This window comes from Leptosomus discolor, chromosome 9 (genome assembly GCF_034619465.1).
Source record: "Leptosomus discolor isolate bLepDis1 chromosome 9, bLepDis1.hap2, whole genome shotgun sequence".
Lineage (NCBI taxonomy): Eukaryota > Metazoa > Chordata > Aves > Leptosomiformes > Leptosomidae > Leptosomus > Leptosomus discolor.
This window is the reverse complement of record NC_141399.1, coordinates 25,825,336-25,966,059: the sequence shown is the minus strand read 5'-3', so window position 1 is coordinate 25,966,059 and position 140,724 is coordinate 25,825,336. Positions and strand designations below refer to the sequence as shown.

The 140,724-nt window shown below is 49.0% G+C and overlaps 3 protein-coding genes across 4 annotated transcripts; all 3 read left to right on the top strand.

Annotated features, from left to right (window-relative positions):
- The first annotated feature begins 6,074 nt into the window (after positions 1–6,074).
- NALF2 (NALCN channel auxiliary factor 2) lies at positions 6,075–28,731 on the top strand. The gene is made up of 3 exons (XM_086470397.1): positions 6,075–6,848; positions 27,581–27,752; positions 28,325–28,731. The coding sequence occupies exons 1-3, from the start codon at positions 6,075–6,077 to the stop codon at positions 28,729–28,731; spliced, it is 1,353 nt and encodes a 450-aa protein (XP_086326523.1).
- Positions 28,732–49,001: 20,270 nt separating this feature from the next.
- EDA (ectodysplasin A) lies at positions 49,002–127,855 on the top strand. 2 transcript variants are annotated; one of them, XM_086470351.1, is made up of 9 exons: positions 49,002–49,280; positions 54,368–54,370; positions 98,291–98,396; positions 116,867–116,896; positions 120,616–120,795; positions 122,136–122,170; positions 122,563–122,614; positions 125,487–125,617; positions 127,604–127,855. In XM_086470351.1, exons 1-9 carry the CDS (start codon positions 49,002–49,004, stop codon positions 127,853–127,855), a joined length of 1,068 nt encoding a protein of 355 aa, XP_086326477.1. The 2 variants fall into 2 exon arrangements, with proteins under 2 accessions (XP_086326477.1, XP_086326476.1); XM_086470350.1 differs by lacking the exon at positions 54,368–54,370.
- Positions 127,856–134,032: 6,177 nt separating this feature from the next.
- LOC104347411 (transforming growth factor beta activator LRRC32) lies at positions 134,033–136,965 on the top strand. The gene is made up of 2 exons (XM_009952419.2): positions 134,033–134,152; positions 134,986–136,965. Exons 1-2 carry the CDS (start codon positions 134,033–134,035, stop codon positions 136,963–136,965), a joined length of 2,100 nt encoding a protein of 699 aa, XP_009950721.1.
- The last annotated feature ends 3,759 nt before the right edge of the window (positions 136,966–140,724 follow it).

Below are 140,724 nucleotides of genomic sequence, written 5' to 3'. Positions count from 1 at the left end.
GAAAGAAAAATTAAATCCTCTCTCATCAATAACGCAAGAAAAGGACTCAGCGAGAAGGCAGAGAATGAGGGAGGTAACTGGGAGACAGGGAGCTCAGCCATACCCTGCTTCCCAGCCTGATCAGCATTGCTCTGGCACAACACGTGTGTACAAGGTCTCAGGCAGCTGGTGAGTCCTTCTCACCACTGGCATAGGCTCTTGTTAAGGTGCCACCATTACAGCTGCCTCTCTGGGAGCACTGGTGGTGCTGGGAGCCCAATTCTATTGGCGCTCTCATGATTGCCTACCATTTCTGCCACAACTGCACCCTGCAGCCAGCAGCTCCTCTCTTCCTTGGGAGGAGGAGGATGTGAACATAGCCATTTCCAGGAAGGAATGTGAGGCAGCTTCCTCCCCGGCTGTGCATCGTGGGTCCCTGGACACAGGGCTGTGCTGAGAGGTGATGCGGTGGTACTAGCCATGAGACCTGATGGGAAAACCAGCCTGTGCCCTGGAGGCTAGTTGAGAGACCCTGCCACCACCCATTGATTGGGAGCTAAAGCAATAGGAGCCCTTGCCCAAGGAGCCAGGAGCCTGGCAGGTCTGGCCAGCAACTCAGCTATGTGGTTTGAAGACTTTTCCAGGAGGGCCATATAGAAGCAGGGCTGGACGCTGTTGACATCATCCTGGGTATGTCTAGAAACATGGCCAAGTGGCGCCATACGAGGGCCGCTGAGGTCGGGAGGGCAGGGAGCCAGCCCAGGGATGAGGATTTGTGAATGAGAGCAGTACATGCAGTGCCAGCGGGGCGAGACTGTGGGGTCCCCCCTGGAGAGGTGCTCCCTGAAACCCTCTCCCTGCAGGCAGCTGTCCTGTCACAGCCTGGTGCCAGGCAAGTGCAAGTGGGTCCCACGGGCAACATCAGGCAGGGGACTACCGAGGTCTGACACCAAAGTGGCAAACCCTGGGCACGAAGGCATGGCTTTCCTGCCTTTCCCAGCCTCGTTGCAAGAAGGTCCAGGATGTACATCCATTTCTTCCCCACCTTCTGGCTGTTCTATCTGATTGCACTTGATTTACTTGCCAGAGTAAGGGCTGCCATGGCTGGGCAGCTCTCAGGGCCTCTCTCTACATCTGCATTCTGGCTGCAGCAAACAATCCCATACTAGGGGCATTCCTTAGGAGATCCCCCTGAGACCCCAGCCATGGCTGGGAGCTGGTGAGCAGCAGGGCTTGCTAGGTCTGTCCCTGCATTGCAAACCTCACGACTCAAGGCTCATTCCAGCTCAGCACATGTAATGCTCCTACGATGGGTAAAGCATGTCCCACTTCCAGGTTCCAGCGGGAGAATAGGGTCTGTGCTTCAGGGTGGGATTTCAAGGACTCCAAGCCAGACATTTGCCCCTGTAGCCAGGCAAGGAGAAAACGGAGGGGGCTGCAGAGCAGCGCTGGGCAGGGAGGGAAGGAGTGTGGGCAGGAGAGTTCACACACACAGAGGTGAACACAAGCCTGAACACAGGTACTCTATGCTGAGCCCTGGCGGGGGGTGAGGGCAGAGCTCTGCAGTTTGGAGGCTTGGCTGCAGGACGTGCCAGAATGTACATGGCCAGGACTGCTCCTGGGTCAAGCCCTCGGGCAGGACTGGCACCCTCCTGGTTCCTCTGGCTGTGGGTCCTTCCTCTGCCCCACAAGGCAGGGGCTGGCGGTGACCTCCCAAGTCCGGGCTCTCCTCTGGGGCCACATCAAATGGGAGCTGGGATACATGCCCTGGCCTCCTATGCTCAGGCCCCAAAGCAGCCAGCCAGGCTCTGTCTCCTCTCCAGTTAAGTTTACTCCCAGAAAGCTAAGGTTTCCCTGCGCCCTGGGTACCCGGGGCCCATCTGGAGTAGCCCTTCCCAAACGCTGGCTGGGTGCAGAGGTGTTTGCATTGCAGCACTGTGTGTGCTTGCGGCGGGGTGACGTGGGTGCACACACACAACTGGTGCAACTGTCCCTCCTGTCACTCCATCATGTCAGCCCTGGGAGTCTCTTCAAGGTGCTTTGCCTGTGCCTGCGGATGTGGTGTGCCCTGGTGCCTCTGATAGCTGCATGAGGTCCTCCTCCTCATCCCTTTTGCTTGTGCCTGGGCCCTCTCCTGCTGCTGGGAGTCTTTCCCAACAGAGCATCGAGATCCCATCAAAGCGCATCATGAAGAGCCCTTCGCAAAGACCGGGCCAAGCCTTGTCAGCTGCAGCATAGGGTAAGAAAACACCGGTCTTATGCTGGCGGTGACTTCATCACTGGCTTATCCCCACTCAAAGGTCTGCCTGATTAGTCAGCTAGATGATTGGCATCAGGTAATGATGGAAACTCCTCAAATCCCCAAAGGTGCTGGCATTCTCTGGGGAAGCCTGCTGAGCACCAGGGCAGGAGCTGGCCCAGAGCTGCTTGTCCCACCTGAGGAACCCTCCTCCTGAGAGCCGGCCCATCTATCTCCGCTTGGTGTAAGAAAAAACAGCAATAAACCACATTGCCCTCTGAATACCAGCAGCAGCAGTAAATGGAAAGAAACCCAAGGAAGGCTGAGCAAGCGACACCATGAATGGCCATGTGTAAGCTGCTGGTTTTGCAATGCAAGAGCAGGGAATGAGAGGAGTGGTTAATGTTTTCCCAAGTGGAAACTCCCAGGTGGAAATAACCCTGTGCCCTGGAAACAGAGCCTTTTGCCAAACAGAGCAGCACTTGTGCAGCCTCATCTCAGCTGGGTAATGCTGAGCAGGGTACAGGCTCTGCGGTGGAGAACTGGTCCCAGCGGGTATAGGAGCAATGAGGTCCCATCAAGCCCTGCCTGAGCATGCAGGGAAACCAAGGCCAGGGCTGAGCTCAGCCTCCCAGCGTGTGCCTGCACGTGTGGGCTCCCCACGATGCCCTCTCTGCTGCCTGCCCTTCTGATTGCGTTCAGGCCACAGATACCTGCTTGCCCTGGGGTGCACGGAAGGGGCAGGAAGAAAGAAGAGTCCTCTGGCTGGGGAACAAGCTGAAACAGGATGGGAACAGTGGGGCTTTGGGGACATAGGAAATAAGAGAGAAAACGCTTGAAAGAGGCTTTAAAAGCAGCTCTCCACTGAAGGCAGAAGGAAGAGAAGATCCACTCAGCTGACACAAATAGAAACTGAAGTGCTGGACTTTTCTGGGAGCTGGCTAGCTATTAGCAGGGCCACTAAACCCACTGCTGGGAGAGTGGGACATTGTGTCCCTGCGCTGAGCTTCCCAGCACCAGCATGCAGAGCACTAGAAGGGAAGGAGCTGCCTCGAGCAGCTTGGGCCGAAGGAAGGCAGGGCTCAGTGTCAGATAAATAATGGGGTGTGCAAGGGTTTGAGGGCCCTATTGTTATCTCTTGGCTCTTTTTAGGCCTGACTACACGCTGTGCTGCTGGCCTCCTACCTGCAGCACTGTCCCTGAGCTTAGGGATTTGTGCAGATTTGGGATTTGCACAGCATAAACCTTGAACCCCTCTGGGCTGAAACAGCAGCACCTCACCACAGGGAGGTGAAAGCCCCTGGGCAGCGCAGCCTGTCAAGAGTGTGAAAGACTGAACTGGAGTCCGAGGGCTGCTTCCTCTTGGCTAGGCAGCACAGCCAGGGAGCTGAGGTCACCAGAGCCTGTACCAAGTATGCTCAGATTGCTTGAATTTTTCCCTATATACCTAGTACCTAGTGCTCGGTTTGTCATCAGAAAGTGGATGCTCAGCTCTGCCAGGCAGGCTGGGGCTCTGTTCCCAGCAGCAAGGAGTTGCTGCGGTCACAGCCTTGTGCTTCCCATCCACTTCTTGCACCCTGGTGAGCTCTGCCTGCGCAGCGCAGGCACCTGATCTGCGGGACATGCTGCTCCGACACCGCGCACAAGATGGTGAGGCATTTGTGCCTGAGGTATCAGAACTGTTTCCTTGCAAATGATGGAACAGAGTTAGTATTTATTTCCAAAATAACAATGCCAGTGCCCCAACCCTTGGTATGATCCTTTGTGCACAAGGCACAGGAAAGGAACACCACCAGAGAAACCCCAGAACTGCAGGAACAGCTCTCTCAGCTGTTCCAGCATTTCCTCCCAGCCAGGCCACGGGCACACTGGAAGGGCAGGAAGGGACAGGGTGGAAGAGCCAAAGGAAAACTGCCCCCTGAGCTCTGCCCTGTGTTCCAGAAGCCACGTGTGTCTGCCACAGCTCAGAGAAGGTCTGTCTCCAGCCTGGGTTGCAGTTTTCCTTATATCACTTTCAATGATGTTTGACATTTGTTCGTTCTGGCTGTAAAACTTCTCCTGGCTCTACACCAGGTATTTTCCTCACCTCAGTGCCCCAGCCAGAGCAGAGCTAACTGTTGGAGTATGTGCAGTTCAGACACATTGGCCTTTATGATTAACGTGCTCTTTGCTCCAGGCGCACTGCACAGCAGGAGGGGTGGGAGTTCACCTTCAGCTGTACACCCCCTGAGATGCCCAGCAGCCCTATCCTTGCTGCCACAGAGAGAGGTCGGTTGCCCATGCCCTGTCATGCAGGGCCCGTGTTCATTGAAGGGTGGCTTCAAACAGGAGCGGAGGCCTAAGTGGTGGCTGTAGGGAAGCAGAATCCTGATCTGCTGGTCTGGGCCCTGGGCATTTGGGATCAGAAGAGCAGTGGGCAGGAGGATTTCCATATGTCGTGCTGACATTAAAGCAGTGCTATGAGCACCAGTTGAGGTGACAGCCTTCCTGTGCCTATGCAAACTCAGTGAGCTCCCCTTTCCCACAGGACACACTCTCCTCACAGGTCAGGCTAATGAATGGGAAAAGGACAAAGCCTCTGGTGACTTTCCCTGTACCCGCAGGATCCCATCTGGGCCAGCCCGAGGGAGCCCAGACAACCATCTCCAGTGCCTCTGGCTGTCCACACAGCTGAGTGGCAAGAAGGACTCAGTTCACTTTGGGACAGAGCTTGATGAAAACCCCAGAAATAGGAAGACTTGAACCAGTTCCCACCGCCAGGTTGGCACCCGAGGGTGAGGATGGCTTTGTGTATGGAAAGGGCGCCTCAGAGCCAGGCTCTGCCTGCTGCTCTGCCCACAGCAGGACTCCATGTTGCAGAGCTCTTGTTATTTTTCATAAGCTGATGGTCTCTTGTTTAACCAGCCCAAGAAACCACGAATGGCGTGCCAACGGGGTTTGGGACACACCTACGTGACGTTCCCTGGAAGCTGGCTTCCTCCTGGTTTGGGTCCCTGGCCAGAATTCTACTCCGATGATCCAGAAATGGAATTCTTGGGGCCTCTTTTCTAGGGCTGAGGACAAGCCAGCAGCGAGCGCCCAGTGGGACATCCAATGCCTGCCTGCCCCGGGAGAGCTGTGCCACCTTGCTGCTGTCGCCGGAGCACCCCTCTCCGTGCCTTTACGGGCACACAGGCCAACACGGCTCTCCCCGGGGATGGCGGCGAGGGCCCCAGCCGGGCTGCCCCTTTGCCTTCCCCTTGGCACCCTCCAGGCTGGCGGCGCGGGATGAGCCGCCGGGACGAGCCCCAGGAGCGGCGGGGCGGGGCGGGCGGAGCTGTCCTTCAGCACCACGGCATCTGCCGCCGCCGGTGCCCGGGACGGCCGGCGGGACACCGGCCCGGGCGGTGAGCGGGAAGAGCGAGGCGGGAAGGGGAAAAGGCAGGGGGTGTGGGGTGTGCCGGGCGGTCGCGCAGGCGCAGGGCGACGCGGCTCCTCAAGGTGTCGGCGGCGCGGCCGAAGATGGCGACAGACTGAGGGCATGGGGCCTGGCGGCGGCGGCGGGTGCGGCGGGGCCGGCGAACTGGCGCAGCCAACGGGGAAGCGGAAAGCCGAGTGAGCAGGGCCGGGGCATGCCCCCGAGCGGCGGGCGGTACGCCGCGGCCGGGGCCGGCGCCGGGGCGGGGAGAGGTAGCGGGGCCGAGGCAGCGCGCCGGCCGGCGGCGGCCTGTAGGCGGGGGCGCGGGCATGGCCGCGGCGGCGGCGGCGGCGGCGGCCGCGCGGAGCGGCGGCCGCAGGTGACAGCGGCGGTAGCGCGGCGCGCCCCGTCGCCGCCGCCACCGCCGCCGCCGGCACCCCCCCACGCCGCCCCCGCAGCATGATCCGCGGCGCCTGGATGTACCCCCGCGGGGGCGCCGGCGGCGGGGCGGTGTGCTGCGCGCCGCGCCGCAGCGACAAACCGGTGGCCGACCCGGAGCGGGCGCAGAAATGGCGCCTCTCGTTGGCCTCGCTCCTTTTCTTCACCGTCCTCCTCTCTGACCATCTGTGGCTCTGCGCCGGGGCCAAGCTACGGGCGCGGGAGCGGAGCGGCGGTGCCGGGCGAGCGCGGAGCCGCGGGCCGCGGGCCCTCCTGGCGGCCGAGCCGGCGGGCGGGAGCTGCGAGGCCGTGCTCGGTAACCTCAGCCGGGCCCCTGGCCCCGCCGGCCCCTGTGCCGCCGCCCGCGGCGACCTGGACTCGGCCTGCACCCGGTTGCACGCCCTGCAGCGACCGCGGGGCAACCTGGCCGGCGCGCCCCTCCGCTCGCCCCCTGCCGCCGCCTCTTTCTTCGCCTCTCCCTCCTCCAAGAGGACATTCCTGCAGGCTTACTTTAGGAACTTCAACCTCTCCTTTTGTGATACTTACACGATCTGGGACCTGCTGCGGGAGATGGCCGGCCCGGACGGCCTGGACTGCAGCATGGACAACCTGATGGTGGACTTGATGGTGGCGGCAGCCGGGGCGCTGGGCGGGGAGGCCTGTAGCAGCTGCGTCCAGGCGTACCAGCGGCTGGACCAACACGCTCAGGAAAAATACGAGGAGTTCGACCTCCTGCTGGAGAAGTACTTGCAATCGGAAGAGTACTCGGTCAGATCCTGCCTGACAGACTGCAAGGTAGGAGGAGGCGTCCTGGGGTCCCCCCTGTGCCACCGGACGGGCAGCCTGGGGTGAGGTGCATGCTGTCCCACAGGCCCACTGAGCCTCGGGGGTCCTGGCTGCAGGAGGGTGCTGTGGCCCTCCTGCCTGCAGGCCTGCTGGAGCCACACTCCTGCCTGCCCATGGGCTGGGGATCTCCCTCTGCCCCCCAGCCTGGCAGTGCTGGCAGGACAGCTCCAGAGCCATCGGGGCAGCCGGGACGGGGTGGTGGGAGCGAGAGGGCAGAGCAGGGCTTGGCCTGAGCATGCGTGCACTCACATATGCCTTCACACCTATCCATGCACAGGCAGGCTTCTGACACCCTGCTCCCTACCAGCCTCCAGCGCAGCCCTTTACAGGTACACATGTACACCCCTGCATGCGCAGGCCAAGCTGGGGCAGGTGTGGGGGCCCCTCACTGCTGCCTCCGGCCTGCTGCTGCTGCGGAGGAGTGCTGCGCAGGGCTGGGGCAGCCCAGGGCTCTGCCTGGCCAGGGGTAAGCTGAGGTGTGTAGAAGCGGTGACCTGAGATGAACCAGCAGCTGTTTTCCAGCCCGTCCACCCCAGGGAGATGGGCCAGGATGTGCTTCCCTCCTTGGTGTTCCCCCAAGCACCACTGACCAGCTCCAGGGCATGGTCCGTGTTCCGAAAGCGAATGGCTTGCCTCCCGCAGCATCAATCCAATCAAGCCTCAGCACGGTGCAGTCTTGTCTCCAAAACAAGAGCCACGGACACATCTCCGTCTGGAGCCCAGCACGGTTCTGCTGGGCACTCCCCTGCTTTCTCACAAGCCCCAGCACCATGGCTTCTCCAGCCTCCTCCTGCTCTGAGCTGCCTGGCTCACCTGTGTGTGCTCCCTTTGGACATCACGTCTGGGAAGCGTAATGGTTTTGATAATTTAACCTGCGTTGCCTTTCTTGGAGACGTGTCTTGGGGGAAAGGCAGTGGGGTCTGTTACAGCGTTGTCCCCAAGGGATGGTGGCAGAGCATCGCCCAATGACAGAACAGGACTTGACCACTGCTCTTCTGGGAGTTTTGAGGGACACTTGGAGCTGCATGAGTGGCTCTTGGCACAGCACTTGTCCCCTGGGAAAGCATGGGAGTGGCACTGGGGTGCAGTGTTGAGGACACCGAGGCGGTGTCTTTCATCAAGGGCACAACGGCGAGATCCTGGCTGCTGCTCTTCTGTCCATGTTTCTGCATTGCTTTTGTAAGGAGCCGATTTTGGAAGGAGCTAGTGCTGGCGTTCTGGGCTGGTGCCAGGCCAGGTAATTACAATCTGCTTGCCCAAGTTCCCCCTGCGGTTTCAAAGGTATGTAGTATTCAGCCTGCACTGAGTGGTTTGGTCCTGCTGCTCTGCTACTGCGGTGGATGAAGGAATTCAGTGCTGCCTGCTGTTGCGCTGCTCCCGTTCCAGAGGGCCCAGCAGAAGCGGGGTCTTCCTGTGCTGTCCCCTGTAGGGTGTACAGACACTCTTACTTCAGGCTTAGCGTCCATCTCTGCTGAATCTGACCTGCTTGTGCTCACCTAGAAACCTAGAGACAGTAGTAAAGAAAGATGAGATAATCATTACTGTTGGGTCTTGGGCAAGGAGATGTTCCCATGGTCTGTAAAGCATCTAGAAACAGAGCCGTGCTTAGATGAGTCTTCATTAAGTGTCCCTGGTCTTAACATCCTTGATGAGAAAGCAGGAAACAAGCTTAGAAGATGCAGAGCTGAAGGTAGTGGCAGCAAGGCGCGTTTCTCCTAACTTGCTTCATGTCACGTTGGCGGTTGCATCCTGAGCATCTGTGAGTACCAGCTTTGCAATTTCTCAGGCAGTGTTTGGGAAGCAACAGGAGGGTGCGAGCGGCAGAGCCAACCTGTATGCGCTCTCCTGGGCACCTCGCGAGGAGGTTTCCAGTGTGGGTGCCTGAGCCTGCATGCACCAACCTGAGCCCTTGCAGTTCCCACTCACTTCAGTCTTGTGAAAATCAGGCCGCTTATTTAAGGTGCTTCAATATGTATTTATATGCCTTACTTTAGACTTCCACAGCTGCGAGTCTCAACCTTGCCCTCTTGGTGGCTGTTCTCCATCTGTGAAACAAGGCTAATGCCAAACTCATCTGGCATGGTGGTGACGAGCGAGTTTTGGCCTGATTTTGGGTTCCCTGGACTTCAGCAGGGTTTGCAGTTACTCGTTGCATTGCAAAAATCTGGCTGGTGGGATTTTTAAAGCATCCTGAATTTGTAATGCCTATCCAGATGCTGAATAATACCCACTTGTAAGTGACAGCAGAGAGCTACCGCTCGATGGTTGGAACTAGATCTTCTTTAAGGTCCCTTCCAACCTAAATGGTTCTATGATACAAGAGCAAATGACAGCAAAATAGTAGCGGAGTGGAGGAAGACATAATAGACAGCTCAGCCAACGTGAGAGGCTCCTGCAAAATCCTTGTAGCAAGACTGTGGTTGCGGAGAGTTCTGTAGCTGAGTAAACAGAATTTAAATAATATTTCTGAGGCTGGGTGAGTATGTGGGCCAGGGAACCGTGCTCACAGTGGGAGTGTAGTGCCAGGGGGGTGAGTGCTGCCTGCGCACTCCTTCATAGCGGCTAGAAAAACAAGGCATGGAAACAAAGCAGCTCCAGCTCACCTGCACACAGCCTCTCTCTGCAGAGCCACGTATCCCCCAGTGGTTTTGTCCCCAAGGAGCAGTGCGGCTCAATAGAGAGCCCACACGGAGCTCTTTGGCAGCCAAAATCACCTCGGTGATTTTGGCCCTTTATTGCATCTGCTTTAAAACAACAAAAGCCCCACCGGAGCAGCTGAATCCTTCTTCCGGCAGCAGGTTTGACCCCAAGTTAAAACCCTGGAGATGGCTGAGCGTTGCAGGTTTCATGAGCCACATGAGTCCTGTCGTTCCCTGTTAATAAATCATCCTAAGGGCTGCCCCTGGTTTTGGGGTGCTGTGCCTGGCGGGGGGTGCTGCCGGGGGGGTGGGGGTGGTGAGCAGCATCCCAAGTATCCAAACCCTGGATCCGTCTGTGCCCGGAGCTTGGGAAAACACTCAGGGGAGGCTGGGCCAAAGTCTCCCCGGGAGCTGAGTGAGATAGGAATAGCATGAAATGGTGGGGTCTCTGTTCAGCTGCTTAGATTACTCATTGCTGTAATACTCTCCTAGGCCTTTTTATTTTCTGCTCGGAAATAATTCCTGGGCAGATCCCACTTTCTGCATACGTTGTTGTTATTCCCATGTGGCACCTTCAGCTTCCAAATCACACTCTGAAAATGTTTTACTTATTACTCCTACAACTAACACCAAAAATCCCTATGGCTGACAGACAGTGAAACGTGAAAATCCCTTTCTTGGGTTTGTTGTTTGTTTGCATTTTACGTTTATGGTGTTTTGTAGGGGCTGGCTCTCACAGTCCCTCACATGCAGGGTCCCCGGTGCCATGCGAGCAGGGGAGGGAGAGAATGAATTGGGACTGCAAGGTCCATCCATCCTCTGAAATACATTTCACCTCTTGCAGTGAGGAAGACCCAAGTGCCAGCTGCTGGGGTCATGGTGCTAGTTAGTGGTGATGTGCGTAAAAGAGGTGGAAAACGCTTGTGGTTTTCTGTCTATAAGAGGGAAAATTTATTAAATGAGGCAGGAGTAGCCGCCTGCCCCCTCCATCTTCTGCACAACTTGTACCCTTTGTCACTGCAAGACACGATGAACTTTGAGCGGTAGTGGTGACATGTTGGGAGCATCCTTCAGAAGGGCTGGAGGAAGTCACGGCCTGGGAGCCGTGGATGTTGCAGCTAAATGTCCATCAGGAAATGTGGGGCAGCAGCAGCCCTTGCAACATGTGAGGCTTTTCAGGACTTAGTGCAGGAGGAAATCCCCATCCCTCCAAAGTGATGCCCTGCGGGACACTTATGGCTGGTTTGTGCCTTTTTTCTGTCTTTCTGAACATGCAAAAAGCCGTGTTGCTCCAGTTCAGCCAATGCCAGATGAGAGGTTTGCTTCTCTAAAGGCAGAGCGCTGTGTGTGTTGTCTCCCTCACCAACAGCCGCTTCGGAGAGCTCTCCTAAAAGTGCGCTCTCCCACCGGTACTAGGGCAAATCAAGAACTATGGGACAAAGCCTGCTGAATTAAGGACTCATTAGGTTGCAAGAAACAAAGCTGTAGAGAGAGAAGGACTGACAGCCAGGAGCTGTAGGGCTCGGGCTGGTAACAGAGGTGGGAAGGCGAGGCTGGACAGGACCTGTAGCATCTCAAATTATATTAGATTATCAGGGTTTCTCTGCACGCCTGGGCCAGTGGCTGTTGAATCCCGCTGTGACCCTGGCCAGATCTGTTTCTGCGCCTCTGGTTTCCCTGTTACCTACCAGACAGCCCATCTGGGGGAGCCTGGCAGGGCAGGATTTCATTCCTGAGGCTTTTGCAACGTGCCGGTATTTCCTTGCTGTGGGTGCGCGGGCAGCACAGTGAGAGGCAGAGGCCGGTCCCTGCCGTAAGGTGCTGTGGCATCCTGCCTGGCACAGCTCGCACTGAATGGTACAGCCCGCACCGAGCAGCTGGGAAGAGCTGCAGAGCTGGGGTTCAACACCCTCCAAGGGGTCCTGTTTTCTTGCTCTTGTTGAGCCAGAAATAGCATCAACAATCAGCGTCTCTGCAGAGCATCCCTCCCTGTGAAGCATCTGCTGGAAACCGAAGCACACTGGGGCTGGGAGCTTTGGGAGGGCCATGTCCTGGGGGCATCCTGGTGCCATGGATACCTCCCGGAGTTGAGTTTGGCTGGGCTGGGCTTATCCAAAACGCTGCTCAACCTGGTGCATTCTGGCTCCAAGCCTGGATGGCTCCTTGCACGGAGGCCAGTGTGCAGAGGGGAGGTCCCTTGAGACCCACAGCAAAAGTGGTTTCACCAAAATCTTTGTTTTGTTTGTGGGTTGGTTTTTTTTCAAAAACTGTGGGATTACATTAGTATTGTGACTACCAGAGAATCCGCTGATGGGTGACTACAAAGCTGCACCCTGGGCCTGGCCCCCTCTTGCAGCATTAATGTGTTCGTGGGTGCTGCACCAGGAACAGCAGCACCTAGGAGGGGAGAGGCTGCTCCCAAGCACACACGCAGCTCTGGTGGCTGCATCTGGAGCTTTTCCTCAGGAACAAGCCTGGCCAGTGAGGTGGAGCTTTATTATAAATTATTATAAATGTATATATTTATTATAAATTCCAGAGTAACTCCAGCAAATCAGCTCAGTACGTCTGGCAGCTTTAGCAAGACCACATGCACGAGCTTAGCCAAGCACGCAGCTCCACATTACACCCCAGTCCTGTGTAAGCAAAGGTAGTTTTTTTTCAGCCCTGCACAAAGATGTGATTAAATCATATAAAGAATTTGAACAAAAGGAACATGTGGGTTTAGGCATGCAGTTACTGCAGCCACAGCTTCTGGCATGGCCCAATTCCTGCACCTTGCATCGGGTGCCATCTAGATGCTTGAAAACAGAGATCAAAGATCAGAAAACAGATGAACCAAAAACTGAACTGATGAAAGGAGTTTGCTCTGTAATAAAAAAGTGTCAAGGTGTCAGAAGCACTGCCCAGGACATGTGGGAGCGCTGCGAGCTGGGAGGGAGGGGGGATGCTGAGCTGGTGCTTGGACAGTCCCAAGCTTTGCTTGGGGTTGAGACATCTTGAGATGCCTGGGGGTGCATGGTGAGCCAGCAGCTGGACCCATGCAGTGGTTGTGGGGTGAAGCAGCCTGGGTTGGGGGCAATGGCTGTGGGGTGCTCGCCCCCAGCACTTGGCTGGGCTGTTGGGTAGTGATGTGAATGTTGCAGGGGGATTTGCCCCCCATTTCAGTGGTGTTTGGCTGCCTGCTTTGGGCTGGTTGATTGTCTGTTAGTCCTCGCCTGTTAACGTCTTGTCGATGGTGCTTAAGGGGAAAAAAATAGACATTTATAAAGGCAGCAGGTCTCTGTGCAGCAACAGGCAGGTCGGCAAATGGTGCAGGGAAGAGCGCGAGGGAGGGCGAGAGATCTGTCTCCATCAAACTGTCACCAAGTAGCTACAAGTGACGCAGGCGCCAGCGCCTGTTCCTGCACCCGTGTGCTGCCGGCTTTGCCTGCTGCCACCAGCGCTGTATGCACGCAAGCCCGGGTTCCTCTCTGCATGTGCCCATCCCTGGGTGGAACAAGCTCCTCAGAGAAGCAGGCTCAGCTCCAGAGGTGTGATACTTCAGCACCTAACAATGCCTTTTGGAAAGCGTCTGGTGTGCTGTGGTCCTGTTGGGTGCAGGCAGCCTCTGGGAGTCAGTGGGCTCGGCAGCGTGTGTGACAGTGTCAGCAAAATGCGTGACCTGGTGAAATGACACAACCCTCCCCGGTCTCCCCTTGCTGTACACGCCCATTGCCACTGGCTGCCTGGAGTGGCCCAGATCAGGGACAACTTGTGATGCTGCTTTTCATAGCAGGCAACGATATGCACTGTCCCCACAGACAAAGGGATCTGCTAGTGTCATGCCGACTACTAAGTGCACGAGCATCCTTGCACTGCTGCGGGAGAGGAGGCAGCACCTTCCCCACAGCCGGGTACCGAGAGATGGAAGAGGATGCACACGGTGTCTGCTTGAACCCAGGGTGGACCTGCCCACGCAAAGGGCTTCACATGGTCCCAATCTGGGGACAGGCATCTTTTGCCTCAGGGAAGGAGCCTTTTGTGCACAGCAGGGACCACACACAGCCTGGCCTCTCCCAGTGGCAGGGATCCCAGGCACCACCACAGGCCTGGCACCTGGGAGCCCCGAGGACTGCACGCAGCAGCCCCACCCCTCCGCACCCCAGGAGGCAACAGAGTCTCGTCAAAACATCCCATGGGCCCAGACCTGGCCCCACAGATGCCCCACGGGACTTTTCCTCTGCTGCCTAGCTCCAGAGCTACCTGCCAGGCTCTCAGGCAGCAGGCAGGCAGGCAGCAGAGACAGGAGCACAGGATATACCTGGCTGCCAGGGGCTATTGCCACTGTCACCAGGTTGCCATTAGGATGCGACTCATGCCTGGCTCCTCGAAGCTCAGCTCCACTGTTGTTTGAAGGGCAATGACTCAGGGACAGCAAATCTGTGAATGAGACACGGAGGCTGCTTGGGCGAGAAGTAGCCATCTGTCCACGCTGCCTGCGGCCCCAGCTCCCGTGGGCAGAGCTGGCAGCTGTCTTCCTGGGGAGACTTGACCGACCAGTTTGGCCTCGCTTCTCTTCCCTGCTTGGCTTTTGCTCTTGGCTTTTCCCTGGGATCTCTCTCCCAGCCATGCTCCTGGGGTGTCAGAGGGAGGGGCAGTGCTGGGTGCACGCAGCCAGCATGGGCTACCCCAGACTCTGCTGATGGGACCGTTGTGTTAAAAAAGGCAGCGTGAAGTGGTGTCACCTGGCAAGTTTTTGGCTTTCCAGAGCCCTGCTTGCATGAGCATCCTGGTGCTCCTTGTCCCGGCTGGAGAAGGAAACGCTGCCAGTCCTACTCACCCACTCGGGGGTAAAAGATATGTGTATTTGGCATCTCGGCTGATATCTTATCTCTGCATGGCAGCTTCTGCTGTGCTTCTGGCGGATGGAGGCTGTGGAGGGGCAGGAGGGCGAAGGGGTGTTGCGGTGGCGAGGAGAGCTGGAGGCGGGGAGACTGGAGCAGGCAGTGGTGGCAGGGATGGGGGCTCTCCTGACAAGGACTGTGCCAGTGCCTGTGTTTGCCCAGAGCAGGAGCCTGGTGCACCTCATGCCCACAGGCACCATGTTGTACTGTTGCCCAGTGCTCTCTAGTGCTGGTTGTTATGGAGGGAGAGGAGACAAGCGGAGAGTAAGAATGACCCATTAACCAAGAATTAAGCTGTAAAAGGAGGTAAGTCCTCATGCTTGAGGGTGCAAAGCAACTACCACCAGCCTGTGGTTAGATGAGACTCTGCTCTGGATGGTTTATTCCTCACAACAGGCTCTCCAGTACTACCCCCAAAGCCCCTAGTTCTGGTGACTGCTTGGGATGGGTCGGGGCAGGTCCTGGTTTCCCTGGGGGAAAGCCTCCCTCATCGCACCCCAGGCCCCCTCCGGCCTCACTCGTGAGAGATCTCTACCTGGTTTCATTAGAATTTCCATTCTAGACCAGGGAAGCATCTCTGAGCTGTCTTCCCATGAGATGCTTCAGTTTCCAAGAACTGGCATTTTCAAAAAGGGGAAAAAAGCCTTTAGCGAGAACATTCCCCAGCAGCCACCTTATGATCCGCCACTTCAGCAGCTCACCTGCTGCACAGACCTGCCTCTGCCAATGGGGGCAGGAGATGCTTGTGGAGGTAAAGTCCTCACCCACAGTCACCTCCTTCCCTGTGTGTTCCCCATACCTGGGGCAGTCCCAGCTCTTTGGGTCCTGGCTGGGCAGGAGGTGTGGGCAGGGTCTGGCAGCCCTGGCTGAGCCTGGGGCAAACAGGGTCAGGTTTTGGTGATGATGGTTTCACAAGGGGTAGCTGCGCTACCCCTGCCGTGCATGGGGAGATGGGATATCTGGGTGTGTGGGTGCTGGCTCAGTTTCCAGAGCACTCTCAGGGTGTTTGAGCTGTTCCCTCCAGTCCCTGCTCCCACCTCCATCCCAAAGGTCTCTGAGGTGTCTGGGCACCCTGCTCTGCCTGGTCCCACCCAATTGCTCAGGCTGCGTGGCGGAGGCAGGCATGGGTAGGTGATGGGAGAGGCGTTGCTGGGGTGGAGAAGCAGCATGTGTTTTGCCAGCTCCCTGAACCAGCTGCCTAGTGCTGTCAGGGGATTTTGCTCCTGGATGTGGTCTCCAGATCCTTATTTAATCCCTGGGGTTCTTCAGGGCATGGCTGTTAGCAGAAACGCCATCTGTAGAAATGCTGTTTGTCATTTGTGTTTGGCAAAATTTTGTAACCTGTCCAGTGCATCCACCATCCCCCCTCAGCCTGACGCTGCTTCCCATGGGACTGGTGGGGACTGGAAATCTCTGTGTCCAGGGAGTGCATCCGCATGTTGAGGAGGGATGCTTGTGCAGGCAGGGCATGTGCCACACCAAAGTCCTGTGATTTTTGCTGCCTGCTGCTTAGTTTCTAGGTGAATTCTAGCTGCGTGGTTTGGATCTGTAAACCCGTAAGTTATTTGGATCTTTGTAATGGCCCCATGAGGCTGTTTCCCTTCACCAGGCTGCGGAGCTTCCCTGCCCCATGTCCTAAGCCCCGCTGTGCCCACAAAGCAAACCTGCTAGCTGTCATACCTGGGGTTGGAAGCACTTGGAGCATTGAAGCCCAATACTGAGCTGGTTTGTCATGAGGAAAATATACCTGAGGAGGTTCTTGCAAAAATCGAGGTGTTTGACTGGTGTTTATGAACTTTGCCTGGTGTTCCTCTGTTACTTCTGCAGCACAGCTGGCGAAGTAGTGTCCTCAGCAGTCTCTGCATACATATGCAAGAGCAGCATTTATTTGCCTTGATGCGTTACTTGTTTGTCATCAGTCATTGCTCTCCTGTTAAAATGGCATTGTCAGGGAACAGCAGTAGCTGTGTGGGGATGGAGGGCTGGCTTGGAGCACGGTCCTGGGACAGCGATGAGCCCAGGGCATGGAGCAGCTCTCTGGACACTTCTTGCTCGTGGAAATGCAGAGGAAGCACTTCCACTCTGTGGAGGATAATTAACCTCCATACCGTGCTTTAGAAGTTCAGATCTCTGTTAGTGTTACCAAAGATGCCGACCCCTTTGCTCACCCCCTTGTCTTGCAGCACCCTGCCTTTAACTCGCTGCCTTCCCTCCCGCACCTGTTTGCTTTGTGGATGAGTGACAGGGTGCTGGACTCGCAGACGTGAGGTGCCGGCTGTTTTCAAGGGTCTGGCAGGCAGCAGTGGCCGGGGGGAGCCACTCTGGCCTGGGATGGGGGAGGCAGCCTGTGGGCGGGGCTGGCGCAGGGGGACGGAGCAGACGCGCAGCTGCACTCGTGACAGCTTTACAGAGAGAAGAGAGGAGAGCCCCAGCCTGTCCTGGGCTGGCTCCAAGGGAGAGCAGCAGGGACAGGGCTTCCCCGCAGGAGCGCATCCCTTGAGGCTTGCTGCCTGAGGAGGAGCGATGCCAGCTGGGAGCATCTGTCTGTTGCTGACTGTGGAGACTGGGAGTTATCCTGGGTTTTTCCCCACCTCCCCAGGTGTGTTAAGACCCCACCTGGAAGGGAGGGGGAGATTTCTGCAAGCTGGTTCTCCTAGGGATGAAAAAAGAGGTTCCAGCTCTGAGGTCTGACACGAGCCATGTCCAATCCTGTTGTCTCCATCAGTAGAAGCTGGCAGGAGTGTTGATAAGCATCTAGGAAATCATCTTTTCCTGCATTTAAGGGACCTCTGCACAGAAGTTAAGTGTAACAGGCCCTAGCGGTGGCCTGAACAACCCCAGCATCGGTGTGAGAGGCTGTGCACCTCCCTCTGACCACGAAAGGTGCCTGGGAGCAGGGCTGACAAGGCAGGACACTCCTGTCTCCGTGCTGTTTGCTGCGTGAGGGAGCTGGGACAGGCCAGATCCTGCTGCTCACGCGCCGGTGAGGTGCGCCAAGCATGATGCGAGGCAGGCTGGGTTCCTCTTGCTGCAGGGTCTGCCATAGACCCTGTACCATGTTGTGTTCCCGTTTATACAAAATGGGACCTTGCGGGGTGCTGTGCACTATTCCAGCACCTGAGTGAGAACAAGGGGCTCCTGGCAATGTCTGGGATTGGGCCCTTCCATGTGCATCAGTTGTGAGGGCAGCCCTGTCATGACACCTCAGCGTAGCCCTTGCTGGCCTGGGGGCTTGCATCCTCCCGAAAACAGTGCTGCAGCCTAACTGCTTCGTTTTGGAAGGCAGATATACCCAATCTGCTGGAGAAACTTCTTCCTTGCCCCCATCAGCTGGTGGATAATTGATGGCTCGTGGCACTGAAGTGTCTAGCCTTTACTTTTTTATATCCTATCTAATGTAACAGGATGTTCTCATTATCTGTATAAATGTTTAATCTACTTTTGAATCCTACTAAGCTCCGGGCTGCAGCAGTATCTAATGGGAGTGAATTCCTCAAGTGATGCTAATAGATTGCAGGGACCTGACTTTCCCTCTGTCCCAACTAGATCATGTTCATCTTCAGCTTCAGAGCGGTCTTTAATTACTTCTTAACTAATTGGGCTGATAGCAGACTAGGCTGCTAATTAACCCACCAGTTCCCTGCACCAGGGGGCTAGCCAGTGAGTGATGGGCGTGCATCTTTCCAGAGCCGTGCTGGCTACTGCGACTGCTGTGCTGGTGGCAGCCCTCCTGCCTGCCTCGCTGAGCCCTCCCACCTTCCGAGGTGCTCTGAAACTCCCAGGAGTTATTTTTAGGATGATGGTTGATGGTCTTCTGGCTTCCCTCTTCCTGTAGTCAGGCTCACGCTGTCTGTGGGAGAGCAGCACACAAGACGGGGGTGCTTCCCCCAGCCTGTCCACATTGTCCCCTTGTTTTTGTAGCTGAGCCATGGTTCAGTTATAGCTGCTTTAAAAAGTGCCACACTGGAACAAAATGCTGCTCTTCCAGCCTCTGCATGGCTTTTTCTTGCCTTCTGCTGCTCTTCTTTCTACTCTTGCCATCTCTTGGTGTTAGTGTTTAGTTCGGCCCCCTCTGCAAGGCAGCCATGTGGGTAGTCACTGCCAGAGGAAATCACAGGGTGAACAGGGAGGACAGACCCAGGGTGTTGGGGGGAAATGAACACAAATCATGTATGCTGGAGCGAGAGCTGGGGGCTGTGGGCAGCAGTGAGCAAAGCACTTCCACCCCATTGTCATTTTCCCTCAGAGGAAGGACATATCTATCTCAAGGTGGAGTTTGATAGTTAAAAGAAAGTATTATTTCATGGGAATTGTAATGTCATTGTGCAGTGATATGGTATTAAAAGCCTGCTGCGGTGGGCTGGGTGGCTGGACCACGGGTGTCAGCCTCATCCAGGTCCTGATGGCCAGAGGGACACCATGGCAAACCTGCACTGAGCAAAGTGGGAGGTGCCGTGGGAGGGACGGGGCTCCAGGCAGTGCTGGGCAGAGAGCAGGCAGCACTGCCTGCCCTCTGGCCTAGTGTCCTGTGCCTCTGCCCCTGCACCCTGCATCACTGTGGCTGCAGTGCCGGCTTCTGTGCTGAGTGCTGTGACCATGCACCGCAGCGAGAATCTGTACAGGGTGTTCTGCTGGAGGGTGTGTGGGGGTGCAAGGAAATGAGGGGGGACCTGTGACATGCAGACACTTGTGTACCAGCTGTGGAAAGCAGGGGGGCTTGGCAATGGTCACTGCCTTTCCATTTGTCTGGCTGTGACGTTAATTAGCATAATTTTTTTTCTTCTTGCTCGCACAGCAAGCAAGATGCAGCGATAGATAGATGCAGCCACACAGCAGTGCTGGGATGCCAAGTGCCTCATTTCCTAAGTCCCAGCCATGGGCGGTCCAGTGTCCAAAGCAAGGCCATGAGCACCAGCTGCTTCCCATGTCAGCACAAACCACAATTACGGGCTCTTCCTCCTGGGTTTTTTCCAAGGCGAGAGTTGCATCTGCTGGAATGAGACCAGGCTTTTCCCTGGCCTCTGCACGCAGCAGCCTTCGCCTGCAACAAGCAGATTAGCAAAGAAATGAGCCTGTAAATTGTGGTGCTTGTCCCCTGATAGCAAGCTGGGAGCTGGGTGTTGAAGGTGTGTGTGTGCTAGCAGAGGTAGGTCGAGATGCTGCTTCTTCTGTCCCTTGCCTGCTCCAGGTGTTCCCAGGGTGCATCGAGCCACCTGATACTATGAATTTAGGATTGTCACCTGGACTTTGAGTGTATAAAGCTGGTTTCTCTTAGTTTTGAAAGATGAGTGCTTAGGGAGTTGTGTGTGTCAGACTTATTTTGAGCAGCTTGGAGGGGGGTTATTTTGGGGGCTTTTATTTTTTTCCCCTATAAAAGAAGGGGCATTCAGATACTCTCTTTACTCCAAGAACTGTGAATTAAAACTAAAATGCTAAAATCTATGAGCTTCTTCATGAAGGTACTAAGGTGCTGTGGGCAGGTAGCTCTGACTTTGGTTGCTTCCGGGTAATTTGGGAGAGACTTCATCAGTGAGGTCAAGGGATGTGGATCTGCTCCCGGAATGTGGGTGGGAAGCCGTGGCTGGGGAGCACAGGGGGTGTTCCCCTGCCCAGGTTCGCACCAGTGCTGTTCCCAGCACCCTGCAGCCTGCATGCAGCTGGCCCCGTTCCCACTGAGCACCCGTCCCCATCCCACACCGTTCCTGCTGGCAGCCTCTGTCACAGTGCCTGGAGCCGCAGACACTGACTCCCCTTCATGCCCGACGGTGCTGGGGTACGATGGGCAGCAGTGCCCTGGCCCTCACCTCCCCCAGTTGTGAAATGGAGGATCTACAGCTCCAGTGCTGTCATTGCCAGGCACAAGTCAACTTTATATTAAAAAAGAATAAGTAAAAACAATACCAAAAAAAAAACCGCACACAGTTGATGGGTTTTGGGGTTGGGTTGTTTGTTTCCCCCTGCCAAAGCAGAGTATGTGAATGTGGCAAGGCAGGGATAACACAGCTCCAGCACTATTCAAGAAGTTAGCAAAATCCCAGCTGTTACAACTAGGATGTTTGAACAGCCTATAGCAAGGCTAATTTTAAAAAAAAAAAAAAAAGGCTGTTTAAAGAGCTCAACATTGTTAATGTCAGAATTTCAGGCAGCAATAATTGAATACAACAGTAACTGTACATTGCAGCTTGTGTTGGTGACTCCTCCTGACTGTGGACGTTGTCATTCCCTTGATCCTCAGCTATCCAAGGGGACTCTTCTGTCCCCACTGCATATCCTGCTTCCCGCGCTGCATCCTGATGTGCCAGAGCTTGGAGAGATGCCCGAGTGGCTCATTAACGGTACTCATTTCCCTGTGTCCAAGATTAATGAGGTGCAGCCACTCCAGATGCTCATCTTAGGCCATGATGGAAACCTGAGTCCCAGGAACCGCTCCGTAAGGGAAGGGAGCAGCGTTCAGCCTGGGGGGTCTGGCATGGGTTTCTCCTCTCAGCCCACCTGGAAGCTGATGGCTGGGCGCACGCAACATCCTGATGAGCAAGACGTGAGCAAACTCCCTGTGGGTGCAGGTGAATGGGGTGGTTTTGGGAGGAGGGTTTTGGGCAGGTTCCCTGGCGCTGATGGGGTCTGGCCCGAGGGAGCAGCGAGCCTGGGGGGGCTTGCAGGGTGCTCGTGCACCAGCCCAACCCCGTACAGCTGCGGCCAGGTTGAGCACTCATGGCCTCAGTGGCAGCAGAGAGGAGAAGGAGGAGGAGAGTCATGATGGCGGAGCCCAGCAGCCTCCAGCGTGAAGCCCCAGCTGCCAGCCCTGGCATGCTCCCAGATCTCCTTCCAGAGCTGACCCCAGCACTTCCTCAGATTAGTTAGCAGAGCCCAGTATTCTTGCAATTAAGTGCTGCCCCAGGAAGCTTTGCCAAGCTCTGAACTCACGCTTGGTTTCTCAAAACATCCAGTTTGCCTGCACCTCGTGTAACCACTTATTACTGCTGGTCGGGGGCTTGGCTCTCCTTGGACATCCCCTCGGTGGGAGGATCAGCCGGTAGCACCGTGCTGGGGGGGTGCTGAGTGCTCGTGTGGCTGGGGGTCCCCTGGGCTTTCTGCTCCAAGGCCCCCCAATCATTTAGATGGGGGGAAATCTCCACCTTGCTCAGGTGTGAGGTTAGCGGAGGGCAAGCACCAAGTCTTGCCTTTTCTGTGCAGAATTAGATGATTTTGTAGGGGAAAGTTTCCTGCTTCCCTCTCTGCCCTCATTATCCTCCGCCTGTCTGCAAATCCCCCTTCCAAGAAAAGTGAGTGCTGGACCAGGGATGCTGCCCCAACCCCTGCCTCTAATTAAGGAGCAGGGTTCGTTACAGCTGGGATTTCCCCTGGGGAAACTTCCCAAGCCTTGGTTCCTGCTCTAATGGGGAAACAGTAGCTCAGCTTAATTACAGCTGGTGGTCCCAGTGTCCTCCGCAAAGGTGCTGCATCCCAAGGATGCTGCTCCATCCCTGCCCCTTGGCTCTCCCAAAATTTAACTGGGGTGGTTCAACAGGCAATGCCAGTATTTACAGAATACTGGCAGCAACTAGATTGGCATTGAGATGGCCAATTAAATTACTTTAAAAAATGGGTACGTTAATTTGTGCAGAAATACTAGGAACACAGAAAGACTCTGGAAAAGCTGTTTGATGGGGATGCTCTCCTGGTGCTGACAGGTGGCAGCGGGAGAGGTGCAGGCAGTGAGGAGCTCAATTTGGCACAGAAGTGCCTGCGAAAAGGCCATCCCTCTGCCTGCTGCTTTCAGATGTTGGTGGAAGTGTGAGCGGGCAGGTAGCTTAATTAGATACCTGTTGGAAATCAATTCATTTTGTTTCTTTTTTAATGTCTTTTATGATGGGGTATTTTGGCACACCTGCAAAATTCAGATGCAGATAGATAGCTTGTCCTCCTCCTCACATATAAATTGGGTGTCTGAATTTGGCCCCTTTCCTAGGCAGCAAAACTCCTTGTGCTTTCTTGAAGTCATCTAGCCAGTCCTCTGAGCTAAAAATGCAGGAAGAGGGCACCGAAATAGAGCTTTTTGGAGTTCAGGTCACTCACATTTACTTGGCCAGGCTGGAGATCAGCCAAAAGCGAAAACAGAACGGAAGAAATGCTGATTGCAACAAAACTCACTTCCTGAGGAAATTATAAAGGGCAACGATGGGAAATGGTGAGCTTTCCCTGTTGATTTAAGCAGAGAATAAATTTCTTCGTGTCTGAAATTCTCACACGTCCTTTGTAACAGCAAGAGAAAGCAGGTTGCGTAGGGTAAGTTCAGAGATACCAAAAGCTGTTGAAAGACCAAAGCCATAAGGCTGCTGCTTGAGCACCCCAGAGAGTTTGCTCCTTGCTGGTCTTTGCAGATGCGTGACGGGAGAATGCTGGTGGCTGCTAGAGATCTGCTCACATCTCAGCCTGATCCTGGCAGAGTGGGGCAGCTGCCAGCCCTGTCACACCAGCAGGTCTTTGCTGTCTTTATTTCTGAACAGACATGGGCAGTTTCCATCATGCCCAGCTGCAGGAATGCCTGCTGCAGGAATGCCTGCTGCAACCCCCGGAGGACCCACAGCCTGGCAAGGCGAGGGCCAGCTGGGACTGGGGCAGCCGCACAGCTCCGGGGCTTCCCTCCAGGCAGGTGGGTGCCCTGTAAAGGAAAGGGGAAAGGGAAGGCACCCAGGAAATCCTGGTGCCTGGTTGCAGTTTCTGGGTGAGAGCACCTCCTCCGCCCTCCCCTGTGGCTGAGGTATCACCAGCTCTTTGCAGCCTTTCACTTGGGCTTTCATTAAATTCATGGGAATGTTGTTGTCCAGGACCCCAACCCTCTGCCACCTTCCCTGGTAGGAGTCAGCAGAAACATTACGGATCGACGCAGAGCCTGCTTGTGCAAGCTGTGTTTCTGCAGGAGAGCGGGATGAGCCTGAGCTCCTGCCTACCAAGCTCTTGGGAGTCTCCCATGCTAGCTGCCCCTTCTGCCTGCGGGGCCAAACCATGGCTTTGCTGCAGCCCAAAGCCAGAGCTGGGACAGTGCAGGTGACAGCCACAGTCCCCTGCTGGGTAGCAGCCCTCCTCGCTGGGCTGCATGTGTCCCCTGGTGAGAGCCGGGAATGCCACCGGGCCTGGGAAGCAGCACGGGGAGCATCAGAGATGATTGAAGGGCTGGGAGGGAGACTTGCAGGAAATGTGAGAGAGTAAATCAGTCAAGCTTGCCTAAGTTATGACTAAACGGGGAGCGTGATACATCTGCAAATATTAGAAATGTGTAAACAGAGAGGAGTGAGAGGGATGGTTTGTGGAATGATTGAAGGGAATGAACTTTTGGATGGAAAAATGTAAGTCAAGTATGAAGGAGAACTTGTAGGCAGGGAAGTGAGTGCTTTCAGCGGTAAAACAACCTCCTTGGGAAACGTGAGGAAGTCCCATTGATGGAGACATTTAATGCTGAACCAGATGAGGGCCTGGAAAACAGGCTGAGCGGGAGAGCTGGACTCGGTATGTCCCATCTGGTCCTTCCACCCACACCCTCCGGGCTGGCAGACAGGGCTGGGCACACCAGCGATACCCATCGGGGTCTGTGCAGGCTGTGCCAGGCTTTGGGGAGGTCCAGGCCAGAGGATGGGTGACTTTGTCCTTGGGGAGCAGTTACCCTGCAGATGTGGATTGTGAGGGTCCACGTGCATCACTTCTGTGTCCCCTTGGCACTGCCTGTGAAGAGTTGGGCCCCTGGGGAGGCTGCTGGTCCAAGGGAGGGGACCACCCAGCACTGGCCCTGGGCAGTGTGCTGGCTGTAGGTCATGGCGCAGATTTGATCCCTTTCGCATTGGTGACTCGTTTGTGGGTGGATGCTGGGCTCTTCCTTGCATGTGCTCTCACTTAGTGTTTGCAGCAGGGTTTTTGTGAGTGAATACAACACTGCGAGCTGTGTATAAATGGTGCACTTCACCTGCTTGTTATTCGTAACCACGGAGCACTGAAGAGCATGTACAACAGAGAGACTGAAGTGGCAGGACATTCTTGGCAGTATATGACTGGCAGATTTGTTGCACAGAAAAAGCCCAAATGATTAATCACAAAAAGAGAGTGGCAAGTTATCTTTTTCTGGTACATATCTTAACTCTTGTTTAAATTTGCAGGCTTTGTGTGGTGTAGTTAATGCGTCCAGTTTTAATCCTGAATGACTTGGGGGACAATTCATCCCACCCAACTTCAGCCATTTAAAATTTGAGCAGCTAGTCGGCACTAGCTGTCAGAAATCCTCTCCAGTCAAAAGCGAAAGAGAGCAGCACCTCCACCCCCTCGCTGTTGGGTGCTCAGGGTACTCCAGTGCTTCGGAGGGTTGCGTTGTTCTCAGGATGCCCCCTCTCTGTTGCCTATAAAGGCAGCCCAAATAACTAACACAGATAATTAATAATAATTAAGATAATAACTAATTGTTAGAAGATTGAAATTAAGGAAATTTACCCCTTCCTGAATGCCTTAAATCTCCAATAGACCTAAAAACTCTTCAGAAAATGTGTTTCATAGCCATTTCCACCAGAGTCCTTGCTGGGGGCAGCTCTGTGTGCCTGCCCGCTGCCTGCCCAGTGGGATGCCTGCGCCAAGTGATCTGGAGCCTGTCTGCAGGGTGCCCTTGCCTGTAGGGCAGCTGTCTGCTCTCCTGGGGCTGCATGTCTGGGTCGCCATCCTCGGTACATCCCTCCCAGAGACATCCCCACATTTCGGGCTGTCGCATAGCACGACTTTGCAGCTCAAAGCTCTTTGAGGCAGGGAGCTCTCCGGTTTGCTCCAGGTTACAAGTGTGTCTGTAGTCATGCATAGATAACATCATTATGGCAGGGACTTGCTGAGTCCTAAGACTGAAGTAAGGACTTATCCTGTCTGGGTAAGTTCTGGACAGTCAATGGATGATTTGAAACCCATTTTATACCTTCTGGTTCTCCATCCCATCTGTCATAAGGTGTCAGTACCATTGAGATGTCTAACCCACCGTTACATCCTGTTGAGGTCCTGTGGAGAGCAACGATAGGTGCTGCTTTCCCAAAGGAGAAAAGCTCATCGCGCTTGCAGAGTGTCACGTGCCACCCCACCGAGGGGTCCTTCTGTGTCCTCCTCACTGTCCCACCGTCCCCTCACTCCCAACATTGTCCCCGAGAGACAGGAGGCCAGTGGGGAGGACATGCATTGCAGCTCGGGTTGTGGCATCTCTGGAGCGTGGGCTGCACTCACCCTGCCTGTCTCCTTTCCTTCTCCTCGGCTCTGGGGGGAGTTGGCTCAGGTAGATGTGGATCGAGCCCTCAAAGCTCTCCCTCCTGGTTGTGTCCTCACAGTGTGACTGCAGAGTCAGTCCCTCCTCTGGAGCCATTCCACTAAGTAATTACCATCCAACAGGCCAGGGAGAAGAATTTCCCGCATCCCAGCTGAAAGCCCTGACTACAGGGCTATTGACTGCTCTGAAAGGCTTGCTCCATATATTGTGTTCTGGTCCTGATTAAACTTTTTGTGATGAAAGTTTCACCAAAACTTGAAAATTCTGGTTTTAATGATTTGGCATTTTCCAGGAAAAAAAAAACCCAAACCCTAAAATAACTTGCCAAGAATTTCCCAACCAGCTTTAATCCTGAGACACTACCATGGTCCAAACAAACACTGATAAGGATCTATGGAAACATGGGGAAACAAAGAAGCAATTTTTTTTAAAGCCTCCAGAAATTAAAAATGCAGCTGGAAGGAGGAGCACGGGGTTTTCTCCAAACACACTGAAGAGGGAAATTCATTCCCTTTGAATCGCAGGGAGTCCTTTCTAGTTTGTTTCAAAGCAAGTTGGATGTGGTCATTCATGTGACCTTAACTCTGTCACTGGTCCCTAGATGCATTCATAGATGAGCTGGAAGCACCACGGAGGGTGCAGCTCTTTCTGGTGGTGTCATGGCTTTGTAGCAGCCTGAGGAATGGTTGCTCACCATGAGAAATGAGAGATCTCCCTCCCTTTTACAGCGAGTGAAGACAAACAATTTTCACCCGTGCCTGATGCTCAGAAGATAAAGAGGGATGTGGGAGATACAGTCTTAACCGAAGCCATCTGAGCTGTGCCCAGCCAGCTGTGGTGGGCATGAATGCACGGAGGGTGGAAGGGAAGAGCAGGTTTTTGCTGAGGAAGGTCATCTTGGTCAGCTGCAAATGAGAGCTGCTTTCTGTCCCCGGCTCATGAGCGGCTGTGGCAGTGGTGGTTGCTCCAAGGGAGGGGGACCAGGGACCAGACAGGCAGGGGTTGTGGCCCAGCCTTGCAGTCGCAGGTGAACCCCCAGGTTGCTTTTGCTTCTGGAAATGTTGCCAAGTGCAGCTTTAAACGGTGGAAACGTGAGCAGGGCACACAGGGGCATCTGTGCCGCTGATTGGTATATTTGTGTGTCAAAATACACCTGTGAAATGAATGTACTGCCCCAAGTCTGCCCATCTGACCCAAAAGAAACAGCACAGCTAAAAGTGCCGCATTTCTACAAACTCGGAATCTCCCCCAGAACTAGGTAGATGGGTGGGGAAGGTGAGGATGGTGGCAGAGAGGAGTGAGCCTGAGGCTGCAGTGGCCACAGGTGCTGTGTCCCAACAGTGCCCATCTGCTTCTGGCTGGCAGCTTTTCCAGCAGGCTTTGGAGATTTCCAATAAATATCAGCCCACGGTCTGTTTTGTTGTCCCATGTTCAGAGCCAGTGGGGACCAAAGTGCTTTAGAGGAGGCATAAATCCTTGTCCTGCCCCAAGGGAGCAGCAGGGTGTGTTGGGGAGAAGGAAGATGCTCTGGGTTGGGGGATAAGCAGGGCTTGAATTTTTCATGTGAGGGACCGAGCTCTCGGGACACCAGTCTTGGCAGAGTCACCACGGTCTGTCTCAGTGCCTGTCTGTAGGGGACATTGGTCCATGTGGTTAGTTTGCTTTATTTTTGTGGTGGATTTATTTTGTTAGACAAGCTCCACAGTCCCAACACTTTAGCAGTTTATTTTAATTGATCGGTGAGTTCATTAAGTGACCCCAATGTACTGACACACATTTCTCACATGAGCTGAGAGCTCTCCCTTCCCTTCTGCGATGCTCCAGCTACCCCGACGTTTGGGGAGTTGACATGTCCCTCTCGGTGCCTTCCCCTAGGCTGTCTACAAGGCCTGGCTGTGCTCCGAGTATTTCAACGTGACCCAACAACAGTGCCGACACCGGATACCATGCAAGCAATACTGCCTGGAGGTGCAGACCAGGTGCCCGTTTGTGTTACCGGACAATGACGAGCTGATCTATGGAGGTTTGCCTGGTTTCATCTGTACAGGTAAGGAGGTCTAGGGAGCGGGGCCAGGCTCCCGCACACCTCGGGGGGCACAGGGGGACGGGGCAGGGGTGGGTGCCAATGAGCCCCGTCGCACTTTGCAAGCCACGTGCCAGATTTTGAAGGCTTTTTGGGGCAGAGGGGAAAGAGGTGCAGCATGGAACGCATGACTGCCAAAACGTGGCCATCTGGGGTGAGGTGTAAGTGGTTAATGGAGACAATAGCCCAACAGCTTAGTGCAGGAAATGAAAGCCCTACCTCTAATTGATAGCTAAAGCAAGCATGTAAGGGTTTGAAGGTGAGGGGATTAAAGTGGGGCCGGGACATTTAACTGCTACAAGCTGCATCTGGGGAGTTCTTGAACATGCCCCAGGGCTGTGGTCTCTACTTGCCAGTCTGTGCAGACTCGCAGCCCCATCGAGGGCCAGTCCCAGGGGGTAACTGGGTGTCTGGCTCTCAGATTCTGCCGATTTTGTGGTGTGTGGCTGGCAGGCACTGGGGCTCGCTCCCTCCACAGCTCCGTCCGCAGTCTCCCACTGACTCCCCCCTCCTCTTCCTCCGCTTCCTTCCCGCAGGGCTGCTGGAGAACCAGCTGCCCAATGAGGAGGCCAAGTGCTGCGAAGTGCAATGGGACTCCTGCGACCACCCCCCAGACAGCAACGACAACACATCCCCCAAATCCACAGCGTCAGAGTCACTCCATTTCCACCGCCATGACCCCCACCTCCATCACCAGCGGCAGAACCACTACCACCTCTACCACCACCACCAGTACCACCAGCCCCACTCCCCATCCTTGCTGCCGGTCTCCGCAGGGTCTCGCCTCGGCAGCAGCAGGATCAGACTGTGTGTGCTGGTCCTGATGCTTCTCCACACCATGGTGTCCTTCTCGAGCGTGCACAGCGGCAGCGGGGTGGCCGGCGGAGGGCTCAGCCTGGAGGCCCTGCCTGCTCTGGAGGAGAGCGTGGCACGGGACGAGTGACATCGGGGGGGAAAGCCAACCTCCAAGAAGAACGCCAGATCTTTTTCCACTAAGGGGGGCACATGCTATTCCTCCAATGGGAGGCACGGGATTGGGGGTGACGCGCGCACACACACCCCCACACATACCCCCAAGAGCTGCTCGCCGCGGGGCATCCCCGTGATGAAGAGTCTCTAATGCGCACAGGGCTGCGGGACTCGGCTTTGAGAAGGGTTCGGTCAGTAGCATCCGGGGCGGCGCAGTGTGCCCAGCCTCGCTGAGGTGCCAGCAGAGGAAGGTACGGCACGGGGGTGGGGAGAATGGAGGGGAGGGAGTCTCTTTGGAAGAGGTGTCCCCGTGGGACTGCTGTGCATCTCCCGGCCACCTGCTGTGAGTGCCTTGGGCACCTGCACCTTACGCACCAGCAACACGCCAAGGGTTTGACAGTCAGCCTAGACCCCATTTTTTCTCCTCCTCAGTCTGTAAATCCTGAAGGGCCACGCAGGCAGCACCTCTCGGCACAGCCTTGCCCCCTGCCCCTGTCCCAGGGGAAAAACTGACCAACTCAAGGCAGAACCATCCTCGTGGGGTGCAGTGTCCTCAGCGCAGCATTCCCCTCACTGATGGGATTTGGGGGACAGGAGTGGGACACTGTTGTGCGACACTGTGGTATTATTTGGGATTTGGCTCATTATGTCCCCAACCTGCTCCTCCAGCCTTGGCTCCTGCTCCTCTGTGCAAGGAGGTGAAGCGGGAGAGAGGAGGCATGGAGCAGAGGGGACATCCCCAGCATTCCCACTTTGCCAAGTGTTCCGATGATTTGGTTAAACCTTTTTTGCTTTCTTTTCTGGCTGGAGTGTCTGGTCTCTGAGAACAGTTAGCGAGATGTGACTTCAGCAGTGCCCAGGCTAAGTGAGGGAGTGGGGTCGTGCGTGGTAACAATTGGATGCAGGGCGTCAGAAGGCATCCTTCCATGCTTCCCAGCTACAAATCATCGACTGGATGGCAAAAGGGCTAGAGAAATCTGGCTTGTAGGGAGAGTCTCCCACACAAAGAAGAGGCGCTAATAAAGCCCAGCTGGGGAAGAGAGTTTTTGTGAATAATTTCTATCCATGGATGCCCCCCAGATCAGAAAACTTCTAGGAGCCCAGCTGGGACAGCTGGACTTGGCCAGGCAAGGTGCTGGCTGGTGCAGCCTCGTTTGGGTCACTTGGGATTTGTTTTTTTTTTCAACCTGAGCTCAGCCTATCCAGGGATTCAGCCCCAAACACATGTCAGATCCTGCTTTCCTAGGAAATTCCCAAATTCTTCACCCACCCACCAGGAACTGCTCCCAGCATGAATACGGTGAGGTGGTGCACAGCGGCCAGTGCTGCACCTCCGGGCCAGGCACCAGAGACAAGAAAGTTTGTTCTGAGTGTGGGCGAGGGGAAGAAGGAGGGTGCATTTTAGCACGAATCAGCTGCAAAATGTCCTGGTCATGAGATGGATGTGAACCTGCTTGTTCCTGCAGAGGATGTGTGATGGTCTCCCTGTTTCTAGGCTGCCTCTTCACAGGGAGCCTACAGCAGAGCCCAGGGTGGATCGCTGCAGCCCTGCTGGGAGGCAGGGCTGGAGCAGGAGGAATGTCCTGCTGAATCTAACACCAATTCCAGATCCCTGCAAGGGTCCAAGAAGCTGCAGAGTTGAGGACTGTAAGAGTTTAGTGGTTGCTGGTCTGTTGAGGTGAAACAAAACCAAGCAGAGCCCCACGAGCAAAGCTACTTCCTACCTGGCTGGAAGGAAGTACCAGGCATCTCGTGGGAAGGACGGGTTTCCTGATGTTTCCAGCCCATTTCCAGACCAAAGAGGCTCTGAGAAGCAGCTGCATGTTTGATTTCTGCTTCGACTTGACTCTCAGAGCTTTGGGGTGATGTTTACACGTTACCAGTTGCCTGTTACCAAAGTCCCACAGATACAAAGCCTGTGAACCTGCTGCCCCTTGGTTGTCGGGCTAGGAGAGGTTGGGGTCGTGGAGGATGCAGAGAGTGTTTCCTGAGCAGATTTCCTTGCTGTTGCTACCCAGGAAAGGTAGGACAATTCTCTGACTATTCCTCACAGCATCCATATATTTTCAGTCTAATTTACACCCATCTGAGAACTTGGACGTGCAACAGTTCAGCGAATAGGGATCTGACTTCTCTGTTTGCTCTGCTGCTAAGAACTGGAGTTGTGTAGCTGCTGTGATGACTGGCAAATGCATACAGCCAGACTGAGGGAGGGAGCACAGCCCTCAGCCTGCCTCAAGACAGCCGGATCCAGTTTCTTCTTAAGGAAATTAGATTTTTCATGTACTGCCAAGAGTTAAGCTAATTCCAGGCGCCTCTCTCAGAGATAGGCTGCATCCAATCTTTGAACAACTCATCTAGAGAAAGAAGAATAGCCCAGTGTGGTGCGTCAGCAAGTGGCCCTGAGTCACTGGCCCTATTCATTTTCTGCTGGTGTGACACTGAGCAGCGCCTGAGCCTGCATGCTCCTCGCATGGTGGCAGGGGCTGGCATCTCCTGCACCGCATGTACGAAGACCGTTCTTGAGGGGTGCGTGCCCTTCGGCCCGCCCTGAGGATCTCTGACACCACCGGTGAGCAGAGTGATGGACCAGTGCCTCAGTGTCAGCCCAAGCTCTGGAGGTTTTGTGATGGGTGATGTCCGCAGAGCTGCGGGAGGGAGGTCAAATAGCCCAAGTTACCTTCAGGTACTAGGGGAGGCTGGCAGGGTTTTGCTGGAATAACCTGGGAGCTGTAACAAATGTCTTCACCTTCTGTAGCTTCTTCTCGGGAGCTAGGGACCCCCCGCTACATCCCAATGAAGCTAAAAGCTGCGCCACCTCAAAGATGGGGTCATTGTTATGGTTACTGAGAAGGTGCAGTTGCCTCAGCCTCGTCCACCGGGGAGCCAGGAGGCTCTGCAGGGCAGTCATGCTCTAGCCAGAGGAGATCCGCACGTTGTCCAAGCTGCGGCTTCCTGGGAGGCGTTCACGTGAGAGCACTGTGCCAGGTGGGATGGGAGGCTGCCGGGCCCACGGGCAGGGGGAGCGCATGGGGTGCAGAGCCACGCTGGCAGACGCGGGGCTGGGATTTTACCTAGTGTGACTGGAAGGAAAGTGCTGAGTCTTCACAGACCGAGGCTTTTGGAAGGAGTTCTTTTATTTAGCAAGTCTGGGCTGCTGTCAATAAGTTCTGTGGTTTTAGGGCACCATATGCTGTATTCAACACTTTGCCAATCTCGTTAAATGAATCCAGACTGGGCTGTTCACAGAACAGGACGGAGCAGCTGGAAGTAGTGCATGGCGCAGTTCATCATTATAAGGTCGTCGGATAAAAATCTTCTCTTTGGTCTGACATTACAACCTTAATAACCCTCTATCCATGTTAGCTTTCTCTTTGCTATACAAGAGAAAAGTCCAGAAAGGAGATGTTAACATCATCTCACTTGATACCACTGACATTATTTTTATTAAAACATGGAGTGAATGTGCCTGGGATAAGGAGAGGAAGGGTTTCACTGCCCCATGCCTGCAGGTACGCTGCAACCTGAGCCCAGCACAGGAGCCCTTTTCAGAGCCGCATTCCTGCAGCTACCTGGGACCTTGGAAAAAAACTGGTCTAAATGGATTTATCCCACTGGGAGTTTAAAACCAAGGTGCTTTCTCCTTTTCATTCAATGATCTGATTTCTTCTCCCTAAAGAAGGTGCTGCGTGTTGGGATTAACGTGTAAAACTCAGCCTTTCCTTCCATGGGTAAACTTCTCTCTGCTTGGAGAAAAGTGTCTGTGGGAAAGCAGTGGTTCCTCCCTGCCCTCCGAGAGGCTTTCTCTGCCCCAGGAAGCCCGAGGGGTGATGCTGTCCCCAGGGAGTCTCGATGCAGGAACAGGAGCGGGCAGAGCAGACAGGGCTACGGGAGGAAAGGTAGCCAGGTCCTGCCCAGCTGGAGCGTTAGTTCTGGGTTTTGCACTTTATGTGACTGCCAGTTGTACAAATTAATTAAAAATAACTGAAGAAAAATCCCAAAGAAAGGCCCCACTTCCTCTGGTGAAGATTAATCATTAGTTGAGCCTTTTTCTTATGAAAATACAGATCCATGGTAGCCTCAGGCAAAAGATTCACAGGGAGAGCCCTCACCATTCGTGCTCTTAGTTAGGGAAATCACTTTGAAAGCATCTGACGACTAAAGCAGAACATGTTGAGTAACTTGGCAACACTCAGAAAACATCTTGAAATGGTTTTTGTTCAACACATTTTGCTTTGCTTTGCTTCAATAGGAGATGTCAGGGCAGTTCATTCACTGCCACTCAGGACTGCAGGCGATGCTGGGAGACAGTTCCTCTGCCCGCATTTAAAAAAAGAAAAAAAATAGAAAATCCCTGATATCTACAGCTCCTAGGGCAGGATTCTCCTTGGCAATGCGATGGAGCTTCCCGTCGCCAAGCTCTGTAGGTCCCTGCTGGCTGGCGAGGTCTCCCTGCACCACATGTGCAAGGGAGGTGGGTGATTTCCAGCACGGAGCAGGGCCATTTGCGCTGCCACTGGGACAGGGATGGGGCACTGCCTTCTGCTCAGCCCGGGGACCAAAGGCTCTGCCCTCAAAAAGTCACACAGCAGCTTGTGATCAATTATAACGTGATGCCTCGCTACCACCCTGGAAGGGAATGCCAATAGACATTGGTAGAGACAAACACACTCGGATTCTGCGAAAATCCCTCTTAAAATATATGCGATGTGCTGGACAATTTTGTTTATAGACATTTTGAGCTGCCCTGTGGATATAGATCTCTCTTAAATGATCTTTCCAAAGGTTAGGAAAGGCAGCATCTTTATATTTAGGCAGGATGTTAATACTGATCTGCTTTAGCCCATCAGTCAACTCTTGGGCATCCCAGCGGGGTAGCAAACACCCATGATCACCCCTTTTCCCCCAAGAAGGAGCCTCTTTGGAGCTCCTGGATCACGGCAGCACTGGGGGGGCTGTGCAGATCCGGGCATCGTTTAGTTTTATTTCAGGAGTGAAGGTTTTCAGCAGCTCTTTTTGGGTCTTCGAGACCCTGGGAGGAGGGAATGCCAGCATCGGCTGCTCCAGGGCACTGCCCAAAGGGACCTTCGGTTTTGCCCTTCTGGGATGAAGGGAGGGAAGGAAATGCTGCGGCCTTACGCGAAGGATAAATCATTTTCAAATGAGGATCATAAAAAAAAAGAAATAATAATTCCTTTTAAAAGTTGTTGGGTTTTTATCAAAGTGCTCAGCCCCTGCTCGCAGGAGATGGGCTGAGTTACTGAACACCGTTCTTCCCGCTCCCTTTTGCGGGCAGCTTGTCTAGTACTTTGGTTCGAAACAAGGTCAGGAGTGGTTCCCAGTCCATTAGCATTTTGTGATGATCCTTTTTCAGCCCAGGAAGTCAACAACTTTGCTTGTTGTAAAGCGAAACTCAAAAAAAAAAAAAAAAAAAAAAAAAAATTAGGTTTGGCTTATGAAATTTGGGGTTGGTTTTACCATTTTTAAACGTATTTGGGAACTGTACATGCTTGAGTTGCAAAACAAAAAGACATTTCAAGCCAGACAGTTGGGTTTTTTTATTTTGTAACTTGTCAAAACAAGCCATATTGATAATTATGACTAATTTTTTTCAAATTGAGAAATGTATCAGGAACAGCCCTTTCCCACAAAACCTTTCATTTTCAAAAAATAAAATGAAAAAAAAAAAGAATCACACTTTTTCTGCTCGCACAGTTGGAACTGGTGGCAGCAGATTCGGAGAGAATAGCAATTTGTAAGGAATTCCAACCAGCTTTACTTAAAATAGCATCCAGCCAGTTTCTTGGGGGCAGCAGGCTGAGCGGCTCCATGGTGAAAGCGAACTGGAGAGCTGCCTTTCTTACCGGAATGGTTTCAGTCCAGGAGAACACACCTTGGGGACCTCACGGGTCTCCCCTAGGGAATCTGCTGCTTGGGAGGAAGCATCTCTTCTTCTCGGGGACCTCAGCCAGTGGTGGGTGCCCCCAGCCATCCCTCTAACCAAGCTCTTATTTTCTTTTCCAACCCAAAATGAATCCAACTTCTTCTGGCCTCCGATACACTCAGACATCGCGGTTGCGGGATGGCTTCAAAACCAGAGATACTCCCATATGTTCATAGGAGTTTAAATTTGGAAGGAAATTCCAACATCCTGGTCCATCAGGGATGCCCCAGAGCGAGAAAAGCAAGCGCTGCGGTTCAACAGGAACTGATTTGAGGGAAAGTGCTGAAAAGAGCCCCAAAGAACGTGCCCTCGCCCTCTCACCTGGCTCCAGAGATGCCATTTCAGGCGGTCGAGGTGAGGTCTCTCTGCCCCTCCGCTGCTGGCGAGGACCAGGCTGGGGGGTCCTGGCATGCCGGTGGGTGCGAGGGGCGTGGGGGCACCTTGGCAGGGCCCAGAGGCCCGCGCCCCACCCCCGCACCGGGATGGCTTTGCCTGTGTGTGTGTGACCAGGCTGCTTGTGACCGAACCCTTCTCAAGTGCTTGTGAAATGTCGGTGGTTACAGAGCTCAGACCTACAAAAAAAAAAGGTCCTTTTACAGTACATGGTGACGAGGTGAAAAAAAAAAAAAACACCAACAAAATATACTGCTGAAGTCAAAATATTCTTTCTAATCCCCCTGCCCGGTTTCTCTTTCTTTCCAGCTTTCTTCCTCTGCCTCCTGGACCCTCCCTCTCTGTTCCCACTCCCCTTCTGTTTCTCTTTCTCCCCTCTGTCATAAGAAAGTGACTGTGTCCTCGAGGGGACAGTTTTCTTATGCCATTTTATACACTGTGCTTCATGTTTAGAACTTTTTTGCACTAGTTCCTATTACATTTATTTTCCAAAATGGTTTGACAGAAAACAAACAAAAAAGAAAAAAACAAAAACACAAAACCATGCTATAATTCAGTTGTATTAAAAATATTATCCTACTACTCTCTGTGTTCAATAGTCTCTGTACCTGTAATGCTTTCAGTTCTGTTGTATTTTGGGGCAGAGGATTTCTCCGCTCCTTGTTTAACCCAGTAAAGAAATAAAATGTTAAGAATTGATGATAACTTCCTCCTCCCTTTCTCTGCGGTTTGACTTAGGCCATGTAGGTCCCAGAGTGCTGCTCATCAGCCAGGGAGACACAGTGGGACGGGCTGCCGGCCCCCTGCTCCCCACCAGAACATGCCCCGCAAACCTGGTCAGTCTGTCAGGCGGGTGTGGTTTTTTTCCTGCAAAATACAATCTCAAATGGAGGACAGAAGAGGCAGAATGGAGGGACAATAACCCTGCTTTACTGAATTTGATTTCGTAACCTTTCTTTATATTCTTTTGTTTCTTGCCTTCACATTTCTTGCCATGGGGCTCACCTCAGAACAATAGGGGCAAAGACTGTCACCAAGAGATTCATCAGAGAATAATGACTAAACCAGGGTATCCAAATTTTGCCCAGCTGAAGTCCACACCCACATGTAATCTGGAATTAATTCATCTGGACAACAGATCTCGGCATGCAACAGAGCTAGGACACTCCGCTGCAAATTGAATGCTGCATGCCAGGCTGCAAAAGGCCATGTAATAAAAATCTGAAGTTACACTTTGGCCATTCCTACCCTGAGCTGAAAATTCTCAGTTTGGAAAGAAGATGAGGAAAAGAGAGCAAAAAAAGGAGTAAAATTGGACAGAGATACAAATACATTTTTAAAAAAGCAGATTGGTGCAGAAGGCAAGGGGGAGGCGCTGGGAGTCATCAGCTCTGCTGTGGAATTGGGGCAGAGGAGAAGTGGTGGGTGCAGAAGGGGAGACACGGCGAGCACAGCCAGGGAGTGGGGTGCCTGGTCTGTACCTGTGCCAGGGGCTGGGGGGGTAAATAATTTGTGGGATGTATCCCGGCTAAAACCGGAGAAGCACTTCCTGGCCTCTCACAAGGTTCTAGTTCCCCTCTGCCCAAACCAAATCGTCTACAAGAGGCAGGTTTCCTTCATGGCTCAGAAAGATAAAACCCCGAAACTGCCAGCTATCTGCGCATTGTTTTACAGATGGACCCAGGCCTACACATATCTCTTCCCTGGCCACTGAGGGCAGCAGACAGACTGGAGCCTGGTTTTCATTTCCACAACGCTTTGCTCAGGGAATCTACTGGCTGGGTAGAAGATGGCATCACGCCTCCTTTCAGAGGGAGCCATTTCGTCAATACAACTGCCTGGTGGTCTCTTTTCCCACAAACCCTGGAGGCAGGAGGTTGGGAGGGTCACAGTGCTACTCCCAGTTTGGGCAACTAGAGATCAACATCATCCCAGCCCGTTTTTAACTGAAGCCGTGCTGCTCACTTGCTTCTTAAGTCACACTACATCATCTACAAGGTCTCCAGCAGTAATAACTCTACGAATTCCCACCCCATTTCTCAGGTAACCTGCACAGCTTTGGTAGGGAAGCAAGGGGACAGCGTAGATGCTGTGCAGGAGCATTGCCATTGAAACCAGGGAAAGTGGGGTCCTTTGTTCTAAAAATCCTTTTGTCCTGCTCTGTTCCAGCCCATTGTTTTGATTTTCAGAGAGTACCATGTCCTGATGCCACCAAAGTGTAAAAATAAAGCAAAGTCAAGATGGTTTCCAGGATGAAGCACGAACATGAACTTCTAATGTAGAAGCAGGATGGCCAGCAAACAGAACGGGGGTGCCTCTTATTATTTGCACAGAGGGGATCATACTCAGCCCCACGACCACAAAAGCATACACCAGAGGCTGTCTCCAGAATAGCACCCAGGTTAGCACATATCCCGCTGCAGGCAATTAAATCCAACTCAGCCATTTCGTAACATCTACAGGCCCTTCCACTTGCTTGTAAGCTGCTTTCAATAGTGGTTCCTCATGGATGTGTCCTGGATTGCCCCAATTTGAGCAGCTCTGGCCCTCAGCTGGGCTCCAGAAGCTGCATATAAGAGTCCTGCAAAGGGCTTGAGCTGGTTAATAATCTCAGAATACAGACAGCACTAGCCTTCTCAAAAAAAAATTTTTTTGTTGTTTTTTCTTTCAGAAGTGCTGCTGGTAGGACAGGTCCCAGCAAGCTGCATGTTGTCATTTGTTCCTACCAACCTCCTGCTGCAGCAATGAGAAAGCACCGGCTGGCATCTCTGCCACACTTGACACTGGGTAGATGGTAGCTGTTTGCTATGGAGCCTTTCAAAATGGACCTGCTGCTGGTGATTTGAAGGTTGAATCCCTGGCCTGGGAGGAAGAGCACAGCCAAGGGGTGGGAGATGTAGGTTGAGCTGCTTGCTGAGCCTGTAGGAAATAGCACCATGGCTGGGCTGGGCTCAAGGTGCAGATGGTGCTGCTGTGGAGGTGTTTAGGGAAGCCCTACAAAAGCAGGGCAAGCATACAGCAACGCTGCTCCTTAAATCTCCCTATATCAACACACAATTAATGGGATTTCTGAGCCAAATACAAGAGATCTCCTGCTATCTCTTTATGTGACAGCTCTGGACTGAGGTTTAACTGCTGGATTTGTGTAGCTGCATTTTTAGACCCATCTGCTCCCCTGGTAGCCCCCCTCCTGTGGCAGTGACCCACCTCCCTGCCTCCAGGTTGCCCCAAAAGAGGCATATGTTGGGGCTTGGCCACTATATAAAAAGACCTCAAGATTTATGGGGCTGGAGAAGGGGGCCAGAAGGTGCCCGACTGCCAAGCCTGGGGAGCAGTGATGCTGTTCCTGAGCTTGCAACCAGCAAGGGAGAGGACTCAGTAGCCACATGGTGCCTGAACTGATGCAGCAGCCAAAATTCTGCCCAGGAATGTGCTGGTTCCCAGTGATGTCATTAGCAGGGATTTGAAGTTGAGGCGAGTTAAGTGGATATAAATTTTCATGCCTATAGGCCTGCGGACATCAAAGCTGGAAGGTGGCGTGGAGTGAGAGAGAAGTTTCTCAGCTGTAAATTTGCCTTTTGAGTCCATAAAAACTGAAATGGGCAGCATAAAAATATTTCTGCTGGAAGGAACATCAAAAAGGCTGCACCCCTGAGAAAACAATGTAAAGCACTGCAGACCCAAATCAAACTCCAGGCTTGGAAATGTTTTAAGGTGCAAGATGGGACTCTCCAGACACTGAAATCATGGCTGGGGTCTGGATTTCTAGCGTCATCTCTTCTGGATGGGAACTAGGAGTTCCCTTTGTTTCTACATTTGTTTATATAGTTTGACAGATGACACACAAGGTTCTGCGTTTTGGTATATCAGAAAAGAAAAAAGCATTGTTTTCAAGCATGTGCATCTAGAAATCAGGCTAACTAACTACACAATTATATTTCTGAACAATTTCAGAGCTCCTGAAGCTTCTCTGCCTTCCCTGGGCACAGGAGTATTCAGGACTCATGAAAACCAGGCAATCTGTTCCCATAGATCTAAACGTGTGCCGAGGGCCTCGTCTTTCACACCAACATGAGAGACTAAGAATCCTAAAGACAGTCGGTATTTCATTGTCCTTCCTACTCCTTGCTGTAAGAATTGCAGTTTTGGGCTGGTTTCCACCTACCAGGGAGCCTGAGGATGTTTCTAGGCCTTTCAAAGTCTGTATGTTCTGGTTATATTCGAATCTTGAGTGCCTTGGTGTCAGGGAGTTCTTCATTTGGTTTCAAGTGATCAAACAGGTATTTTTTGGTGGGTTTATGGATTTTGTGGTTGCGAAGTTACTGTGATGCCATCTCAGAAAACTGATGAAAATCTTGTAGTTAAGAGTTGGAGAAATTATTAATTATTGTAATTTTCCACATTTTTTGCCTGGAGGACACCTTTGTTCTCCTCTTTTTGTCTAAAATTTGCATTAAGTAAGAGCTCACAGTTTATTTTTCATGAGCCAAGCCCTTGCCATAGCAGAGCAGGAGTTGCCTGGATGGGCTGTGGAAGGTGGGGTTGTGTGGTGGATGCTATGAGCCAGATGGGGTTTACCTGTGATTCTTTCTCTCCTGCGCTGGTTTTCCTGCTCACTCCTTTGCCCACTTTGGATCACGGCCTTGATGCCGCACAATGGTCTGTGCCATTTTGTTAGACTGGCTCTGGTACCTGAAGAAGATCAAGGTCATACCGATGTCTTTCCTCCACTGAAAGCATCAGTGACTTTACTGCTTCAGCTTTGATTGTAATGAAGTGAAGCCCTGTGATGGGATAGGGCTGGGAGGGGGATGTGTGTGTGTGTGTGTGTGTGTGTGTGTTTGTGTGTGTGTGTGTTTTCTGCCCTCACATGAAAGCAGTAGAAGTTCCTTTCCTTTCTTTCATGTAGATTCATAGAGATGCATGTTTCAAAGAGATGGTCAGGCAGAGAAGAGAAGGTGTTGATGGTGCCACATGGGACCTGGACAATCATCCTCTCTTCTGAGCTTGCCCTGAGCCAGGAGTTTGCCCCCAAATCCTGTTAATTGAACAACATCAGGTGAAACAGTCCCAGTATTCTGAGAAAAAAGATAAAAAATTCAAAAGCCCGAGAGTATCGCACTGGAAGCAGGTGACCTTGGTCATTGTGTTCCCCTTCTACTGAAGGGCAGATCCCCAGCTGCTGAGAAGATGTGGTGGTCAGCAGGGATGTTGTGGTCATCCGGAATGTGCTGGTCCTGTCCTTGCAGACCTTTCTTTAAATAGTGGCAGAGGAGACTAGGTGAGGTTAGGCTGGATGTTGTAGGCTGAGCTCTAGGATTATAGCCTCTGTCTTTCCAACAGGCTTCCTAGCTACCCTTCACATTGCTAGACTTGCTCTAGCAAGTCCTCACGCTCTGCTTCTTCCAGTCTTAGCTTCTTGCCACTGCCCTCCTCTCTATCACTCAGCCTTCTTGCCTCTGACTTGATCTTTGCTCCAAAACTAATTGGGGTTGCCGCACACCTTCCCTACGCAGGGATCACTTGGTTATTCCTACCCCAGCTGCAAAATCACTTAGTGCTCTGTCTTCCCTGAAGCTGTCTCTCCCATCGCCCAGTGCTAAGCCCAGGTTAGCACCCAGCCTACAGCAAAGCCACAGGTAAGCCTGCAACCAGCTCAGTGGAGAGTCTTGTGCTCAGAAGATCCCCTGACATGTTTGTATTCACAAGCTTGTCAACATTTGTGGTTTTTTTGTTGTTGCTGGTTTTTTCCTTTTGGGGAAAACTGCTACTGTTTCTAACACTGTTTCAGATCCTACGAGCCCAATTGGGAACAAGTTGAGCATCAGTGCTAAACCGCCAGATGCTGTGGAGACCTGTTCTGGGTGAGTCTGCGCTAGAAACTGTCACAACGTTGGTATTGGGGATGGCAGAGTGAAGAAGCCAAAGAGAACCTCTTTTATATAAACTGTAAGTTTTTCATAAAAGCCTTTCTAATTTGTACCAAAGAGACTCGAGCACACCCTTGGGACTGGTAAAAATAATAATAGCTTAAGTGGTAGAAGACTGTGAATTTGAAACAGAAGGTTATGAGATTTACAAGTATTACAAAAATGTCAATGTTGTATATCAATAAATGTAATTTAGATATACAAAGGAGATACTGAAGATTTCAACAAAGAACTGTCGAGTCTTACCTCTTCAGATCTCTTTGAAATGAAGCAGATGTCTTCATCCAATTGATCCAGAGAAACTGGCCTTCACATCCAGAAGTATGTTATTTCAAATTGCAAATGAATTACTCCTTTCAAAAATTACAGGGTTTGCTGTTTTTCAATCACTCTGTTTTTTTTATTCTGAGATGAAACACACATGTTTATTGGCTGGTTTAGCCTAGAAACGCAGCATTCTCCAACGCTAGCAATCTAGAGCTCATGGAGCAACGACTGCTGGACCTGTAATAAAGGAGATGAAGGCAATTGGCACTCATTAGAGCAGTGTCTGTTTGCTGCTTGAAATATGCCTTTGTAATAAGCAATTTAATTTTTACAGTTCCATACCATAACAAATGGCCACTGCCCCTTTCCAAATCCCCTAACCAATGCTCCAATGGTGTGCTTTATCGAGCCTTGACCTGATACGGGCTCCACAGAGGAAATTGCTGGTTTAAGGCTGTGTTACTATAGAATATTATGTCTGAGCCTTGTGATCTTTCTCCTCACTTAAATCTGTGACTGCTGGGGTGCATCTAAGAACAAACACTTGGGTCTCCCTTCCCCTGGTTATTGCTGTCACGTAATATTAACAGTCTCGAGGTTGCAAATCACTGAAATCCCAGGTCACCTGGAAACTAAGCCCCTTATGTGGAGGTCCTGTAGCTGGATCAGGGCCTTGGGTGTCAGGTTTCCAGTAAGTGAGCAGAAAAAGACACTTCTGTATGTCCTCCTTGTGACCATTCCTCCTTTGAGGCAAATTCCTCTCATTTACCCTTTTCAAAGCCAGGGCTTCAGTTCTTTATCCTGGACTCACCCTACCTCACCCGAGATGCTTAAAAGTTCGAGTTTAGTCCAAAACTAGGTGGGATGAGACTGGTCCCTGGCTGCCAACAGCTACTGACTTCTCCTCCCCTATGGCATCTTTGCAGGCACAGCTTTGGGGAGCAGAGAGAACCTTCAGGAATGCTGGAGCTGGGGGGCAAGTGGGCTTCACACTGCCATCTCCTACCCTGCAGTTTTATTTGGGGGGCAGAGAGGCTGCGTGAGGGCTGAGCTGGGACCCTTCTCATCTGGCACTGTGCTTTGCACTGGCCGAGGAAACACTGCTTGGAGGCAGAGGATTCACGTGGATGCCTGCGCACAGCAGGCACAAGGACATGCTGGTTGCCGCGCTACCAAACCCCACTGCAGTCTGGCTAATCTTTCATTCTTTTTTCATTTCAATAATATTACGTGTCCCTCATAACAAGTGATGGTGCTTCACATGCTGGCCACATGCGAGCCGTTGGTCCTGAGAGTCCCCTCTCTGAGAAGGGATGAGGGAGGGGGAGACAGGACATCGGTCAGTCCCACGAGGCACACTGGAGTGAAGCTCAGTAAGAGCCATGCCTCAGCGGCTGTCCTGATGGACATAGAGGAATACCATAAGGAACTGCAGTGGTGCAAGAAAGGCCAGTGGCTTTCGTTCGAGGTGCAGAAAGCATGTAGGTTTAGTCTGGCGAGTACCAAACCTTCAGGTGTGGTGAGCTGGGCCAGGCTAATGCCATATGGCTGGGCTGGGAAGAGCCTTGCACAGGCTGGGTCGTATCAGTGGAGACAGACGTGAGCACAGGGTAGTACTCAAGCTCATGTGCTTCACAGAAATTGAACTTATATCCTTTAGAATTAACCCTGCTGACACAGAACCATATATTGTGCATAGGCTTATCCTGCAGAGTAGGTTGTAACCCTGGTTTCATGATCGTAATTTCCCTCTGGCTGGAGGAAACATCTGATGGGAGATGTCCTGGAAACCCCCCCTGCCCTAGGTTTGTGGTGTGTGTGCATATTTCAGCCTTTTTGGCTTCTGCTTCTCTTGCTTTAGAGATTTAAATTCTCTGGATAATAATTTAATCGCGATTGCTTCTCCAAAGAGGTAATTTGTGCCGTGCATTAACAGAGACAAATACAAAGCGACTGAAATCATTTGCAGATGGAGTGGGGCCACAGCTTGAGCCCCGGTATGGGCAAAGCGTGCTGTGAGCTCTATCTGCTTCTGCTTTGAGGGCGATGGCTGTGTTTGGTTTAGGTGGGAAGGGGCGTGCTTTGGGGGTCTCCCACACAGACAGAGGGAGTGTGGCTCTGCTGGAAGACTTCTTTCCACCCTGCTGAGAAGCACCAAATCCAGTGCCGTGCTCCCCGGCAGACGGGTCAGGCAAATGGCCATGCCAGAAATGCTGGAGCCTGGGGAAACCCCTGACACCATCTGGCGACGGGCAGAGGAGGGAAGCATCCTCCTCTTGGTCCTCTAGTCATGCTAAGCAGTAGCTGAAGGATGTAGTTCCCTCCTCCTCCTCCTTCCTGTTTTTGCACAGGCTGTTAGTGAGTGAGTGTTACCGATAACTAGGCAAAGCAAGCTCTAGGCTTTCTGAAAGGGTGTCATTCATATACGACACACATTCCCTGAGGGAAAGACCATATCCTCTTTCATCGGCAACAGCGAATCCCAAAACCAGCACTCCAGGACAATAACTTGGAAGGCTCCTCCGCTGAGCGTTTGCCTGCACGACCTGGGATGCAGGGAGCCGAAGGGTCGGGGGTGATGAGGCAGTGAGGACCAGGGAGGTTGTATAACGTGGTGTGGAATATCATTGTTCCAGCCAGGATGAGTAAGAGCACAGCTGACGCTGGTCACTGACTGCACTTCCATGTGTCTGAGGAAGGGGGAGGCTGAGAGATGGTTGCACAGTTGAAAATAAAGACAATAAGTCTATAAAAATTTAAGAACTGAATAGATTCCTAACACTTGTTTTTCATTATTGCCAAATAACATATAAATAAACATACAACAGAACCAAGAGCAACATCCTAGTTACCCTCCCTAGAAGAAGCTGTGTTTAGGCTTAACTTGGCCTTCTTTGGCCAAACCTCCGATCTGTAACGAAAAGAACTAGCAAAGCTGGCTGAGCAATTAGGCCTCCATCTTCCTTTAAAACAGAAAGCAAAGCAAAGGCTTATCTGTACAGGAAAGCAAGATGTCAATGTGCTGCTAATTCTTAGAAGTCAGCAGTACAGGGGGAAGAACATGTGAAAATAAGCACAGCAAGAGTCAACAGATCCGGTTTTTTATTTCTCTCTGTAAAAAGGACACAAGCATATGTAACTCTTGTTGTTATTATTGCTTGTTGATAATTATTAGTGCACCTCAAAGAAAAAATGTGTGTCAATACAGTGTGGTATGTGTTGCTTTTCCTTTTTTTCACGTTTAATGATGTTAAATGGACCCTGAGTGATGCTGTGCTCTGTAAACACTGCCCAGTGCTTATGAGAAGAAAAATAATTTGGGCTTATAACGGAGTGGCTGTTTAGCTGACACTGGGATATCGAGTGTTTTCTAATTGTCCTCTGTCTTGCACATTGTGTCAAAGCTTGTTATAGCGACTGCCAGTCAAGTGGCAGCAATGGGACAATCCTGGTGCAGAAGAGTTTGAAAGGGTGGGTGTAATTTTAACTGATGGCTTTAAGAATTCACGGAGTAGGGTGGGAGGGATGGACAAATGATCAGAGACAGAAACAGCCTGAGAGAGAGGAAACCTCAGAAGAGTCACAGAGCCAGAGAAGAGGCATCGCATGAACGCAACTGCTTAGTCCGTGTTGCTCTCATAATGTGAAAGTGTTGTTAAATCATGCCCCTGTGGAGGCAGGTGGGCACAAATAACTACCTTCACCGCACAGCTGGAGCTCTCAGTTATTGAAAAGACAGCCTGGAATAAACCCAGTTGTATGAAACCTCACAGTTCTCAATGAGGAAAAACAACTGTAGCTGCAGCAGTGTGCGGAGGCTCTGTAAGAGTCGGGACCCTTTGTCCTCGGGGCTTGTGAATGTAGCCGAGGACACGCTTTCAGTATGCTGTGACTTCAGGTTTCAGGGGGTTTTATTGTATGAATGTTGTTGCTAACATCCCTGAGAGAGTAGGAGAGATGGCTTTCCTGCAATTTAGCGGAGCTTTCCTCAAGGGAAAGTCATGAATTCCAAAGCCTTTAGGTCACACATGTAAAAATGTACTCTATTGCTGCTGCAAATATTACAGCTGTTGCCAAAACGTAAATGGGAAATGGGCTAAAATCTTCTTTACAACAGCCTTCAAAAAGATTCCCTGAGCTGCTAAATACGCAGAGCAACTGGAACTTGGACCAACCACGAAGTGCCTCACGTTATGTGGAGAGAGCTGTACGCATGTCAAAAGAAAGGGAGATCACCTACACCGACCAGGCTGCTCCAGCAGGTTCTCCTCCCACCTTTGGTTAAATCCTACTTGGATGGGAAGGCTCCATTGTACTGTGATGCTGGAAAAAAACCAGCAAGTTTAGGAATCAAGAGTCCCGTGGCATTACAGATGTTGTCTCTGTGGTGTTCTCCTCTTCAGCCTCTGCCCACCCTCCAAAGGAGCCTGTCGAGCTGGAGGGAACAATGCCTTTATTTTTGGAATGTTTCCTTTTTTCCTAGATTTCTCTCCATTGTTCACGGGGTGGAGGGAAGTGGGGGCAGTTGGACCCCATAAAGTCTAGCAGATATAAAGAGGCAAAATTTGGGTGGAGGAACCTCTTCATTGTGAAAGAAGTAATGTTATTTTATGATTAAAAAGAACTGTTCTTTATTTTCCTATTGTGGACCCTGCCTTTGATCAGCCCATCCGAAGGATTATGATTGTGTGTCATTTCTGCAGCCGTTAGGAGTTTATTAACAACCGGTTAATATTAATAACTGATTGACCCAGCCGTGCAGCTTGGACTTAACACAGAGCTGTCTTTGAGACCCTAAGGACGTTGGTGGTACAAAGTATTTTGGGGACTTCTGGGCTTAACTGACCTCTGAAATTCATCATAAATTACTCTTGAAAAATGGAACTAGGCTATTGCAAACCCAAGCTGGTCAATGTATGGTTGTTATTAAATAATTTGGATCTCTATCTTGAAAAACAGTAATAACCCTAAGCGTTCAAATAATTCTAAATTGTCCTAAACTTGTACAGAGGGTTCATTTGCTTTCATTTGCTTTTTGCTCTTGAGTTGTTAGGGTTGGCAGTGGTTAATGCTTCCAATTTTTTTCTTCACAAATATTAGGGAAACATTTCTTTCCTAAATGAAAACAGAGACTCTCATATAATTTCATGAGTATTACAAAGAGCTTAAAAAAACCCCACAAAATCCCTCTATTGCACAAAAATAAGGCTAGGAAGGACTACAAAGAGGTCACCTAGTTCATCCTGCTCCCCAAAGGCAGGATAAACAGCAACTACAGTATTCTTTATAGCTGTAATCTACAAAATACTGAGCAATGAAGACTCCAGGCAATCTGTTCCAGGACTTGGAAGGCTTTCTCCTAGAAAGGACAGCCTCATGTAAAACTCACCCTGCCCACAGGATGACAGAGCACAGGAACACAGACCTGCAAGGGACCACCCAACTCCTCAAGGCCAGAAGGTGCCTCCAGGTGGGCTCCCAGGGCACGTCGCAGGCCACACAAGACGTCTAGTGCCAGGCCAAAAGCCACAGCTCTAATGTCCCAGGGGAGCTTTGCCAGTGGCAGTCACACAGAGGTGATTTGCTAGCTGATAGTACTTGGTGCGGCTCCCCTTGCTGTAGATCCCAGGATAATGAGGACGTTCCCTCTTGGTGCTGGCTTCCCCAGCATTGCTGCTCTGCTCTGCAGTCATCTGGTCCTCTAAAACCAGCTGGAAGTGCTCCTCAGCAATGCCACCTAGCCTCACCCTCTGCAGCCTCAGCTGCTCCTTCTTCCTTCCATTAAGACCTCTGCACTCTTTTTTTTTTTTTTTTTTATTCTTTCAAATTGTACCCTATTTTCTTTAGGCCACCTCTCCGAAGAGAGTCTCCCCTGCTTGGCCAGGGGTTCTTGCCTTCCTCCTGCAGCTGCTTTTGCAAGCCCCAGGGGCTGGTGAGCCCTACAGTGACACAGGCGAGGTCAGAAATGGACAGCAGCAGGAATGTCAAAGCTCAGTGGAAATCCAGCCAAGGCAGCTGCCAGCTCTGCTGTGCCTGGCCACCATGGAGGGCAGATTGGCCCGCTTAGGTCACCCACAACAAATCCTTCACATCCCATCGTCCATGTCCTAATGGACACCTGCATTATTTACAATGTTTTGGGGATATTCAGCCAAGCTGTGTGGCCTCTCATAGTTTCCCAACATTTTATTCATCCTCATCCAGACTTTTAAGCTCTCCCTGACCCCATGAATTCCTGCTGATGACCCGTAATAACTTGGCTAAAACACCATCTTTGTTAGGCCCAGTGATTTGCAACAATCCTAATGTTTCTATCTCTACCCCACCTTCCCTTCCCCAGTCTTACCTGTCGCTGGTGTTAGCGGTTGCGTGACTGAAACTTGAATTTATTTATTTTTTTTAAACATAATTTCTCACTAAAATAGTCCCAAACCTTCTGTTCGCTCCCATTTCAGCTGTACATGTTACTCCTTGCAGAGAGGAATCACCTGGTTTTTCTCTCCTTGTTTACCGACATCCTTGTTGATGTCTCCTTATCTCCCACACAACTTGCTGTCTGTCCCCGCACTCCCCCACGGTTGGAACCTTGCTCCTGCCAGCTCTGTCCTGACACACTCACGCTATTCTTTTACACTAAGTATTAAGGTTTGGTCTGATTTATACTTTCTGTGCGTGTTCCTTATTGTGTTTGAGATGACCAAGCTGATCTCATGCTATTCTTCCTATCTTGTTTCTGCATTGGGATGGGCTGCAGATGTGCCATTACTCTAATTCCAATACGGACACAACAACTCCCTCGACATCTTCCCCCTTATTTTCTGTGGGATATATACCCAAACTCATGGTTTATTCAAGCCTGCTTTCTTGAAGTTCATAGTCTTCCCTGTTAAAACCCACACTTCTTCCTGGTTAACCTTGTTCCAAGCTGCTTTCCATCTTCGATTTGTTTCCAGCAGTCACAATCAACCTTTAAAAACCTGGAGAAGGCATTGAGAGTTGCCCCAAAACATTCCAAAATCAGCTGGGTGCCCAGCACTCAGCTGCATTCACCTTCCAAGTGGTGCCTACAGAATTAAAGCCCACCTGGGCTTCCGACCTCTTCTCTAGCTGCTCTCAAAAACCCTCCGCGGATTTCTTACTGCAGATAACCCTCCACGCACACAGCCACCTGGCAACGAAACTCATTTTGAGAGACGATTTGCCTGACATGACCACACTCTCAGGTCCTCACAGTCCCACGGGGGCTGCAGCAAACTGCCCTCCGTGCCAGACAAGCTCTCAGTTTCCCTCCTTGTCTAGCTTGTTTCCAACAGCAGTGATGTATATAACCTGTGCTCAGCAACCCCCCAGCCCCTTCTTCTCAGCTTCGGTCTCTCTTTGCTCCTCCTGCAGGGACACACCTGCCCCCACCCGGGGGCTTGCTCTTCCCCCGCCGGGGCCAGCCCGCACCCGGGGGCCTCCTGCCCTCGCCCGGGGCGTGCTTCTCTCCCCCCGGACGCCTACCTTCGCCCGCGCCTGCCCGCACTGGTAGTCTGCCCTCGCCCGGGCCTACCCCCACCGGGGCGGGGCTCCGTCGCGGTTAGGCCCCGACCCCGCCCCGGTCCCGCCCCGTGCGGAGCCCCGGCCGCACAGTCCCGCGGCGGCACGGCGCTCCCCGGCCGAGCATGGAGCAGTAGCGACTCGGCGCCTCGCCGCTCCGTTCCGCCGGCCATGGGTGCGGAGCGCAGGGGGGAGGCGACGGGGCCCCGCGGTGCCTGCGCCTGCAGCGGCAGCGGCAGCTGGCGGCTCTTCCTCGGCTTCTTCATGCTGTCGCTGGCGCTGCACGTCCTGACGCTGGGCTGCTACCTGGAGCTGCGCTCCGAGCTCCGTCGCGACCGCGGCCCGCAACCCGCTGCCCCGCCGCGGCGGGACGGGACGGCGGCAGCACCGGGCTCCCCGGCAGCCGGCCGGCCGCAGCGGCCCGCCGAAGGCGAGGAGAGGCGCCAGCAGGTGGGTGCCGGGCTGGGCCGGGGGCGTCGCGGCCGGACGGGACCGCACTTGTCGCGGAGCCCCCCCTAACCCTCGCCGGCCTTCGCTCGAGGGACCCGTGTTGGCTCCATCCCTCTGCCCGCGGATGCGCTTTCGGGCCATCCCCCTTCTAAAAAAAAAAAAAACCAACAAACCCAAACCCCTCAAGTTGTGCTTGTTTAGAAAAAAAAAAGGAGGGAGAGGGAAACACGCTGGCGGGAGTTAAATTTGGAGAGAACTTGGGTTTCCTTTGCTTTGGCTGGAGGTTGCACAGGGGGAGCCGGTGCTGCGGGGGTCTTCGGGGCCGCCTGCGCTCCACCTGCTGCCCGCCGCTCTCCTCGCTTTGTCGTGACAGCCCCGCGCTGTCGCCTCCTCTCCCGACAGCCTGTCCCCCTTTCTGTTTTACCCCGAAGGAGGCAGCATCTCTGCTCCGGGCGGCGACAGGCCCATCGACGGGAGCTGCTCCCTGGGGCTGCAGCTGCAGAGCTCGGCTTTACATCCACTCCTCCTGCCCACCTCGTTTGATGGTGGAAGTCCTCTTCCGTGCACACCCCGCGCTTCTCCTGGGGGGGGGGTGGTTGATTGATTTCATTGTTTTTCCACCTCCCTGCCCCCCCCCCCCCCCCAACCATGATCAGCCTTTTCGGTGATGGCTCAGCATCCGTCGTGTCCCTCCGCCCCCCCCCCCCCCCCCCCCCGAAGCAGCATGTGAGCCTGAGCTGTGCAGGATAGGTTGGTTTCTGGCTCTAGTTTTCCTCGCTGGTGTATCGAGGCCCTGGGAGCAATGGTGCCCAGAGGGGCTCGCCTGTCCTGAGAGCTTCTGGGAGAGCAGGAGCAGAGCTGGGGCCTCTGCTCACAAACTTAGCTCATTTTTTCCAGGCACAAAACCTTGCCACAAGCAGGATAAGCTGGAGGAAGGCGTTTCCTCCCCTTCGAGCCCCGCAAGCGGATGGCCTGCTCCCCAAAAGGTGCCTGGTGGCTTTGCCGGGGGGGGTCCTGGGGGTTGGGGGAGCAGAGATGCAGGGTCCTGCCTCAGCACCCTGGCGGTACTTGGCTTGCTGGTTATCAATGCGTAGGGGGGGTGGGGTGAGGGGGGACAGGACAAAAATAGCTTTGATAAAGCTGCAAGTTTGGAAACTTGTCCTCCTACTTGGCAGCAGGCAGCCGTTCCGCTGCGCTGGCCTCGGCTGCTCCCGGGAAAGCCGTGCTCATGCCTTCCAGTGGATATTTGGATTCTTCAGCTTCCGATAATAAAAATCTTAAGTCAGTGTTGAACCGGAGAGCCCATGCTATCTGGTCATCACTCCCCGCCCCCCTTTGGTACTTCAGCGGTGTTAACATAAAGTGAGTCGGGGCAGCTTGATGTTTGTGTTGGAATTCTTAGGTTGTCTTTTAGTAGCATGCGGCTGAAGTTCCTTTCGTGTTATCATGCTGGATCTGTTTAGTCTTTAGAGCTCTTCTTTCCAGCAAATGTATAATGAAATACCAGGGTAAATAGTTGAGGCATTCATAAATTACAGCGCTAGATAATTTGTCTCTGGATGTGTACGAAGATCCAAGCATCGCTCACTACGGCTGACATACTCCAGATAAGGTAATTCTAATTATTTATTTCTTTATTTTACATCTGGCCTGTCGGGCGTAAGATGAAAAATTCTTTCAGACATATTGAAGCAGTTGGTTATGAGAGAAAGTTTCCTCGTAGTAAGGGTATGTGGAAGGCTGAGCTTAATGGGCAGCATACAGCTTGCAGCCTAACTGCTGGCACCGAAAGTGCTCTGTTTGGGAACTGGTGCTGTGACAACGTGTAATTAATGTCATTTGTAGCAGTGCTGCTCCGCTGTCTCTCACTGACTCTTCTGCCTTACGTTCACTTGAGTATGTGCAGCTAAAACCGGCCACCTTCTGGGTGTCAGGGTGCTGTGAATAGATCGCTTCTGTGATTAAAGCAATGAAATGAGGTGTTTGCAAACAGCCTTATTTAAAAAGTTATCATCCGCAGTGTTAAAAACTTTGGGGTGCGTATGGGGTTCCTACGGCTTTCCAACCCCTGGCAGCCAAGCTGTGCCGCTGGTAAATCCAGCCTGTGGTCCTATGCACATGTATCAGGAGACAGATGCTTACATAAATTAGACAGAAATTACTAAATAATTACTTCAAGAGATCTGATCAACGACATCTCTCTCCCAGGGACCTGCAGGGGAGTGGTCCGGGTCGGGGTGAGCTGGGGAGACGCAGCATCCCAATAAACATGATGTGGTGAGCCCTCAAACGGTCCTTCCTGTGTGTAGCCATGCAAAGTATTTTCAGTAAAGAGGCCGAGTAATTGCTGCATGTGTTGTGGTTGTACAAGCTGATTTAAAACTAAAAAATATTCCCTTCCCTCACCGTTTTCCCTTTTTTTTTCTTTTTCCTTTTTTTTCCCTTCCTGACCCAAGGCAGGAGGGAGAGGAGTGGGGGGAAAGATGGGGAGCGATGGTCAGCACCGAGATTTTGGCAGAAATCTTGCCTGGCTGCGTGCCAGAAATGACTTCATGACAGGAGTGAGATTTGGCAGTTTGATAACGCCTCGTTTCCCTGTCTTACAGGGTATTCAAATATGTAACTTATTTAAGATATGAGGGCAATTTTTCATGGCAAAGGTTGTGGCATTGTAGTTCACATCTTTGTCCCAGAGGTCATGGTGTGTTGCATCACTGGTTTGGCTTCGAAATGAAAAGTTTGTTAATGCTGCTTTAATTCATCGATTCTTCGATTGCTGCCCCTCAGAGGTGCGATGGCAGGTTTGGGGAGTGGTGGTACATTCAGCCTTGACTGATGGTACCAAATCTAAATAATCCCTTCAGATGGATGTGCTGCGGAGCACTGAAGGGATCTGTCTGTGTATTCAGTAGCGTTTGCCTTGCTGATGGCTCCGCTTGCTGACAACAGGCAGCAGGGTACTACGTACTGCTCATAAAATATTTTATGGCTAAACTAGGTTGGGTTTTAGTGTCAGAAAAATCATCCCTGTAATACTTGAGCCTCACAGAGCATCGTTTCTATGCTTTTTGTCCAAGCAAGCCTGTGTCGTGCCACACTTCTGCAAAAACTTGTTTTTCGCAAGCGCCAGGAGAAGCGCGTGCCCTTCTGAGTGTCCTGAGACAGGCTGAGAAGTTGTCAAAGTTTGCCTCCTGGAATAAGATCAAGTATCCGTCAGATCTGTCAGATCATACTCATTATGGAGATGTTTGGGGCTGGTGGGTGTGGGGGCTGCCGAGTCATCCAAAAAAATGTGCTGAGCAGCAATTCGGTTCCCAGCCTTTACCTTTATCAACACCGAAGGCGTCTGTCCCTGCATCTCTTTTGAATGAGGGACGTACCCATTTTTGAGTCCCACCCGTATCCCCCCCATGTCCTAAAGCAGTGGTCGGGGTCCTTCTGCACCAGCAGTTGTTAGGTGGTACGTGACTCCGTTAGTTTAATCTGCCTTCCACAGGCCTGCTTGCCTGTTTGATAAGGGTGATTTGATGAGGCAAAGTAGTATTTTGCTTGTAGTCATGGATGAAGAAATACAGTGAGAGTGTGAAACTTAGTCTGTGCACACTGTTTTTTTTTTATATTTAGTAAAAATGAGTAGCTTTACTTGAGGGAGATGTAGGAAGGAATTAAGGGAGTAAACAGATTTTTCTCTGTTCCTGATCAGGATGCTGCAGCAGGGTAATTCTTGGTGAATAATTTGGGTAGTTTCACCTGGAGAAGGGTTGTGGCATGTTGGCCTCTGGAGCTGGCCGTGGAAAAGGGCTGTTGGTTGTAGGGGACAGACGGGCATCGCATTGTCTTTCACGCTTAGCCTCTTGTCCACCCTCTGCCACTGAAGGGACATAACCGAAAATAGGGAATTGTGGCCAGGTACTTGATGCCATCTGTTCTCAAAATAATTCTAAGTGTCTCTGTATTGAAATGGAATTTTGAAGGTTAGTCAGAACATCTAGGCAAGACTTACCTAGGTATTAGCGCTCAGCCATGAGGTGTCTTTTGCCTCACTCATGTGAAATTGCAATTATCTTCCCCTTTCTTCTCAATTCCAGCTCCAGAGTAAAAGACAGTGTTTGGATGCACTTTGCACAACATGCTGTCAGGGGGTCTAAAAGGCCTTAGAGCTGCTCCAGAGACTTTTACCTCCTCAAGCATACCTCGAGCTCACCCATGCACAGTCATCCCCATGTCTGGCTCCCGCATCCCAAGCTGGGAGGCTACACCGGCACCTGATAGATCAGGGATGAGCTGAAACCTGATGGCATGCCAAAAACTTTGAGTGGAGCGTCTTGTTGGAAACGCTTCACCTCAGAGAGCAGCCTCTGCATGGTGCCCTGTGGGGCACAGACCTTTGGGTATAGCTTCAGGGCTCATGCTTTGGGGTTTCATGGCTTCTGATCTTGGGTGATGGAAACCCCAGGTCTGTGGAGACGGGCTGTGAAGCAGGAGGAAGACGGGGTTTAGGGACACGCTTTATGGTGGGTTTTCCCTCAAATTACACTTTTGGCTGTCCTAGTTGTAGCTGGAGGAAGTTCTGACCAGGCAATAAAGGGAGACGGCAGTGTGTTACCTGGCTGATGACACATTGGGGCTCTGGTCACCTTCCTTTGCATCTTAATGGTGCCCGTCCCTTGGCGGAGAGAGTCACATTCCTGAGGCTGCCTGGGGTGAGGGGGCTGCAGTGGGGTTGCCTGATAAAATAGAAAATGTATTTCTGCTACTATTGCTGTGAATATTCTGTGCAAAATCTGGCATGGATCCATCAACACCTCCTTTTAAAAAGAAAATGGTACAGTGTGTTGGGAGAATGGCAGTGACTGCCAGGTAGGCTGTCTTAATTGGAAAATTAAGCTGGTGTGCACTTTGCCTGGAGGGTTTGAGGTGCATCTCTGTGCCATGCTGTATGTTTAACTCCTGGCGTGCAGAGGAACTGTCTCCCTTGGCTGTGTGGGGACTGCTCGGCTGCTGCCTTGGGCACCTTCTTGGTGTGCTCGTCTGCAGAGATTTATGGTGCTGCTCAGGTGTGTTTTGTTCTGCCTCCTTACATTGAGCAGGTGAGATGGGTGTCACATCGTATGTGGTGGGATGTCACCACTGCTGAGCTGTTCAGCTGGTGTTTAGGAATTCCCCTTTGGAAAGGAGGAAATGTTGGCAAGAAAATAAATTGCTGCGGCTCTGTCCCCAAACTCAGGTCAGCTGCAGGCACATCTTGCCAGGGACACGACACCCTCAAAGTGCGGAGGATGCTGGTGAGAAGAGGTAAAAAAAAAAAAAAAAAGAGAAGTCTTACATCTAGGAGTGAAGAAGCAGTAGGAAAATATGAAATATATTTTGCAATTGCTGTCTCGAAGCTTGTGTCGACATCAGATGGGTTATCTACCCAGGGGGAGCACGGGCAGCCACGCTTCCTGGCCGGCGGCAGCCAAGTCCAAAATGAATTCAGTGATGCGCAGGAAGGAGAGGAGGACAGGCTTCAGCTCACTGAGGAACGTGGGGATGCTGATACCTTGTTGGAAACGAAACCCGAGGAATAATGCAGGAATAACGCATCAGGACAGGGTCAGCCCCGGCATCCCGGGAGGAGCGGATGCCGAGGGAAGAGCATAGCAGCGTGTGATATGGCATTTTTCGTGGGTGAATTGAGCAAGCGTGCAGCCAATGTTGTCACCACTGTCCTGAGGAGGCTGGGCGATGGGACGGCGTGGACATGGAGCACCCCACTTCCTTCCTTCCCAGGCTCTGGCGAGCCCTGCCCTGTCTTCCCCTTCCGGAGCTGAGCTTGCCAGTGTATTTTCTTTATTTTCTGCTCAGTCTGTGAAGGAGAAATGCTGCAACTTTGTGTAAGGACTTTTTATCAGCATTTATTGAGTTCCTTGATGGCGAAGGTTGTTGTTGCCAAAGTAAGTGTTTGATCAACACATGACCAAAGTTGTGGGTTTTTTCCACAATTTTTAGATGAGTTAACTGGCAAACGCTCAAACCTGTGTTTTTAAGAACACTCAGTGACATTCCAAAGTTATCTTTCACTTGACCTCAGAGTACTTAGTACTTTTTCAAACTGATATTATCCTAACCTTTTAGCATTATTTTTCTTACCACATAATACTATAAATCTTCTCTGCTCTTCCATACGCATGTAGTATCTTGTAATGCTAATTAAACTGCACGCTATCCTAATTTTGCTCTCATACTAATCCAATAGATTTTTCTTGACTGGAAGCCAAACCCTGAGAGCTTTAGAGCATGCGAAGCTCTCATTCCACTCTTATTATATGTTAATAACTTGATATTTTAATATCTTTCAACACGTTAAGAGGATGTTATTTTTAGATGTGTCTGGCTGCAAAAGGTAAACTGTATGTGAGAGGCTGAGGGTGTTTCGTGAATGTAAAGCACCAAGTAAACTCTGTGCAATGAGTAAGTGGTAAGTGTGTCTCTGAAGATGTGTAATCTGTCAGAATTCATTCTGCGCTAGGACAAAACGACAGCGTGATTTGGATGCAATTTTAAAATAGTTAACTGTCTTTATAGGAGAGAAAAATAGAAGTATTGCCTGGACTTTTACACGGCTTTGCAGTTGTAAAACTCTTGGGGAAATGCACTGGTTTTGTATGCTCATGGTGCTGATGCCAGTTGGGCCTGAATGCTAGTATAACAAATAATTACTCACAGATGGGTGGGTATTAAAATGAGCTCTATCCATAAGCCCAAATAAAATTCTGTTGTAAGTGCAAAGTACTAAACATGCAAGATTGTATTGATGAAATGCCAGTGCTATAATGTGTTCCAAATGGCAAGTGCCAGCAGCCTCCTGCTGAAGCTGCACCTCGGCTGCAGCTCGTTCTTCTCCAGCCTATCTGCACTTCCTCAGAAATGACTCTCGCAGCGGGAGGAACAGAGCAGCCACTTGAAATGATACGTAAATCTGCAAGCGATTTACCCTGCGCTCTGTGCCTCCTGTCCGTGCGATACCGTGCAAAGCTGAACCCCTGCCTGCGGCGCTTTCTTCTTGGTCGGAGTCATTTGGGAGATCTAAATGTGCTGAGAAAAATGGGATGCCAGTGGCGGGCATCGCCTGGCATGGCTTTGCAGCCGTGGGCGTTGCATGGCATAGTGTTGTGTGCATGGCTTTGCAGCACTGAATGTTAAGCAATGTGGCATTGCGTGGCTTTGCACGGCAGGCATTGCTCAACACGGTATAGCAGCAGGCATTGGGTTGCGTGGCAGGGTGGTGTGTTGCATGGGATTCTAGTGACTGCACGTTGTTGCATTGCGTGTCTTTGCAGCAGCAGGGCTTGTGTGGCATGGCAGCAGGACTTTGAAGCAATGGCTGGTAGCTGCTGTCTCTAGTTTGCCCCAGGCGTGGGCTAAATTTGGCCCAGCACAGAGCTGCCCAGTCAGCCACAGAAAAGATGGCAACTGTGGCTTTACAAGATCAGGCTCTCCTTGTCTCTGCTGTTTTCACCTCCTTTACAACAGCCACAACGTCCCAGAGGCAGTCCGGGTGCCACAGCAGGGTTAAATACCCGAAATGCCAGTCCCCTGGGGCTGGGGCAGCCCTGTCCCCTTGTGTGCAGCCTTTGGCTGGCTGCCCTAATTCCTCTCTGCAATTCGTTTTACCTCTGTGATTTAAATGAGGCACATAAAGAAGTGAAAGGGGGAAGATAGTGAGAAGGTTTCTTAAGCCAGCACTTCAAATAAAATCCACCTCAGAACATGTAACTGCTCTTTATTTGCCCATTATTTATGGGTGGAAGAGTGGAGCTGCTGTGTGGGCTTGTGCTCTTCACCGTGGCCAAGGCTGTGCTACATCCGTGGTGGCCCTGGCTCCATGCTTGGACCACTCCTGGCCCCACTCGGGGGGTCTCATGGCTTTTCTGGTTGCCCCATGATAGCTGAGCTGGGTGCTGCTACTCCTGCACGCTGCTCCCTGGATAAACCTCATCGCACTTCATAGCCAGCTACTCTGTTGTCTTGTCTTTTCTCTGTCTTCCATTTCTTATTTTAAATGACTTTAATGTTGGCATTCCTTCCCGGAGAGTGTTTCCTCCACCCTCCTCTCCCTCACAGCCCCTTGCTGCTGCCCCAGCTGGGGAGCAGGAGGTGGTCAGGGGCTCCTGTAGCGTGACACCCTGTGTCAATAGTGCTGCCCCCAGGAATAAGACTTGCACATGGAAATTAATTTTTTTTCAGTTTTTTTATTCAATATTCTCCATCTCCATTACAGTCAACACTTCTCCATAGGTCTGCATGGGTGTTTTTTTTTTCTGCTTGAAAAAAAAAAACAACAACCCTGGGCACTTGCAACAGGAGAAAAGATGAGACCAACGCTCCTGATGGTAGGTCCCATGCTGGAGCAAGAAAATAGATATTTAGGCTGTGTTGGCTGCAGGTGCTCATCTGGAGGGGCTGCTTAGGGAAGGTAAAATAACATCATGCACCCAGATATGCAGCAAATACATCATTCGCTTTAGTGGTCAGAAGACATAAATGAAGGGTACTTTGTCATAAGTGCAGCGTACCTTGTCCAGCAGGAAAAAAAAAAAAAGAGAGATCTTTGGCTTCTTCCTTTTGTTTTCTCACCCGTGAAGTGGCAGCAGCTTCTTCCGGCTGTCCCAGGGAACCGTGGGGCTGTGGACACAGCGTGGTGGCCTGAAAAGGCTTGGCATGATCCTTCCCGTCTTCTTCATGTGCTGGGCTCGGTGAAATTAATCCAGGAACTAATTTTGGAGCAATTATTTCCTTCCACCTTGTAAATAAGTTGCTGAGCTACTGCTAACCTTAACCAGTGTTTGTTGTTTTGTTTTTTTTTTTTAATTTTCCCATGGGATAGGAAAATAGAAGAAATTGTTTAAAGCTGATAACTGGAACTGTTGCTAACCTCCTGTGACGCTGAGAGGAGTAGACAGTCCAGACTCAGAAATGAAGTTTTTATTTTTCCTTTTTAGTGCACTTCCAGGGTGCTGCCATTCTGCCTGTCCCAGCATTTCACCCGGCTTCTCATCAGACGTTGAGAAGCGTGGGGCTGCAGGAATCAGGAGGGGGGGTGGTCTTGCTTGGAGAGCTTGAATTCTGATGCTTTCCATAAAGCATACCCTGTGGCAGAAAAATCAGCTCAAAATAGGAGCTGCTGGACATGCAGCTGATAGATCTAGAGAGTGGGATGAAAACACCCGGAGAAAATTGTTGGTGTTTAGCTGCAGCTGTTACTATCTTTTTAGTGATAATGAACTAAATTAGTAGGTTGGCTGCCTTTGAGCTATGGATGGGCTTGTTGGTGCTTGCTGAGTTGGTGCTGTTAACTCTTGCCGGATTCCCATTGGGGGGACTCGCTCAGCTGGGGCGAGGGGAAGCCCTGCTTGCTACTCCCATCAGGACCGAGGTACCTCTGTGCCCTCGGAGTAAATTGAGGGAGATTTTCTCTATTGAAGACCGAAAGGGGGGTGTGTGTGTAAAATTTAAAGATGTTAATTGTAATTTTTTAAAGGATTATTTTAATATTTTAATGTTTTAAAGGATTATAACTTCTTTTTAACAACATCTTTATTGCCCATTTGGAGTTTTCTTCTTTTTCTTCTATTGTTGAAAAGAGTTGTTTTTACTCAGAATATGGCTGGTGCACAGATTCCTGGACTGCTTGAACTTGGTTTTATTTGACAGAAGGGGCTTACCTGGAAGTGCAGCTGGTTTATTAGTGATGCTGTGCTTTAATTCCAGCCCCTCTGGCAGCACGGTGGGATAGTTGCTCCTCTTCGGTGGCTGCTGACCCAGCTGCATCCCTTCCCAAAGCCCTTTTTGCAGGTCATGGAACTTGATTTTGAAAGCCCAAATATACTGCACATGAAAGATCTAGGGACTGGTGATTTTTGCAGCATTGCTGCAGTTTTCTGGGATCTGGTGGTAGCAAAGAGCAGGTAAATGGGAGGAAAAAGGGTTTTTCACACTAAGGCTCGTGTGCCAGAGCTTTCAAGGTGTCTCTGCAGGGAAATGTTTTGGATGGGGCAGTGATGGGCTTTAAGGTACAGGATGCTGCTGCACCCAAATGGACTGGATGTGCAGAATCACCCCAGTGAAGTTAAGTCCTGCTGCTGTGATAACTGCTCAGAAAAAGTTGAGACACTCAAACTTTTTTTTTAAAGCAGTCCTGGGTGGGAAAAAAACACAACCAACCAGTCGGCATGAGGCTGAGTAACCCCAAATCACTTTGTTCTGGTGCTGCTTTGGGTGGTGTTGGGTTGATAGTTGGACTTGATGGTCTTAGAGGTCTTTTCCAGCCCAATGATTCTGTGATAATTCTTCTGGGGAAAACTTGTGTTACCTGAGCACTGTCCTGGGGTTGCTTGGGGTTTTGGAGGGTTTGGTTTTGCTTAATCTCTGCTTAACTGTAAGTGTGGGAAATCTCAGGAATGTTGCTAGTGATCGGGTAGCAAAGCTCATGGGAGGATGGAGACCTTTCCCTTGTTGAGAGAAAACACACACGAACCTCTCTCCATCTTTCTGCATGCTTCTCTTCTAGGCTACATACATTTTCATGAATGACTTTTCTCTCATTTTTTCTTAAGCAAAAGATTCAGTAAGCCACAGCTGGACTTTGTGGCAGGTCTTTGCTTTTACTGATGCGGTGATAGGATTCAAGCTCATTCTTCAGCAGTCGTGATGGTGAGGTCTTTTTGGAAGTAGAAGGGAATGTGTGCAGGAAAAGTCCTTTGACTAAAACCTTTAGCTGAGCCTGTGGAGGCTCAGCCCTAATCTTGCTCAGCTGCACTTGGCCTCTGTTTCTGGCAAGACACCGGATCAATAAATACCACCAAACCTTTTGCTCATAGGGTGGATTTTCCTTAGGAGATGGAGAGAGCCTCTGTGCTCAGTACTCATACGAATGCTAGTGGTTTTAATCTCTAGAGACCCCATATTGAATCAAGTACCGCAAAGCTCTAGCCTCTGTCCTGCGCATCCCAATGAGGGGGCTGTTTCTCGTTCCAGGCTGAGCACCAGCAGCAGGCAGGGGGACCCTGTACCACCGTGCCATGCTGCTGGTGCTCCATGCTGGGAGCTGGGCTGGGCTCCGTAGCTGCCCTCCTGCTACCTTGGAATCACCCCTTGCTGCAAACGTCCCAGCCGGTGGTGAAGTCACATAGCGAGGAGCGGCAGTCGGTGCACCGCTCTGAAGAGAAAAGCAGCACACCCCTAATAAAAGCAGGATCTGACTTCAAACACATGTGTACTGCACAGTTGTTGTTAGCACTCTCATGTGCAGCTGCGAGACTTGGACAATTTATAGGCGCTGCATCAAGCGTCGGCATTAGTTGGTTCCATATGTGGTGTCTTCATGCACTGGCTGGTATGAAATGGTAGGATGAGCTCTCGGAAGTTGAGGTCTTCAAGTGTTAAATACAAAGCGTTGCTCCTGCAGGCTCAGCTCTGCTGATCCAGGCGTCTGGTGCACATTTCTAACAACAGGCTGGATTTGCCAAAGAAAATTATGCTGGATGCAGCAAATAGCTGTCAACTCTTTTCTCCCTAGTCTGTCAGTCTGCTTTTCTCTTACTTTTTAGAATAACCGGGCTGTTTGGAAGTGGTGTGGAAATTAGGATGTCTTGGCGCCTAGTGATGATTCCCCTTGCTCAGCAAAGCCCCATTCCCTTCCCTCTGTCCTTGCAGCCTCCTTCAGCCAGCAGCACCCACACAAGGGCTGCTGGGTCCATCTGCAAACCCATTGTGGAGGCAAGGGCTGAGGGTCACGTCAAGCTGAGGATAACTTGAGTTCTTCTCCTCTGGTACCTAAATAGTGGCCCAAAGTATTCAAGTGGGGATTTTGACTGAAATACTGACTAGCTCTTTCCCATTTAATGAAGACTTTTGGGCTTCTGAGCCTAGCTCCATGCAGGTGGCTGCAGTTGGGCTCAGAAGAAAACCTCCAGAGACCCCTGGGCTGGTGTCCTGGATCACGAGTTTCTCTGCTCTTGGTCCCTCCTGACACAAAACCATTTCTTCTTCCCATGTCTGAAGATGCTGGAAAACCAATGTTATAAATGGTAATTCTGATGACGATAGTCAGTGGAGGCCGTTAAACTTTCGGTCAGGTCCCAGTGAAGGTCCTGTGTGGCTTCAAGCTACTTGTCTGGATCAAGTACTCAAGCAGTTAAATATTCCTGCTGCTGGTGTACAAAAGCAAGGCCACAGTATCTTCCAGGGGATCCAAGTTTGCTATCTGAAATCTGGCAAATAGCAGAAATGTTTATGTCGTGAACAAAAATCACACCCCAAGGCTATGGCTGACAGGGGTGGTCTCCCCGACATACTTACCTAGTGACATACTTACCTAGTGAGGGTGTTGTCATTAAGTAGGCTTTCGCAAAGTGCCCAAGCCTCGAGAACAATAGCAACACAAAACCACTGCAGGTTTTGTGAGCAGATGCAGCTTCAAGATAACAAATTATTTTTGTTCTCTGTTTGACTACTTGCCGTTTAGTGGTTAATTAGAAGGAGGCCGAGTATAGTTAAGTAGCTTGTAAACCAAAGTTTTAAAAGCACTGGAATTGAAAGGTTTTGAATTGTGCTTTTTAACTTCATTCCATAAGGCTGTTAGAGGCAGGCAAAGCAGTGGTTTAGGAACAACTAAAAGTAAACATTTCTTTTGGACAATAGAAGATTGAGTTTGGAAAGGGCGGAATGGCGGAGAGGAACGGCTTGTACAGCCTGTCCTGAGGGGCTGTGTGCTGAGGGTGCTGTAGAAATGACACCTGAAAAGCCTGCTTCTATGGAGTCACAGAATTGTTTAGGTTGAAAAAGACCTTTAAGATCATCGAGCCCAAGCCCCCCAACCATTAACCTAGCACTGCCAGGGCCACCGCTAAACCGTATCACTAAGCACCACATCTGCGTGTCTTTTAAATACCTCCAGGGGTGGTGATTCAGCCCCTTCCCTGGGAAACGTGTTGCACTGCTTGACAACCCTTTTGGTGAAGAAATTTTTGCTAATATCCAATTCCACCTGCCTTGCCTGGGCTTCTTGGGATCGCCTTGCACTGGGACTGGAATTGGTCTTAAATGTTGCTGAGAGGAAGTGGGCTGCCGTGCCATGTGTTCATCTGCCGCCCTGTCTGTCCTTGTCCTTTGGCTTATTTGGAGAATGAAGCAAAACTGCATTTGTGAGAAATAGGGGTGCTCTGCCACAAAAAGTCAATGATAATGGTTTGGGTTATAAAGCAGTAATATTGCTTCTGATCCAGCTGTTGCCCTTTCTTTTAATACTAATCTGCATGATGCCGAGAGGTACTGACGTTGAAGTTGGTCCAAATGACGTCTCAGATGTTCTGTTAATGATGGCCTGTATAATACCAAGTAATAAAACCTTGTCTGTAAGCGTGGACTGAGGGTTATTGTACAAAGAAGGGCATAAGAAACATGACACTCGAATTGTGATTCCTGGCAGAAATGCTTTGCAATGGGGAAATTTCAATTTGGTTAGGGTTGCTTACATGCCTTTCTTCTAGCTGAAGGGCAAATGACACTGTTAGCATTAAATGTTAGTAAATGACATCTTAACGTGAAATATGCCTTACGTTTCCAAAACTGAGGGAATTATTGCTCTTCCAGAAATTCTTCTTCCCTGGTCTTTATTTTGAGTCTTGCCCCAAAATGGACCCAAATGAAATGTTCATGCTAGCAAAGAGCTTGATTGTGAAGGAAAAACAGATTAATTGTGCTTTGGGGAAGGGTCTGACAAAGAGCAAGAGAATACATGGGGTGAGCTGGACAGCCCCGTGGTTCATTTTGTCGGTTCGCCTGTGGGCTCTCGTGTTGGTACGTGTCAGGCTGATGGGTGCCTGCAATGTAACAGGAGTAACAAAACCCAGGGCAGTTTCTTTGTTTTTTTTTTCCTGGCTTTTAGGGTTGCGTTTTGAGGCCAGTACTCTGGGTTTAAATATCTTGGACTCTTGTGGGGAAATTTTATGGTGGTTACCAGCGGTTTAGAGATTGAAGAGATTGTCCATGTTGTAAACGATGCACTGTTGGTCCTGCGTTGCAGGCAGCTGCCATTGTGGTGGCTCTTAGGTTGGTTGACCTGGGATTGGTGTGCTAATGGCTTTCATCCTTTAAGCCAAGTGATTTAGGAAGAGCTGTGTAGGAAGCTGTATTGATGTAGGTTGACTGAAAGCTAGCGATGATGTGTTTGACAGCTTGAGTTGCAGGAAGGATGAAGAGTCTTGTGTAGAGCTCAATTTTAGCTTTAGGTAAAATGAATTGGGCCGCTCATTTCAGAGATAATGAATTGGTGGTTGGTTTGAGCTGAGTTTGGGCTCCTCGTCTAAGTTTTTTTCCAACGCAGTCTGCCAGGGTTGTCCATAGGGAAGAGAGAGGTGTCGATCTATTTAAGAAGTGCCAGTTGCTACACCTGCAGAAGATCAGCAGAGTTGGGCTTTGTCTGTAAGGAGGCTTCAGTGGCACCTTGGACTTTACTGCGTCTTCCAGAGTCTTGTTGAAGAAAGTCAAGAAGCAGTGGATTGTGTATTGTCTGGGAATGATGGCACCGTTGCAGATTGGGTTGTCAGCTCCACCTCCAAGACTGGAGGGAGGTCCAGGAGCATCATTGCTGGGGGGTTCACTCTCTGTGGTGGCCTGTGGGGTATTTCTGAGGGGGGCTACAGTAGCCCATGCTAAGCCTTGATGCAAACTCTGGTTTTGAGACCCCCTGGGCTGGTGACTCTTGTCTCTTTGAGTGAACCTCTGAGCAAAATAAGCACCTCAAAAAGGAAATGAAGACGAGTTGGCTTCTTGGTGGAGCTGTTAAAACTTTTGAATATTGCCTACTTTTTCAAGCCTTGCCTACTTTTGTGGGTACACTTCTCTTTTTATCAACAGTGTGGTACTACCTGCAGCTCTTCTGGCCAGCCTGGATCTGTTTTGCAGCAAGTAACTAGTATTTTGAAAGTTCTGGAACTTTGGCATGTGTCAAAACTGGTTTTGTTCAGTTGGAGGCAGTGGAGCATATAATCTGGCGGGGTGGATTTTTTTTTTTCCCAGGCAGCTCTATACATTTTCAGTTCATTATATCAGTGAAGTATGTTGACAGCTCTGTGTACCATTCAGCGTTCAGGGCTCGTGTCTGGACTGCGTGGGCTGTTTCACGCTGTTGATTCCCTACACAAAATAGCTTTCAGGCCTCTAAAGCCTGTCACTCAATCAGTAATGGCTATGCTGAACGGTGGCTGGTGAGGAACATCTCTTGCTTTAATTGTTGGATAAGAGCAAGTGAGTGCATGTGCAAATTGTATGTCTGTGGCAGGACTCCCCTTTTGCTGTTCTTCTCCTGTTGCTTGCGTTCTCCGAGACCCTGACAAAATTATTTTCAGCAAGAGTTGGTATTCACCCCGGTCAGCTTTTGGTTCACTCGCAGGCTACATCCACCCCCCAAAAAATCAGACTTTTTCTGTTAGAGCAACAGGACTTTGTAGAAATGTTTCCTTTTTTTTTTGGCAGAAAATCCAAACCAGTTTTGCTCTGGACCAAAGGACATGTACTGAGATGAAGTGCAGCCTCAGGAGATGCCATGCTGGGTCTGACCGTATCCCAGTGCTGCCAGAGGAGAGCAGGCAGCCGAGGTTTGCAGGACCTTTGCTTTAGCTTTTGGAGCACTTGTCTGTGTTTGTAAATAGCTGCAAGGGGAATGAAACTTTTTCTTTGCAAATTTATTTGGGAGGAGATTGGGTCATGGTCTTGGAGGAGTGCAGAGGCAAGCCTTAGTTCAATCTCACACCTCTCAAGTATTGCTTGGATAATACCAAGCCTGAGATATTCTTAAAAAAAATGCTGTAGGTTAAAATTGGATTAAGTTTTAAATTTTCATGCTACACAGTTGGAAACATGCACCTATGTATGTTTTCCACTTTGAGGATCCCTTTTGAATTTTGTTTTTTCCCAGTCTCATGCTAAGAATGAAGAAGATTATTCTCAGGTTTCTGCTGTCATTGCACAATGCTGACATTTTGGGTTATTTCTTACAGGATCTTAGTTTTCTTTCTTTCCCTGTGATATCTCCATGACATAACTGTTTGCACATAAATTAAGCAGAATTCTTTGGCTGAGTCTTGTGCACACCTGTGCACTCACATGTTCTGCCAATAAATCGCTGAAGTTAAATGTTTCTTCTAAAATATTCGCTGAGGAATGATTTTGGAAATCTAAAAATTACTCTTCTAACACTTGGGCTTCTCATATGGTCATTTGTGAATTAAGGCTACATGAGGACAGGTTGTTGTGTAAGCAAATGGATTACTCTTGAAAGTAGTCAGTTGGGTCATTTGGAGCAATAGCTGAGTCCTCTTTCTTCAATTCAAGGGTAAATTTGTCAGTGCCCTCGTGTCCTCGGTACCCCATCTCCCCTCTGCTGCTGCCAAGGTGGAGCTTCAGGCATCAGAAGGGACTCTTTATTCATTGATGGTGATTAAAATCACCCTGATGTTGGTGAGCATCTTCTCTTGAAGACTCCCCCACAGACACTTCCCACCAGCGCTGCTGTAAGGCATCGTTCTACTTCTGACCCCAGCCAGAGCAGTGGGCGCTCAGTACGGGGCTCATCCTGGGTGCTCGCTTTCAGGTGACCTGTTCCTCTATAGCATGGCTGGTGCAGGAGAGGACCTCCCAGCAGGTCTCCTCTCGCCATGTCATTGCTGACATCATTACCTGCTTGAGGACCCACCAGCAGACCTGCAGGCAAGGTGTTAACCAACAGGCCCGGAGGGAAAACTGTAATAAGGCAAATGAGGAGAACCACAACCGAGTTTGCAGTGCTCGGTGAAGACATGTGTGGCTCAGGCTGGCGCTGGAGTGATGTGCTGGAGAGGCAGGGCTGGCGTGATGGAGCTGGGACCGGTGAGTCTGTGGAGAGCTGCAAAGAGTATTGGCCAGTTATGAAATAATGCGGCTTTCGATAAACGTGCCTCTTTCCATTCACGGCTAGGATGTCCCCTGGATGTTGAAGAATCAGTGCTTCTATTACTTTCTGGTTTTGTGCTGTCTTTTGTTACTTTGTGCTTTTGTGTTACTCGAATGGGTGAGTATTTCCTGTGATTATTTGAGACTCGTGACTGTAGTGATACCTGATAGCAAAGAATTCCCCAGATTGAACTTTTAAAATAAATAAAATCCCAAGATAATTAATCTTATGCTGAATGATTATCAGGATGGGGGTTTGGCTGAACAGATTGTATTTTCATGCTTTCATTTCAAGCTGCTTCAGAATTGGCAATTGTCTGGACTGGCTGTAGAGGTTTGAGAATGCTAATTATCTTCCTAGTTATGAAGCGTTACCGTAAGGGTGCTTTCTGACTGGTAAGGTGACCGTGTATCTGCTGTTATTAACCCGTGAAGTTCCTCAGTGAGCTGGGTATGCAAGAAAGCTGCTTGTCATTATGTTAATGAAATATCAGCACCAAGTTTTTTTTTCAATTCCCAGGGTCGCAGCCCTGCACCTTGGAATAGAAGGGGGTATTCATGGCTCCATGTCCACCACCTCCATACAAAGAGGTCTCCCATATGCCGTTGCCTTTCCCAGGGTTCCCCATCCCAGCGTCTGACCCACGCTGGTGCGATAAAGTGATGAAAAATGCTGGGCTTGAGGGACTCTGATGAATATGTATAGGATTATTTAATTATTTTTTTTAAAAAAAAATAACACTGTCTTTGTAATTGGTGGCTAAGGTTAGCTGAGGTGACAGGAGGAAGATGCTGAGGATAATGCAGTGAGCCCCTGTGCACTGCAGAGGTTGGATTTACAGTAGGAGAATGCCCTCCAAAGAGAGTGTGTTTGTGCCCACAGCCATTAAGCTTAATCATTTTGCTGTCTGTATCGACTTACAAACGAAAGCTTGCAGTAATTTGGAGCAGCATTTGAATTGTGAGTGGTAGTGATGATGCTGAGCTTGTCTTTTAATGCTGAGTTTAGAGTCTTTGAGGTTTGGATTAAAAAAAACTTCAATGAAACCACAAAAAAGACATTGGAAGCATAACTGAACAGGTGGAACAAATTTGTTAAATCTGTTATTGGGAAAACAGCAACTTGCTTTTAAGAAATAAATCAATCTGCAGCTCAGTGTTTCATAATGAGGAGTGGGATAGGAAAATCTAAAAATATCTACAAATGAGAGCTAATGCTCTGAAGGAACAGATCCAAGCTAGAATATAATATTGCCCATTGTGGTGACAATAAGTATTTTAAAGTTCATTGAGATCCTTGCTGTGGTGCAGATGGGACTTTAGGAGCCAGCATATTTCACTTGGCTAAGTCCAGTTCTTATTTGCATAATAACTTATTATATGTATTGCCAGTAGCTCGCAGAGCCCCTGGTCAGGATTGAGAAACCACAATGAGTTCATACTCCGCTGCCTGGTGAGACAATATATTCAGCGAAGAACTGGGAGGGAAGCGTCTCTAGCAACTAATGCAAGTGATTAAGGAAAAAACACGGCTTTTAACCCCTGCTTTGGGATGGGGGTGACCTTTGTGTATCTTGGACAGTGCCGTTTCAAGGGTCTTTGTCCTTCAGCTACGTTTGTCCCCTGTCCCCCAGCCTCTGGCGTGAGCTCTAGCAGCTCATTTTAATAAAGTAAAGGAGCTTATGCAGGTGGGAAGCGTGTCCATCGGCACCTGGGTTGTCAGGAGACAGGTATCACTGCTGTGATCTGCGTTCTGCTGCTTTTCTTAATTTCCCCTTTACTGTTTGGGCAGCAGAGCCAACTCTGCTTCCATTTTTCTTGGAAAGGTATTCCATAGTCTCGTCCCTCTCAGCAGAGTCTTCCTAGCATTATTCCTGTGTTTTCCTTGCTCAGCTGAGCCAGAGAGCTCTGTCACACGCAGCTAGGTGAGTCCTGGGCATTGCCGTTGACTTTCATGATCTGTCATATCTTTCTTCGCTCTTTGATATTTGCCTAGGGCTTCTCTGTGCAGGGGGGTTCTTGCGAGCGCTGTTCTGGAGTAGCTGCTCCAAAATAACTGAATCCACATGGCATCCATAAAGCTTCAGTTTGCTGCGGGAGGGAGCATGGTGCAGCTGGTGCACGGCCATCACCCGTCTGTGGAGCCCTGTGTGCTGGGGAGCTTTTCTTACGGCACTTAAAATGAGTTAAAAAAAACCCAAACCCCCTCCAATTTCCAAATTCTGGTTAGTAGGGAGAACCGGGGGGGTCTGGAGTTGTAAATGAGCTGGGCCATTTTTCACAGACGGGTATTGCTGTGCACTGGGACAGTGACAATTGCTCAGGGACAGAGACCCTTGCACGTGCTGTGAGCTGACCTGGGGACACGGTGGCATCGTGTGTGGCGGCAGGGCTTCTCGGTGTGGGGGTTGAAGGAGGTTTAGCTGAAACTAGTTTTGGTGCAGCCAGGGCAGGTGGCAATGGCAGTTGGGTAGCAAACACCGCTGTCATCTTCTGCAGCAGGTTGAGATGCCCTCGGGGTGCTGGAGCACGGGGCCATCGCTGTCCAACGATAGCATTTGGCAGGGTGCGCTGGACCGGGTTGCCCAGAGGGGTGGTAGAAGCCCCATCTGTGGAAATATTCAAGGTCAGGTTGAACGGGGCTCTGAGCAACCTGATCTAGCTGAAGACATCCCTGCTAAATACAGGGGGATTGGACTAGATGATCTTTAGAGGTCCCTTCCAACCCAAACCTGTCTATGAAACCAGCCAGGGCTGCCATTTAGTTTTTCAATGAGTGCCGAGGGCTGGCGCCAAGTCCAGGAGCACAAGGGATGCTTTTGCGTGGCTGGGATTCCCTAAGCATATTGTAACACAGCTTTCTGCCCCAAACCTCATTGCAAACTTAAAGGACTTTTTTTTTTTTTTTTTTTTTTTCCTCTACTAGCTGAGCTTTAAAAAACCAACTCATAACAGTCATCAACCTGATTATTAATGTGCCGAGCTCTGGAAGGATCCGTGGTTTTAGAAACTCTGCCTGTTGCTTTAATGAAGAGTGGGGCTCTGCTTTCAGGGCTCCTGTGGCAATTGTGCTGACTCCTCCTTATGCTGCTGGAAGCCCTGCTCGCCTTCTGTTTCCGTGGTTTGTGAGTGCTTTTATGTGATGCTCAAGCCATGAGAGAGCATCTCCGCTGAAGCCATGAGGACCCGCACAATGGCAATGGGCTGCACCCGGCAGCCTGGGGTAGGGGTGAGGGGCTAGCCACTGGCCAGGAGCCACTGTGGTTTTGGAGCCGCTGGTAGCAGCTGCGAGGCAGGGAGCTGGCATCAGTGGGTGCTGCTGGAGGTGTGGAGGCTTTCAGGAGGTACCAGGGAGTCTTTCCGGCCACGCCGTCGGTGATTTTTTGAAGGCCAAGGGGTTCATGGAAGCTTTGTGTTCCTGCTTTGAAGCTTGGGTCTGAAAGTGTTGTAATGAGATTTTATTATGTATTCTGACAGGGTCTTGTTATTTTGTGTGTGGATTTATTGTATAATGAATTGAGTGATTTTGAAATGGTTTGTGCAACAATCTTTTGGAAAGGACATTTTATTTTGTTTATGGGATGTGTGAGTTTTTATGAAACTTTATTTAGCTTTTAGCAAGAATAATCTTTATTCAACAAATAGCGCAAATAAATCTTTAATTGAACAAATATGTGCCAACTTTCAAACACATAACAAACAATGACATGAAACAAGGAAACTTTGGAACAGTATACAACTTTAAACATAGTATTAAAAAAAAAAAAAAACCAACCCAAAACCCCCTAACAAAGCAGAATCTGGGCCATATAGCAGGGCAGCAGCTAAGTGCACATATATGTGGGACCTGCTAAGCTGGAGGGAGCGGAGGAGGGAGCTTGGTGTCCGTCAGCTTTCTGGGGATACCAGGCAGGTTGGGGGGCAGTGGGTGCCCTGTCAAGCTGGGGTTCAGAGGGAGCCACCGCTGCCAGCTCACGCCGGGCTGCCAGACGTGACTGGGCTGCGTGAGTGCTCGTAGCTGTGGGGCAATGTGGAAATATGGTCTCCAGCAAAGCCGGCTGGCTCCGCGGCCGCTCCAGGAAACGTTTCATATATGTCCCTGTCCTTTCTCAGATGCCTTCCCGGGGTGGCTGATGGCTCCCCCACCTCGTGGGGGCATCTCCAGCCCCTTGGCATCTCTGAGGAGGGGTAGCAGGGTGCACCACAGGGTCAAGGGTTGCCTCGTCAAGGCTTTGCATCTTGCAGCCCGATGTTATTTTGGGGCTCTTTGCAGGCAGTCCAGCGCTTTCAGTCTCCATGTGTTGCTGCATCTCCTGTTCACGAGTCTTGGAGTAGCTGCAAACTTGTGCAGGCAATTGGTCAACCTGGGGAATGATGTTAGCACCCCCTTACTCCTCTCTATTTTGTCTTTTGTCACCCATGCTGTCATTAATGCTCATCTTGGACTCCTATCTGAGCTTGCTGCTGGGCTCCAGGAAGGGCCGGGGCAGCAGCACATTCCCATCCCCAGGCTTGGGTGCTGCAGCCTCATTGGAAATGGGGCTTACCATCCCCATCACCACTCGGACTGCACGCAAGAGAGGCGGCAAGAACCTTTCCTGGGATGCCCTGTGCAGTTGCTGAGATAGTTGTATTGTGGGTGATGATAGAACGGTCTGTATCATGGACATGTTTTTCCTTCCCGTGACTGTGGCACAGGACACTGCACTTAGGTTGCTGTGGTCTTCCCCTCTGCCCGTCTCAGTGTGTCCCTGCTGCTGAGAACTCCATCCCTTGTCTACTTCCATCTGTCTGTGAAACCACCACGATCTGAGTTTTGGGGCCGTTCACCTCTTCGTCAGTTAGAAAACGCCTAGATGTTGAAACACAGGCAGCTAGTGAGATGCTGCCATCAAGATCCTGTTCCTGCCCCGGGCACTGACTGAGCCATCCCAGTCCTTGGGGCAGGTTTCCGAGAGCTCTGCTCCTCTCTGCCTCTTGCTGAGCCCTGCAGCTGCAGTTGCCTGCAAAACCCAGGGCTGCTTCAGCCCTGCCAGCAGCCGCAGCTCGGGAGGGGCTGCAGCCCCTTCGTGCCTCTCCCGACTCCAGGGTGCCGAAGCCCAAGCTGGAATGGCATGGTGGTGTTGTCAGACCGGGGCCTGCACAGCAGCTGAGTGGAAGTTTGTACCAACTTAGCTGGAAATGACTGCAAAACTCTCATGTCCACCGTGAAAGGGCTTTAAATGAGTGTAGGAAGCCAAAGGGAAGTAGTTTGTGATACCTACAAATAGGCAGGCTCATAGTGTTTTCTTTTCTAGAGCTTTATTAAGCCACATCCTCTAGCTCTGCTGTATTTTACACTCCTCTGTGAAATCTCCTTTTGCTTGTTTAAATATCTTTATCAGGAGTAAATATTTGCATTTGATTCTGGATTTCCCAGAGTTTTGCATCAGCTCTGTAGAAAGAGATGATGATATTAAATTTCTTGTCTGTAAAACATACACTAGTTTCCAAAATTCTGTTCTTTTGCAACCTGCTAAGTGACTTTTATTCCTCTTTTTACCTTCAGGGCTGTCTCAGCATTTGTTTCACTTCACTTTTTTTGAATGTTAGCCTTTAGGGAAGAAGGGCAGAGTCACCTTGCTGTTTATTTCTATATTAATCTGATTCTACTGGATTTTCTGCCTTGTTCCAGCACCTTAGCTGAGTTATGCTTTTCTCTTTACATGCTAGTAACTATCCTGAAGTATGAAAGGAGCTTATTAATGAAGATGGCTTCTGCTTTCCCTGGGTTCTGTGGGATTCCTGTATTGAAGATAAAATAACTTGGCTGTTTATGGCAGGAGAGGACCAAACTCTACTCGTTAAGTGGCTTCCCTACACTTTCTCACCTCAGAAATATCAGGAATATTGAAGCCTGATCATGCTTATTTCTGTGAGCAGTGTTGTGTAGCGAATCCATTGTTATGGGGAGGAGCATTTTCAGCCCTTCATTGGCCTTTTCAGCCCCTAGAAATTTTAACAAAAGAGCTTTTCTTCTAATAGTGAGCAATGGAATTGGGTGTTAATGAAAACAAATTAATTCTGAATGGAAAATTCCTTCTCGTCTGTGTTGTGCCATTCTCTTTTTATAGTGTAAACCTACCAGATCTCTCTCTAGCTGCCCATACTTTTCCAGGAAGAATAAATGAGTCTTATGTTTCCAGAACTGTGAGCTAGAGGCATCTTGCCTCTCCAAGCACCCTTGGGTTGAGCTGCCTCAAGCTTCTTCAGACCTTTTGTATGACCCCAAAATGGCACAGCGCTGCCCTTTGCTCGCTTTTAAACATTGCTTTTTCTTTGGATTTGGCCTCATTTTCTTTATCTCTCCAGGCCTCAGCTCCTTCCGCTTTCCTGCACATTGTGATTATTTTATATACCTAGAGAACCTGGTCAAGGCTCTTCCTTTTTAGCTTTGCTTTTGGTTTTGAGTCATGTTTGCACCACGGGTGGACTTTGTCCTTGCGAGAGCTCTTCAGAGCAGGAGTAGACCGGTTGGGTTGGGGACGGTGTCACCCCGGTTCATAAACGGAAGATGTTGCTGCAGAGGAGCCTCATTGTCCAAAGGTCATACCGGAGGCTTGTGGCTGAGCCAACATTTTGAATCCAGATCTCCTGAAATGCAGCCTGGCGTGCTGAGACACCATGTCACCACCTCCAGCCAGACCTGTGCAACTTTCCTAAAGCTCCCGTTAACTGCTCTTGCATTTAAAACAGAGACAAAAGGCTAACTGCGGGGAAAAACACCTGCCTGCGTGCTTTATTTTGAAATCCGTATTAACTTGTGAGATCAATGAGTTGATGTCATTTGTACCATGCAGAAGGAATCAAGGAAAGCCATTGATGTGCCAGATGTGTGGTTGTAAAATCTGCCGCCTTTGTGGCTGTGTGGGAGCAGAGTGGTTGGTGGTGGTTGGTCCAGGATTTCTCCTCTTCGGTAAGAAAAGTAGGTAGGGAGACAGTGACTGAAAAGACTGTGAGTTGTGGTCCTCTTTCTGTGGTAAATCCTCCTTTCAGCTGCCGCAGCAGGCAGGAAGACGGAGATCAGGCAGCGGTGTTTGCTAGCCAAAGCACTGACATTTCAACAAAAGGCACTTTAATAGTGATTATAGGATTGGTCTCTAAACATCTTTTTTCCTTAGGTAGGACACGGCCTGAATCCATAGAATGGCCAGTGATGTCACTAAGGATAGAATTCCTTGACTCATGATTTTATTTTTTTTTTTAAACTACTTAATTTCCCGTTTAGTGAGGGTGTAATTCCCCTTAGGACCAAACTATAAGCATCAAAGCTGTTTGTCTGTTCTGAGCTGGTGCTTCGAGCACACAGTCTTCATACCTCCATCCAGCAGAACGGGAGATAGTGATCTTGGTGTCAAGCTTGTTGGGAGCTGTCGGTAAGAAGATCCACATCCTCCTCTTCTGGATGAACCACCCTGAGCACTGTGCAGAGGAAAGGGACGTTCCTTGGGCTGAGATTGCTTCACCCCTGGACCCATGAGAGGTGCCTTGAGGATCATCTGGTGTTGGGACTGGTGTCCTTCGGAAAGGCAGGAGAGAAGGAGCATCAGCAGGATCTTGATGCTGGTGCTTGCTCAGCTCTGGGTGGTTTGGAGTTGGATGCAGGTTAAGGATGGTGAGGTCCAGAGAATGGGATGGACTAGTGTCCTGCTGACCAGCAAGGTGCTTGTGTTCATATCGCTGTCTTGTTTCTTACCTGTGAGAAAGATTTTCCTTTTGCTCGCTGACCATCTTTAAGTCCGTGCCTTTTCAGGTCTCCCTCCATCTTAGTCCCGGTACATAGCTGCAGCAGCTCCTCTGCCGGGTGAGGGCTCGGATCTGCTTCTAGGGATGTGCTGGCCCTGGGTGGGAGGACATTCATGCATCCCTGTGGGACCTGCGGATGTCTGTGTCACAGCACAGCACTGCCAAACAGTTTTCCCTCAGATAGACCAGGATCCCATGCAAGCCTTGGCTGGAAGCAGCGCCGCTGTATTTCATATCAGCAAATCACCTGCTCCTTGTTGGAAGTGGTAAGTCTTTTCTGACTTCGTGTCGACACTGTATCAGGCATGTAAGTGTGTTGGCAGGCAACCTTCGTCTTTCTCAGGCTTTTGGGTCACAAGGGGAGGATCAACCAGATGTCCTCAAAATCCTGCGTATGCTGTAGCTGTCCTGCAGCCAGCCTGGAGGCCAGCAAAGAAAACTTTGCTGCTTGGCTCCATGTCCAAGTCTGCCAAATCTCTCACAGGTCTTAGAAAGACAGAACCATTTTGGATCTCTGCTCTTGCCTTGTGCCTGGGTGCCTCAGCCAGGGAACGCGCATGCCCCTGCCCGGGTGCGGTGGGCTGGCACTGGGCCCTTGGTGGGGTTTTGGCAAAGCCCTTCCCTCCCAGCAGTCACCAGCGATGAGCTGGAAGTCAGAGCTGTCACGCACAGCTTTGCTTCTCTCTCCGTCTCTCCTTGCCTCTCCTCGATCGGTGGTTCTCCCTTGGGCTGCAGGCTGAGAGTGGGTTAAGGTGAGACCTCGTGTGCATCCACGTGGAAGACCAGAAAGGCGCTGAGCTTGTCCTGCAGATACTGCAAGGAATGAACATATTTAACACTTCAGCTGTTTTTCCCTACAGAGGGATCAGGGCTGCATGGCTTGGAGGATGTCAGTTATTAGAGTAAAGAAATTATTTATTTGCACGGAGCTTGGTGTTTAAATGGTCACAATTAAGAAGAAATCATGAGTAGCGCTTCATGGTACCTGTCTAAATAGTTTAGTCGGAGTCCTAAGTCCAAATGTTGAGGGTTTTGGTTTCCATGCCTTTGGTTTCAGTCCGTCTGCTTGCTCCAGGATCTTCCTTTGGAAAGAATGCGATGTTCTGCGTCAGCGCTTGCAACTTGTAGTTGCCGCAAAGATCCTTATCCTGGTTTTAGGATGAAGATTTTGATCCTAACCTGTGAGTCAGAGCATGCACTTCAACAGCATCTTAATGAGCTTACGGTTCAAAGCTATTTATTATCTGTTATAACAGGCCTTTTATTACACTGGAAGACTAATTTGCATTGCTTGTTGTAATTAACACTGTAAAATGTTTAAACAAAAGTACAGATAGAAATTGAATTTACAGGCATTGAATTCAATAGCATTAAAATAAACCTTTGATTAGTTTTTCTCCTTTGGCAAGAAAGTGATTAGCTCAAATTAAATTTACAGAAAGCTCTCAACTTGGAACAGTGATTTAATGAAAAAAAGGCATCCCAAACTGCCAGAGCAGCTTGAGAAGAGCCGAGCTTTCACTTGCAGAAGGCTGTTGAATTAAAACTTAACTGTTTCAGGTGGGAGAGGTTCATGTCCCAAAAACCTGCATCAGTTGCTGCCAGCAGGACGTGTGCAGGCAGGGCGGTGGCCCAACTTTTCAGAGCTGTTGATTCTGTTTTCCCATGCTCTAGCAACTATTTTGGAGGCATTGAGGGGTTTGTACGGAGTGTGACAGAGAGTGTGACAGAGATGTTTATTCTGTGTTAAGATCTGCATGTGGTGACAAAGTGCTATGTCACGTTTGAGTGGGATCTTGCCCAGCGCGGTTTGCTGGATGGCGGCACTGTGTTGTGACTTTCCTCTGAGCCTTGGGGTCCTGCAGAGGTGGCACCACGGTGGACAGATGAAACGGGGTTGGCACTGAGCACTGCGTGCTGCAGCATTGCTGCTCAGGTGGGTGCATTGCTGCGGTGCCCAGGCGGCATGTCGTCCGAGAGCAGCATGTCTCTTGGGGCCGTGTCTCGTCTTAGCTGAACGTGGGAGTTATTTTGCTCCAGTGCCTCAGGTTAACCATAGTATCGGGTTAAAAGGAAAAGGATTGTGGGTTATTTTGACGTTGTTTTGGGGTTTTTTTGCGTGTCACTTCTCCCTCACCACCCTTGCCTGTCCTCTGGCAGGACGTTGGGCATCTTCCTCCTGACCTGCTGAAGCATCAGGTATGGGCAGGCCGTTCCATGGACATGTGAAACGAGGTTTGGAAGATCAACCTTTTCAATTGCAACTGGTCCTTGAACAAAGGGGATGGGAATTGCACAGCATCACCTCTGCTCCCAGGGTCCCATGCGATCAGTAAACTTCTTCCTGTGGCAGAGCACATAAGGTGTTTCTGGAAGAGTCTCTGTTGCACTAGAAGAGGCTTTGATGTGTTCATCCTCAAATGAAGTCATCAAACCCAGGCCCTTCTGCTCTGATTTATGGAGCAAGCTTTGACAAAACATTATATTGCGAGAAAATGGTCTCTTGGTAAGGTTTGGATTTTCTTCTATTGTTTCAAGTTGGGTTTTTTTTGTTTGTTTTATAGCTGTGATTTGCATAGTTAGAACTAATTTGTACCGTCTGGGACCAAGGCTCTGAGTTGTCCATGTGTTGGTATTGAGCTGTTGCAGAGATTGATGGGCGAGTACATGTTTCCTGGGGTCAAGGCTGCCATGATTTGTGGTGTATAGACCTCTCTGGGATTGCTCCAGTCTGTCTGGCAGAAAGTTCTGGTAGTCAAAAAAAAAAAAAAAAAAAGATAGGATGTAGCATATCTCCTTGGGTCTTCCATGATGCTGAGTTGCCCAGGAAGGTTGGGGTTCAGGATGTGATTTGCACCCCGAAATTCTCTGCAGACCTGAGGATGTTTCCTCCAAACCTCTTTAGTGGGGTATTGCTGCGGAGGAAGTTCAGCAATGGGTTTGGGTTTGAAGAAGCTACAAGTAGTTAAAAATAAGGTCTGTCCCGAAGGTTTGCAGGGTGAAAATGTGGGTACTGATCAAGTGGATTGGAAATTTCAGGTCTTCGCCTGCTCCCAGGCAGTCTGGTTGCCTTAAACTTGTATTTCCTCCTGAAATCCCTCCTGGACCAGCATGAAAGCCACTGGCAAGGACCTGCCTCTGTAGAGGGAATGAAAAGCTGAGAGTAGCTGAACTAAAACTACAAAACTACTAAACTACAACTAAAAGTGAATTAGAGAAAAAAAAAAAACAGCTGGCATGTACCGATGCCTCGAGGAACGGTTATGGAAATCATATTTTCTTGGGCAGGTCATACACAAACTAGATTTTTTTATTATTATTATAATTTCTTTAAGGTTCTGTCACTCTACAGCAGGTAGTTTTCTATGTTGGTTTTTTCTCTCTTTTTTAAGTATTTTTATTTTTAGATCGAGCTCGTATTGCTCCTCCATCCAATGGTTGCTTCTCACTGTTTGCAAAATAAATCTTTAAAAGTTCAAGTATTGGTGTGCTGTCTGTGTTAATCTGGAAAGATTGTCATCTGATACAGAATCTCTTTCAAACCCTGCCAGAGTATTTGGTAACCTTTCTTCTTTCCTTTTTTTTTTTTTTTTTTTCCTTTTTTTCCTTGAGGCTCTTTGCTTATGTAGGCACAGTGTTTATGTGCTGTTCTTTCTCCAGATTATATTGTAAAGTCTCTTAGGCAACATATGACTTCAAGCTGGTGAAATGCATTTCGAACCCATGTGCATATTTTTGTTACAACTGTTTGCAACAATTCTTGAAATCACATCGCTCCCTCGTCTCTGCTGAGAAATGAGCAATAAGCCTGGAAATCTGCTAATGGGGGGTGGTAGGTAAAATTGTTTGAATGCAATACGTAATTCCTTCTTGCCCCAAAAGTTGCTGTACTGGGTGCTGCAAATCAAGGCTCTGCGGTCGAGGAACAGGCTCCTGTGCCCCAACTGAGGATGCTGGCAGAACTGCTTATATTTGCATGAACTTTTTTTTTTTTTTCCTCCTAATACTAATTTTTTTAATTTTTATTTTTGTGTTATTGTAATAGAATATCTTCTTGCCTCTCCATTTTATCTCTACGTGCCCCAGCCAACAAATACACTTGAGATGAGCATTGTCCCTCTACCAGAAGAATGACAAAGATGACCTCAAACTATATAAAAGCTCAGGTTTTGTGTCTTAAGTCCCCCCCCCTTTTTTTTTTTTTTTTGTTGATTTGTGAGGGAGAAAGGCAGCCCTTCAGACCATGGGTAATGGAGCTTCTGAGCATTTTCTTTACTGAAAATAAGAATTAATTTTGCACAAGTGGTTTGACTTAGGATAAACTGGAAGGAAGGAGCATCTTGCTAGCTGCAACAGTGTCTGCTAACTGAGCACTCTTCTGTTTTGAGGGATTTGTCATGCCCAAACGATTGATTGTGAAGCAGGAATAAAGCTTTTCCCCTTTCATTTTATTTGGTTTTGCTTTTTATTGTAATGGGCCACGTAGGGCCCTGACCTGAGGTTTGCAGAGTAAGTCTTTTAATCAGTTGTGGAAATCGGGATTGTTGTAGAAATAGTGAAGACACAGGATTTAATGCCTGGAGTTTGATAATTGCATTTTGTTTGTTTTTTAAACTTAAAATTGGTTTTGGTAACATCACGAGCTGGTGGTATGTGTCAGAGACACAGGACATTAATTTGAAATTTGTTTTTTTTCTGATAGCTATTTCTAAGAGCAGATTCTCTCTGACACTCTGGCTTTCTCTGGTGGCGCTGTTACTTAGAAATGACAAGTTAGGACCAATGCTGTTTGAGTTCAGGGGGACTGGCGTGGGGGATTTTGGCTCAGGCAATGGAGACCAAGTTTTTAGCTGAGGAGTCCTGGTTGGCCTCACGGCTGATGCGCCACGTGCCCAGTAGGACCCAAGATATGGGGCTTTGAGCAACCTGCTCTAGTGGGAGGTGTCCCTACCCATGGCAGGAGGGCTGGAACTGGATGATCTTTAAGGTCCCTTCCACCCAAACCATTCTATGGTTCTATATTTGCAGCATCAGCCAGTCAACCCAGTCTTGCTGATGAATGGTAGTCCTCAATTCTGATTGCTTTTCTATTGAAGGGTTTCGCAGGCGATGCTGATGGATGGTGTCCCTAGCCCTGTGATAGAATGGGTCTGTGGGAGAGCGGAGTCTGGGGTTTGCGGGGAGCAGGCACCCTCTGTGCTCAGCCCATAGTCTGGGAGCTGCCTCTGCAGCGGCTGCAGATGAGGTGATGTGACCATGGAGGTCTTCTCCACAGCACTTCTGTGGGACATCAGTCTTCTGCTCGGGCTTTCTAGTGCTTGTGTACTCTTTTCTTTTCCTTGGGTCAGAGGTTTCCTGGTCTGATTATGGCAAGAGGAATTGACTACCCTGGCTGTCGATGGAAAGACTCCAGTATCACATAATGACATGCCTGAAAATCTGCTTGCCAGTAAATAACTGCTCTTAAAAGATACGGTCTGACACTGGCATCCAGAAGGGATGCTGGAGCATGGATGAACCTTGAACTGCAGCGTGGCTGAGGCCCTGTGAAGTATGGTGGAAGCTGGCTTGGAGGTGCTAAACTAGGGAAAAAAGTGGAAGAGCAGCTCATGTGTTCCCCTGCCCTAAGTTACTTAGCGTTCTGCAGGCAGAGTGGTGACCGCTTGCTTTTTCACTTGAAGTGAAGCACTTTTGAAAGGGTCTTAATGAAAACCTGTGCAGCTCCTAGACTGTTTGTTACGGTGCTTTAAACCATTGCTGACTTTTACTGGGTACTCTGCTTAATGCATGTGTAAGGGAATTATCTCGATTAATACACGGTACAATTACTGCTCCTGGCTAGAAGGATGGTAGCAGCTAATCCACAGAAACATGTGCAGCCCAATCTTTTGTTGCTTTCCATTTTGCATAATTCTGCAGAACAGGATATGTCAACACACCGGTGTCTGACAAAGAGCCACTTAAGGGGTGTGGGTGAGATGATAAAGCAGGACTGAAGGGGTAGGTGTTGGGGCATGCTGCTGGATATCGTGTCTGTGCAGAAACAGCTGTTCTATAAATCCCTTCTCTTTTGCTAATGGAAAACTGACAGCATCCCAGAAGAAAGCAAGTTCAGGAGGTGCAAAGTGGTTTGCATGTTCAGTCGAAGTGTAATTAGTTTCTTAGCAGAGTTATCTGACTCTTCTGGGGCGTTACGTTTTGTGCTTCTGGGGTGCTGTACATGTTTCATCCCTTTCAGGTGTTCTTTCTCCTTTTCCCTTTTTTCCTTGACTCTAAAAGTTGAAAGAGAACTTGGGTTTCTTCTTCTTTTGAATGTTGACCTTGCTGCATAAAGTTGTCTGACTTTCTGCTCTCCCTGACGAGTGATATATGTGAGCATCTGAGAACAAGGGGAGCGGGATGTGATCATTAGTTTTTCTGAATTTCCACAACTCAGATCATGCACATACTTCAGGATCTCTTCCCACTATTGCTGTACTGGTCAAGAGTTCCCACTTCAGACCGAGCCCTGCGTGCAGAGCTGCAGTGTATAAGGCTGTAGGCAGAGCCTTTGCTCTGAGCAAAGCAGAGTGGTAAATGTGCTCTTTTGGGGTCTGGTGTATTCTGGTATTGCTGAGTGCACCTGGATTGGTCCGATGTAGGCATTCGTTATTTGAGTTCACCCCTGATCTGAAGCACTACGGTCTCCTCCTGCCTTCCTGGGCATGTCTTGGGTGATTGGTAGGCTGCTGTGTGTCATCGATCTTGGTTGTAACGGTAGTGTTGGCATTAGGATGATTTTAGTGTTCCTGAGCTTGAGGGGTTGCTGCGGGAAGGGAGGTAGTGGGTGAAGGCTTGAGCCCCCATTGTACCATTGAGCCCCCATTGTTTCAGATGTATATGGCAGCTCTGGCCTCACTGAGGAGCTGCACTGCAAAGGCCCCCCCAAAGCTGGAGACCCCACAGGGGTCTCATCTTAAAAACTTGACCACATATGCTCTTTGGCAGCAGTTAATGCAGAAAGGAGCATTTCCCTTCCTCCACTGCCTCAAGGATGCCGTCTTTTCCGCTTTGCTCTGCTCTCCTGCGGTTGGAGCTTTGCTGAGCAAACCTGCCCAACGCCTGTGTCTGGGCAGCCCACGGATGTCAACTAGTGTCAAATGAGGTGCTGTCACACCCAGCGATGAGGAGCCTGTCCACCCTTCCCAACCTCTTGGGGCAGAGGCAGCGGCAGCTCTGATGTTCCTCTTCTTGGCATTGCAGCATCTTGCTTTTCTCTCAATGATGGGGCAGCCGTAGCTTCTCTGCAGGAATGCCCTACCTGCAGACCAGAGGTGAGATCAACCTGTGTTTGGCAAACTGTGTAGGCAGACCAGCTTTCTATGCCCTGCCTTCTCCTTTTTGGCTTGTTCTGACACCTGAGTGTCAAGACATTTCCTTGTGTGTTGAAACCCCCATCTTAACCCCTCGGTGGTTTGTTCTTTCATAGGACACTTGTAGGTTTCTCCTTCTGAGAGTCAGGATTGCAGTCAAATGTGGGCTGAGCTGGGCAATCGATTGGTGACCTACTGAGTGCCAACAGAGTGCAATCAGCTGAGTTCATGGTAGGAAGTGAGGTTACACTTCCCAGTTAGTTAAAGTAAGTTAACCCCAGTTTAGCTAAATATTTACCTTGCCTGGTGCTGCAGTGCCACTTCTGTGCATTTGGCAGATGGATTTCATGGATCCTGGGAAGGAAGCTGGGAGTGAGGGACCAGACAGCACCCTGAGCCTCATCAATTATACATTATTTTTGTTTTTTTTTTAAATTAAAAAATTCAGTTGCTGAGCTGTGGGTGAAGGTGCCGCTGGGGAAGCAGGAGCGACCCTCTCGAGGGGCATGAATCCTGTTTGCTGCTGCTACCAAAACACCATCATCTAAATGATGTAATTACAAAATCATCCACTTCATCAGCCTGTTTTATTGGTAGCTTCTGTTCTTTGCTATTTTCTGTTTATGGGGGTTTTCTTTTCTTGAGATAAGCTCCAGCCAAGAGGCTGGTTCCTCACACTCGTGTGTTCACTGAACCTCGTTCTTCTCCAGTCTGCTAATAAAAACCCAAATTGTTCTCTCTGTGCATGAAAAGCTAAAGAAGGCCAGAACTGAGTCTGAATATGATCCAGACCAAGCATCTCCATCTCCTTTTGGCTGTGGGGCATCAGATCTCTGTGGTAATTAAAAACACCAAAAGCATTTCTCACCTTGGGGACCTTAAGATCTCTGTGTTAGTTTTTCCAGCATCCTTATCTCTGTGTGGGATCCTCAGTCATTTGTTTTTTCTCTCGTTGCAATATTACTAATTTCTTCTGTCCTTAATTTTATTTGTGGCGTTTTTCAGGGTAAGCAGGTAATGCTTATAAATCGAGATTTGACTGCATAGCGTCATTTCTGGCTGCAGTGAATTCATTCCCCACGCCCATGGGGAAATATCCCGTGTGTTGTTCTCCAGTGCAAATGATTGTTTAAAACATCCATCTGCTTTATCTGCTGTTGTGTTTACAGTTGCCCTTTGTAGCTCCTGGCAGCATCTTGTCTCCTCCACTTTTTGTTTATTTAAGGTTATGGTAAAATATCCTGTTCCTCTGGGGGCACATGGGAGCCTTTCCCAGTTTGGCGGGTCTCAGGGGTCAGGGGAATAAAACATCATCTTGAGGGCTCTGGTGTGACCCAGGCAGTGGTGGTTCCAGCAGGTCGCTGATGCTGTTGCTCCTCAGGAACGGAATTTTGGCCAGATCCTGCCCCTGACCTGTCTTGGGCTCTGCAGACGGTGTGCCTGGCTGCATTGGTGACCAGTTCTTGGCACATTCAGGGCATACTATGGGAAAAATAAAAGCTTCAGTACACTTAATTTGTAGAAAAACCTGGCTAGTGGAATAATTTTTGTTTGGGTATTGAATCACTGTGATGTGCCTATTTGTTTGTCTGTCTAGGATGATTTAGAAAGCCAGTTTCAGGTTTAGAAAAAAATAATAATACAACAAACAAAACCAAACCAAAGTGTCTGAAACATCCAGTGAGGATATATTTGATACTTTTTTCTGGCAAAAGTTAAACAGTTTCCATCCTTCTTCAGTTTCAAGCCTTCAGAAGGTTTGTGGGTCCTTCTTTTGCACGTGGCGCTGCCTGTCCTTGTCCATACTTCCATGCTGGCGGTGCTGCAGGGCTGCACAATGCATGCATAGGGCTGCTGCATGGACGCATGGGGCTGCACAGACTGTAGGGTTTTGCTCAGGTTTTGTGTCCCCATCATGGGAAAAATATGACCTGGGATGACATTTGGAGAAGTTGCAAAATTCTGTCTGTAAACGGTAGTTTGTTTTTTTTTTTTAACTTATACTGAGCCCCAAGTCATTGTAGTTGTTCATCTCGCTCAGAAAAGTAGGAAAATACTCCCTGGCAGGAGGAGTGGGTTGTTTTCCTAATTCTCCTCTGCTACGGCAGTGTTTCCTGTTAACAGAGAGTGTGCAGAGTGCCCAGAGGAGCCCCCCAATATGCGTGCCACACCAAGGTGTGTGTTGATGTGTGGGACATGGTGGTGAATTCCCCGGCCTCTGCTGCTGGACTTGTTGTCTCTTTCCTAGTGCCAAAAGTCAGGCAAAAAGCTGCCGGCCAGCTCTGGTAGCCCAAGGAGTTCTACTGGCATGGACATGCCTGTGATGATTTGCAGGGAATGATAAACCTGCACCTCAACAGATGTGATACAGCGAGTTGGCGTCAGCTGTGGTGGGTCCTCTAGATGAACTGGAGCAGGTTGCCCAGGGTTTGGAGCTGGGGGTGCCCGAGATACCTGTATAGAGAGATATCTATAGATACCTTTATATCTATAGCTCCCTTTGAAGCCTCAGTGCCAGTAGGACATGGGTTGATACAGGAGGACTTGCCTCTTTCCAGTCTGGTACGCAGCAGTTTTCTGGGTGAAAAAAAGAGGATAACGATAAATGAATGACTGGAAAAATAAAGAGAATGGCAAGATTGGGTTTTCCTGGGGAAGAGGTGATGGGGTCCACTTCAGAGGAGCAGGTCAGAAATACCCTCATGCGCCATGTGTACACTTAGAATTGAATGTTGAGCTTTAAATGAGTGGGAGTAAGCTGAGGTAAGTGGTATTTTGAGAGAGACTTGAGAGCGAGCTTGCAAGTCTTACAAGCCAGCTTAGTCCTCATTTTAGGAATTGGGCATAGACAGAACTGTTTATCCAATTTTTTATGACTTTTTTTTAACCTTCAGAAAGTCACTTGATCTTTCAGTTTGTCTCGGTCTGTATGCTGGAGAAAGCAGCTGCTGCAGCAGCACAAACAGTATCCACCAGATTAGAATAAAACTTAAATACTTTAACTCCTCTTGACAAACTAGTAGGACTATACAACAGAATTTTGTTTCTGTGTCAGAGAGTAAAAACCTGTAAGCGAGCCATGAGAGAGCGCCTCCCCGGCACAAGAGCTAACAAAGCCTGAGTTGAGGCAGCTGTGCAGCAGCTGGCCTGGCTCGCTGGGTGGAAACATCTGGATGGTCTGACAACGTACAGACCCTCGCAGCATGAGGTGCTGTGCTGCCTGCTGCTGTGGGCAGCATCTTGCTGTCACTACTCTGGCCTGTTTGAAAGACGCGCTCTCTAGTTGATCACATCAAAGCTTGAAGCGGAAAGGCTTGGCTTGCACAAAACTAACACCTCTCCTTTCTCGTCTAGTGCTGCTGGGTCTCTTGCCTGCAGCCGGAGACCGAGTGGCGTAATTGAGATTTGTTTGCTGAAAAGATAATGTAATTCCTTTGCTCAGCTTCAAAATGCACTTGCTAGTACTGTGCCAGCTCCACCTCCTACTTGATGGACGGCTGCTCAGATGATGGGGCGGTTTGGGGCAGTTTTATTTCCATTAAAAGCAGTCCTCCTGCTTCCATGTAGGGAGTAAACTGAGAATGTTTTTCTGATTATGAATCAGTCTGGTCCTTAGAGCAGCAAGTGGAGCTGGGTTATTTGGCAGCCCCAAAGCTCAGCCTAGAATATGGCTGGGGATGTGCGTGTTGCTAGTATTTGGGACCAACTGTGTGAGATAGCGTCTTAAGGAAAATTCAAATTCCTGAATTCCTCCCAGCTCTTTTCCAGTAGTTTCCATTCCTACAGCACATCCTGGTGTTTCTCATTCAGATCAGCCAGGCACCGTTAGCTACTTCAAAGCTCAGTTTTCTGTGAAATGTTGGTTTATGCAGTTCCTGGATAGACCCAGCAATTTTCACTCAGTTGGTCTCTGCGGCACCTTACTGGACGGTGCCGGCTGCCAGCGCAGCGATCCGGCAAGCACAGCCTCTGCCTTTGCAGAGCCATCAGAGTTTGTACGTGCCACCTTTTGCTCCCTTAGCTGCCCAAATAACACAGAGCCCACTGGGAGGGGTGGTGCGCACAGATGGCACAGCTGGCAGATGAGGTCAGGCTGCCGTAGGCTTTCCTTCTTGAAAGAGCCATACATGAAGTGCTGTGGGTGGGCTTTTTTCTCCTCATGCCGGTGGTTTCAGTGGGTGCCTGGGCCGTGGAGCATCTTCCGGGTGTGTCTGCTTCCAGAGGAGACAACTACTGCTGGCTGAGCTAACGCAGCCGGGGGAAGCCAAGCCAGGAGGGGACGAAACAGCAGCATAATTTCAATTTTTGGCAAGGACTACGTTTATCTGGAGGCAGCTTGCTTCCCGCGTGCCATGTGATGAGCAGTACTGCAGTGCTCCCTGCTTTCTGGAGCCAGGCCTGGAGGGGACATTCACTCCTTCCCCCGTTCCCATGCTGTGTCCCGTTTTCTTCCGACTAGTCCCGGATTGCACCGCTTTTCTTGCGGGATACGGTGTTTTGCAATTCCCGCACAGAAGGACCATCGCTGGCATGCTGTGGCACCGTGCCCCAGCTCTGCCTTGCGGTGACTTGTTTGCATTGCTGTGCCCTGAAACAAAACGAGCGCTTTCAGAGCTTTTAATCCTGTTTGTGTGAGATCATAGTCTCTTTTGATATTAATTTCAGTGGATCTGATTAATTAGGTAGCAAAGCATAATATATTTGAGCAGATGAATTTTATAGAATTAAACTGGCAGCCACAGTCTCCCACCACAATATCGTGCGTCCCTGCAGGTATGGGAATCAGCATTAAAACCCTCACTGTCTAAGTAGATGGCTGTAGAAAAGCGATTCAAGTCCCAGGTTGTGTACTGTCTGATGTGCTGGCCGTGTGCCGGCTTGGCAGGTCTGGATACACCGTGGTGCCGCTGCCTAACCCCTGCGATTAGGGGTGCTCAGCTTGCATGATGGGCATCAGCAACTGAAAAGTGGGCAGTTGGTTTAGCCTTGAGTTTCTGGCTTTTTCATTAAGGGCTTAAGTATGGAAACAATTTTAAATGCAGGGGGAATAATTTGATTGAGATTATTTCCCGGTTGCTGTAGTGGACTTTTTATCCTTATATTGGATGCATTATATAATGGATGTTAGATTAGTGGCGTCTTTTTTTCTTTTAATGGTAATACTATTTGATTTGGACAACTGGATTCCCTCCTCCTGTTTCCTTCCCTTCTGTTTTTTTCCTTCCAGTAAAATGTCATAAAAATTAATCATAGCTGAAGGCCAATTTTAACATCCAGATTTAGAAAATAGTATTTTAAAACCCTTGTGCTGAAAGGAAAAATGCACTCCAACAGGAAGTCATTGTTTTGTTACGGAGCAAGGAGAACAGTTTTTAAAACTTTTATCTATCTGAAGATTTCAAAATTGTGAAGATTTTTGAAGATGTCCAAAAAAAGGGTAGGAGTGGATGTCTGATAGCAAGGGCAGAACTAAGTCCAACAGTTCTGACAAATGTTCTCCAGTAACTTCCTACTATAGGGATCATCTCGAAGTGAATCCAAATCCATTCTTTGCTGCAGCCAGTCCCATCTCAAGCAGTGAGTTATTTAGTACTTTGAAAGATGAGAGGACAAATACCAGAAAACTGAAAAATGTTCTACATTCAGGTACTGCAGCCATATTCTCAGTGGAAGGCTCCAGAGCAGGATCTGCTTGTGTCTCTTCTGCTGGTTGGTCACTTCTTGCAAGATGAGGTAGCTTTTATCACCTTGGGCATATGTCTGCTTTGGAGATGGGGTTCAAAAAAAGAGATGACTGTTCAAGAAGCTGTTCTTCTCAACTGTCTTAGATGTTGGGACTTCAGTGCTCCTGTCTTACAAGAAACATCTGAAAATGCTGCAAGTTGAAGGGATCGGGTAGAAGAGAAGCACACTCAGTGTGCCAATGGCATCTTCTGGGAATGGTCTCTCAGTCTCATTATGGTTCACGTTATATTGGTTGTGGAAGCCAGGTGAGATCAGTGTTTCTGTCATGGCTAATGGAACATGCCAGGTGTTCTTAAAAATGTTTTCAAACACAGCAAGAGGAAACTTTCTCCTAAGGAGGAGACTCAAGGGTGGTTGAAGGCGAGCCTTTGCAGGCTGGGGAGAACCCAGTTCTTTATTTCACAGGGCAACGGAGATGCTCCAAGTAGAGCAGCAGAGCCCTGAAGCTCTTTGCTGGAGCAGTGCCGGATTTTGGGAGGGTTTTTGAAAGGTATCATGGCTTTGAGGAGGATTGTGCTATTGACCTCATGATGTACTGGAGAAGATCCAGGTCATGAGAAAGCATGAGCAAAGGCACAGATAGAGAAAGAGGCAAAAGGAGAAAAATATGGCTAATAGCAAGTCTCGTAAGCTTACAGTGTTCCCCCCACAGCAAGTGTGCACAGTGCTTTTTAGAAGTGCACAAGTGCTTTGATAATATAAATGCTAAAATAAGAAAAGAATTGCTGTTGGTATGCAGGAGAAGATACTATGACCTCCATATGGAGGGGGACATAGCCCAGCTGGCTGAAAATGGGACTGAAAAAGACTATGAAGTCTAATTAAAATGTGAAAAACTGAGAATTCATGCTAATAGACAGCAGATCTCTGTCTGGCACTGGTTCACAGCTAAATTTGACTTCCTTGGGAGACAAAAGGAACTGATTTAAGTTCCTTACCTTGCACTGACATTGATACTTTTCAGCATTTTAACCAGTGTGTTCCCAGCAAGGTGCTTGGTTCCTGCGGGTCTGCTGTGCTCAGACAGGGAGGCCTGCAGCAGGAATCTCTTACTCATGCTACCATAAAAAAAATTTACTACAGGTGTCTTCATATATGGTGTTAAACTCAGCTTTGACCTTGTTCTACTTCACATCTGGGTTGTGTTTCTAGCTTTCCCTTTCAGTATCTACAGGTGTAATAAATCGGAAACCTCAGCCCTTGCTCTGTGCTGTATGCAGCCTATGCACTGCCGAGGTCGTGCCTGCCTGCAGCGCCAGCAACATCACGCCTCCATCCACTGTCCTCACAGGAGGGACCAGCTCACCTCCAGACCAAGGCTGATCCACAGGAAGGGTGTCTTGAGACAAGCACTTGGGCAAACAACCTTGTAAACCAAATCATGGTCTTCTAGGCTAGAGGTGATGCTGGCTTGGTATCAAATTTAGCTGTTTAGGTGCTCCTACAAAGTCAGTTAAAGTTGTGATGTACGTGCAACCCAGGGATATGTGTACCTGGTTCCATTTTATGCTAGAAACCAATTTTATGTGGAGATTTATGACAGAAGCTGCGTTTCTCGGGGTTGTACGAGTTATTCTGCCTGTGGTGAAGGAATGCCAGAATGCTTCCTTCTCTGAACTTACACTCTTCCGTTCTTCCATGAAGAGCAAATTCATCTGTCTGCTACTTCTGCCGCATTCTTACTTGTCAGGATTTAACTGCATTTGCTTCAGGTTCCCTTGAGTTGATAGAAAATAAAAAGCAAGTGATATGTTCGGTTGGATCAGGTTTTCCATTCATTTCCACTTTTATATCCTGTTCTTTTTTTAAAAAGTGCAAGAAACACCACTGTTTGTAGAGTTACTCGTTGAAGTCTGTTCTCCCGTGGGTGACTTGTGGTTTAGATGTGCCAGGGTGAAATCCTTGGGTAGTCTTCCATGTGTGCGGCAAAGACCTGCACCCATGATCAGCAGTTCCAGGTGGAAGTAGGGGATGTTGTATGTGGATGTCAGTGCCTCTCGTTCCCTTGACCCAAGGCCCAGATGTGGCTGCTAAGAGAAATCATGAAAATAATACCATGAGGAGTTATTTTCCAGTGTGGCTCTATCAGTGTTAGCCCAGAACTGTTTTCATCTTGCGTTTAGCCTGCAGCTCTGACTTAAGCCTCAAGTTTTGTCTCCTCAGCAGTGTCTGTGGAGCTCACGCTTTAATTGCTGTGGCTGAGGTTTTTGCATGGGTGAAATTCCCTCTAGGCTAAAATCATGGACCAGCAGCTGAAAATCTGGAAGAGCAGCCATAGCCTGGCTAGTAAACGTTGTATAACCGCTGGCCAAGACAGGGTGGTCACCGCAGAAGACTTAGACTCCCAAGTCAGGAGAAAGTCCTGTTGCCTGGTAGGACCACCAAAACCAGGGGCTGGAAGAGCATACCTTGTGCTTTGCTGTCCGATGGGCTGCAATTGACGGGGTTCCACCTGGAGGATTTAAAGCACGTTGCTATGAAAACTCCTTCATGTCTGCGTGTGTGGTCCAGGATGAACACAGAAATATATGGAAGGACTAGAGCTGATGCTGGTCTGGTCGTTCACAAAGAACAGTTAACAGTTGCAAAAGTGGAAATGAATCAGTGTTGAAATATAAATACCTAGTACGTTGCATATTGAACTAAGTTATTATGGACTGCGCAGAAGCTGGCTTAATCAGCTGTCCAAAGCCTCTAGACTTCACATAGTCTGAGAGGCCACCATGAGACAGCATTGTACTGTTGGAAATATGTGGTGATGCACTTCAGATTGTGAAGTAATGTCTTACATAGTGAGCTGGGCAGTTTCGGTCGTAGTTTAATTGGTGCACAGCTTTAACTTGCCTTCCTGCCTGCATTGCTGGAATTTGTTGCTTGTAGTAGATGTTAAGAGAGTGATCTGCTCCTGATTTTTGAAGGTCTTTTGGTAGGGGAAAAAATGCTTTTGTTTTAAAGATAGGGTCGTTTCTGGAAAAGGTGTGACGTTTAGTGGGTTAATTTGATCTAGCCATTTTACTGCTGAAGTTCAAATGAAATTTTAAAAAACTTCATCTGTGTTCTGGCCCTTCATTGGGGTGGGTTATCAATTTTGGCAATAAAATCTTGGTAGCTGTAACTGTGGGAGTTTGCAGTATGTGAAAACATGACCACTGTCATAAATCTAGGACTACTACTTAAAGCTCTAACACATGAAAAGGAGGAAGGGAGAGGAAAGTTTCTGGGAAGGGTTCAATTCTGAAGGAAAGTTTTAAGAGTTCCATTATCCCCTCCAATGGCGATTAATTCACTGTGTTCCTTGCTTTATAATGAAGCTTGAACTGGTAACTGACAATCAGATTTAACGTTCTATGCTGAAAAATACAGTGGCTTTCCCGGGTAATGAAGTTAAAATACCAATAAAAACTTAGGAAAATATGCTCCCTCCTCTTTTATTGTTCTCTAATGATTTTCTGTTACCGCAGTGCCTAGAAGACCCGGGAGCGTGACTCACTGGCCTTCTGAAAACTGGGATTGCGCAGTCCTCCTTGTAAAGGCTTTTCAGCCCAAGCACAGAAATGTTCAGCAGATTGAAAGCATCTCAAATCTGCTTCTTAAAAGCAGTCGTGCCATGTTAAGGGCCGTATATTTACAGAGACGGGCATTCCTGCCCGCTGGTGCGGTGCCACTGGTCCATGACATTACCTGGTCCACCTCCATCTATGAGACCAAGGTCGTTTCTGTTTTCTGGTGGCCAAATACTTGCTTGGCTCCTTGGCCATCACTCATTATGAAGCTCCTCATGAGTATTGGGATGGAGGCGGCTCTGCTGTTACAGCTCCTGCCCGGAGGCATCGCTCAGTCCCTCTGTCAACCCAAACTTCCTGCCTGGCTTTGGATGAGCTTCTTAGCATCGCTGGTGCTTTTATTACCTAGGTAGAAAATGAGGATTATAGAATTGCTTTGCCTCATAGCTTTGAGTGGAAAAAGCTTTTAGAGATCGCTATTGAGTCTAACAGCCTCAGCGAGGATCCTTGCATGCCGATCAGAATGAGGAGGAATTATGGTGGGTTTCGTATCAACTCAAAGCTCATGGTTTGTGCCCCGGGGACCTCGGACTTCAGGGTGAATAGCTGGTGAGAGCAGGGATGTGGCTGACGTCAGGAGGGGAGGAAGAATGAGAGAGATGAAGCAATAGGGATGAGAAGAGTTATGGACAGCCTTGAAGGACAGGACCATACTTGAACTTTCAAGCAGAAAAAAAGCCAGTGGAGGGGTTTGCAGAGGACGGTGTGTAACCTACTCCAGACCCCTGGAAAGTATGCACACAGCCGAGCTGGGCTTAAAACACCAGATTTGGGGGAGGAAGATGGGTTATGAGAATTCCAGCTCAGAGAAAGTATAATCTCTGCTCTCTCCATAGCTGTCTCTGATCATGTTCTGGCTGATAGTATATATCACATTACAAGAGTTTTGCAGTCCAGGCTGTGGCTTGTCCTGCAGACAAGGCATCGTGTATAAATTTTGTCATGTTGAAATGGGAATTGATTACTCTTTCGCTTCTTGCATTTTTATGATGAAAAGGTAATGACAAAAACAAGACTTAAAATATGTTGAATGGGTTGGGATTTTTTTCAGTAAAGCAAAGCTGCTTTCTAGTCTGTTTGAAAATAATCTACTTAATATTTTTTTTGCACCACGTGTTACCAGAGGCGAATTTCTCATGGAGGACAATGGGGGTGATATTCAAGTAGCTGCTACTCCGAACCGCAACCTCTGATGGCTGAACTTCAGAGCACCAGAAAAACAACAGTACTGCTTGCAAAGAATGCCTCTACAGAGCTTAGTCTGGTTATTAGTCTTCTCACACTAATGATCTCCAAAATTGCAAACGATGAGGGAATTTGAATTTAACAATACCGTTAAACAATAATGCAAGAGGACTATTTCATGCCTTCCCCCCCACCCCCTCCCCCCACCCCCACCCCCCCCCCGGTGCTTTAAGACATTGTGCTGTAGGAGAGTGTGGGTTTTATTGATCTAAAGCTGGCTGGTGTAGCTTTCTCTTGATTGATTGGAAGCCAACTTTGCAATACAGCATGCAGAGAATTCTTTGGAGGGGGTTGGTAGTGGTAAATATGCTCTGAAAGACTTTGCATGAATACACTTTTCACTGAAAAGGGCTTGTGCACCTGAAGAACTTGTGTGCTTTTCCCAATTCTGCTGTTAATCAGGAACAAGATACTAGTTCTTCCCACCAACGTGGCTCTGCCTAGGAAAGAAATATTCCTTGTGCGCATAATGGCATAGGTCGGGTTGCATTTCTCCGCTTCGCTCATTTTCAAGCTGTTTGACCATTGGAAATACATTCCCTTGGTGTCCTGTGGCTTTTCATTCCTATAAAGTGTTTCTGAGGGATGGGCGTTATTTAAGGCATTTGCAGAGGGACGCAATTAAATATGCAAACCTTAACAGTTATTTCAGCATCCCAGCATTGTTGTTGTTATTGTATGTGGTTTGTATATCCAGCCATAACTCTGTGATACATTTGGGTTTCGCAGGCTGGAGAAAGCTTCCTGTTTTATGGTACCTTAAGAAGAAAAAAAAATATATATTTATTTATTTATAGATAATATATATATTTATATATAAATATATATTTATATTTTTAATAGATATATAAAATTATATATATATATACACACACACAGACGTATCATTATTCTTCTGTAGAGTGAGGAACATCCGTCCTTACAAACCAGATGAGTTTCTGAGTGACTGCAGGGTACATTATTTTGGGGGTTCCCACTGTGCTCCCCTTGACATCCCAGAGCAGCTTTGTTCCATGTTTCCAGAGCAGGTTCTGCATCTGGCTGCAGAGAAAATCAACGCTTTGCTATGCGTGCCTTTGTTTTTCTTTAGTTTGCTGAGAGAAACCAACATAGGACCGATTCGTTCTGGTGAGGCATGCCCTTACTATTGTTTCCCAGGTTATTTTGAGGAATGGTTTCCCCTGGGATATTTCCTCTCTTGGCTTTTTGACCTTTTTGCATCCTATAGTGATTTTCTTGATTAAAAGTATGGAGTCATAACGGATTTACACGATGTTTCTAAAATTAAGGTAATTTGAGGTCTTTAGGTTGGGGGAGGAGGGAAATGGTGATTGTTCCAGGTTTTTCTGTTGCTGTTGTGTACCTCTACAGAGAAAATACAGTTTCTTTTCAGGGAGCAGGTACGTGCTTGCTGGGCTTCTGAAAATACTCTTGCTTTCCAGGCACAGAGGCTGAGAGAATCAACTCTCCATGACTTTGAGGATGAGGAGTTTCAGTGAAACAATGCACCAGGGCAATAATTTCTTTTAGACCTCCCCAGAAGGGACAGGTGCTGCAGCTGGGGTGTTCCAGCAAAGCCTTGCCCTGCTCCAGCTGCCTTGCTGGTGTGGGGGGGCTCGGCCGGTGCAGATGTGTTTGCACATAGTCATCTGCTGGGCTGGGGCCACCCATGCTTGTGGTTCTGCTCCAGCATCTCATCTCCTGGACCCAGCAAAGGTCCAGGTCTTGCATCTCCAGATCACAAGATGTGATTAGGGAGATGAGCATGGGGCACCCAGGCTTAGTGGACAAGTGCCTGTTCAAGCACTGCAAGTGTGTTTGCTCCACATTTTCCTACAAGGATGCACCTGATACTTGTGCAAAATGTTTCCAGGTGTTTTTAAAATGCTGCATCGTATTTTGCTAGATGGGTGGCAAACATCTGCTTGTTTTGCTCTGCAAATCCTCTCCCTTGTTGCAGCCACACCAAATAACAGGGAGTAGGGGAGTTTAAGCCACAGCAATGTGCGCCCTCGCGTCCAGACGAAAAGCTGCAGTCCAAGAGCTGCAAGTGTATATATTAATCGTATCTCAAGGGGCAGTGAATAGAAAAAGTGTCGCTTGCTCTTCTGACCGGCACAGCTGTGCCAGATGCCATTCCCCAGCCAGACAGCACGGCCCTTCACGGTCCGACCCAGCAGCTGAGCATCCCCTGACCTCTTGCAGCTGCGACTCCTGGAACAATGGGCCCCTTGAGTCACCAGGGAGAAACCTTGCCTTCATCGGCATGGGGAGCTTGAAGCCGAGCAGGGTGTTCCTGGTGTAGCTGCGCCCAGCATGGAGCTTGGCTGTCCTTCACCCTGCCCCTGAGCTCTGGAAGATGATCCTGAGCAGCTCCCTCCATCCAGAGGTGGACCTCTGTGAACCTCTGTACACTGGTCACCATGGGTTAACTGCCATTACTTGCACAATTAAAAGTGCTATTGGAAATAGTCCCTATGACAAACTCCCCTCTCTATCTTTTTGCTCACATCAGTTGTGTCCAGTACCAGGCTAAGTGTGGAGGACTGGTGTGTTACTACTTCAGGAAAGCTTGGTTTTGCGGTGGTTGGTCTCAAAGCAGTGTGTGCTCGTAGCTGTTGTGGTCACAATTGCTGTCATGAGCTATTTTTATTCATTTTTTTTTTTTCCTAAGTAAAAGGTCTGTTTCAGTCATTTATCTTCACTGTCATTTCACTTTCTGACTTGGTGTTATTAGAAAGACAAAGTTTAATGGGTAGATTACTTTTAGCGAATATTTAGTATTTTTCTGACTGATTCGTGACAAGTGTGGTATAAGAAGAAAACCTGGGTGAGAAGAGAGTGGCAGAGTTGGGATTTTTCAGGCTGGAGAGGAGGAGGGTCCAGGGAGACTTATGGTGGCCTTTCAGTATATAAAGGGGCTTATAAGAATGATGGAGAGAGACTTTTTACCAAGGCCTGTGGTGACAGCACAAGGGGCAGGGGCTTTAAACTGAAAGAGGATAGGGTTAGACTGGACATAAGGAAGAAGCTTTTTACAATGAGAGTGGTGAGATGCTGGAAAAGGTTTCCCAGAGAAGCTGTGGCTGCCCCATCCCTGTAAGTGTTCAAGGCCGGGTTGGATGGGGCTTGGAGCACCCTGTTCTAGTGGAAGGGGATGGATTAGATGGACTTCAAAGTTCCCTTCTGACCCAAACCATTCTGTGATCCTATGAAGGTCTGAGCAATCATCTTTATTTAAATAAAAAAGAAGAAAAAATGATCAGCAATGTTAAATGTTCTTCCAGCCTAAAAAAGTAGCTTTGTACACCACGTTGGTGATCTGAAGAGCCTCTTCCAAGGATGAGAGGGGTTTTGGAAGGTGCTGCAGATGACACGGGTGGCACAAGCCATCGGTGCCTGTGACAATTCCAGTGCTAGCATGCAGTGCCACACCACAGGACCTGCCCGATGGCAGTGCTGCAGAGGTGGCTTCTGGAAACATTCCCTGGCTCTGGAGGGACACGGTGGAGCTGAGCTGCTGCTTGGAGGGCTCAGGAGGAGCCCAATGAAGGGGACAAGGCAGGGGGTCTGTCCCAGTTTTGATCTTTCCGGCATCAGCTTTGTGGAAGTGGCAGTGGAAGTCTGGGACCGCACTGACAGCTCTTGCTGCATCCATGGTGGGAGGAGGAGGAGGAGGATGAAGGTCCAGTGGAGTACAGTGCCTGGTTCTTTGGTAGCTGTAATTTGCATTTGTGTTTTATTTTAGTGTAAGGTTTCCTGTTGCTGCTAATGCTGACCAAAGCATGCCTGGAGTCCCATTACTTGAGTTTTGTGCATAGAAAGATAATTTTCATCGACCATCTGGGAAAATAAATGTATTGTGCCAATCTCTTGTATTTCTCCTCCTGAAACTAAAGTTACATGGTTTTGTTCACATTGTGGAAAGCTTTCAAATATCTTAAATTTTGATTGTTTCACTGAAAATTACAAAACCCGTCAATCAAAATGAGATGTCGGGGTGTTTTATCCATTCTGAACCCGTACGAGAAGGAGGTGGTGTGGAGTGAGCTGAATATTATTATCCAACCCAAGCCATTCTGTGATAATGCTGTAGCTTTTCAAAATTGTGGATGTTGTGTTAAAACTAGATTTGTAATAGCAGGGAAAGGAAACCTGTTTGTTTTGACGCAATTAATGTTGTGCTGTTACAAAATCTTCTCAAGACGAAAAATGTCAGGTTTAGCCTTAGCGCTGGGAGTAGCTCAGGTGTTGCTCGGCCGAAGCAACAGGGTGGCGTGGGACAGGAGACTGTACATCTTCATGGGCTGCTTCCCCACCGCTTCATCTGCAGTGCTTTTATTTAGTCATGTTTCGTAAAGCTCACATAAAAGCCAAGGAATAACAGCATTCGAAAGCGGTGCTGATGATTTCATTGAAGTTTTAATCAGAATGATAATGCAATTTATTCCTTTAATTGGTTCTGCAATGTTTCAACTTGATTTAAAAAGTAGTTTAAAAAATAAATCCCAAACCTTCACTCTTTTTGCCCATCCCTTGCCCTGCTTCACTGTGGAGGGTAAGGCGGTGGTGGTGCCCACAGGAGCATCCTGCTGCTGGGCTCTGTGGCTGGGTCAGTGCGGTGGGATGCAGCAGTTAGGGATGGTGGGCAGCAGGGGGCCGTGCCCCTCCTTCTCTCCATTTACCAAGGCTCGTGGTCAATGAGAGCCTTCAGTTCCCCACCCGCTGCAGCGGCGGAGCCTTCCCCAGGTAGGTAAGTGCCACCTTTTACTTGTTGTTGCTTTTTAGGTATGCTTGAAAGTACAACAGTGCTGGTGGTGGGGCAGGTCCCAGGCCATACTGCGGTGTTTCAGGGACCTTTTGGACACGACATTCTTGCAATGACAAAATATCAGGAATTGCAGTAAATGTAGACCTGCCTGCGCACAGGCGGAATTAAATAGCAACAGCGTGGGAATTTGGGAGACTCTTTGGGGTTGTTTTGGGGGGGGAACCCTTTGATTTTCCAGATGTTGTTCATGAGGCCTCATTGGGGCTTGCTGGAGCAAAGCAAGATTTAAATGCAAAATCCAGCGGCTGCTCATCAGGAAGCAGGAATGGGATGATCTTAGGCTGGAAGAAGAGTGTGTGCATGGGAAATAACTCAGGAATAGGCGTTTTCGAGTGAAGGGATGCACCACAATGGGTGGGAGAGGTGAGGTGAGAGCCCCAGGGCTTGTCAGAGGCAGAGACCTCTACTGATCATTACTTTTGATAGGGACTTTTATGGCCTGTAGCCACTCTTTTAACTAGCAATTCATGGAAGGAGTTTATTCTCTGCTATTTCAAAGGTGCTTTTGATGCCACAGGTTTTGTTCTGAGAACAATAATGCACTTGATAACCTTTAGTGCTGCTTTTTTGAAGCCTCTTCGTTCTTGTCTTGGGCTGCGTTTGCCTTGTGTGTGTATTTATGGCTTATGTAGCTGTGATCAGGTTTCTTCAGAATAAAGAAAAGTCAGAGCAGCCCTGGTTGTTGGCGGGTGCAGTAACACTCAGAACAAGGTACTTGGCCCCTAATTAATCTTTTGTGAAATTTCTTGGTTTAGGAAGTGGAAATAGCTGGGGAAAATGCTGCTGGTGATGAGCCACTGTGCCCTGGGGTAGCTGGGAGGACTGGTGAAGTTTCTAAACAGAAATTCCGGTTTCTGGGTCAGGATGTTGATTTAATAACTGTCAAAGCGGTTTTAATGCAGCAACTATTTTTTTCATAAAGAAGAGGTTGCCACATAAAATTTTTGCCTCTTGGCAAAAATCGTGTTATAAAGATGTACTTGCTCTAGCTTTAAAGTGTTAATTTATGTGGTATATTGAATTGGATTTAAAGGTCCCTGAAGACCTTTGAATCTCGGTAGCTAATGGGCTTGCAGAAGAGAGCTTGAGAGAGGAAAAACTTACTGGCAGTGAGTAATACTGGTGAAAGAGCTCCAGGATTGAGCAAGTTGTGCAGAGAATAATTAGAAGTGATCGCACCGGTGTTTGGGGCCTTTATTTCCAACTACAGATCTCCCTTGGCACTGCCTGTGTCACTGTCGCTGCAGCCACCTATGCCCTGGGGGGATGCTTTTCCCTGCTGAAACCATTCAGGTTGAGTTTTCCCAGACTGCTTCCAAGGGGACACAGCTCCTTGGGCATCCCCTTGGGGTGAGATGAGCATCCATGTGCAGCTATCTTACGTCTCCCTTGGCTCTTCCCCTCGGCCCAGCCGAGCTATCCCTGATGGAAAGGATTTGGCATTCTGGCTCCAGTCTCTCCACTCAGCTAAGCTATCCCTGCCAAAGATGCTTAAACTTGTCCTCCTTCTTCCAGCTGGCCTTGCTGAACTTCTTTCACCCTGAAGAAAAGCTGCACATTGGAGAAGAAGGTAGACGAGTCCGTCGAAATAAAAGGAGTAAAGGCAGCGAAGGGCCAGACGGTGAGTCCCACTTTGTTCCTCGCTGCTGCGCTTCTCGTCTTCGCACAGACAAGATGACTGACTTTTTTTTTCAGATCATGGTTATAGACAGAATTCTGTATGTGGGAAAAAAAATATTGGCATCTGTGGCTTATGATAGTTTCTGTCTTATTTTGATTGCCTTCCAGGCGAGGGATTCCAGTAGTTCTGGTTTCTGTAACTGTAGGTCCTACTGATTTTGTGCAAATTAATACTGCTTAGTAATTTCATCCTTGACTCTTCTTCTCTAATAGTGAGGCTCTGTGCTTATTGAAGGCTGTAATTTGGGCTTGTATACCTGTATTTGTTGTTCTGTGCACCTATCTCTGCTTAAAATCATCAAGTTAGCTGTTCATAGTCTTAACAGCTGTGAACGTCCGCATCATAAAGTGGTAACTGCGTTTTGCAGTGCAGTGGAGGGTCTCAAGTGGCTTCAAAGCCCGTGTGAAGGGAAGACAGAGTTGTACAGAGCTTGTATTAGGAGAGCGTAGAGTTACAAAAAAAATCACAGTCACATGTCTGTGATTTGATAAATATAAAACAAGTACACATGGTAAAAACCACAGGGGCATTGGGGCTTCCTTGGTGGCCCCTGGAACTGGGTGAGGGCCTGAGACCTCCCTGGTGCGATGATGCTCTCTGTCCTCATGGTCCACAGCGCGGTTGCTGCTGCATCCCATGGCGACAGCATCGTCCTCCCCGTGTCCTGCTCTGCTACGCTCAGGTGCCAAAGCCCTTCTCTTGTATCTCGTCTCTTTGTTCCAGACCTTGTGGTTGATTTTGAACTTGGTGTCTATTTTGAAGGTGCTCACACCAGCAGGGGCAGGGAGGCAGGCGACAAGGAGCTCGTCCCTTGAGCGACCCCTCAGACATGGTAGTGATTCCCAGGGGCTCTCCAGGAGCTGTGCTCTGCATGCCAAGTGGCTGGTTCTTCATGCAGGTGTCCTCTAAAGCCCCTGGACAGCTGAAGGGTGCTTAAATTGGAAAATGAGCCCTGCCAAAAAAATCTATTTTATGCTTGAGGTCGTGTAATGTTACCTTTTTTGTTCTTCTAAGAATAGCACCAACATTCTTAGGTAGAGCATAGCTAAGGGAAAGTACTGCAGCATCTTTATTGCACAAAAAATACTCTCAACACTTGTTGAGAATTTAAGTAATAAACACCAAAATAGTTAAAAATAACTTCACCTTCAGTCCCTTTTTCCTGCTTGAATCCTCCCTGATTTCAGTATGAGGAGTTTTATTTCCACTGAATCTTTCTTTTCATGATTATCCAGCTACACTGGGACACAAGGACTGCCTCCCGTGTCAAGCTCCCGTGCTTTCCCACTGCAGAAAAGCACAGCTCCTATTTTATATGGAGAGGAGAAGACTGGATGCCAGGGAAAGCAGGGAAAGAAATAATGAAGTAGTGGTCTGTGCATGGCTCGATGCCTTCTAAGCCCAAGTCCTGACTGCATTATAAACCTCTGCTATCATTAGTTTTCCTCTCCTGCTCCCTGGCTCCATGCGTTTCCCATCTCCCCTGAAGCCTTCACAATTTCACAGTGGAAAAGCATTTCCCTGTGGCTCTGCTCCAAGAAAGACTTTCGTGAAACGCACCGGATTCCTCCTCCCCAAAATGCTGACAAGTATGATGCATTTGGTACAGACTCCCTGAGTGATTCCAGCTAAATGTGGTCCATCATCTTCAGAGCCAGTGTCGCTCTGATGCTCAGATGGCTCAGGCAGGATCCAAGTCCTTCTGCATCGACGCCTTGAAATCTATTCCAGTGTCTTTGCAAGTTGCTTGTGTAAGTAGCAAGTTTCTACTGTAGGCAAGTGGTGTCAATGGAGTGCTGCAGGCAGATGCTCAGGGGAATCAGCCAAATCTGTTAGGCTGCCGAAGTGCTGCCTTTCTGTTGCCAGATGTGCAGAGAATCGCTGCATGGTGAGAAATAGATGCTGAAGGTTGGTGGACTAATGAGGGCTTTTCTTATCATCCTTGTGCCCGAGTGAAAACGTGCCATACTTTTGTAACTTGCGCTCCTTTCCCAGATTTTCTTTTTGTTCCCTGAACACATCAAAGTTGGGTCACTGCAGAAGCGTAGCATGCTTCCACTGATTATGTGTGTCTTTGTAAATTGGGGGTTTGACCCCATAGCTTGGTGGAGTTGCAGAAAATTGCCAGAGTGACAGGACATTTTCCTAGGGACATTAGCAAGGTGAGTTATGGTGGCAACCAGTTACTTTGCATTTGGCTATCTCAGTTTTATTAGGTAAAGCAGTATTTAACAAGTGTAAGCTGTCAGGGTAGGGATTGACCTTGTGACAACCGTAAAATAAATAAACAAACAGAATAGCTTTCTTGTGCTGTTTGGTTTAGACCTACCTGAAGTCATCTTCCTTTTTAGAGAAGAGCGATGAAACAAAAAAAAATAAATAAAACCATGTCACAGTATTGATAACACCATTTTCTTAGTGAGTTTTGCAAAGTGAAAGTTGATTGAATGTTTGATCTCCAAAGAGCCTCCAGAAGATAAAAGTGGATGAACTATAAATTCCCAGAAGGAAGGAGATCTGCTTTCCACCTGAGGCCTCACTAATATTTGTCTGAAATTAATTTTATGAACTTTCAAGTCCTTTCACAGTGAAAGACCAAAGTAATCCAAGTGTGGAAGCTGTTGTTGGAGGGAGGCTGCTCCGTCCCCTTCCACGGCTGTTTGAGTCCTGCTCATATTGGTACCAACAACGGGATGGCTTTGATGATTTAGAAATATCAGAGATAACATGGTTCCTTTCCTAAAAGCTTTTTCTTCTAGGAGAATTTACTTTCAAGCCTTTTGCTGTGAAAAAGGTGGGTTTCAGACAGGTCACCTGGTTCCGTGGGGCCAGGGGATGGTGTTGGCCATGACTGTGTCCAGGGCACGGAGCCACAGGGATGGGACACAGGAGACCATGAGCAGCGAAGCCGCTTCGGTGCCTCTTTGTTGCTTGCTGAGAAACCCCAAGAAAAATGGTGTGCAATAGTGCAAAGCAATCTGTTGGATTCTGTCACTTCCAAACATGACTCCAGTATTTCAAGGACTCCTCCTTTGAGGACTCCAGCTTCAGGCCTCGTACCCTCTTGTCATGTTTTATGGTTGTGTTTGCTTAATTTTTGTTCATGTCCCTCCACGCACAGTGCCCTGGAACCAATTAAACAAGCTGAGGTCGTGTCCTGGGACGAGGTGCCCGCCTTGCTCCCCTCCCTGCTCGCTGTCAGTCCGGCATGGGTCACCCTGCCATGGGCAGATGAGGTTAACGGGAGGCTGATGTCCCAGTCCTGAGGAGCACGGATCACCTTTCAAGCCAGCTTCCTGGCCATGCCACCAACCCAACCTTTGCACAGCTTTAAAAAATTGCTGCTCTTTTTTTCTGCTTCTCATGGAAAGGATTTTCCCCTTTACAGCTCTGTCATACGGTGTTCTTCCTACTCTGTGTCACCAACTCCACCTGTCACTTAATTTGCTTTAGTTCACTAAAACTTGACCCTCTCCAATGTCTCTCTTTTATTTTTCTTTTTCCTCTCCTTCCGTTTTGTCTTGGTGTATTTATGCTGCTGTGGAACCGCTGTTGCTCCCAGATTAACGAATCATTCTGGAGCTGGTAATTAGCAACAGTTGTGCTAAAAGGAACCATCAAGAATGTTAAATTAGTCCACTTTTAAATAAACTGTGTATGAAGTGTTAGATCTCTATTCCCAGAGCTCCAGTAAAAATGCTGCTGGCTCTTTGCTAACAAAGCCAAAATATGGGAGTAGCATGGTTGTAACTACAGAGACAATTCCGTGCTCTTGAGGTTATAAATAATGACAGAGCATTTACAAAGCAGATGTCAATAGGACTCTTTAAAAAACATTGTTTTAAAAAACAAAAACAAAACCAAAAAAACCCCTTAGTTTCTTTTTTGCCTACTTTCATCTCTGTTCCCACTTAGATCCCTGCCGTGCTGCTTTCCTGGTTTGTTTGGTTTTTGCTTCTTGGTTTGTGTGGTTTGTGTTTTGTTTTTTTTTCCTTCCTAGATGTTTTCGTATTGAGCTTGGTGAGAAACATAAGTGATTGTTATCCGTTCTTTGATTTGGAGCATGGCAGCTGGGAAGAGGCTGAGCAGATGGCTGTCCTTAAGCTGACAACAATTTGGTTCCTACTACTTTGGCAGTCCTTACTGCTGAGGAAAGTACTTGATGAGAACGCATGGGTTTCAGCCCTGCAAATGGCTTTTGTTGAAATAAAAATTAAATTCTAAGAAAGCAGGCGCCCGTCTCGATCCCTGCTTCTACCTGGAGCTTTGGAAGTGATGCGCCAGCTACATGGGTCCAGCGTTTTGCCCTGTTATTATTTGCTTGGGGGTTTTAGAATGGTTTTAGGATGGTTTAGCAGGTAGCTGATGCCAGAGCCTGGCCAGGGGTGCCTGGTTCCCTCCATGCCCCCGGGCAGCCCCTGGTCCCACAGATGCTGTGTCTCAGCCGTGCCCTCTCCCACACTGCTAGTGCTGATGATGCAATATGACCTTTTTTTTTTTAATATCCATATCACAATAGCAACTTTTCCTGCTGGCTTCCTCTCCTTTGGAAAGGGCAGGTTTGTCCTGCTGCCTCCAGAACAATCGGTGCCTTTGTGTCGGCCTCATGCAATTCCCCAAAGCCCAGGCATTCCCAGAAATGCAGATGTATGAAGGGCGATAGAGCCTTATTATGCTCCGAAACCATGGTGATGAGCACTCAGTAAATACAGAACGTTTCCTGGATATTGAAGCGCAGGAGACAATCCCAAAAGAAAGGCTCACCACTGTCCTCATTTGGGCTAAACCAGGACTAATTCTGGTTTAGTGCTTTTAACTTTTCAGTTAAGTCTCCTCTAACTAACGGCATTTTCTGAAACAGCAGCCTGTTTTTCCAGACAGTGACTGCTCCTAGCAGTCATAAGGCCTGATGTTTATAGTTTGTACCAAGGAACGGTATGCAGAGAGGCCCTTGCTTATACTTGTTCTTATGGTGACCAAGGTCACTGCTAAATCTTGTGCTCCATGTTGGGGTGCCAGGAGTGAAAGGGTCGCACCTACAGGGAGGAGCGAACTGGACAGGTGACCCAAACCTGACCAACAGAGTATTCCATCCCATATACGTCATATTCAGTATAAAGCTGAGAGATCACGAGGGTCTCGCTCTCTTCTCTCTTCCTCTCTTCTTCGATGGCCGACATCTGAGGAGGACTCTGTCTGTTCTTCTATCGTCGATCCCGATCCGTGCATCCCTGAATCCAGTGCCTGAGTCCAGCTCCTGCATCCCGTCCTTGTCTGCTGCCGAGTCCAGCCTGGGACTGCCCCAGTGCCAGCCCTGCAGCATGGTGGTGACGTATTGTCATCAGGGTGGGGGGAGTTTGGTTTGGTATTGGTTTTGTATATATTTTTACATATTGTATATATTTCATTATTTCCTTATTCTTATTATTATATTTTCTTTTATTGTTATTGTTTCATTAAAGCTGTTTTAGTTTTCTTTTCCAAACCATAAAGTCTCTCTCTCTTGTTTTCTTTCCTTTTCCCTTTTGGGAGGGGAGAGGGGTTAGTAGAGAGCGTCTGTCATTCATTAGTGGCCGGCCCAGCCTCAAACCGTGACACCCACAAAGTGCTTGCACTTACTGATTTCCCCCCAGAATTTTGTTGTGATTTCCCCCAAAATAGGAGAAGAGGGGAATTGAGATGATGTTTGAATCTTCATGGGCAAGCAATCTCCATCCCTTTCCTGTGACGTTGCTGTCAGTACTTGTTATTACTACGGTAAAATTAAGACTACAGCTCATTTACAGATGCTTACCCATGTTAGCTTATATGATAATAAGGCAGGTATCTGTATAACGTCTTATACAAAGATACAGTGATAAATAGATAGGTAACTTATTTCAGCCCATGGTCTTGAGTCTGAGGTTGTTTCTAATCAACATTTCTACTGAGACAGATCCAGAGAACCTTCACAGCTGGCTAAAAACCCAGAATGGTGTTTAGGTCCTAGTTTCAGCTCTGTTACAGCAGTGGTAGATTAGTGCTGTGTCATTTCTGAAAACAGGTGAAAGCAAAGGTGAAGATATTAAAGGGGCTCTTCTTGCTGTAGGTATAACTCTTAAGAAAATATGGTTTTAGGCAGCTGAAATGTTTTCAGCATGTCCTTGGTTCAGACTACTCTGAATTCTTGTGGTGTTTTTTTTTTAAATACTGAAATTCTTTTGAGGTTGCATTTGCTGCAGTGGCCATTAACAGGCTTTGCTGAATCCTGTCTTGGGAAACCAGAGGCAGTTGTTTGCCATCCAGCAGCGTGATGCGGTAGATACCCAACCAAGATGTCATTTGAGTGAAGCTCCACGTAGCCCAAGCACGTTGGGAAGGCAGAGGTGTTAACATCTAGGCTTGAGTCAATGTGCTATTTCAGCTTGAAGATTTTGGAGGCACTGTCTGTCCCTGGAAAGTGGGTGATGCTGAAGGCCTAAGTGATGAGGTTCATTCCCATGATATGCATTGAGGGTAATATTTTCATGCTGGAAGGAACCAGGGTCTGAAAACTGATGGAGCCCAGAATTCTTCATTGAACTCTGGTATGTTGTTGTCCCAATTGGATGTTAAATATTAAAAGCAATTAACTTACTGGGAGAGGTAGAAGCCTAATTGTGTGGTGGCTGTGATGAATGGGTCCAGGTCACAGGGTTCATGGTGTAATACTCAATGTGCCCTGATCTGTACACAGCCTCTGTTTGCCTCCTGTCATCTTCACCAGCCCTTCCAGTTGTGATCTGGGTTATTCCAAAAGAAACCCTGCTTCATTACTCTTAATATTTATAAAGCCGTGATTAGGTGCTGTTGATTTGTTCCATCTGTGGAGCTGCTTTAGCATGTGTTTGTCCTTCCCTGGCACCTCCTGTCTGGTTTGGATAAGGCGGTGGATTGCCTGCTGGAAGATTTTGAGGTGCCAAGGGTATTGAGAAGGCTTGAGAAGGAATTCTCTGGTCAGAATCTCACCTCGGTTGCATTTTCAGATACTTGCGCTGATTCTACTTTTGAGTGGATTTCAGAGTTGTCCTGATGGATCCTCAGTGCATAGCCTACGGTGTGTGCTTCAGTAGGCTTTGCTGGAACTTGAACTAAACTTGGAAGCTTTTTTTTTTTTTTTACAGCTGCATGTTAAGCAGGGACCAACGTTATTAGAAGTGACTGGTGATTCCGTATGAATTCCACTTCTGAAAACCGGGGCTTTTCATGATGCCTTGGGTCAAATACTGACATTCAAGAATCTGATAGCTGCTTCTGTAAGAAAACATGGCCAGGACTAATGAGAGGAGAGCAGATGTTCCAGCCGGGCGGGAATGTGATGGCATCTGAACTGTGGGTGCCGTGCACCGAGCATTGTAAACGCTGAACCCAACTAGTAGCTGGTGATTTCTTTCCCACAGTATGAGAGGCTCTATTGTCTGTCTGCCTGAAGTGTTTGCAGCTGAGCTTTGATTTCTGTGAATAAACTGGCTCTCTGGCCACATCCACAGAGTATTTTGCAGGCAGACACGAGTTTGCTTAGCACATGCTCCAAGCCCATCTGGTTGCAGAGCAGCTCTAGCACAAAAGCTGAGGAACTGGTGCTGACCTGGAGCACGTACACCTTTCCAAATGGCCAGGTATGGCAGCCCAGGCTCCGGGTCCTGCTGCAGCAACTATGGGGTATCTGCCTTCTGCAGATCTTGGGCTGAAAAAGCTTGTTTTTCTGTCTGCAGGGGCCAGGGCGGGACTGAATAGCCAAACCCAGAGCTGCTGCGCTGGTGGTGGGAATTGTGAAGTTGTCTTCAGTTGTGGCCTGTCTGGGCACTCATTAAAAATCCCCTCAGTTGTAGTAGACCAGATACATTAGCTTTAAGAAAAGTACTTTTGCACAAAGCTGAAGGACATCACCGCTGGGGAAGCTCTTTGGGGAAAAAGTTGTGAATGAGCCATGGCAGTTGCATGTTTTCATTAGGGCTTTGTTGGCCATGATGTATAGCAACATTGTTGGATTCGTAACTGATCTCGTTAATAGGAGCAGGATTTGGTGAAGACTATTAATGTGTTTGAAATGCTGTAAATGGATAAACTCAAGAGTTGGCTGATCCAGACAACACTTCACTGTATCACAACTGCTGCAAGGACTTGACTTCGGCTTCCCAAAGGGTGGTGGGGTCTCTCTTGGGTTTCCTTCAGACCCCTTTTCAGCTTCATACAAATATAAGTGCGTGTATATGCACACAGATACATCTTTAGATATGGATCCCATGCTATTCCTTCTAATTCAACCATCAGTTTACAGACAGCTGCTCAATGCTGCAGAGGTTTTCAGTCCAATTAAGCAGAATTACTTACGGGAGGAAGAACATGTGAAGTTTTGCGGGGATGAGATAGTCGCAGAGATTTCCTCCCACCTGCCCTCAATTCCTTATGGATAGCTGTGGTGGGGAAGAGTGCGTTTAGAACATCCAGCAAACAATTTAAGAGAACCTTTCGTACACTTCGTTAAAACCTTGCTGCAGCACCACTTGGGAATCATTTCTACTGGAATTTATGACATATGTTAGTTGTTTATCTTAGTGGGATATGACTTAAAATGTCAGAATGTTTTGTGTTAAGCAACAACCAAATAAAACAAACAAAATAAAAACACAGCTGTAATACTACACTTTAAATTGTTGAATTCAAATATGTGGTATTGATAAAGTAAGCAATAGGGTGCAGTGGTGTATAGAAAAATAAGCCTTGTGAGTCCAGCCAGCAAACCAAAAAAAGCCTTGAGATACTTGAATTAGAAATAGTAATGTTGTTTGTCAGCTCTGCTGTAAAGATCCAGCGTTTGGAATCCAACCTAAATGCCTGAAGGAAAACAAAAGGCACATCATATTCTTCTTCCATAGCCAGTGAGAGTGCAGAAAATGAAATATGATGGCCACAGGTTCTGGTGTGAACCCCAGGAACTTGGCTGGGATTGATTATGTGGGAGCAGAGTTAAGAAGGGTGGAGATTTATGTTTGATTGGTTTTTTGCATTTCTGAGAAGGCAGTGTGATATTATTTTGCCAGCAACAATGGCTCTGGAGTTAATTGGGAGCGGGATTTTGTCTTTGTTCATGAAAGCATTTGCACTGTGGTGTGCTTGCACCTACTCAGTGGAGACTGGATGTTTTTTTTAAAAGCCTTCATGATACTAGTGAGCTGTCCTGGTACCTTGACACTGATCCCAGAGTGGATCTGGACGGGACTGAGCAGATGAATCAACTTGGTTGTTCTTTATGCCATATAAAGTGATGGAAATTCTTGTTGCAGTGAGTAAGGATACCTCTGCCTTACTCGAGAAAGCAGTGAGTAGTGATTTTCAGCAGAGCTCTGGCTGTTGGAGAAGCAAAGCTGAGATCATGGAGTAACACAGGGTAGAGGGCACCCCAGGAGGTGACTGGGTCTAACCCTCTCCCCTAAAGCAGGACTAACCCCATGACAGAAGTGACGACAGCGGAGGTGACAGACTTCTAAAGGACAGTTGCTGCTCCAGCCTGGTTCTTCTGCAAACCCTCACCTTTGTTGTTCATTGTCCTAAAAAGCCCTTAAGAGGTATACAGGGCTAGTTGGTTTCTATGTGCTCCAGCACAGGTTCCTTCAAACAGCACCTGATGACCTGTGAGTCACACCATCCTTTTTAAGGTGGAAAAACCTGGTAAATGCATGAAAGCAATTACACTCATCCTACTCCTTCCCTCCTTTCCAGCTGGGGTAAGGATGGTTGCTCGACAAGGTACCTTTACCTGGACCAGTGAAAAAGGTTGTTGACTGATTGTCTCTTAAGTCTATCTCTTTTGCTTGCACTTCACTTCTGATCATCTTGAACTGCAGTAACTAAAGATTTTTTTTCTTTTTAGTAGGATTAAAGAACAGCATAAAACACGTCGCAAGCTATTGTCACTGTTGGCCAGTATCTCTGTATTTGCATTTAACTGTCCTCCCACTCCTTATGAGCTTGACCAAGTTACTCCCTGATGCGAAGAGTCCTGTCCTTTAATTGTCAAACGAGACAAAAATCTATCTGAGTATTGGCAGGAGAAAACAAACTTTGGCAAAAAAACCCTGTTACATGATGAGATCTTACATCATCTGAAGCTGTCTGAGGAGGAGAGATTGTGGCTCTCTGGCATCTAGTGTCACTCCAGGGACTCGAGAGATGGGGCAGGGATGAGCTGTGCCTTCTCTCCATTTGTTTTCAGACCGATAGGCTTGAGCTGGGGTCTGGTGTATGGGATCAGAGGAATAGGGAGGGAGCAGGCTACTGATCCATGGAGCTCCTGGAGCAGCATCTGATCATCTGGATGACACATGGATGTACGCTTGTCCTTTGAAGGATTGCTCAGAGGAGAAGAGCAGTGAGGCAGCAGAAGGCCACTCTCATACCTAACTCGCCACAGGAGAAATGATTCTCAGCCTTTGGAGTGAATGCACAAGCTCTTCGCAGACCCTCTGGCGAAGCAGCATAGTGTCCCAGAAGTGTCAGGGGAGACCTCAGTGTGGGATTACTTCCCCTGGAGGCATATGGAAACATGTGGGAAGAGATGAAGAATAGGCTCAAAAAGTGTATGTAGCCAAGGGAATGCCTCAAAAGAGCACAAGATGAGCTGCAAACTCTTCTTGATCTCTCAGGCTGGAGGAGACTGGCTTTGAGCGTTAGGCAGTTTAATTCAGCACAGGGGTGAGGTATCAGAAGACATGTCAGCTATAAATTGACTCTGAGACAGTCCTGGGGACTTAGCAGCCTATAACTCCAGAATATGACAGGGCTGCCACTAAGCAAAGACTCCTGAAATTCAGGGCTTGTGTTTCTTCTGTGCACAGAGTTAAAGTGCGGTTGAAGGTAGAGCAGCAGGCTGGGATGTCCTCCAGGCACAGCTCTTGGTATTGCTGTGGAAGAAAGGTGCCATTAGATGAAGGACAAGGAGGAAACGCTATTTTACGGGATGGAGCATCTCCATTTAAGATGTAACCAGAAAAAGAGAATTAAGGGTGGCTGTAGGTTTTGAAGAGTTTAAAGCAAAATGGAAACAAAAGCAGAGTGTGCAGCAACAGTGGTGGCTGAGGAAATACTGAATGGCCTTGGTCTCTGCCTCACATACTAATACATCAAGCAGCACTTTTCATCCTTCCCCCACTTTGTACAATGAGCTTCCCATTCTATTATGTAGTATATTCACTATATTCTGATTTATTGAAATTAGCACTACCCTTGTTCTGAGGACATCACCATCCCTAACTTGGATTCAGCCATCCTGCCTGTAATTGTGGGCAGCGTCATTCCTCCACACTTAGCAGAAGAGCTCCCTTCCTTATCCACCCCCCAAAAACCCACTCCGGCAAGGCCTGAGTAGTGCACAGTGTATTTTACTTCTGGAGTATTTTCCTAGATCTATAATTTATCATATTTTCTGAGTATTCTGGAGGAATAATACCAAAACTGCACTTCAAGATCTGCTGCCTTTTTTTCTGGAATTGGTGAAGAAGCACTTTGTTTTTCAGGGAAGGGAAAAATTTGATCTTGTTTCAGTATTTGTATCACTGACTGATATTTCAGTAAGGTCCAAGAAGCTTTCATCTGGATAGACCAAATTTCCTGAAAATGTTGAAAACATACTGGTTCCAAACCTCCCCCAAAACCACATGTTCTAGATTAAGCATGTGTTTGGGAGATAACATCCTTCTTTCCCCAGCTCCACCATAGTCTGGCGTTAATAATGCCACAGTTAAAAATATTTGAAAAGCCTTACGTATCTCATACTCATCTGAATGAAGTAAATACCATTACACCAGTGCTGTAAATGAAACAACTAAGTTTTGGAGGTTTGACTAAAGTGGAGTTTTTTGACCTTAATTATTGGGACAACTTACATCAAAGAAGGTAAGATTAGATTCTTCATTGCTTAAAATCTCAAGTAACACTTAAGCTTTTCTTTCCACCCCCTTCCACCTTTAGTATTGGTCAAACAGCGATAGAGGGATTGATGGGAGGCTTAAAGGTTAAGAGTTCTGTAATACTGGATCATCGTAATGGTTCCTTCTGGTCTTAATGTCTGTGAAAGTTGACAGGATGAGTAAATTACCAGGCACAGGTCAGGAATGGTAGTATTTTAATAGATGCTTTGCCCTTCTTTTTTTTATTAGGAAGTCCAAGTGGCAGAGAACTTCCTTCCTGGAGAGGTGGAAACTTTCACAGGTGGAGGGCACATGATGGTCAGAGCTTTCCAGGAGAGATGGAAATACTCTGCAGCATTGGGTTGAACAGTTAGCAGAACTTGAGTCCTGGGACGCTCACCCACTGTGCAACAGAGCCTGGTGTCATGCTTGGCTTCTATTTCTTCTCCATTAATGATGGTATCCCAACTAATGTCTAGGAGCTCGTTTCAAATTCTGTTAGGTTTCTCTTCTCCAGAAGTAACTGGTGGATTTTGGCAGTATCCAGAGCTTTGTCTGAGATTTAGCAAGTGGTCTTTTTGTTAAACCAGATGGTAAGCAGGGTTTGGAAAAATACTTTACACAAATTGCCATAGCTGTTGAGAACAGTGATATTTAAACCAAATAATCTTCTTCCAACTGCAGCCAGAACTCATACTTCAAAGAAAAAGCTGCAATTTTTTTTTTTAGTGCGCGAAGACAATATAGTTTTGAAAATGTGCATGTTAGAGAAGTCACATAGAGCTCCCTGCTTCTGTTTTCATCTTCAAAATTAGATGTTCTTCTTGCAAGTAGCTGTGGACTTAATGATTTCAGGTCGCCTTATGCTTATTTTTATGAATGAGTGAGAAGTGATGTGGCATTTCTGGAACACACTTAACATCTCATTAATCATTCAAGATTTTTGTCTGTGATTCTGTTTGTAACCTGGGATGAGGATAATTTCTCAGTGCCTCCATCTCTCATCTCTCGGAGGCAGAGTGGCAATGGTAACTTGGAGATGGCTGAGTTGTATTAATCTGGTTTTACGTATTCCCCAAACCAGTGTCGTGCTTAGGTAAGGACGTTGATGATGTACCGTAGTAACTTAGTGCTAGGAAAACAGAAAAGGGATGCCTTAATAATCCTAGGGGCAAGCAGTGAATGCTGAAAACGGGTTGGCACAGCCTATAGAGGACGCAGAGATTGCTGCAGTGTACCTTTCTGAAACAGGTTGAGCACCTTGCAGACATCAGTAGATGTCTTTGTTCTGAATTGAATGTGGATCCTGCTAGAATGTGGTAGTGGCACTCGTTGACTTCGTTCTGCTCTTGGAAACTGAGAATTTGAGAAAGTTCAGCAGCCTTCCTAGGCACTGGTCCTTTGTTTGACTGATTTCTGTAATGGTCAACCTTTTATAGGTTTTATATAAAATAAGCATAATTACAAAGATCTGTTCCCATCAATAAAACCAGTTTGAACTGTTTTGCAGGAATTTCAGCTATTTCTTGTTAATACACACATGCAACTAAAAAGTGAACACAGGGGTTTATTAATATACTGTTTTTGTATTTATAGTAAATCATAGCAGTGTGTAGCGTGCAGAAAGAAAAGTGTGGGGGGGAGTAAACTCTATTAATCTTTGTAAGATAAAACACGTCATATGTAATATCCTCAAGTTGCATCACCATCTGGTTTTTTTCTGAAGCCCTTGGAAATGATCCAGCAGATGCTAGGACTGCAGGAGCTGGGGGCTAGAACCTGCTCCCTGAAGCACAGTTAGATGTCTTCTGCTGCTTGCTGGGCCACGGCTGCGGTTTTACACAACAAAAACTCATCTATTGCAAATATTTTCTTCAGCTTAAGTGAGAAGCTTGCATCTGAACTGGCTCATCGATGAAACCCATGGCCATAGTACTTTTGCTAGAAGAAGTGACCTGGCATTGCTTGAAGCCTTCCCCTTGTGGATGCCCAGCTGGATGGCTCTGCAGGCAGAAGGCTTCCAGGTCAGCTCTTTTGTTTGGCTTGAGGTTCTTTGTTACCATGAAGAGCTGTCTTTTCCTGTGTGTACCTTTCCATCCAAGTTTACCACTCTTGCTGGTTTTATATTCCCTCCTTTTCTGTTATCATTCCCTTTTATTTTCCCAACAGATGTGGAAAATAAGTTTTTGGAGAAGTCTAGGTCTCGACCGCTGTTCAAAGCCAGGGTCTTCAAAAGCCCAGCATGCAGCATTGCTGCTCTGACACCTTTACTGGGGAAATCCTGTCTTGTGATGAACAACTCAGCTGGCAGATGATAGAGCTGGCCTGAGATATGACAGCAGGGTTGGGCTTTTCCTACAGGAAATCCAATTAAAGAGATTATAAATTTTAGAAGCAGATCAGGTAGCTAGCTTAGATGTTTCAGGTCAGGCTAGCAGCCTGCTTCATAGCTTAGTAGCTATGGCTTTAGTAGTTAGGCAAAAAATAACCTCACCACTTTCCAAAGGGACTGATGAACTTTTGAGAGACTTCTAAGCAGTGACCTGTGACACCAGAGGGCTTGCTCTGAGCCAGAAGACCTCCTGCAAGCCTGTGCTCCTCCTTCTGGAGGCTAGAAGCAGCTTTCTCATTCCCAGGTTAATGGCCTTGGGGAGCAGTTCTCCACGTGGGGATATGCGAGTGCTGTCCTTTAAGCCCTAAGAGGTCTTCTCCCTCCATGCCCATCACTGTAGCCTTTCCCAGCATTGATGGCCAACCAGGCAAGCTCTGCTTAACCACTTCTTGATCTTCCCAGGATCCCTTCTGTGAAATTGTTCTCATTTAAATTCATCTTTCTGTAAGTAGATGATCAGAGTTGACTGCATTACTGCCAGGATTTTCACCCCCACCTACTGATGGCATCAGTATTGCCCCATGTCTGCCGGAGGTACTTCCACTGATCCGTTTTAGGATTGTGTTTCTGTCTTTCCTGGCTGTGCAAAAGCAACTCGGCATGTGCAGACATTGTCCTCCGCAGCTCTGTCTGGGGAGCTCCACCATCCAGCAGAAAAGTTTATTATTCCCCATGTATATATAATTTATAGGACTATGCATTTTGTATGACTGAATCTTATTCCGTGCTTATTATCCTTCAAAGCCATCCAGCCTGTCCTCTCTGATATCCTGGTCCTCTTCTGTATTAAGTTCATGTCAACATTCCTTCCTCTGCAAAGCAAAACTAAAATGAGGGGCTGAATAGAGCTGAAAGCTCCTTCAAGGAGGGATTAGAGCATAAGCATAAATTTAATTGCAGATGAAAGGCAGGAAATGTAGAAGGGGATGGACTGCCCTAGGTCTGGGATCTGGTTTGACCTCAAACACGAGCAGACAGCATGTGGAAAGGAGGTGGGAGATAGGTGGGATTGGTAGGAAAACTTACAAAAGTCAAACACATGTGGAGAAAAATAGCTGTGCTTAGGTAGCTGTCACGTTCCATACCAGCAAAGACCACGAGCTTGATCTCTAGTATGTTCATAACAGATACTTAAAGGAATTCGTGAGGAACAGAGGCGATGCCAGAAAAGTGCTTCCGAACTCAAGGTTATTCTTATAAAGAAGGGAAAAGTGGTGCTGACCTGTCAGGTTGCTCTCAGATCCCGCTGGGACTTGAATGAATCCTCAAACGCACTGCAGTGAAGTCCCTGAAAGCAGAGACGAGAGCGACAGCAGACGACGTCGATCAGTGGAGAATTCTTCCAGTTGAACCAATTTCCTTCTACAAGAAGGTGGCAGGTCTTGTGGGCTCCGGAGCAGCAGTAGGTGCCCTGTAACTTGTGTTTTTATAAGGCTTTTGATACCATAGAGGAACAGTGCATATGCCTATAATCTGCATATTGGAGTGGAAAAAAAAAAGTGTCTTCTCATAGACCTTTCTTGGAATCAAGTCATCTAATGGCCTCCATGAAACTATGCTAAGTAAACGTGGGTAGTGTGAAAGGCTTTGAGACCAGGAGCCTCTCCACAGGACGAGTGGGATAGTGAGGTAGGATTAACGGTGTACGAGAAGACTCTAGGAAAGACTTAATGGTTGCCTAACTTGTAGATATTTAACTTGCTCCTTGAAGTAACAGCTAACCAGTGGATCATATGCATTCAACCACTGCAGCATTTCACAAGCTTTATTGCTTAAGTATTGGCATGTGGCCTCAGAAAAGCGTGGCAGAAAGGCCTTCTTTTCTCTTCTGCACATAAGTGTTGGGACAGTGTTTATCAAGTAAAGTTTTCAAGCCTTTTGTACTGGGAGGGGAATACAGAGTTGATGTTTCAGTGGCACTCTGCTTCTCAAACTCAGTAAGAGACTTCATTACCATTTTAGACTAAACTGAGAAAGAGCCGATGAGTTTACCATTTTGAACAAAAATGAAGCAAATTCTGTCTTCTGGTGTATCAGATGAACCTTACAGCTCCCTGCTACAATTAAATTATCCACCCCCTCCTATTGGGAGATGAACAGATGCAAATTCTAGAGACTCAGAAGCTCCCAAGGCTAATAATACTGTGTTTTTTTCATGTCAGAAGTATTTTTGTGTTTGTCTAAAGATTCACTTGCACAGCCGTAACATCTCTCTCTGCCGTGCCTGGAACAGATGCGTGTGTTGTAATATAGACTGCGAACATTGACATCACATGTGGTTCTCATTCCTCCCATTCATCTTTGAAGCTAATTGGTTCCATCCATTTCAAATGTGTTTGGCTCACCACAGCTATTTGTACTTTCACTCTGGTTATAGCGCTAATGGTGTGATATATATAACATGAAATAAACTCTCGTGACTCCAAGGTCTGAAGAGACATATACACAGCACCTGCATTTCACTTGCTGCGTTGGGGTTTTGTAGGGTTTTTTTTCAGGTTATGTCCCTCAGGGAAATTTTTTCTCTTCACTGAAAATGTTCTTAACTAGCTGGTGCCAAAGATGAGGGCCGGTGGAGATCGCCGGCATGATCGTTGCTCGTTCTGCATCGCGGGAGCTCAGCAAATGCAGAAAGAAGGAGCCTGTCAGTGTTTGCCAAATGTAAAAGGTTTTTGCTGGTGGTGGGACCTGATGGTTGGCTTCGGTGTTGCTCCCTAGCAAGATATGGGGACTGGCATTGTTAGAAACCTATGTCTTCTCCTGTCGACATATTTTAATACTGTGAATATATGCATTAGTAAAAAAATAGTACATTAGCAGAAATAATAAATTAGATAATACCATAATTTTCCCATGACCAAACAGCATAACGTAGTCAAGTTTTATATTCTTGTTGAAAAGGCTTTGGTAAGGTTACTGGGTATTTCTCTGGACCTTTTCTCATCTTTCCTCTAACTAGCCATGGGAATGTGGCACTTCTGTACTAATTGGTAATTTGTCTTTCTCTACCACTGCAAACTCAAAGCAACCTCATTACCTTCCATTCGTTATAAGCATATCTCAGTTAAGGTCATTTCAGTCTGCAATGTGTGTTTAAACGCAGATTTTAGAGGGATTTCGCTGATGAACAGTGAGGGAATGTTTGGGGATTTTTGCAGTTCATTCCCGTCCATGGCTAATTTTTGAGGAAGCAATGGAACATGTTTCACACTTCAGCTTCTGCTCAAGAAGTCATGTAGTTTCTCAGCTTCGCTATAAATATTTCCACTTCTTGCTAGGGAGGCTTGTATTCCCATTGTTTAAATAAGCCGGTTCATACTAATTCTTTGCTTTTGGTGTTTTTTTTTTTAGTATTTTATTATTTTTTTTAAACAACTTGGCTCACAAGTAATTTGGGTTACTCCTCTCAGCTGAGAGCAGAGTCGTGCTGACTTTCTTCTCACCTATTGGGAAGTAAAGTGTGTCGGCTTTAAATATTAGGCTTGGCGATTTCAAGCTAACAGAGAAAATTCATGTGGGGCTGCATAGACCACAAATGCATCTGTCGTCCACTTGAAAAATAATCTGTTGGTTAGGGATCGTATTTTTGAATGGTTTCTGTTGAGTCTCGGGATTTCTGCTGTCTGAAGGTTTCACTGCTGTGCTTCTGTCAGCGACTTCAGGGGATCCATATGGCAAATCTCTGGGCAAAACTCCAAGCAGTGTTCAGCAGCGCTGGAGCTAAGCTGAGAGTAAAGCTCTGGCTCAGAGCATCCGTCACCTGAGCTTTGCCGTTGGCCACAAGCAGATGCTTTAACTCATCTTTGCAATAAGGGGGGAGAGACGCCCACCAAAACTCACTTGCTTGTGTTATACCAGCCCCAGGTTGCTAGTTCGAGAGAGGGTAAAGCAGGTCTGGGTCCCAGTAAAATCATTCTACCTTCACAGTGGTTGTCTGTAGAAAACAGAAAACTACATCTTTGATTTACTGGTTTTGTTGCCAGTGTTGCTCCAGGTCTGGAGAGACAGTGGGTTCGGTGGGTGTTGGTGGCAGTGGGGGTTTTCAAAGATGAAATGATCAGTTTCACTAGTTTTCTTCTTTTCCTTTGTAGGTCCAAGTTCAGTCAAAAACAAGAAAAAGGGTAAGTGAGTTTTAATTTATTTTTCCTTTCTGTGCCTGCTGTACCTGGCTATGAATTCTCTTTAGCCAACATGAAGGAGAAACCAAGGTTCCCTTTCCAGGAAGGGCAGGGACTAAGGTGGTTTGTGGTCCCACAACATGCCTGCATTGCTGTGGCAGGACAGCGTGACCCAGCAGGGGAGCATCAGTGCTTGTCAAAACCTTCCTTAAAAGCTAAAGAAGTTAGGTATGTGGTATTGAAGTAATTCTTAAGATGCTATAAGTAAATGGTTGAGTGGAGTTGAGTCATGTACCAGCTATTGGGAGCCGCTTGCTGTTTGCTAGGCCGTCTTTGCCGAAACAGCTTCAGCTTTCATCCCTGTCCTGCCATGCATCTTGCATCAGTCTCCTTCAGTCCCGCCAAAGTCAGTGTAGATACACTCTGCATCTCGCTTCTGGTTGTGCATTAACCTCAGAAGTGTAGTTTTATGTGTCCATTCTGAGCGTTGATCAGCCCACAGGTATTTTGTCTGACTTCCTTGTGTTCCTCAAGCTGTTTGCAGTGTATAATGGGGTGTTTTTATAAAATGCATATTGATGAGTTGTTGTGACTTGCGTTATTCAGGAGGCAGCCCTGTGATTCCATGAGGTATCTGATGCTGTCCTTGTTTGTGTAGGACTCCTGGGGAATGCTTATGGCCATACACTTACTTGCCACTAGGAACTTGAGCAAGTCAAAGGACCTGAGTTGCTTTATAAACTTCTCGAAAATATCCTGCAGTCTTGACTCCAGTGAAACACAGCCAGATTACCCCTTTCTGCTCCTTGTAACCACCAAAACACTTCTGTGCATGTTTACAAACTGCAGTGAATGCTCACCACAGGCTGTAGGTTACGAGAAATGCAAAAGCTGTGTGCGCAGCTCAGGGTTGTGCTGCTGCTGAAGCCCAGGGAGCTCCGTTCAAGGGACTGGTGTGGGCGTAGACTTGTGGCACATGCTCATGGCCAAGCCTGCGCAGCAAAGCGCTGACAGGGGCCATGTCAACTCTCTGCTCACGACCTATCGCACCTTATGTATGTTCAGTTAACAGGAAAGGTAGCTGTTCAGCACTTTGCTGTGTCCCGAGAGAGACCTTCCCACACAGGCCAGTACGTGGTCTGGGCTCCAGCCCACTGTCGCAGCCTGCGGCAGCGAGAACAGCCTAGCTTGGCGTGTCTGTGTTGCTTTAATAGCACATCAAATTGCTTCTAATCCTTGGGTACAAACTCAACATTGACAGCTGAGAGATTGAGACAGGCCGTGGTTAGAAACTTAGTTTATATTTACCCTCAAAAGCAGCATAAAATTTTATGTTTGAGAAGCTTGTCCTAGCAAAACTCTGAAACCCTAAACCCGTGTTAAATCAGCCGAGCTATTAACAAATGATGACTGTGGTATTCATAGCAATTCTGGAGTAGCAAGGGGATCTCATAGAGCTATATTATATACAGCTGTAGCACTGTATAAAATAGTTTAATTTTATGGCATTGTCACACTTAATTTTTTTTTGGAATTAGAGCTTATTGTTTGGCAAATGATGATTAAGGAAAACTTACTGGTTCTGCCTGCTTTGAGTTTTGGAGCCTGCCTGGTGCATGCGGGTAAAGACGGAGACTTGACATGTGAGGATGTGGGTCCTGGGGACCCTCTCTGGAGAGCGGCTCATGCTGAGGCTGGGGTCCCCTCCATTAGAAGATGAACTGAGAGCTTTATACTTACTTAATATCTATTTTTCGCCTTGTGACTTTAATAAGAGAGGTTCCATTAATGCAGAAAAAGTGGTTGAAATTACTTGAAGGAGCGGGAATGCACAGAAAATAAGTGTCCCTGTGCAGCGTCAGAATTATGTGCAATTGTTTTACTGCTAAAGTAGCAGCTCATTTAGTAGCAGACCAGATTTCTGAGACAGATTAGTTAAACCAGCTGTACTGTGTATCTCTCTTGGGAAGGAAAGCAAGGAGTGACAGCAGCAGGATTCCTGATTTACTGCATGTGATCCTTCATTTAGATGGCCTAGATCGAAGGGGATGTGCATGAGAAGAATGTTGTAAGCGTGCTTTAGGGGAAATGGGTAAGGGGTTTGATTCAAGGTGATAGTTTCCAAAGCATGGCCTTAACCTGAGGAGGAGGAGAATTGCTGGATTAGAGGAAGGCTGGCTGGTTCCCAGCTGAGATCTGAAGGCATGGCTACTAATCTGGGCAGAAATACTGCTGCAAACGATGTGTCCCCTTGAGCTTTGCCCCATTTTTGTAGGATACCAGCATTACTTTGATCAGCAGTGCTTACTTTAACTTAGTTTTCTGCACACTGAAACTAAATCGCGCTGTTGTCCTACGCTGATTTCCATGTGCCCTTGTTCATGGCTAGTGGCCATCTAGAGATTTCCACTTCTGGACTGACTAAATAGATGGTTTTTTCCTTATAGTTTTGTTCCATTACAAGGATGGATATTTAGTGAGGAAAAGAGTACGTAAATGTACTCAGAAAGCATTCCAATAAGGAGTATTTCATGTCCTAACTGCTGCTGTCATCTAAAAATGTCTGTAATTCTGTCCTACAGTGGACTTTGTTTCAGCAATTGAAGCAATTTTGCAAAGTTAATAAAGCTCTTTGGCATAAAAGCTGTTGCCAAGTTGCATTTTAAAAGCTACATCAAAAGAACATAATTTCTATCGAGGATCTGGAAAACGAGGAGAGCACAGGTCAGGCTTTCCCTGCAGACCTTACTTCAGTCCACTGTGTATGTGCCTGATCAGAGTCTTTACTTACGTGGTTGTGCTATTTCTCTTCCTCTGACCGCATGACGAGATGTGTTTGAGGATCATGGCAATTCATCAGTGCCTCCATCCTCCTGATTGAGTTAGCTCTTCCCTTACCCCTCCGTCCAAAGCCCAAAATGCATATTTAATCCTTTTGAAGCATTGTAGCATCTAAGTCCTTCATGCATGTTGAGCGCATCCTCATTGCACCATAGAAATCCGCCGCTTTGTCCTCCAGAGCAGCCTCCTGCATGGCCCTGGGTGCCCTTGGCGGCTGGTGGAGAGGAGCTGAAGTTCAGCTCTGAATTGCCCTCTGGAGGCACCTCTCCCTCAGACAGGAGATCAAGCCACGGGGATTATATGTTGGTGCATATGTATACATCAGGTAGAAAAGACTACACCTGTTTTCCATCAAAAAAATGGAAAACTGGGAAACTGCAGAGCCGTTCATTTTGACCTTTAATTCTCCAGCTTTTGCTGTGTTGCATGGCAGCATGCAGTTGGTCAAAGGGACCACCCTAACCTCACCATAGGGGTGTGACCAGCTCTTGGGCTGAAGGACCTCCCAGCCCCGTGCTGAGACCAGGGTGGCCAGGCCAGGGCTGCGGGCAGAGCTCTGGGGCACAGACTGGCTGAGCCTCCATCTCTTGGCAGGCTTTGGAGAAGTCCATGTGCCTCATGTAAATGCAATTACATATGCTGGAAGGAGCCTCCAAGGTGGCAACCTGCTTCTCCATTGCTGGCAGCTTTGTCCTCATGGTGAGGAGCTGTGGGATGCCTTCCCCAGCTGTTTGAGTGCTCCTCCTTGTCCCTGCCCTTCAGCCAGTGATTAGACATCCCCAGTCATCTTGATTTCCTTGTTCCCAGGGCTTTTGTGTAGGTAAAAGACCATCCCATGCTCAGTGTGTGGAGAAGCTAACGCTTGACCTTCTCTTTTTCAGGTAAGAAGGCTGGTCCTCCAGGGCCCAACGGTCCCCAAGGGCCACCGGGTCCTCCTGGGCCCCAGGGCCCCCCTGGCATTCCCGGCATCCCAGGGATCCCTGGCACAACTGTCATGGGACCGCCTGGCCCCCCTGGCCCACCGGGCCCTCAGGGACCACCTGGACTGCAGGGCCCCTCAGGTAACCAGTTTGCCCCCTTCTCTGCTCAGAGCCTTTGCATGTGGCAGGGGACGCAGGAGATGCCACGGTGGCAGCACTGCTGTACGAATGAATAAACGAGCGCCAGGTTTCCATCTGAGGACAGTGTAGGGTGAAAATGCGATGGCGCAGCATCCTTGCGTAGGACTCTGGTGCTCCTGGGCTCCTCCTTGCCACGCACGGCGAGGCCGAGAGGAGCAGCAGCAAGTCTGCAGCCTGGTGGGAGCCCAGCAGCAGTGGTTTGGGGTGTGATGCCGCGGGCGAGGTGGTGCCTGTTGGAAGAGGATGCAGAGAAGGAGCAGCAAAGACCTGCGGAGCCTCAGTTGCATTTGAGCATCCCACCGAAGTCTGCTGGTGACCGATTTCTGTGTGCGCAAACTGGCTCTTCCCAACGGTGACTTGGTGTCTGTGTTAATTCCTCTTAAGCTGACGCAAAGCCTAACTTTGCGTCGGGACCGGGAAGGACTGACGCTTAGCACAGCCGCTAAGCCAGCCCAGGAACCACACGAACCAAGGCAGCTTGCCTCTTGTACCAGGCAGATGAAAATATGTTTTTCTCCTGCAGTTCTTGGTTTTATTTTTCTTTGTTTCTTTGGATCTGCACCGTATTGTTTCTCCACGTAGTCATGTGCCAATTATTTTGTTAAAATCCCTGAATTTAATAACTTGTTAAAATGCAGATTAGCGGAGGTTCACATCAGTGTTGTTGGTTATGTGTATGAACAGTCTAGTATTAAAAAATATATCTTCAGAGAAATCAGGGCTATTACCCTATAGCTTGCTTGGCTTTCAAAGGAAAACGTGGTTGACTTCTCAGTTTATATCTCAGAAGTTGCCAAAGAAGAGGCCAGGAGCAGCATGAGGTCCTTAGCACTCCAGAGTGCTGCCCACAAGCATCTCCTCTTTAATAGAGATTTGGCTCTCGGAGAAAAGAGATTTCAGCATGGAGCTTGAATGCAATGAATGACCTGAGTTACTGCAGGGTGAAACTTGTAATCTTTGCAGCCAAGAGACTTTATTGCTGCTACCGAAGAGGGAAAGAGTTGTGCAATTTGTCCTTCTAGTGGAAACTGGTTGAATAACCTTGGGGAATTTTGATGATGTTAGGCAGAAATGTAGGAATAAAATAGTAAAATGTAGGATGAATCTTCTTCTCGTTTATGTACTTTTTAACATTAAGCTGCACCCCATACCACTGGTACCATCCTGTTAAAAATGGGGGTTTAATAGTTATTATGGGGTGAGAGAAGTTTTATTTCTAGGAGTGTTAACTGCAGCTCTTTCAAGCTTCCTCTTCAATGATGTGAAATTGCATTTTGCAGGTGCCACAGACAAGGCCGGCTCCAGAGACATCCAGGTTCGTTGATCTTCTTTCAAGGGAAAAAACAGCTTTGGCTGGATTTTTGTAAACATTCCTGGGTATGCCTGCTAATGTTGGGTTCAATGGTATAGCTCTGGAATAAACCCACCTCTTCTTGCATGTGCTACGTCACAGCTACACAGAGCGACTGCCTGAACTTACCCTTTTTATTGCTCAGAAGAAAGCCGTGTCAATCTGGCTTGGACTTCTGAACTGTTCTCCAGTACTTAAACATGTTCTTGTCAGCTGCTCTGATCTTTCTTCATTTATGAAAAGCATTAATGATTTCAGGGTACTATCATATCTCTGTACTGGTTACCAGTGCTGCGGAGGTGTGTCGAGTGACTGTGTTTCCCATTAATTTTCAATCCCTATGATCTCGTTTGCAGCCAGCTGTGGTCCACCTTCAAGGCCAAGGCTCAGCAATCCAAGTGAAGAATGGTAAGGATCTCATGATATTGGCAGTTACTGAAAAGAGCCCATCCTGCACCCATAGCCTCATATCTGGGTCTAAGTCCATCCTGTAACATGGGTCCCTGATTATCCCTGCTGTTGGCCTCCCCTGAGATACTCTGATTCTCCTGCCCAGGACCCCTTAGAGGAGTCTTCTGTTGGGTCTCCATCCCTGTTTCCCCTGTGCTGGCATGTCCCAGATTATCTCTATCCTGTACATCCCAGTAGTTCGTTCCCACTGAGTCTTCTTTCTCCTTGACCTCTAGATATATGTCGTGTCTCCTCCAACTCTGTCATCAGTTTTTCCTCAGCCCCTCGATGGCCAGCCCTCTTTCCTACTCTGTTCTATTTTAAGCCCTCAATGTATCATTTTCCTGTCTTAGCCCCATTAGCCTGTGTTTTTTCTCCAGTTTTCCCAGTAATTTACAGCAGGGGAAGGCCCAGCTGTAGTGTGAGGACACGGAGGTGCACAGCCACCGGTTTATCCTGCATTACGCTGGAGGCGTGCACACCCACAGCCTCCGCAGTCCCTTGTGCATCTCTAGCCTCACCACCAGCCCTTAAGCTCAAGTCCTGCCGAGTTTCACGTCTGCAGGCAGCTCTTTGCTCTCCTCCTTCCTCCCCAGATCCCTGTGCAATTTCTGCTCAAGTTCCTGCTCTTCTTGCCAACAGCTGGGTCTCATTCATTAGCTGCTGCCTCCCTGCTCACGATGTCTGGCTGTGCCAGAGAGGAGCTGGCTGTCTTGTCCCCTGCCAAAGTCACCACGTGCAGCTCCCTGGGGAGCACGGGCAGCAGCCCCAGTGCACGTACCCCCATCCTGGACCTGGAGGGCTGCAGCTCCCAAGGGTTGTTGGTGCTGCAGGACCCCTGTCCACCAACTTCTGCCCCGTGGATGGGATGGTGAGGGCTGGCCACCGCTCCTGCTGAAAGGCAGTTTCTCTTTTTCAGCAGCTTTGAGCTGTGGGAGCTGAAATTTCTCATGGTTAAGGAAGTATGCTTACAGCGGGGTGGGGGAAGGCTCTCCAAAACCAAAAGGAAACCGTCCATTCCAAAGAACAATACGAGGGAAAAGATGCTGTTTTGCTTACATTTGAAAAGTATTTAGCCCTTTATTAATGGGAAGCCTGTATGTTTACAGAGCATACACTACTCTCTAAAAGTGGGAATTGCCCTGTAAGTGTTCTTCCCTGCTGCTGAGGAACAATCTGACACTGCAAGCCGTTAATGCTGTCCAGCTGACAGGCAGCAGAAAAGACAGCCTGGCTGGTTTGCAACCAGGAGCAGGGAGCTGAAAAGCAGATGAAGACTGGAAGGAAAAGAGTTGTGTTTGATAAAACAAGGCATCTACTGGTGCTCATAATGAAGTGTGTCCTCTGGACCTGCTTGTTGGCCCGTCCAGAGAACAGAGGTCTACTCATTTTGTCAGTTATTCTGTTGGTTCCATGCCAGAGGACTGGGTGGTGGATCTGTAAATCCCTGACCATGTTGAGGACCCCAGTTAGGGGTTAATGTGGTGCAATGTGATGCAATTTTGTACTTAGCTCTTATTTTGGCTTTTAAAAACCTAGTAAATGTAATGACAAAGCATTCGTTAAAGTAATGCTAGTTACAAAGTTAAGAATGTTGAAGTCAAGGAATACCAGAATTAAAATCGATTGCATAACTCTAAGCTGGCCTCCGCACACAGATGTGTCCTGAGAGAAGGTGTAGTCCCATAGTTGCACACGATGTTTTCCATAATATGGTGGTCTCTCTTGCTGCAAGGGCTAGTTTTCTTCTAGGAATAATCCCAAGGCTTAAAGTGGGGGTGAAGGCTGTATCATGACGCATCTGCTGAGAACATCTTCCAGCCCAGCAGCACTGAGAGGGGGGCAGACAGATTGGCCACATGCAGTCCCATTCCCATGAGGACAAGAATCACCGTTGTTATCCTAGCCTTGCTGTGGTCCTCAAGGATGTACCTGTTGATGTGGGGTCTTTAGCACACCATCTGTTGAAACTGTGCTTTGTCTAGTGAAGAAGCTGGGTAGAGAGGTGCGGGGAGGGGAAAAAATGAGATGGAAAGTAGAGGAAGAGATTTAATAGTCTCAAGTCTGCCTGGTGTCAGTTGAGGATCTTTCTTGGAGAACTGGATCTTGGTCCTACCTCTGCTGCAGAGTTTCTTCCATGATACCAGGGAAGTTGCCAGTAACAAAGCTTTTACAAGGGCCATGAACAGATGCTCTTCAGGAGGCGCCTGAAGAAGTGCTGTTACAATCACAGCTGTGACAAATCATTTAGGATCTGTGGCTGAACATGCAAAAATAGGGTGAAAAATCAGCCCCTGGCCTCTCAGGTGAATGAAGGAAACTTAGCAAATACCTTACAGTATTGGCATTGATTTGCATGTGCCAGAGTGTCTTTGCTCTGGAGTGGGGATGATACTGGGAACGTGTTTTCTGGGCTGTAAAACACTCAGATGTGATAACAAGCTCAACTTAGTGCCAGGAGGAGGCAAGCTAGTCTGTATCCAGCGCTGGGTATGAACGTAGTGTAGTACAAAAGGCTGTACTCCAGTTTTCACGGGTGAGGAGGAGAACTCATGATGAGGATGAGTAGAGATGCAAAGCAGTTGTGCTGTGCACTGAATGAAATGAGTGTCCACCAGCAAGTGATGGAATTATTAGAGCTATAGAGCAGAGTCCAAACTAACGCACTGCAGTCTTTAATTCTGGGATTTTCTTACAGAGTTGCTTGACTTTTCAGCTTGAGTCTGTGCCAGCCATTGTGTATGAAACCTTGCAATGTCAACTGTTTTTCTGTGCTCCTGCGCTTTTCATTCTGACGGGTACTGAGTGACTGCCGTTTTCTCATACTGAGATCTTTCAGGTGGAGTCCTCAATGACTGGTCTCGCATCACTATGAACCCCAAGGTGTTTAAGCTGCATGCCCGCAGTGGGGAGCTGGAGGTACTGGTGGACGGCACATACTTCATCTATAGTCAGGTAGAAGTGAGTACGGTCCTAGGCCTAACTCCTATTCTTGTGTTCCAATGGAAGCCTTGCATGAACCACGAGAGGGCTCCAGACAACTAGCAAATGCCAAGAACTTGTATGTGCTTTTAACCGCTTGGTGCTCTAGGAGATGTATGTCGGAGGAAGATGGTAGAGTTTCAAAGTGCAAGGTCATACGTTTCGCCGTGACACCAGCTGCAAGAGCTTAGTTACCGAAACACGCGCATGGGCGCCCAGCCAGATCCCACCTGCCACCAATGCCTTTTTTTAGTCCTCCATATTGTCTGTGCAGCCATTCGCCAGCCCATCTAAACCTCCTTGCAGAACAAGGGTCCCCCACAGGACACTAGGCTCTGTACTTTAATAGAGGCATAAGACCAAATCCCTGACAACTCCTGATCATTGTGAAGCCATGTCAGTCTTTGTAAGCATAGCACTCTTGGGCCAGGTGGCTTGGTCAAACTCCAGCCCAGGTAACTCCATCTTGCCTCCACCTTCTTCGTGTAGCTTCAGACCTGACACGATGTGGCAGCAACCACATTGTGCAGCAGGATGGCTCAGCTGTTGCTTTAGTTGGTGCCGACGATGGATGTACAGACCTGCTTCTGTAAAAAGGGCTAAACAAAGTAATAAATTACTGCATTATGTTTTAGTATACAGCTGAGACAGACATAATTTCCTCTCCCCATTCAAATAAAACACAGGAGATGTGCTGCTCCCAGTGTCTTGCAAATCTCTGAACAGAACTGCTGAGCTGTGTGGAGTATGAGCTACAAAGCTCTCCCCTTCCAGAGCAAGCAGGGTGTCCACCCACCTATGGACTGAAAAACTGTCCAGGTTCTTGGACAGGTTTTAGCAAGACAAGAGAGTTTCTGTTTCCACCTTTCTCCAGGCTTCTGACATTACCTCACAATTGCCCTCTGTTCAGCCAGCAGCCCCACAGGGACTGTACCAAGTGGGCTGTGGATGTCAAGTTTGGTGCTCTTCCGTGGAGCTGGTTACGTGTCTGGTTTGGATGGGGACAGGAAAAATAACTCTACGTGGGCCAAAGTATAATTGTGTTCCAAGTGCTTAATGCCGATTGTTGGCCACAACATTGTGCCTCTGAAGACTTTGTCATTTGTAGTCCATTAAGGAAGAAGGGAACTCAGTCTTGTGCAGCTGTTATGGTCGCAGGGTGTAGACTAAAAAAAAATCAGTAGATGCATCCAAAATGGCTGGGTTTCTTCTATCAGGAAGAATCAGCACCCTGGGACTGGCTTCTCTTTGGACAGGTCTTTCTCTTGTGTCTCGCAGTTCTTCAGAATCAGTGTGTGGGAGACAGTTAAGTAATGAGTAATGGGGTCACGGGGACTTAGGCACCAGATCTAAGAGTTAAATCAGTACAGACACTATAAGGTCACTTGCTTCCAAGCCGTGGAGGCTGGGAGAGTGTCTTCATTGTAATAGCTTATGCCTTTGAAAGCATCTCAAGTCAAATTACACAGAACGCAACTCCTAGTACATCTTAGGGCATTTTTGATGTCAACACTAAAGGAGGCTCATGGGACCCAGAAAGCAGGACTGGCCAGGTAAGTGAAAGAGGACTTACGTTAAAATACTTGTTTGTTGGATGAAAATCTGTTTGTAGCAGATAGGGTTGTCTACGAATTTTTGTCATTAGGCCTGTGCAGGTTTGTAATTCTTCCTGTAATAAGCAGGGTCTAAAGCAAGGATTTGTAGCTCAGCCTTAGATACGTGGATTCATGGCAGCTTGCATGCTTGTATTAGTATGCAGTGGAATACAGACTTTCCTCCTCTTTGATTGGCTTGGGGTTCTTTCTGCCTCGAACAAGTCAACCTCCCATAAGTATAGGTGTCCTGGGGCCAAGGAAGGGATCGTTAGTGGAGGGAACATGTAGGTGCACACTGACAGGAATGTAGACTTGTTCAGTGTGCACAAATGCACTCCCTAATACCTTTCTTCTTCCTGCTTCACATCAGGTATACTACATAAACTTCACAGATTTTGCCAGCTATGAGGTGGTGGTGGATGAAAAGCCCTTTCTGCAGTGCACTCGGAGTATTGAGACCGGCAAGACCAACTTCAATACCTGCTATACAGCTGGGGTCTGCCTCCTCAAAGCCAGGCAGAAGATTGCTGTGAAAATGGTCCATGCTGACATCTCCATCAACATGAGCAAGCACACAACTTTCTTTGGGGCCATACGCCTAGGAGATGCACCAGCATCCTAGATGAACTTGGCACGTCCAAGGATACTCACAGAACTGCACAGTGCTGCTGTTCATAAGCGTATCAGTATTTCAGGGGGTTCTGTAATCCGGCCATAAAGAAAACTGATCCAGAGCTATTTATTCCTATATGTGAATGCAGGAAGCACAGTTGTCTTCTGTGACTTGCATGGAGACTTGGATCAAAAAGCTAGTTGAAAAAGCATTGTGAGGAGGAAGGGCTGTTTTGTCTGCCTTGTCTCAGTATTTCAAGTATTACTGCACTGATATTCTGCTCTGTGATCTTGACACGAGGCTTGTTGAGAGTGGTGTGGGTCTCTGCTTTTATGTTGCACTAGCAAGAGCATCCCAGACAGTAGCAGGAGAAGACAGACTAATGTCCAAATTGTCCTATCCAGGCACTCCTGCTTCTGCACGCTAACGAAAGCAAGAAAAGGGGGGTTCTGGTTTTCTGCCTTCCCAGTTCGAACTGGAATGGCCACGGGGTGTGAAGGGAGATGAATAAGACAGGGTCAGTGGTGTTTACATTCATCCTCAGGAGTGTGAGCAAAGAAGGCAAAGTGCCTCTACCTAGAGCTTGGAAGCAGGCTGCAAAAGCAGTAAGTGCAAGAGGAAGGTGAATACTTCATAACAGAGCAGGCTTAGCAGATAGGAAACTGCCTCCACATTCCAGAAATCACCAAGTCCCAAAGAAAATCCCAGTTCCAGCGCCTCTGCTACTTTCAGCTCCTGCCATTGCCCCAGAGGTATACCTTACCCTAACAGGGGCTGCCCTAAAGTACTGTTGCTGTTACAGCAATTGGTGTTTTGTTGGGGTTTTATTTTGGGGGGTTTTTTTGATCTTTTTAATTAATATTTTGCAAACCAGAACACATTTCTACAGGCTTCACTGAGCCGCGTAGAGCAGACAACAAGTACTTGTGAAAACACTCTGAAGTTTGTCATGTTTAAAAATAAAATATTCAAACAGGAATTTTTTTTTGTTGTTTTAATAGCAACTGTCCTGCTTTTAGATGTGGTTTTCATCCTTCCTCGCACCACCCCTTTCCTTTTGGCACCCTTCTACCTAAAATTCTCTAATAAGTGGTGATGGAGTCTCTAGCAAAAAAAAAAAAAATTGTATTTAAAAAGTCCAGTCCAGCATGAAGTCACCACTTTTTCTTTTCTCTGAGCCCTGCTGAGTCTAGTCATAACTTGATTTCTGGTGACTAATAGAAGAGCTGGGATGCTATTGTTTCTTTTGGCTTCTTGAGCAACTCTCTCCCGTTACCTCCCCTCAACTGGGGAGACCTAAAGCTATAAGATGTGCTCGAGTGGAGGAAGAGGCTGAAGCGCTAATTGCTCTTTTGTGTCATGCCTTGGCTTGTGCTCAGTTGTGTTGGGTTGGGTTTTTTTGAGTGAGTTTCTTTTCTAAGTATGTTTTTTTTCTTTAAAAAACCAAAGAGGGTAGAGAAGTTTCAGCCTATGTAGCAAATGAGATGAATCCCGAACGGATGTCTTGGGGATGGCCTCCATCTCTAAACAGAGGTGGCTCAGCTGTGGTCACCTGCAGGGACATGGAAGCAGATGTGTCTCAGCACTATGCTGTGGCGACTGATCTGACCGCAGAATGGTCCACCCTGGCTGAAGCATTCTTGGCTCCATCGCTTTTCCCTGTCCGTAATGAGTGATCTCACTTGCCAAGTATTGCAGTTATTGGGAGATAAATATTTCTTGGGGGCACCCAGCTTTGGCTACGGCCTCGCTATTCACAGGAGGCGTGCAGTTTGTAAAATAACTGGATGAAAAATTGCCTGCTCTTTCTTTTTCAATATGTTCTCCTTTCTAGCCTTAACATGTTGGACTAGCAAGAGCCTTAGGGACACTTAACTGGTCTTTGTGGTTTATTTCCTTTAAAATGGCTTAAGAAGGACATGTTCCTCTGACAAGAATGAATCAGGACAACTGTGTCTAGTGAGAACATTAAGAAAATCATTAACAGAATTGCTTTAGAATACAGCCTGATCAGCAAGACTTAGGGGCAAGCGTAAATAACGCAATGACTTGGGAGAGCACGATGGACGGAATTTGCATTCCTTGTCCCCCACTGGCAGGATCTGTGATTTGCTCCCGACAATGGCTGCGGGCAGGAGGAGGCAGAGGGAGATCCTTTCTCTCTGTAAAAGCCCCGTGCAGCGCTGTCTGGCATGTGCCTGGGATGTGGGAGGAGAGCAGTTCCTGCTGCCATGGAAGGTGCTAACGGGCTTTTTCTGGTACTCGAGTTACACCAAAGCGTGAGCTCGGTGTAGCTGAGTTGGGAGACATAGACAGCAGAGAATATCTGACTGCAGGTGTCCTCGGTACAGAGAGCCATGTTCATCCCTGGGGCGAGCGGGCAGATCACCAGTCCTGAGGCAGTGGTGGAGAGTCTTTATACTTGAAACCCCTTGGCCTCTCTAACAACAAGTTCTCACTAATGAAGTATTACAGTGCAGGTTACCTAGGCTGTAGTAGAGCTGCTTCTGTGCCATGCTTCTGTAGATGGTGTCCCACCATCTTTGGTGCCTCTTCCCCTTCACTGGAGCTGAAAAGGCCTGGAAGGAGCTCAGAGGAGCATGAGGAGGAGGCGCAGGGGAGGTTTTGACGAACTCCAGCAGGAACAGGGCCTTGCTCGAGACTTTCTGTCTGCTGTCTTTGAATTTTGATGTATCTCAGTTCCTGGTCTGGATGAGAAGGGCGGGCTTCATTTATAGACAAACATCTGTGTATCCGAGATGGTGGACACAAAACCAGTTACCACTGGCTCCCCGTATGCTAGCCTTTCTCTCCAGCAGTACTTGCTGGCTCTGCTTTTACCTACGTGCCTTGGCTCTGCTGCCCAACCTCCGGCTGGATTCCAGCTGCAGAAACAGAGCAAGCAGCTACTTTGTCTATAGTGCATCATCTGAAACACTTCTTCCCAGGCTCCTCTCTACAGTTTCTAGGGAAGCCAGCTTGGCTGTGGTGTTCAGGGGCCCTTTTGAGGGAAGAGTTCCCTTCAGTAAAGGCTTTAGGTCATTGGCTCCCTACGCAAAACTGGCCCTTGCTTCCCTCCAGCACCTTTCTCAGCCAGGTAAGCAGTTGTAATCTCCCTGTCACCCACTGTCCCCATCTGGGGACTTGGCATCGTCCTTCCGCTGCACGAACAGCATCAGGTGCTTAGAAAAGGGCACCTAAGCTGTGTTGGGAGGGAGATGAGCGAACTGCAGTAGCTCATTCATGTTTCTTCCTCTCTTCCCAGTAAGGGATGGAGCACAGGGATTCCTTCCCGGTTGCTGCAGGCTGGTGCCACCTGCTCTGGCCCCGGCCGGTCCTGGCATAGGCTTTGGGGGAAAGGGGAAGGGACAAGCGCAGGTGCGCTTTGTGGCTGTGCCCACTTATAAGCCTGACCTCCCCACATCCCATGTTCCTCAACGCCCAGGCTGGGAGGAAGCCTCTCAGACTCCCCAGCAAAAGCATAACAGGAGAGGAGTCATGGGAAGAGAGACACGACTCCTCCTGTTACCTGTTAGAGCTGCACGGTGATATGCTGATGCTGTTTTGTGCTTTGACATCTTTATCCAAGACACTATCTGTATATAAAATATACATAATGTATATAAATTAGGATGTAAGTTTGTGTAAATTGTCAATATTTTCTTTGCAAATAAAGCTTTTTCCTGATTTTTGTGTTCTGCATGGGACGTCCTTTCCCAGCCAGACCAAGAGTTTCTGTGGAAAGTGTTTTGGCTGTGCCTGTGCTATGGGACACAGCTGAAAGGCAAAGCTCCTCTGTCCTTCGGGGAGTATTTGATACGCAGCTGCTGACGTGAGAGGCACTGGTGCCCTCGGCTGGCTCAGAGGTGCTCAGCATTTGCCTTACGACTCCACACTGTGCTCTGCAGTCAGGGGAATGCACAGAAAACAGCATTGCTGTCACTGCTTCTTGGGGAAAGAGATTTGATGTACTTTGATAACCAGGTACCCTTCTGCCTCCCTAACACCGGGGCTAGGAGTGAGCGTCCATCACCCTGCAGTACAGCTGTGACATTGGGCAAGTGGCTTTATCCTACTTTCTACTGAGCCTCTGTCCTGCTGCTCGTTCCTCCTGGCCTTGGGAGACCCCTCATGTGAAAGCCTCGTGGGGACCAGGGGCATTTCTCCCTGGAGACCTGGAAGCCAGGAGTGGCAAGAAGCATGGGCTGCCCTGTGATTTGCAGGAGCAAATCTCTTCCTGTCCGAGCGGTGTGGTTCACTCTGCCTTTGGCGTCATCCGTGAAGAGCCTTTCTGTATTTGCAGGGCACCTTGGACGGCTCTCAGTCTGCACCCGGCTCGCTTTCCCGGGCACTCCTGCACAGGGAGTTCACAGCCTTGGGGAGCAAATGCCCAGGGATTCTCTGCAGAAGTCCCTGATCAAAATCAGGGACTTTTCAGCTGATTCCATCAGCTGTGCCCGTTGTGCAGACCTGTGCCCAGCAATTCGGACTGCAGGGAGGTGAGGGCAGGGGTTCCCTGGGTGAGGCGATGCTGGGGCCGGGTGCGCCAGGGGCCGGAGCATTGACATGGTGTGGTTCCTCCCCTGCGCCGCCTTCCGCTTTCGGGGTTCTGTGCTCGGCTGCTGATGGCAGACAAGGGACGCTGGAGGCGAAGGTTCATCCAGAGGTCTGCGTTTCCCTGGCCAGAGCCTGTAGGATTTCACATCTGCACAGATGTGCTGTCCTCGTACCGTCAAAAACAACGGCAGGCTGTTCGCTCACAGCTGCTGCTGGAGCCCAGGTCCACCGCGGTGAGCGGAGAGGGTGTCAGCCTGAAAACCACCAGCCCTGGCCTCCGAGCTGAGCCTGGCTGGCTGTCACTGCCACTCTGTGTGCCCTGGCTGGCTGGTGACATTGGGATAGCTCAAGGCTGAACTGCATCCCGGAGGTGACAAAGTGCTTCCCACCACACCAGCCATCAGGAGGGCGAGGGGCAACAGCAGCAGAAGTGAGGCTGCTTCATCGTCCAGATATGTGTATATATACATATTTTTATATAGGTTTTTTTTTCCCACCAGACACATCCAGGACTAGAGCAACAGCTCTACAGCTGAAACTTCAGCAAAACCCATCCTTGGGCAACTGTGCAGCAGCCTGGAGGTGCTCCTTCGAATGGGAAAGAAATTTGCCACAGCAAGCCAAGAAAATCCCAAAAGCATGCATTTTGCAGAACACCCCATGAAGTGTGTGAGGAGGGAGCGTGTCAGCACTAGGTGGCACAGGTTGCACGGAGGTGTCACCGCAAAAAAATCCCTGTGGGTGGGGGGCAGGTCTGGGCGCCCAGGTACCACCTGGAGCTGCCACAGGGAAAGTCTCCATCTTGTTCATGCCCTGGGTGAGGAGGTGACCCAGCAGCCATCCTCTGGGCCTGGCAGAGACACAGGGAAGTGGCAGCGAGGAGGCCAGCACTTGCAGCACAACAGTCTCCTGAGGAGGAAGAGGAGGAGGAGGAGGGTGATGCCAGCTTTGCACATCCCACTAGGAACAGGTGGCAAACCCTGGGGAACCATTGGTTCCCTGAGGAGGGGCAGGGGCTGTGGGAGCATCCCCTTGGCTGGCCTGCAGTGGCATGGGGAGGGAAATCTGCTCTGCCTTCATGCAGCGAGCTCTCCTGCGGCCCCGGAGGTGCTGGGGGTCCTGCAGTGATCCCTGGCAGTTCATCCAGGAGCTTGGTCCCCGGCTCAGGATGGCCGGGAATACCTCGCCGGCTGCTCCTGGCATCCTTGGCCCAGGGGGAGCTGTCACAGAGCACAGCTTGCCCCTGGCCCAGGGCTGAGGAAGCTGGAGGAAGAGCAGGTCCACGCAGGGCAACTCCCCCAAAACCCCTTGGCTTTCCCAAGTACTGCCGCTGCCTCCTGGCATCCCATGTTGGCAGTCGGTCCAGCCAATCACCTGAGCACCGGTGCAGCCCTGCCTCCTCCCCGTCCTGCTGTTTCTCTTTCCCTTCCCTATGACTTTCTGCACTGTTTTTCCCCCTCTGCAATCTCATGTCTTTTTTTTCCCACTTCCGTAGCTACGAACACCCACATGCGTTATCTCCTTCCCCCATCCCATCCTGAAGCCTATTTATACAGAGCCCACCTCCTGCCCAGCTTGCCAGAGAGCGCTGGAGGAGCGGGACAGGGCTGGCAGCACCCACAGCCCAACATGCTCTTGTTTGAACACCGGCTGGCTGAAAGAGGATGCTTGCTGCTCTGGCTGCTCCCCTCTGTTCTCAGAGCCCAGTCTAGTGGGGAGGCGAGGCCCAGGCCCACGTTGTGCCAGCAGGTAAGGCTGCTTTCCAAGGAGCCCCCACGCTGGGATGGCCCCAGCAGCATTGCTGGGTCTGAGCGGGGCTGCGAGCATGCCTTTGCGCGGCACAGGGTGCATCTCCTCCCTCTGGCTCTTGCCTCCCTCCAGCCTCCATCTCTTTAACCTGCCCAGCTTTGATCTCTTGTCTGTTCTCCTGTCTCCTAGACAGTCTCCTGCTAGCTGGTGCCTAGCACCCACATGCTGCCGTGTCCCTGCCATGCCGGTGGCACCTTCCAGCAGTCCCTGCCACAAGGGAGTCAGCTTGACATGCTGAGGCAGGATGGAGTGCAGAGTCTCATGGGGATTCAGACAGCTGCTGTGGAGGTTAGCCAGGCAGAGGAAACCCATTTGGAAGGAGAGGGAAGGTGGAGCCACCAGGATGGTGCTCTTTCTCTGCCCAGACAGGACAAAGATGCTCTGCACCAGTCCCTGGGTTGTCCCAGTGCCCTCCAGAGGCTGGGTTTGCCCCACCAGCCTGCTGCATCTTAAGTACTTACACTAGATTTTTGCCCATCTTGCTTGCTGGGATGCATGGGACAACAGCCTGTGGGGCCAGAGACTGGGCCTTCTCCTTGCACCATCAGCAACAACTCAGCAGTGTCACCAAAACCCCAACTTAACCCTGGGGACAAGCCTCTTGTCTCTTGAGCAGTGGCCTAGGTGGTTTGGCTCCCTCCCATCCAGGCTTGGGAAGGAGGAGCAGCGCTCGTTTCTGTGTGGCTCATGCTCATCTTGGACAGCAGATGGCTTCACTGGAGCTGTGGTTTGTAGACCCTCTCATGCTGATGGCTTCTCCTGTCTCTCTCTAGAGCCCCACAAAGGTGTCCTGCAAAGAAGCTGGCCTGCGCAAGTTTCCAAAGGAACTTGGCCAAGGAATTAAGTACCTCGAGCTCTCCAACAACTTCATCCAAAACCTGTCGGGCAGCCACATGCCAGTGTTTAGGCAGCTTGAGTACCTAGACTTGTGCTTCAACCAGCTGGAAGCCGTGTCAGACACGACCCTAGCTCAGCTGCCCCAGCTGCGCTCTCTTCTCCTGGGATCGAACCACCTGGACCGCAATTACCAAGCTAATGGGCGAGCCTTTCATCTGCTCAGGAACATAGAGGTCCTAGACCTGTCAGCAAATAACCTGGAGAGCCACATGGCAAGCTGGTACGTCAGCAACCTCACAAGGCTGAGGATGCTGGATCTCTCTGGGAACAAGATGACCAGGCTGCTGGCAGGGATCTTCTGGAGCACGCCACGGCTGCGCGAGCTTGACCTCAGCAACAACTACATCATGGAAATCGAGGAGGGAGCTTTTGAGGCTCTGAAAGAGCTGGAGGTGGTGAACTTGGCTTTGAATTCCCTCCACTGCATCTCTGGCTTCAGCCTCACGCAGCTGCGAGTTTTAAATCTCAGCCACAATGCCCTGGAGCTCTTCATGTCAGAGGAGGGAGCGGAGTCCTGCCTGCTTCAAGTGCTCGACTTGAGCCATAACAGACTCCTCTACTTTCCAGAGCTCCCCAGAGCCTATTATCTCACACACTTAAACCTCTCCAACAACCTTATTGCTTCGCTGCTCCCAGGCTCACACCATCCAGAGGAGTTCGTACTGCACTACAAGGAGATGGCGAGGTTTAACAGGACCTGGCATCCCCTGGCTGGTGTGAGACACATAGATCTCAGCAGTAACCAGCTGCAGCTATTCCCATTTACCTTCTTCCATAGCCTGGGCTCCCTGCAAAGCCTCAGCCTGGCTATGAACTGTCTCCAGGACGTAGCCAGGGAGTCACTTGCCAGCGGCATGGAGGCCAGCAACCACTCGCCCATGCTGCCAGAGCGTGCCACTCTCTCCATGCGTTCGCTGGACCTCCACGGCAATGCCATCCGTGTGCTGCCACGCTGGTTTTTCAATTCTCTACCTCAGCTGGAAACGATCAATCTGGGCTCCAACAGCCTCCAGCCATGTGGGAGCCGGGGAGCAGATCAGGGAGGGAATTTGGGAGGGGGCTCTCACGTGCCAGCCCAGGGAGGCACCTGCACCCCCTTCTACAACATGCCTCGCTTGAGGCATCTGAGCCTTTACAAGAACAACATTACCAGGCTGGACCCCTACACCTTCAACCAGACCTCACTGCTCTCCCTAGACCTGTCAGGGAACAAGGAGTTGTTCATGCCTAAGGAAGCCCTGGCGGGGTTGGAGTTCTCCCTGCAGGAACTCTCTCTGAGGGACAATCAGATGGATGACAGCAAGGCAGAGCTCCCCTGCCTGGACACGCTCAGAGTCTTGGACCTCTCAGGCAATAATTTGAGCCTTTTACCCGCAGGCCTTTCCTGCTCCCCACTGGAAAGCCTGGACGTTCGCAATAACAACCTGCCGACGTTGGAAAAGCCGTCACTGACGAGCTGGTCCCACAGCCTGAAGGATGTGTTTGTCGCTGGAAACCCCTTCAGCTGTTGCTCGCTGGCCTGGCTAGACACTCTGTGGGTGGCCGGTGTGGGTGTGCGGGACCTGGATGAAGCCCTCTGCACCTACCGGGACGAGAGCAGGAACTTCTCAGCCAAAATAACCAGCAGTCCTTGGTGGCTTTGTCCACGTCCCAAGGGCGCCGGCTCGCTGGCTCTGCTCGTGGTCATGATGAGCCTTTTGTTTCTCATCTCTGGTGCTTGCTGCCTTCTGAAGAAAGGGCAGAAGTCACTGGGGTGTGCAGGACTCCAGAGTAACAGGGTGGGGGTCTTCCCCCACCATCCCAAAACAGAGGAGCCAGCTGAGACAAAGCCAGCAAACAGCGTCACCAAAGTGTAGCCTGGCCCTGGGGAGCAGGAACTATAGCAATTGGTCAGAACTCTAATTATTATTAATAATATTATTGTATTTCAGACCTCCTCCCCTCACCAGGTATCCTGTGTGTTTTGCAAACCAAATAAAGGGAGCACGGTTGGTGCTGAGCTCTGGGCCAGGCAGAGGTAGTCTCTGGGCTATCTCTCCTTCTTGAGATGGAAGGTTTCTGAACCTGAATTGCTCTATGAGCAATTGCAGGTGGGTTTTCCACCCTGCCACCATACATTCTCATCACCCAGGGTGGGAAACCAAGGCCTGGGCTGGTTGGATTGATCTGCCCCCACCCCAAACCCCTCATGTGCTGCTTGTGGAAAGGGGAGCTGTCTCTATTGGTGCCACCTGAGTGTTTCACAGCTTTCCCAGCAGTCACTGTCTGCCCTTTAAGAAGGTTTAGTAGCTCAGTTAAATAACTTGCTCTGTGAGGCAGGGGCAGCAGCAGGGAATGGTGCTTGTCGGAAGCTGTGCTGGAGGGATGGAGGCTTCAGAAGTGGTGGGTCACAGTGCTGGGGTGGGGAGGGGGTTTCTGCAGGTTCCTACACACTTTTCTTCTACCTTCTCCTGCCAAGCTATCATGTGAATGATGCCATGGAGTTGGCGGGTCTTAAAAAGACCCCAAGGCACCACTGCGGATGCAGGAGGGAAATCTGCCCTGTCCTCACCCATTCAGAATGAGAGAAGACCAGTCTCATGCTGTCCCTGGCTGGTGCTGGGTCACTGGCTCTTTGAGGTGGGTGCAGGATGTTCCTGCCCTCGGTGCCTGGACCCCTGAGTTGGCGGGGCAGCTCGGTCTCCATCACAGGAGGTAAGTGCTGGCAGAGCCATGGTCCTTGGTGCACCTGGCACCCTCCAGGCATCTAGCCCACACACAGCCAGTGTTTAATGGGGAAGGGGCGGGGGGTGGAGGACAGGACCCCAGCGAAGGCTTTAAGCAGGACAGTGATGTAGGATGGTTGCTGTCACAGTGCAATGGGTGCAGTGGTCCTGGTCAGCACCCAGCGGCTGGCTGGCTGTCCCAGCTGCGACATGTCCAGCTTCCCATGGAGACTAGTGCTGTACCCCCTATGATGAGCACCCAAAGGGCTGGATCCAGCTTTGGGGAGGAATAAAAATAAGGCTGCAATGGAACCTTTTCTGTTTCATATCTCTTTGGTTCCACTCTGAAAGTCCCCAGCTGGCCCAGGCCATCACATACCTGTTGGCTTAGTGGCTGTGATAGCAAAAGGGCTTGGAAGTCACTTAAAATCCCAATTACTTAACTTTCTTTTTTTTTTTTTTTTTTTCCTTTCAAGCTTGTCGTGGTTTTACTGTGAAGCAAAGGGCATTTTTGCTGTCAAACACACGCCTTCCCATGCTGCCCATATTGCTGCTGGGGCTGCAGCTTCCTGGCCTTTGATGGGCATCCAGCTCCCAAGGGACCCCCAGTGCCTTTGACAGACCCACATTTCCCTCCCCGCCTCAGTTTCCCTTTGATCTGGTGCTCTGCGCCTTGTCACGGTGAGCGACCGGCCATGCTGGTGCCTGGGGCATCGCGGGGGAGCCCAGTGCTGCATGTCACCACCCTGCAGGGACCTTTGGGATGGGCAGGCAGCCCATGATGCTGGTGAACACCCAGCCTCCTGCTCCAGGGCGGCTGTTTGCTAGGTCTTCTGCTTCCACACGTACCCTTCCCCTTTTCGCTCCTGCTCCTGTGTCCCTCTTGTTCGCCACCCTCCCGGTGCGTGCCAGCCACCCTCCCGGTGCGTGCCAGCCACCCTCCCACTGCCACTGCAAGCCCTCATCCTCTCCCATCCCAGTGCTCCCGGGCTCCGTCCCCTGCTCCAGCATGGGTCCCTGCTCCAGCACAGGCCTCAGCTAATGTCCCTGGTGAGACATGGCCAGCTGGTCTTGGGGCATGGAGCTGCTGTACCTGTCTTGCTCTCTTCTGCTCAGTAGGGTCCCCCATCCTCGGGTGGCACCCGAGCTCCCTGGGACAGGGACATTCTTTCCTGCATGCCCTGTGATAGCAGGCAGGTGAGCTCAGCCCAGCTTCGGCCAGTCTCTAAAGCCGTGCCAGCCTCCTTCCCCAGCCCAGGCACTTGGTGACATTGCAGGGACACTCTTTGGGACTGCCTGGCTGGAGCCCAAAATGCTGCTGTCACCTTTGGTGGGTGTTTCTGGTACATTTTATGTGGCCTCTGTTCCTCATTTAAACCCCCTCCCAGGCTGTACTTTCCATGCCTGTCACCATAAGATGTGCTGCCGCTTTACCAGCTCCCACCGGTATCCTCCCTGCATTGTGGAGGGCTGGAGCCTTGCTGGGTGACCGGCAGGGACACCACGGACCACCAGGTGCTCGGGGACACCACGTACCACTGGGTGCTCGGTCGGTGCCAGGCGCTGCCCCGGGCTTCCCAAGCTGTGTTTATCCAGCACTGTAGACGCAGGCTGTGTTGTGTCCCCATGGACCAGCAGCAGCTGGTGGGTGACCCGTGTGGGGATGGTGGCACTTGGGGACAGCAGGCTGCTGATGCCCAAAGTTTTCTCCAGGTATTAGAGCATCTGCTAAAGCAGGTACTAAAAAATGTGAGAAAGGATCCTGGTACTGGTTTTGCCCTGCAGGGAAGGGCCCAAAGACACACGAAGCTTAGGGCAAGAGGGGTGGAAGAGAGAGGCTGGCCTTGCTGAGGGACAGGGAGGCTGCCAGAGCCTAGGAGAGAGGGAGGTAAGCTTTGAAAAGGACAAGAAAGCCTGGAGAACCCCCAAGGCCAAAGAAAGGGTTGAGAAGGTGCAGAAACTGAACCAGAGAAGTGGCATCTCGGGTTATTATCTTTATTGATTGTCGTGGGCTTTCCTGATTCAAAGAAAAACAGGATTCCAGGTTGTGGTCTCACAGGTACTACAAGAAGAACTGAATCCATGTCAGTGCCAAGGGCAATGCCCCCTTCCTTTTCCCAGCAGCAGGAAAAGTGACATGCTTGTAGCTTGGCCAGGAGCAGGGCATGGGGTGAGCACCCAGGGCTCAGACTGGCACAGGAGGATGACAAAGTGTGACCGGGCTGGCTGGACCCTGCCCCTGCAAACCACATTCATGTCAACAGAAAGCAGCATGAGTTACCTATGAGGTCAAGCGAAACCCAGCTGCAGTACTGACTGGTGTAACAGGAGGGGTATGTTCTATGTTCTGCATTGCTCCTCAGCCTCAGCTTCCCACGGTTTAGGGGAAACAGTTTCCTTATGCCCGGGATGTCTTGGCATCTCAAGCTTTTTCTTGATCCAAAATGGGGGTAAAAGATCTGTAGAATACCGAAATTCAAACAAATAAAGTGATGATGCCAAAAATGTTGCATTTTCATGTTGAGCTGTAAGGCAGTAGGAGTATAAATTTTGGTCTGAAAAAACAGCAGTGGTGGTTAAAGATGTTGTGATCGTTTACAAATTTTCTAGAGAACTAGTTGAGAAATCCAGCAAAACTCATTCTTTCCAGTGGAAAACCTTCACATGTCACTGGATCTGCGTTTTGAAAGACAAATAGATTTTATCAAAAATTTCCAACTAGCTGTTCTGCTAACTCATGTGGAAATTACCTACAACTAACTTGAATTAGAGGACTTAGTGGTTGGTTTTTTTTTTTCTTTTTTTCCATGGAGACAAGAGCCAGAGCTGAAGAATTTCCTGGCTGATATTGCTCCTCGAGCTGCCCCTGGCAGAGCAGGGAGAGCTCTTCTCATCCTCTGGGTTTAGACA

Excerpts from the sequence above, each read along its gene's own strand:
- NALF2 (XM_086470397.1), top strand. The coding sequence starts at position 6,075 with ATGATCCGCGGCGCCTGGATGTACCCCCGCGGGGGCGCCGGCGGCGGG. Across the intron at positions 6,849-27,580 it reads CCTGCCTGACAGACTGCAAG|GCTGTCTACAAGGCCTGGCT; the intron begins GTAGGAGGAGGC and ends GCCTTCCCCTAG. Across the intron at positions 27,753-28,324 it reads GCCTGGTTTCATCTGTACAG|GGCTGCTGGAGAACCAGCTG; the intron begins GTAAGGAGGTCT and ends TCCTTCCCGCAG.
- EDA (XM_086470351.1), top strand. The coding sequence starts at position 49,002 with ATGGGTGCGGAGCGCAGGGGGGAGGCGACGGGGCCCCGCGGTGCCTGC. Across the intron at positions 116,897-120,615 it reads AGTCAAAAACAAGAAAAAGG|GTAAGAAGGCTGGTCCTCCA; the intron begins GTAAGTGAGTTT and ends TCTCTTTTTCAG. Across the intron at positions 120,796-122,135 it reads TGGACTGCAGGGCCCCTCAG|GTGCCACAGACAAGGCCGGC; the intron begins GTAACCAGTTTG and ends TGCATTTTGCAG.
- LOC104347411 (XM_009952419.2), top strand. The coding sequence starts at position 134,033 with ATGCTCTTGTTTGAACACCGGCTGGCTGAAAGAGGATGCTTGCTGCTC. Across the intron at positions 134,153-134,985 it reads GGCCCACGTTGTGCCAGCAG|AGCCCCACAAAGGTGTCCTG; the intron begins GTAAGGCTGCTT and ends GTCTCTCTCTAG.